Genomic DNA, 113905 nt, shown 5'->3' on the forward strand with positions numbered 1-113905 from the left:
TAACAATGAACAGAACCTGCAGTTTTTGATGTTTAAACAAGCAGACAAACAAAAAAATCTAATTACGTGTATATTTTTTCGATTGGGGTCGCTCTATTTCGGAGTCCTGTTATTTATTTTATGAATGTTTATTTGTTCAATGTACAGAATTTACATTCCTACTGATTTAAGTATTACATATACTAGCTTCCGCCCGCGACTCCGTCCGTGCGGAAAAATTAAGATTTTTTTTTTTCTACGTATTTTTCCGGGATAAAAAGTATCCTATTTTATGCCCAGGATAATAAGGTATAATTATACCAAGTTTCATCGAAATCGAACCGTTAGTTTTCACGTGATGCCTTCACATACAGACAGACAGACAAAATTTTTTTTTATCACATATTTGGGTTTGGTATCGATCCAGTAACACCCCCTACTATTTATTTTATCAATATTTTCAATGTACAGAATTGACCCTTCTACAGATTTATTATATGTATAGATGAATAGATTAATCAAATAAAGATTATAAATTTATCAATATTGTTACAAGATAAGGATAGGATTTAGTTACAATTTCAGTCCCATTTAATCCCATATAACCTTTTATGTCATAAATTCGTCATTAAATATCAGTTTTATAAAACATCCTTCTATAATAATATTATAAATGCGAAAGTTTGTGTGGATGGATGTATGTGTATTGTGTATGTTTGTTAATCTTTCACGCAAATACGATTAAAATGAAATTTAGCACACATATAGAAGATTAGCGTTCTTACAGACGAACTGCAAGTTGCGTGAACGGCGGAGACTACTTCAGCCGTAGCTACCTGTCGACGGCAGTGTTCAACGCGTCGGCGGCAGCAGTCAATACGTCGACGGCTGCCGTCGACAGGTTGTGACGCTTACAGTTGTGGCACAGTATTACCATTATTTCCTAAATAATGGTAATACTGTGGTTGTGGCGTGTTTCATCCGCCATATTGACTGTCGACAACAAATAGACCAAAAGTGCGCAATTTATGTTCAGTATCTACCATTTTTTTTGTAAAATAAAACCCTTAATATCGTGGCAAGTTTTTGCTAAGCTTTACTTTTCCGCATCTCGGTGTCTTGGCGAGATATTGAAGCTTTTAAAATAGATGTTAAGTAATAAAAAAACAATTATCATTCGAAAGTAAAACTAGCATGTTTAGCTACTAATTACACCTGCGTAGAACAAATACATTTTCGTAGCTTGTACCTATAATTTTCTTGTCGACGACCAATGAGTTCTCATAAACCAAAGAACAGAATTTTAATTATAAAATTAAATAGTTCTCTATATTATGCGGAAAGATAGTTAAAAAATAAAACACCCATTTCTTTATAACATTTAATAAAAAAGCCCCTTCACATTCAATTTAGGCAAAACATCTATATGTTCAACAAAATCTTCGTATTCACAACAGAAACTGTGTGTACCATCGTTCCGCCATCTTAACCAAGAGAACTTTTTATCGTCACAAACATCCGAACAAAATGACAATTCGTCTATCGTACTAGTGTTGTAATATGTTGAGTTTATGAGTACGAAGACGACGGCTTTCCGCTCTTGCGGGTCATAGATAACCTGAAAAAAAAAGAAAAAATTGACGTTTTAATTTTTTTTACCTCGATTTTTTTGACATTTTACTTTTTTTTACAGTAAAGGCATGGCTTTTTCATGGTGTTTTGAAGTGAAACTTCTTTAGGCGCGTTGCGCGCGTTAAATTTCAAGGTGGAGTGATGGCAATGCCGTCACGTCATGGAGTAAGGGGACGACTTTGGTATCTTTGAATCTTGCAAAAGAAGTTTCACTTCTGACACGTGAGCTCAGCTCGTATATGCTCTTTTTTTCTTTTAAAGTCTGTATTTAGTGATTTTAAGAAGCCCTACTGCTTTTTATGGTGGTAAAGATTGTAGTATGAAACTAACAGTTTAGAAGTTGATTGACGTCCCTTGAAGGATTAGCTAGTATTTTTACAACAATCAAGAAGTATCACAACAAATTCTGGTAGACCTTTTTAAATAAATAATTTGTTTTTTATTTATTATATTGTATTTTTTGTTCTATAAAGTTAATTCTGATCTACATCAAAAAGCATTAGTAAAAAATTTACCTTAAAAAAATACAAAGGCACAGGCACAATAAAATTATTATTGCCATCAACACCAAGATATATTTTCTGTTGTACATTATTCTCGTCAGCGAGTGTGGCCACACCATAAGCCCCGGTGTACACTGTCACTGTAGTGTTGAGAGCGTTCACTCGTCTGCGCACGGCCTTATGAAAAAATAATGTTTATAATTTTTGTTTCTCTAAAATCTAAATTGAGTTTTAATCTCAGAACAAGGAATCCGTTTTAATATTGTATAATAAAAAGCGATTTTTTTAAATTATTTTGCTCTAAAAAAGAGTAAAATATTAGCTCGTATACAATAAGAATCCAATTATTTTTTGAAGTCGGTTAAAACAGAGGTCTGATAAAAAGCTAGAATAAAACAGGTTGTCAATTTGTCTTGAAAATCAAAGCTTTGTATAAGAGTGATAATGCATAGAATAATGCTGAAAGCCATTTAAATTTGATATTAATTCTTGAGCGTCTGCTCTACTTTTATAGCAATAAATAAGGGTATGTTTACGTCTTTATCTCTGTGTGTGGCTGTATCTAAGTCTGTGTCTGTTTCTATGCCTACATAAGCCTGTGTTTGTGTCTGTGTCTACATATTATGTTTCTGTGTCTGGGTATATATTTGTGTTTGTGTGTACGTCTACATCTGTGTCTGTATCTTTGTCTGTGTTTTAAAGTTAAACTTTTATAGGCGCGTTGTCAGTAAAATTTCAAGGTCATGACAATACGTCATGGAATAAGGCGACGATTTTGGTATCTTTGAATCTTGCACAAGAAATTTCACTTCTGACACATGTGCTGCGCACACACGCTCTTTATTTAGTCAGCATCTGCATATTGTGTGTTGTATGTGTGTGTCTGTGTCTATCTCTGGGTTTTTGTCTGTGTCTGCGTCAACATCTTATGTTTCTGCGTCTGTATATTTGTTGTGTGCGAGTCTACATGTGTGTTTGTGTGTCTATAGTCATCACTTACATCTTCAACAGCAGCCCAGTCCCCAGCATTGCCCCTCATCCACTGCGGCGCCGCATTACCATAGTGAAAGGAGGCTCGCTGTTCAGCGTTCAATGTAAAGTCCGCGTTTGGTGCCAGGTGGCCGCGGTTTATGAACTAGAATGTTATTTTTGAATTCATGAAAATCAATAAAATTGTATTTTAGTGTTTTTATGTTGATTTTGAAGCCTAGGATGATAGATTATTTGTTTTTCAACAGATAAGATAAGGCTCAAACTCAAACTTGAACATTTATTTATTAACATACCTACATAACATTTTTTAACGTTTACCACCGATTCGTAAAAAAAGAGGCTATTTGTTTCAGTATATTATTTATTTCGAAGTGAAATGAGTGATTTAAAAAAGTGCTTGTTAAACTTGTTAACAACATTCGAAGGACAGACTAGGACATAATATTAAATCGTTTATTTTTACATGAAATAAATATGCAATGTGGCTTATTACTAAATTTGACTGAACATAGTCAACTTTAGAAAAGTAAATAAACTTTTTTATGTTTTGAAACAATCCAACTATAAGCACATAGATAATATAAAACTAACTAGTACTGTGTATGACTATGACTAAAGTCCGGTCGCGGAGCAGGAAGAATTTCGTACATTAACCTGTTATTACCCGTCACTGTCACTCCCTTGTAAAAATAATGTGTCTTGCTCGCACAGGTGCAATGACCGCCGTCCTTAGGGATTGTAAGCCTTTAACCAGAGAGCGTAAGGTTTGTGTTTGCTTGATTGGTGTCAGGTGTTCAATTATGATTTTGTGAATTCAAAATTTATAAGAATAAACCTCAAACTCTTTATGTCCAATCAAAATCCGCCTAAGTCGAAATCGCGTGTTGGACTAAGGTATTTCTGTAATATTGTACTGTATAGTAAATTATTTTTAGAAAAATAAGGTCATAAAGAAGTTTCACTTCTTATGTGTGTACACGCACACTTTTTTTATATAATATATCGTTGTTATTGATAAAGTTAAAATGTAACTAGCTAATAAGTATTGTAAATGAATAAAGGACATTTATTTAATAAATTAGTAAAAAACATTTTCTCCTCCAAATATTTCATGTAAACTGCAATTCATTCAAAAATGTTTGTGACCACTGTCAGTAGGTAAAGAGGTCATTGTACGAAATTCTTTCTGCTCCGCGACCGGACTTTATAAGAATAACTATGGCTATGATATAAATACGTATACAGACCTGAATTTTCGTAATATATTTTTCATCCATGCCGGCACCAAGGATGCCGCGTAACATTTTTCTTTGATTATCAATTTTATAAAGACGTGAAATTCGCACTTTTCCAAATAATTGACCCTCTGAAAATAGAGATATTTAGCCTACTGCAAAAAGAAGGAATTAAGTACATTATATTTATTAATAACTAGCGACCCGCCCCGGCTTCGCACGGGTGCAATGGCGGCCGGCCGGTACCGACGCAAACGCTACGTCCCGCAATTTTTGAATCTGTAATATCTTCGAAAATATTCACGGCCATATTAAATGAACAATGTATTCAAGGTATTTAATTGGTTAAGGATTAATGCTGTATTGGTTAAAATCGCTTCGAAAATTAACCATTATTTGTCGTAAAAAGTTAGTTATTTTAACCATATTTACTTCCATTACACCAGCTTCAGTAAGACACTTTAAAAGTACTACAAAATTTTCCAATTAAATCAATCCAACAAAGATATATTCGCAATCGTGGGTTTATCCTCGCTATTTACATACAAGATATTATCGAAACAAAATCGTTACTTACAAATCAATATTAATCTCTTTTAGCACAAAACACATAATTTTACTAAATTATGCATGAAGAAAATGCATTTAACCATTTTATATACATATCGTCTTCGGAAGCTCCGGGAATATGACAGTTGCCGAACAGTGACGAAGATTTCTATGCGCATTATTACTTTTGGAGTACTGTACATTAAGTAATATTGTATATGCTAGATTATTGTTTTAATCTGTAGTAATTTAACATAATCTGTAAAAGCTGCGGCGAGCCACTGCTGCGACAGTGACTCGGCCAGTTCTTCGGCCTCCTCGCACCTGACGACGTTTGTTCGTGTTAGTGTTCGTTTTCGTGTTCGTGTTCGTGTTCGTGTTCGTGTTCGTGTTCGTGTTCGCTGTTCGCTGTTCGCTGTTCGCTGTTCGCTGTTCGCTGTTCGCTGTTCGCTGTTCGCTGTTCACTGTTCGCTGTTCGCTGTTCGCTGTTCGCTGTTCGCTGTTCGCTGTTCGCTGTTCGTTGTTCGCTGTTCGCTGTTCGCTGTTCGCTGTTCGCTGTTCGCTGTTCGTTGTTCGTTTTCATGTTCGTGTTTGTGTTTGTGTATGTTCACATTCACATTCACATTCACATTGTTCGTTGTTCGTTGTTCGTTGTTCGTTGTTCGTTGTTCGTTCAACGAACACGAACAATGTGAATGTGAACATACACAAACACAAACACGAACATGAAAACGAACAACGAACAGCGAACAGCGAACAGCGAACAGCGAACAGCGAACAGCGAACAGCGAACAGCGAACAGCGAACAGCGAACAGCGAACAGCGAACAGCGAACAGCGAACAGCGAACAGCGAACAGCGAACAGCGAACAGCGAACAGCGAACAGCGAACAGCGAACAGCGATAAACGAACAACGAACAGCGAACAGCGAACAGCGAACAGCGAACAGCGAACAGCGAACAGCGAACAGCGAACAGCGAACAGCGAACAGCGAACAGCGAACAGCGAACAGCGAACAGCGAACAGCGAACAGCGAACAGCGAACAGCGAACAGCGAACAGCGAACAGCGAACAGCGAACAGCGAACAGCGAACAGCGAACAGCGAACAGCGAACAGCGAACAGCGAACAGCGAACAGCGAACAGCGAACAGCGAACAGCGAACAGCGAACAGCGAACAGCGAACAGCGAACAGCGAACAGCGAACAGCGAACAGCGAACAGCGAACAGCGAACAGCGAACAGCGAACAGCGAACAGCGAACAGCGAACAGCGAACAGCGAACAGCGAACAGCGAACAGCGAACAGCGAACAGCGAACAGCGAACAGCGAACAGCGAACAGCGAACAGCGAACAGCGAACAGCGAACAGCGAACAACGAACAACGAACAATGTGAATGTGAATGTGAATGTGAATGTGAATGTGAATGTGAATGTGAATGTGAATGTGAATGTGAATGTGAATGTGAATGTGAATGTGAATGTGAATGTGAATGTGAATGTGAATGTGAATGTGAATGTGAATGTGAATGTGAATGTGAATGTGAATGTGAATGTGAATGTGAATAAGAATGTGAATGTGAATAAGAATGTGAATGTGAATGTGAACATACACAAACACAAACACAAACACGAACATGAAAACGAACAACGAACAACGAACAACGAACAGCGAACAGCGAACAGCGAACAGCGAACAGCGAACAGCGAACAGCGAACAGCGAACAGCGAACAGCGAACAGCGAACAGCGAACAGCGAACAGCGAACAGCGAACAGCGAACAGCGAACAGCGAACAGCGAACAGCGAACAGCGAACAGCGAACAGCGATAAACGAACAACGAACAACGAACAACGAACTGCGAACAGCGAACAGCGAACAGCGAACAGCGAACAGCGAACAGCGAACAGCGAACAGCGAACAGCGAACAGCGAACAGCGAACAGCGAACAGCGAACAGCGAGCAGCGAACAACGAACAAGGAACAACGAACAACGAACAATGTGAATGTGAATGTGAATGTGAATGTGAATGTGAATGTGAATGTGAATGTGAATGTGAATGTGAATGTGAATGTGAATGTGAATGTGAATGTGAATGTGAATGTGAATGTGAATGTGAATGTGAATGTGAATGTGAATGTGAATGTGAATGTGAATGTGAATGTGAATGTGAATGTGAATGTGAATGTGAATGTGAATGTGAATGTGAATGTGAATGTGAATGTGAATGTGAATGTGAATGTGAATGTGAATGTGAATGTGAATGTGAATGTGAATGTGAATGTGAATGTGAATGTGAATGTGAATGTGAATGTGAATGTGAATGCGAACAAAAACAAACACAAACACAAACACGAACAACGAACAACGAACAGCGAACAGCGAACAGCGAACAGCGAACAGCGAACAGCGAACAGCGAACAGCGAACAGCGAACAGCGAACAGCGAACAGCGAACAGCGAACAGCGAACAGCGAACAGCGAACAGCGAACAGCGAACAGCGAACAGCGAACAGCGAACAACGAACAAGGAACAACGAACAACGAACAATGTGAATGTGAATTTGAATGTGAATGTGAATGTGAATGTGAATGTGAATGTGAATGTGAATGTGAATGTGAATGTGAATGTGAATGTGAATGTGAATGTGAATGTGAATGTGAATGTGAATGTGAATGTGAATGTGAATGTGAATGTGAATGTGAATGTGAATGTGAATGTGAATGTGAATGTGAATGTGAATGTGAATGTGAATGTGAATGTGAATGTGAATGTGAATTAGAATGTGAATGTGAATGTGAATGTGAATGTGAATGTGAATGTGAATGTGAATGTGAATGTGAATGTGAATGTGAATGTGAATGTGAATGTGAATGTGAATGTGAATGTGAATGCGAACAAAAACAAACACAAACACAAACACAAACACAAACACGAACAACGAACAACGAACAACGAACAACGAACAACGAACAGCGCACAACGAACAACGAACAACGAACAGCGAACAGCGAACAGCGAACAGCGAACAGCGAACAACGAACAACGAACAATGTGAATGTGAATTTGAATGTGAATGTGAATGTGAATGTGAATGTGACTGTGAATGTGAATGTGAATGTGAATGTGAATGTGAATGTGAATGTGAATGTGAATGTGAATGTGAATGTGAATGTGAATGTGAATGTGAATGTGAATGTGAATGTGAATGTGAATGTGAATGTGAATGTGAATGTGAATGTGAATGTGAATGTGAATGTGAATGTGAATGTGAATGTGAATGTGAATGTGAATGTGAATGTGAATGTGAATGTGAATGTGAATGTGAATGTGAATGTGAATGTGAATGTGAATGTGAATGTGAATGTGAATGCGAACAAAAACAAACACAAACACAAACACAAACACAAACACGAACAACGAACAACGAACAACGAACAACGAACAGCGCACAACGAACAACGAACAACGAACAGCGAACAGCGAACAGCGAACAGCGAACAGCGAACAGCGAACAGCGAACAGCGAACAGCGAACAGCGAACAACGAACAAGGAACAACGAACAACGAACAATGTGAATGTGAATGTGAATGTGAATGTGAATATGAATGTGAATAAGAATGTGAATGTGAATAAGAATGTGAATGTGAATGTGAACATACACAAACATAAACACAAACACGAACATGAAAACGAACAACGAACAACGAACAACGAAAAGCGAACAGCGAACAGCGAACAGCGAACAGCGAACAGCGAACAGCGAACAGCGAACAGCGAACAGCGAACAGCGAACAGCGAACAGCGAACAGCGAACAGCGAACAGCGAACAGCGAACAGCGAACAGCGAACAGCGAACAGCGAACAGCGAACAGCGAACAGCGAACAACGAACAAGGAACAACGAACAACGAACAATGTGAATGTGAATGTGAATGTGAATGTGAATATGAATGTGAATGTGAATGTGAATGTGAATGTGAATGTGAATGTGAATGTGAATGTGAATGTGAATGTGAATGTGAATGTGAATGTGAATGTGAATGTGAATGTGAATGTGAATGTGAATGTGAATGTGAATGTGAATGTGAATGTGAATGTGAATGTGAATGTGAATGTGAATGTGAATGTGAATGTGAATGTGAATGTGAATGTGAATGTGAATGTGAATGTGAATGTGAATGTGAATGTGAATGTGAATGTGAATGTGAATGTGAATGCGAACAAAAACAAACACAAACACAAACACGAACAACGAACAACGAACAGCGAACAGCGAACAGCGAACAGCGAACAGCGAACAGCGAACAGCGAACAGCGAACAGCGAACAGCGAACAGCGAACAGCGAACAGCGAACAGCGAACAGCGAACAGCGAACAGCGAACAGCGAACAGCGAACAGCGAACAGCGAACAGCGAACAGCGAACAGCGAACAGCGAACAGCGAACAGCGAACAGCGAACAGCGAACAGCGAACAGCGAACAGCGAACAGCGAACAGCGAACAGCGAACAGCGAACAACGAACAATGTGAATGTGAATGTGAATGTGAATGTGAATGTGAATGTGAATGTGAATGTGAATGTGAATGTGAATGTGAATGTGAATGTGAATGTGAATGTGAATGTGAATGTGAATGTGAATGTGAATGTGAATGTGAATGTGAATGTGAATGTGAATGTGAATGTGAATGTGAATGTGAATGTGAATGTGAATGTGAATGTGAATGTGAATGTGAATGTGAATGTGAATGTGAATGTGAATGTGAATGTGAATGTGAATGTGAATGTGAATGTGAATGTGAATGTGAATGTGAATGTGAATGTGAATGTGAATGTGAATGCGAACAAAAACAAACACAAACACAAACACGAACAACGAACAACGAACAGCGAACAGCGAACAGCGAACAGCGAACAGCGAACAGCGAACAGCGAACAGCGAACAGCGAACAGCGAACAGCGAACAGCGAACAGCGAACAGCGAACAGCGAACAGCGAACAGCGAACAGCGAACAGCGAACAGCGAACAGCGAACAACGAACAAGGAACAACGAACAACGAACAATGTGAATGTGAATTTGAATGTGAATGTGAATGTGAATGTGAATGTGAATGTGAATGTGAATGTGAATGTGAATGTGAATGTGAATGTGAATGTGAATGTGAATGTGAATGTGAATGTGAATGTGAATGTGAATGTGAATGTGAATGTGAATGTGAATGTGAATGTGAATGTGAATGTGAATGTGAATGTGAATGTGAATGTGAATGTGAATGTGAATGTGAATGTGAATGTGAATGTGAATGTGAATGTGAATGTGAATGTGAATGTGAATGTGAATGTGAATGTGAATGTGAATGTGAATGTGAATGTGAATGTGAATGTGAATGTGAATGTGAATGTGAATGTGAATGTGAATGTGAATGTGAATGTGAATGTGAATGTGAATGTGAATGTGAATGTGAATGCGAACAAAAACAAACACAAACACAAACACAAACACAAACACGAACAACGAACAACGAACAACGAACAACGAACAACGAACAGCGCACAACGAACAACGAACAACGAACAGCGAACAGCGAACAGCGAACAGCGAACAGCGAACAGCGAACAGCGAACAGCGAACAGCGAACAGCGAACAGCGAACAGCGAACAGCGAACAGCGAACAGCGAACAGTGAAAAGCGAACAGCGAACAGCGAACAGCGAACAGCGAACAGCGAACAGCGAACAGCGAACAGCGAACAGCGAACAGCGAACAGCGAACAGCGAACAGCGAACAACGAACAACGAAAAACGGTGAATGTGAATGTGAATGTGAATGTGAATGTGAATGTGAATGTGAATGTGAATGTGAATGTGAATGTGAATGTGAATGTGAATGTGAATGTGAATGTGAATGTGAATGTGAATGTGAATGTGAATGTGAATGTGAATGTGAATGTGAATGTGAATGTGAATGTGAATGTGAATGTGAATGTGAATGTGAATGTGAATGTGAATGTGAATGTGAATGTGAATGTGAATGTGAATGTGAATGTGAATGTGAATGTGAATGTGAATGTGAATGTGAATGTGAATGTGAATGTGAATGTGAATGTGAATGTGAATGTGAATGTGAATGTGAATGTGAATGTGAATGTGAATGTGAATGTGAATGTGAATGTGAATGTGAATGTGAATGTGAATGTGAATGTGAACATACACAAACACAAACACGAACATGAAAACGAACAACGAACAACGAACAACGAACAGCGAACAGCGAACAGCGAATAGCGAACAGCGAACAGCGAACAGCGAACAGCGAACAGCGAACAGCGAACAGCGAACAGCGAACAGCGAACAGCGAACAGCGAACAGCGAACAGCGAACAGCGAACAGCGAACAGCGAACAGCGAACAGCGAACAGCGAACAGCGAACAGCGAACAGCGAACAGCGAACAGCGAACAGCGAACAGCGAACAGCGAACAGCGAACAGCGAACAGCGAACAACGAACAACGAACAACGAACAACGAACAATGTGAATGTGAATTTGAATGTGAATGTGAATGTGAATGTGAATGTGAATGTGAATGTGAATGTGAATGTGAATGTGAATGTGAATGTGAATGTGAATGTGAATGTGAATGTGAATGTGAATGTGAATGTGAATGTGAATGTGAATGTGAATGTGAATGTGAATGTGAATGTGAATGTGAATGTGAATGTGAATGTGAATGTGAATGTGAACATACACAAACACAAACACGGACATGAAAACGAACAACGAACAACGAACAACGAACAGCGAACAGCGAACAGCGAACAGCGAACAGCGAACAGCGAACAGCGAACAGCGAACAGCGAACAGCGAACAGCGAACAGCGAACAGCGAACAGCGAACAGCGAACAGCGAACAGCGAACAGCGAACAGCGAACAGCGAAAAGCGAACAGCGAACAGCGAACAGCGAACAGCGAACAGCGAACAGCGAACAGCGAACAGCGAACAGCGAACAGCGAACAGCGAACAGCGAACAGCGAACAGCGAACAGCGAACAGCGAACAGCGAACAGCGAACAGCGAACAGCGAACAGCGAACAGCGAACAGCGAACAGCGAACAGCGAACAGCGAACAGCGAACAGCGAACAGCGAACAAGGAACAACGAACAACGAACAATGTGAATGTGAATGTGAATGTGAATGTGAATGTGAATGTGAATGTGAATGTGAATGTGAATGTGAATGTGAATGTGAATGTGAATGTGAATGTGAATGTGAATGTGAATGTGAATGTGAATGTGAATGTGAATGTGAATGTGAATGTGAATGTGAATGTGAATGTGAATGTGAATGTGAATATGAATGTGAATAAGAATGTGAATGTGAATAAGAATGTGAATGTGAATGTGAACATACACAAACACAAACACGGACATGAAAACGAACAACGAACAACGAACAACGAACAGCGAACAGCGAACAGCGAATAGCGAACAGCGAACAGCGAACAGCGAACAGCGAACAGCGAACAGCGAACAGCGAACAGCGAACAGCGAACAGCGAACAGCGAACAGCGAACAGCGAACAGCGAACAGCGAACAGCGAACAGCGCACACGAACACGAACACGAACACGAACACGAACACGAACACGAACAACGAACATCGAACAACGAACAACGAACAACGAACAACGAACAACGAACAACGAACAACGAACAATGTGAATGTGAATGTGAATGTGAATGTGAATGTGAATGTGAATGTGAATGTGAATGTGAATGTGAATGTGAATGTGAATGTGAATGTGAACGTGAATGTGAATGTGAATGTGAATGTGAATGTGAATGTGAATGTGAATGTGAATGTAAATGTGAATGTGAACATACACAAACACAAACACGAACACGAACAACGAACATCGAACAACGAACAACGAACAACGAACAACGAACAACGAACAACGAACAACGAACAATGTGAATGTGAATGTGAATGTGAATGTGAATGTGAATGTGAATGTGAATGTGAATGTGAATGTGAATGTGAATGTGAATGTGAATGTGAATGTGAATGTGAATGTAAATGTGAATGTGAACATACACAAACACGAACATGAAAACGAACAACGAACAACGAACAACGAACAACGAACAACGAACAACGAACAACGAACAACGAACAACGAACAACGAACAACGAACAACGAACAACGAACAACGAACAACGAACAACGAACAACGAACAACGAACAACGAACAACGAACAACGAACAACGAACAACGAACAACGAACAACGAACAACGATCAACGAACAATGTGAATGTGAATGTGAATGTGAATGTGAATGTGAATGTGAATGTGAATGTGAATGTGAATGTGAATGTGAATGTGAATGTGAATGTGAATGTGAATGTGAATGTGAATGTGAATGTGAATGTGAATGTGAATGTGAATGTGAATGTGAATGTGAATGTGAATGTGAATGTGAATGTGAATGTGAATGTGAATGTGAATGTGAATGTGAATGTGAATGTGAATGTGAATGTGAATGTGAATGTGAATGTGAATGTGAATGTGAATGTGAATGTGAATGTGAATGTGAATGTGAATGTGAATGTGAATGTGAATGTGAATGTGAATGTGAATGTGAATGTGAATGTGAATGTGAATGTGAATGTGAATGTGAATGTGAATGTGAATGTGAATGTGAACATACACAAACACAAACACGAACATGAAAACGAACAACGAACAACGAACAACGAACAGCGAACAGCGAACAGCGAATAGCGAACAGCGAACAGCGAACAGCGAACAGCGAACAGCGAACAGCGAACAGCGAACAGCGAACAGCGAACAGCGAACAGCGAACAGCGAACAGCGAACAGCGAACAGCGAACAGCGAACAGCGAACAGCGAACAGCGAACAGCGAACAGCGAACAGCGAACAGCGAACAGCGAACAGCGAACAACGAACAACGAACAACGAACAACGAACAACGAACAACGAACAATGTGAATGTGAATTTGAATGTGAATGTGAATGTGAATGTGAATGTGAATGTGAATGTGAATGTGAATGTGAATGTGAATGTGAATGTGAATGTGAATGTGAATGTGAATGTGAATGTGAATGTGAATGTGAATGTGAATGTGAATGTGAATGTGAATGTGAATGTGAATGTGAATGTGAATGTGAATGTGAATGTGAATGCGAACAAAAACAAACACAAACACAAACACAAACACGAACAACGAACAACGAACAACGAACAACGAACAACGAACAGCGCACAATGAACAACGAACAACGAACAGCGAACAGCGAACAGCGAACAGCGAACAGCGAACAGCGAACAGCGAACAGCGAACAGCGAACAGCGAACAGCGAATAGCGAACAGCGAACAGCGAACAGCGAACAGCGAACAGCGAACAGCGAACAGCGAACAGCGAACAGCGAACAGCGAACAGCGAACAGCGAACAGCGAACAGCGAACAGCGAACAGCGAACAGCGAACAGCGAACAGCGAACAGCGAACAGCGAACAGCGAACAGCGAACAACGAACAACGAACAACGAACAACGAACAACGGTGAATGTGAATATGAATGTGAATGTGAATGTGAATGTGAATGTGAATGTGAATGTGAATGTGAATGTGAATGTGAATGTGAATGTGAATGTGAATGTGAATGTGAATGTGAATGTGAATGTGAATGTGAATGTGAATGTGAATGTGAATGTGAATGTGAATGTGAATGTGAATGTGAATGTGAATGTGAATGTGAATGTGAATGTGAATGTGAATGTGAATGTGAATGTGAATGTGAATGTGAATGTGAATGTGAACATACACAAACACAAACACGGACATGAAAACGAACAACGAACAACGAACAGCGAACAGCGAACAGCGAACAGCGAACAGCGAACAGCGAACAGCGAACAGCGAACAGCGAACAGCGAACAGCGAACAGCGAACAGCGAACAGCGAACAGCGAACAGCGAACAGCGAACAGCGAACAGCGAACAGCGAACAGCGAACAGCGAACAGCGAACAGCGAACAGCGAACAGCGAACAGCGAACAGCGAACAGCGAACAGCGAACAGCGAACAGCGAACAGCGAACAGCGAACAGCGAACAGCGAACAGCGAACAGCGAACAGCGAACAGCGAACAGCGAACAACGAACAACGAACAACGAACAACGAACAACGAACAACGGTGAATGTGAATATGAATGTGAATGTGAATGTGAATGTGAATGTGAATGTGAATGTGAATGTGAATGTGAATGTGAATGTGAATGTGAATGTGAATGTGAATGTGAATGTGAATGTGAATGTGAATGTGAATGTGAATGTGAATGTGAATGTGAATGTGAATGTGAATGTGAATGTGAATGTGAATGTGAATGTGAATGTGAATGTGAATGTGAATGTGAATGTGAATGTGAATGTGAATGTGAATGTGAATGTGAACATACACAAACACAAACACGGACATGAAAACGAACAACGAACAACGAACAACGAACAGCGAACAGCGAACAGCGAATAGCGAACAGCGAACAGCGAACAGCGAACAGCGAAAAGCGAACAGCGAACAGCGAACAGCGAACAGCGAACAGCGAACAGCGAACAGCGAACAGCGAACAGCGAACAGCGAACAGCGAACAGCGCACACGAACACGAACACGAACACGAACACGAACACGAACACGAACACGAACAACGAACATCGAACAACGAACAACGAACAACGAACAACGAACAACGAACAACGAACAACGAACAATGTGAATGTGAATGTGAATGTGAATGTGAATGTGAATGTGAATGTGAATGTGAATGTGAATGTGAATGTGAATGTGAATGTGAATGTGAATGTGAATGTGAATGTGAATGTGAATGTGAATGTGAATGTGAATGTGAATGTGAATGTGAATGTGAATGTGAATGTGAATGTGAATGTGAATGTGAATGTGAATGTGAATGTGAATGTGAATGTGAATGTAAATGTGAATGTGAACATACACAAACACAAACACGAACACGAACAACGAACATCGAACAACGAACAACGAACAACGAACAACGAACAACGAACAACGAACAACGAACAATGTGAATGTGAATGTGAATGTGAATGTGAATGTGAATGTGAATGTGAATGTGAATGTGAATGTGAATGTGAATGTGAATGTGAATGTGAATGTGAATGTGAATGTGAATGTGAATGTGAATGTAAATGTGAATGTGAACATACACAAACACGAACATGAAAACGAACAACGAACAACGAACAACGAACAACGAACAACGAACAACGAACAACGAACAACGAACAACGAACAACGAACAACGAACAACGAACAACGAACAACGAACAACGAACAACGAACAACGATCAACGAACAATGTGAATGTGAATGTGAATGTGAATGTGAATGTGAATGTGAATGTGAATGTGAATGTGAATGTGAATGTGAATGTGAATGTGAATGTGAATGTGAATGTGAATGTGAATGTGAATGTGAATGTGAATGTGAATGTGAATGTGAATGTGAATGTGAATGTGAATGTGAATGTGAACATACACAAACACAAACATGAAAACGAACAACGAACAGCGAACAGCGAACAGCGAACAGCGAACAGCGAACAGCGAACAGCGAACAGCGAACAGCGAACAGCGAACAGCGAACAGCGAACAGCGAACAGCGAACAGCGAACAGCGAACAGCGAACAGCGAACAGCGAACAGCGAACAGCGAACAGCGAACAGCGAACAGCGAACAGCGAACAGCGAACACGAACACGAACACGAACACGAACACGAACACGAACAACGAACATCGAACAACGAACAACGAACAACGAACAACGAACAACGAACAACGAACAACGAACAACGAACAACGAACAACGGACAACGAACAACGAACAACGAACAAAGAACAACGAACAATGTGAATGTGAATGTGAATGTGAACATACACAAACACAAACACAAACACGAACACGAACACGAACACGAACACTATTAGATATATGTATATATTAGAAAATTTAACTTGAATTGGCAACACTGTATTTTGTCTGTGGTTCCTTCTTCCTTCTTGTACGCGGTGTGTAAAGGCAATGTGTTATGTGCTTCTGGATACAATATAAAATAAGTTTAAGTAATCGCTGTTTTCATTTAAACCCATATCTTAATAGGTTATGGGCCCAGACAACGTTTGTGAGAAAAGAAGGAGCAAATCATTTAAGTTGTGTTGCAATTTTTGAAACACGTTCGAAATAACCTCAAATTTCAAAATGGAAGTCAAAGGTATGCAACTAGAAAAGTTTGATGGAACCAATTTCAAGCAGTGGAAATTCCAAATAAAATGTGCGTTACGTGCAAAAGGGTTAGATATTAATATTCCAAAACCGGCGACGAACGCAACTCAATGGAACAAAGATGATGGAATGGCGATGTATATTATAACCTCTGCTATCTGGGGGCACGGTAGTGCCCCCGCCAAGACGAGCCAAGCGAAACGCACGGGCACTACCTACCTTTTCTCGAAGCGCTTCGACGTTTTTTTGAACCCTCATAACTTGGGTTTGGATTATGCTAGATCAACAAAATTTTCGGGATATATTGTCAATAGCGGACTTATTGAACATATTAAGTTTTAATTATGGTGTTGGTGTTGGTGTTCGTGTTCGTGTTCGTGTTCGTTTTCGTGTTCGTGTTCGTGTAAAGTAATTCACACGTTGCCCTTTCATATTTTGATATGCCGCTTGAGTAATGAGTATATTATTTGACCACATTCGATTATTGTTCATTCCCACTTTTACCGCTGTAATCTAACAAATGGATAAACCGAATTGGATAAAAATATAACTAACTGTACTTCACCCGTTATGCACTTTCATTTGATATGTCACTTAGGTATATTTGACAACATCCGTTTTTTTCATTCCCACTTTTACCCATATATACCTAGGTAAAGTAAATGGATGAACCGATTTTGATTAAATATGTCTAATTATACTTTACACGTCATGCCCTTTCATTTCATATGTCACTTGAGTATATTTGATAAAATTCATTTTTTATTACCACTTTTATACCTATATATAAATGGATGAACCGATTTTGATAAAATTTGGCTTATTGTTACTGATAGGTCGTTCACTTTCATTTAATATATCACTTAGATATATTCGACAACTTTAGTTTCTTTCATTCCCATTTTTACCCCTTTATACCTAGGTATAATAAATGGATGAACCGATTTTGATACACTTTATCTAAGAACCAGCGTCGGAAAAGCTGCCTAACAAAAAAACCGCATCTTATTCGGATTACCTATTAGCGTCGAGCTACGGTGAAACAAACAGATACACACACACACACATAGCGTTCAAACACTTATCACCGATCTTTTTGCGTCGGGGGTTAAAAATATAATACGACATAATTTAAAGGACATTTTATGTATAAAATTTAGCTAGAAGTAAGCATAATTTGACCCCTCCCACCCTACTACCTCAGCTTAACCCCCCCCCCCCACCCTTGGGGACTTTCCATATGATCACCTGCCCCCCTAGTCAAGTGGCTTTCTGTTAGCGTAGCGTTCAATAGAATAGACTACGAATGTATGAGATTGACGTAAGGCGTAAGCTGTAGATACGTTTATCTACAGCTTACGTCAATCTCATACATTCGTAGTCTATTCTATTGAACGCTACGCTAACAGAAAGCCACTTGACTAGGGGGGCTGGATATTTATAGAAATAACAGATAACTTACGTTTTATCGTACACTGTATAGTGTATCTACAATAGAATGCCTTAGCAAATGTTAGCCGTGAATAATTAAATGGTCATAACTTTTTTATTTACCAACCGATTGACATGAAATAAACACTAAATGTTAAATAAAGATTACCACAATATATTAGTGAAAACCGCATCTAAATCGGATAAGCCGTTTCTGAGATTAGCGTGCACAAACATACAGACAAACAGACAAAAAATTTTTTAACTACAGTTTTGGGTTTGGGATCGAGTTAATAATAACACCTGCTAATTTTTTTTTACGTATTTCCATTGTACAGACATCACTTTTCTAGAATTTTATTATATGTATTGAATTGATGATGATTGATGATGATTATGATTGATGATGATGATTGATTGATTGCTATAGGAATATTTCAGTAATTCATTCCATGATTATTTTTTTGTTTGTATGTTCAATATGATGACCTTTTGGTGTGATACACAATTTTTATCTAAATAGATTAGGTTAAAATGAAATTTAAAGTAAATTAGTCCAAGTTTTCACTTGGATTATTAATTCTGTGTTTTCATATTTGTGTTAATAAATTTTTCAAGTGAAACTTCTTTAGGCTCGTTGAGAGTATTTCAAGGTTAGGTCATGGAGTAAAGCGACGATTTTGGCATCTTTGAATCTTGCCAAAGAAGTTTCACTTATGATATGTGAGCTCGGCATACACGCTTTTTTGTGTATATGTATTCATTTTTCAGTAGAGATCAAAATAAGTGTAGCAGAACAACTTTCTCATTATTATTTTATTTATTAAATACTCAATTATTAAATAATTACCATAAAAAGAAGGTCTTCTTACTCCGACTTGCTTGAAATTACTCATTGGTGTTAACTCATGTTTCACATACACAGGTGTGTACAGTTCTTTATCGAAGCATATTTCATACAATGTGTGGAATGTTCCGGATATGTTGTAGCCCGTTCTGAAAAATATTGAATTAAACATTACAGTTAAAATAATAATAGTTTTTAAAATGTTTTAAAAAAATGTGTGCGTGTACTAGTGTACACGTAAGAAATGAAACTTCTTTTTAACCTTATTTTTCAAAATTAATATATATATGCAACTTTACAGGAATACGTCGAATCACACACACACACACATCACACCTAACTTGCCAAGTTGGTGTGAAAGGGGTAAAAAACATACAGGCGTCATTCCATGTCATATTTTCTTGTTACAAGTTAATGTTCATACTGAAATCTCCAGTGTATTAGATATAAGCTTCTTGAGATTTTCTTTTGCAATTTTCTGTCAAACTTATTTATTACTAGCTTTCCACCCGCGACATCGCCCGCGCAGTCAAAGAAAAAACCGCATAGTTCCCGTTCCCGTGGGATTTCCGGGATAAAACCTATCCTATTTCCCAGTGTAAAAAGTAGCCTATGTCCTTTCTCGGGTATCAAAATATCTCTTTACCAAATTTCATGCAAATTGGTTCAGTAGTTGAGGCGTGATTGAGTAACAGACAGACAGACAGACAGAGTTACTTTCGCATTTATAATACATATTAGTATGGATTATGACCGTAAACTACGAAGAAGTTGTACCTATTTGATTTTTCATGTAGAAAAATGCAACCTATCTATAGTTTCTTTAAGATTAACGTAAACAATTAAAACAATTTATTACTTTTTAAAAGTTTTTGCGATGTATTTATTTACTTTTTAATCAACATAATATTATACGCGATTAAAAAATACACAACTCCTTGTTTGTTTGCGTTTTAAGTCATCTCCACCTACTGAAAACTCTAAAAACATTGGAATTGTTGCGTTATCAAAATACCTATTTTCCATAACGAATTATTTATAATTGACTCAAATGTAACTTATTTCACTAATTATGATTATAAATTCTCGATAAATCGCTGATCACATGGGATGGTGAGATGCCAACTTACTTTCAAGAGTTTGAGAATTGTGTGCGTGTGTGCCGTTATTGGTCGATCGAATGTTGTATTGGTAACCTATTTACACTTTTTTATTTTACTTGTCTATACTCATCTATACTCAATATATTATAAAAATTGTTTGTTTGTTTGAACGCGCTAATCTCAAGAACTACGTCCGATTTGAAAAAGTTTTTAGGTGTTAGATAGCTCATGTATCGAGAAAGGCCATAGGCAGTATCTAATCTGTGCCATAGGCATATCATCATGCTAAGACCAACAGGAGCGGAGCCACGCTGGTAAAACCGCGGGGCGCAGCTAGTAATATATAATTGCGGATCAGTACTCCTTTTTTACCCTTTGTATACGTAACCCTAAAAATTATCACTTATCTACCTGTAAATCTTGTTCCTTCCATGGCAATATCTATTTGTTTCATCTTCACTGAACCACGGCGGCCCTGTGCATTTAATCTCTTTTATTTCTCCAATCCAATCTATCTCGCGGGATCTAAATAATTTGTCCGACACACATTTTACGTTCTGAAATTGATAATTTGAAATTAAATGCAGAAAATAGCTATTTAAAGATTATATTGACATAAATGAACATTTTACTGTATTTATTCGAGAAGTCAATTATATTATTATACATTTTTTTGTAAATTTAAACAAGTAATAAATCATTTTATAAGTAATAAATAATTATTAAGTGAAAAGAAACATATTTTATAACGTATTTTATTAGGTATCGTCTCCTTACTTATGTATGAATACACCAGGTATAGGTAGTAACTAAATTTTATAAAAACGTAGTGAATAATTGAAACTAAATTATTAAAAAAATATATTGTAAAGTGTAAGTATGTAGTTATATTCCATTTTATTTATTTTTAACTTACCAATAAATCAAAATCCGTTGTTGTATTTCCCAAAACAATGGATATTTTGCGTCCCGGACAGGCGACTTGCAAAGTTTCCGAACGACGCAGCAAAATGTCACCCGACTGTGTGTTTGGCGCCAAAAATTTGTTTTTTAATAAATAAACTGGCGATGGCGTTGAGAAATCATTTTTTAATGATAAAGTACAACCTGGAATAATGTAATTATTTTATTAATAGTTGAACAATAATAATGTCTTATTTCGTAAATTAATTCATATAGGTAATAAAACTCTATTTAAATACATATAACTAACATTGAGGTATTATTAGAGGACACCACGAACAAAATCTGTGTAACAAGCGCGGCGGCACCGGCCGGCTAGTCAGTAGACACTTCGTAGATATTCTGCCTTTTATTACTTATAAATTAAAACCAATCAATGTAACAAATAAATATTGTTTATATTATTAAAAAAATATGAATAAAATTATCAATTAAAACTAATCAATGTAACGAAAAAAAAATGGCTTGAGACGATTGACTCTAACTCGTGTTAGAAATAGTTTATTAGAGATGCCCTCTCTAGTACGTAGTACATGGTAACTCAATGATAACTAATTATTATTTTTATTATTGTTTTTTTAAAGACTATACTTACTTAGTTAATCATTTAAAAATTACAAAGGAGTTAATTAAGTAATCTATTTTATTATTCAGGTTTCAAATCTAACAGTGCATTTACAACAATCTCAAATTATTTCAGTGTAAACTGGCGTAGAGCATTCTTTCGTTGTTCTTAGTGCGTTCGAAAAGATTCTATACTATGGATAGGGCGTATTCAGAAAGAAAGCTTGAAACTTATAAGCGCTTATCGGCGCTTGTCATCATCATCACTACATAGTATAAAACAAAGTCGCATTCTCTGTCCCTATTTCCCTATTTCCCTATGTCCCTATGTCCCTTTGTACGCTTAAATCTTTGAAACTACACAACGGATTTTGATGTGGTTTTCTTTAATAGATAGAGTGATTCAAGAGGAAGGTTTATATGTATAATAACATCCATTAAATAGTGGAGAAGTACTGTTATTTTTGAGGTTTCTAATGTGATTTCGTAAATAATTACATTTTTTCCGCTTACATTGCAAACGCAGGCTGAACCCTACGAGTTTTATCAAAATAATGTACTAAGTATTGTACACATTGAAAAGGTCTACATAAAAGTCCGCGATGGTATATGTCTATCTCTTATGGATTACCCACAATAACTTTTTTTTGTCATTTACTTTTTACGTCAAATAATGGCTAATTTTCGAAGCGATTTAAACCAATACAGCATTAATCCATAACCAATTAAATACCTTGAATACATTGTTCATTTAATATAGATCTATATGGCCCTTTACACCGTATGATTTAAGTGAATATTTTCGAAGATATTACAGATTTAAAAATTGCGGGACGTACCGTTTGCAGCGGTACCGGCCGGCCGGGCCGCTATGTTTTTATATACAACGTTAAAAGTTTTTCTGTAGTGTATTTAGTATCAGCATTGCACCCGTGCGAAGCCGGGGCGGGTCGCTAGTGTTCATATATTTTCCTGCGCGGGTTACTAGCGCTGACAAGCGCCGATAAGCGCTTATAAGCGCTTATAAGTTTCAAGCTTTCTTTCTGAATACGCCCATACGTAGTATATTATTATTAGTCTGTGCTATGGCCTATGCATTATGCAATGTTCTAATGAACTGAATACGAGTTTGTGTTTACACTAAAAGATCACGAAAGAATGCTCTTGCAGAAAGTCTTGCTCTAGCGTTAGCTCTATGTTCATTTAATGTAAATGCACTGTAATAATCTAACAATGTAATAACGTAATTTTAAGAGCTTATTCTTAACTTATACATAATTCGTTGATTCTTTTTTTAACTATGACAAGGCATTTATAAAATTAACTCGCCCTGGCTATGCCCGATGTGACCTGAGATAAAAACAACAAAATACGGTCATATTTAATTTCATCTTTAACATAGGTAAGTATGTATATATCTATTTTTTTATCAAACTATGATATGGTAAGTTATTATATACTACATGAAATAGTATCACTGCTTACAAATAAAATATTCCATCTATACAGGATGTCCCACTGTTGGTATACTAAGCTCAAAGGAGGTTATAGTTTTGCATACGCTGAGTACGTAAAAAATACTTATAAAATTCCAGACGCATTTTTTTTTAAGTAGATGAATTCATGTTGACCTTAAGACGATACACAAAAAAAAATCCACTGCTTGGCGGGCGGAGTCTAATAGCTCGCTATCGCGAACGCGGGTGTGCGCGAAGTCATTCTTGCAAACTCGCCGCGCTGCCGCTGGCCGACTCGGGACAAACATGTATGGAGTCGTCATACAGTTATAATATTGTTATACATTTATTCAATTGTTGATTTATTGGTTTTATTTTCTTGCTTATAAACAAATAATCTTCTTTCCAACAACTACTTAGACATTATTAATAATCATTATTATTTCGTAATGTTTACTTTATTACAAAATAATACAGGTTATAAATAATCTTTAAAATAACAAAAAATATTGTTACTCTGAAAAAATGAAATGGTACTCAATAACGCGGACTACTGAAATGATTTAGATAGAATTTGATGCTGACGTAGATATTACATCATGCCCAGAAATGAAAGGTACTATTTCTGAAAGAAGTTATAAACCCTAATTCTTCTCAGTCAAAGTCAAGAGTGGAAGATATCACTAATACAGTAAAACTGATGCGAAACTTTGGATGTTAATTTGTATATTTTTTTGTTAGTTGTTACTTAATCACGTCAAGACTACATTACCAATTTTGATAAAATATAGCTAATTGCCTGGATTTACACATAGGATACTTTTTATCCGAACTGAACACTTCTGTGGGATAAAACAGGATTCACGATATATATGGTCGGAATGATATTTTTTTAAATAAAAAAATTGTTTAAAAAAAAACACAAAATATATTGACGCATGTATTTATTTTTTGGAATTTTTTATAATTGTAATTATTCATTACAAATAATCAAAATAAAATAGCCAGAACAAAGTTAGGCCCTGGTAGGGTAGGTAGGCAGGTACAGCAATGTGAGACGAACACTGGCTTATTTATACCAATAATAATGTATTATAAACATTAAATTAAGTTTACAACAAAAATACATAATATTAGCTAATGTGAAAACGAATCAACCAATCATCCCACAACAATGAAATGTGCACACAAATATTCATCCAAATCGGTTCATGTGATTAGGAGGAGTGACTGCAGCGCCATCTTCCGGGCCCAATTGTGTTTCCAGATCACCCAGGAACTCAATTTAATATACTTACACAAAATTTTTCGAAATTAAAACTCACATTACTATGTAAATATGAATATAAACCTGTTTTAGTACTAAGCAATTTCCCGCACAGGTGTAGTAAGTATAAATGAAATAAATATCAACATCAAATTCTTTATACAACATACTTATCTACCACCTACTAAGAAATGTAATTCTTGAATTTTTTTCGTATTTTTTTTAAATATAATACTACTCCAATGAGCTCCTGTTCCATATTACGTCCCCCATACTTCCACTAAGTTCACCATGATTTTTTATTTCTTTGCACTTTGTTGCTTTTTGCTAAAAATGGAATCATGCGATAAAACCAGTAGAACGTTGATAACATACATTTTTGACTGAATAAAGGTACTTACGAAGGAGTGGGTTCACATTGTAAACAATCAGTGGGTTTATTTTCCTTCTGGATTCCGGATTTCTGAAAAGATTATCTATGCTATAAATGAAAAAATCTTACACATTCGTAATGTACTTAAAACAGGGGTACATATATCAAACATCGTCTATAATACAATTATCATCAAATTTAAAATAAAACCAACTTACTTCATTAATTTGCTCCAATTGTAAGCATTCTTTTTCCTCCAACCTTTATGTTTCTTCTTCTTATTTTCTTTATTGTCCCCATTTGTCTCATTTTATCTTATCGTGTTGTCACCCTTTTTTACGATTGCGCGAGCGACACAAGTTCCCCGTGTGACGGCCGTAGCGGGAATGACTCGTGCAGCGATCGGGGTAGGAAGGTACAGGACGGCTCTCGCTATATTGGCTGGTCGCGCGCTAATTTCAAGTATTTCTTGTTTATTTCAAAACCATCGCATATTTCAAAATTCTAAATCGGTAGACGTATAGGTTGTATATTTTATAGTTAATATCCAAAAAGTCGTAACTTTACGTTTGTTATTTTGAAGATGCCAGAGATTATAAAAAAATAACAATGAGAACTTTGTATTTTTTTTCTATCGAGAAAATATCATGGAATCATGTTTCTAAAACGGTAGACGTATTGTGTTACTATTGAACTTTCTTGTCAAGAATTTTCATCACGCCAACTTTAATAATATAAAAATTACGAAGGTTTAAAAAGGGCCGTAAATGTTAGAAAAATTAATTCATCACCTTAATAAGCAACCCGTCCAACTTTACAACTAGCACGTGAGCTATCGTTTAATTACATAGCCAAATGCTCACATTAGAGAAGCGGTAACTATATGCCGGCTGCGCAAAGCTAGAGAAGAAAACATGGATTTTCAGGAAAAATTTAGCAAAAAATTTTTAACCTAAGTAATTTTGCTGTTTACCTAAGTATTTTTTACGTGATCGGCGTATGCAAAACTACAATTCCCTTCGCTTAGTATACCAATAGTGGGACACCCTGTATATTAGTCAAGTTATTCCAAAGATAGTACATAATATACACAGATAATATATAATACATATTATTTCATGAATATGCGTTATATAAATTATTATTTATCATTATAACAAAACTATAATATTATTACCATATGTTTTATGTAGGTATAGGTAGTAGGTACGATTTTGTATAGGTAGGTATATGGTAATATGAACAATACCTAATTTACATAATAAACAACTGTTTAATTACACCTTATATAATAACTTATTTACAGTAAGTATATAATATAAATTTAAAATAATATTAATAACATTTTATGAAATAAATCCAAAATTGCATTAAAATCGGTTAATCTTTGTAACTGAAACAAACGACGGAACAAGGTTCTATACACAAAAAAAAGGTATACAAGGAAAAACAAACTGTGGAAATAATTTCCCTTTTTTATTCAAAGCCACGTCGTTTAATTATTAGACCCTGATTAAATATCAATTATTTTTCCCCCTAAACCGATTTTGTTTTAAATGTAAACAAGCGTTATGAATTAAAAATTTAATTGTACAGTTACTAATATATAGAACCAATATGTCATTATTACTACAATTTAGAATTGAATTATGTAATTAAATGTAGAATTAAAAATTTAGAAAATTAAACATTAAATTAAAAAGTTCTTAATCCTGACTTCCTGGCCTGAAAAAAAAACGCGCGCTTTCTTTACTGTCAAAATCTATACGTCACTGGCCAGTGACCACTGGCTGGATAGGATGCGCGCGGAAAAAAAGATACAGATTATTAAAAAAAAACTTACCTCCATAGACTTCGTTCACAATTTTTATCAACATCAACAAGACAACACAGTATTTCATGATTGGGCACATAAGCCAACGTTCTCTGGCAACCAAACGGCAAACACTAAAGTCTACAAATTATTGTATTAAGACCTAACGGTGTTTGTGACGTATGCATGTTTTACGATTCAGAGTATAGTCGCGCGCAAAAGTGTATTCAGTTTTATAATAAATTATTACACTGTTAGACTACGTACTTCGAATGATGGATAATTTTCCTTCCCTTATAGATATGGTATTTAAGGAAAATTACACGTAAACACTCGTATTCAATAGTAAATACTACGTCATAATAAATAAAAACCTTTGGTAACAACATAAATCTAAAATCATTTACGAATAAAAATTAACAATATAAAACGAGCATCAAAATTCATTATTTAACATTAATATTAAATTATATATTAAAAGGAAGAAGTGGTTTGCCTGGAAGATATCGCTTTCAAAAATAAGACCCCTATATACTTGCACAGTGCACTTTTGCAATGTTTGCTTTCGTATGCTCTATCATGCTTCACACATACGTTTAATAGGCATATAAGCATAATATATTTATATAAAACATATTTATACTGTGTATTTATATTACAATCATGTCGAGTGTAACGAAATGCAGAATAAAATAAATCACTTATAGGTATCAAAGATTGTACGCTTTAATTCCAAATTTTTAACATTTAGACAGTGATAATTATTGAGAAATACGAGAAATACATTAGTACAGATAATATAATATATTACTATATGGGCCAATGAGATTACGTCACTGCTTAGTCACTTATAATCTATCGAATATAACACTATGCACCTTTACTAGATTAATTATGTTTACATTTCCATAAATGTATCAAGGTGTCGAGTTTCTTGTTAGTTTTTAGCTCAGTCTAAAGACAGATAATTACAAGACAAAGATTCATAATAAAAAATATATTATATTATTATATAGACTCTTCAAAAGGTATTGTAAACATTAAACATATGATAACGTAAGATAAGGTCTTTAAGTGTTCTTTAAAATCTTTTTATTACAGAAAACTCGATATTACAATATTAAAAATTGTGACAAATAGAAAAATTATTATTTGTGATATATTTTGTACTAATCTTCAAAATAAAACCTTCTGTTTAATTTAATAAATTATTTTGTCTCTTTAAAACTTTAGTCACCGAGAGTACAAGACAAAGAGCTAAGATTATTTTTAGCCGCGTAGAATGTGTGCGAATAAAACAGCTTTTATAAATAGGTATTATAATTTTAGTAATTTACCTTTTTTGGAAGCCCAGTAAGGGTGCAACTATTTTTATTATAAATAAAAAATAAATAAAAATAAATAATTATTGTATGCATCATTTTATATTATGACAGTAGAGACTTTGGTGACCTTCCCGATGGTACATAAGCTTTTCAGTGAACATAACCACATAATATTTATTTATGCTTTACGGTATATCGTAACGGATATTTATTTAATCGTTCTATTTGTTCCTACTACAGGGACACAAATATCTTATTAGTGTTCAAGCCAAATTATGAAAAATTATTATTTTATAAACCTTGTCTTTGAAAATTGAAACATTTCAAAATAATACGAAAAATTAGGTTTTCACAGTTAGTCAAAAAGGGGAAAACTTAAAACACTGTAGAAACTGCATGGTCATACATAAGCAAGCCCTTTTTGTGATAACGAATTTATGAATGTGTCATGTGAAACATTGACCTTATTTATGTGTGTAGAGACGGTAGAGACAATGAATAGTAATTAAATGAACACTTTTTATACACATTAATTAATTATTATAATACTCATTATTTATCACTACATAGTATAAAACAAAGTCGCTTTCCCTGTCCCTATGTCCCTATGTCCCTTTGTACGCTTAAATCTTTGAAACTACGCAACGGATTTTGATGCGGTTTTTTTTAATAGATAGAGTGATTCAAGAGGAAGGTTTATATGTATAATAACATCCATTAAATAGTGGAGAAGTACTGTTATTTTTGAGGTTTCTAATGTGATGTCGTAAATTTTTACATTTTTTCCGCTTACATTGCAAACGCAGGCTACGAGTTTTATCAAAATAATGTACTATGTATTATACACATTGAAAAGGTCTACAGAAAAGTCCGCGATGGTATATGTCTATCTCTTATGGATAACCCACAATAACTTTTTTTTGTCATTTACTTTTTACGACAAATAATGGCTAATTTTCGATGCGATTTTAACCAATACAGCATTAATCCTTAACACGTTCGCTGCGAAACAGGGCTTGAAACACCCTGTCCGTGTCTCGTCGTTATAGCGGTAGGAAAAAACTTAAACTTCTCTGTCGTGCGGGAGGCATAACTTCCATCTGGTTCAGTGTAGGAAAGTGATATCTATATATCTGAGATGTGCTATTGATTCCTAGTTCAATGGTATACCGACCTTAATACCGGGTTTCTTAGACCTCGTGCCGCACTGAACAAATAAAAATTCTAACACAGTGTGGAACGAGGTTGCGAACACCTCGTACCACCGCGCACCTCGTACCGCACCTTAAGCTAGCTTCACGCGGTTAGTGTTGTGCAACGCATTCGAGACTATTTGTGGAACAACTTATTGAAGCTTTTACAAAGAAGGACCTGAATGTGGATACAGGTAATTTTCAAACATCCTAACTACTCGTTATAATAAATATCGTTAATAGAAAGGTGAATGTGACATGTTGAGTAACTTTCTTCAAATAGGTTGATAATCATGATTACTATTAGTGTGTTTGTTCATTGAATCAACTAGCGGCAAATCCAAAACACCCGGCAATTGGTGTATGGCTCATCAAAATTTAACTCTTGCCTAAGTCAACAAGCCAACAAACAAGGCACATCATCTCTTAAAGGGATCAAAGAAGAGGAGATGTGTAGGATGTTACGAAAAACTCCGCACCTTCTTAACAAGTCGTGAGGCCGACAAAAAAGTAAAGGAAATTCTCACAGAATGCACTGGTTGCAAACAATATTCTGGTTTGGCCTGTTTTAATAAAATAAAAAATGTTGTGTGGTTTTATGAAACCACGGTAAAAGTGAAACTGTTCGAACGGTTCCGAACACTGCTTTGTGTAGCGCATGTCGCGTGTCGGTCGGCTGCCGAGTAGGTATACCTACTCGGCGGCGATACACGCGACATGCGCTACACAGACCAAACAGTTTGAGACGATGTAATAAAAGTTTCACTTTAAAAACATCCATAAGTTTGATAAATAAATACAATTAAATAAAATCGATATTTCTTTTCCCATCACTAAATTATATGAAAAACTGCTATTGTTCAGTGCGGTATGGGGTACATCAGACCCCACATTTTATTTTACCCATAGAATCTAAACTAACTAATCTAACCACGGGCGGCGGTAGATTTAGGTTAATGAACTCATTGTTAATAATAATCACGAAAAAAGCCGCACACTTTGTCTTATTTGGCGCCAAAAAAAGGATTTTGGTCTCCTACGGGCGGTGGGGTTTAATATGCCTCGTGGCGCCACAATCTCTGGTATAGGACGAGGTTTAAAACGACCCGTAACGCAGTAATGGAAAGTACAAATATATCTGTGCCGCAGCGAACGTGTTAACCAATTAAATACCTTGAATACATTGTTCATTTAATATAGATCTATATGGCCCTTTACACCGTATGATTTAAGTGAATATTTTCGAAGATATTACAGATTTAAAAATTGCGGGACGTAGCGTTTGTGGCGGTACCGGCCGGCCGCGCCGCCCGGCTATCGGGCGAGTCGAGCGGGCCGCTATGTTTTTAATTTTATATAGGTACAACGTTCACAGTTTTTCTGTAGTGTATTTTGTATCAGCATTGCACCCGTGCGAAGCCGGGGCGGGTCGCTAGTTAATTATAATACGAAATTACTGTGTATAAAAAGGGATATATGTTTCAGATGGCGCTGCCGCGGCCGTCGCAGTAGTGTTTAAAAAATGCGCCATATGTTCCGGGAATTTCAACATTTACCAAAAAAAAATAGGTAAACGAGAAGTAGTGAGATATCAACGTCGCCTCCTTGAACCCACCGACCATGCTGCAGCCTGCAAACGGCTAAGCTTTCTCAGTGGTGTAGACGTTTCTTGGCGATATGATATGTTCCTCTTCCTTTTCTTTACAATGTTTAAGGATTGTACTGATTTAAATCGTAATAGCTTTCCGCGGCCGGTGCGACAACTTTCCAACTGGCGTGGTCAAACAGATTCAAAATTCTAATAGATATGAGATGTTTCATCGTGGTAAAAACTAAAAAGTAATCTAGGTAAATCTAAGAGGTAAATCCTTCTCTAGCCACTATAATCAGCAGCAGAAATCATACCATATAATCGCACCGTCGCTACGTTGAAGAAGTTATGGATAAGCATCAAAAATGACGGCCAATTAACCTTTCAGGTACCCTCCACTATCGTGATTGCCTCAACTCGCCTAACTTTGGCGATTGTGAAGAGGGTCCATTAAGTGGCTGTATGTTGCCATTACAAAAATAAATAAAAAATAAAATGTCACATGTCAGATGTCAAATAAAAAAAAATTGTTGCCGAACAGTTGTAAGGTTATGTTTTGTAAATAAAGAGGAAATTGAATTAAATTACTACTTCTAAGAAATTTATAATGACGATAAAACCACGCGAAAAGATCGATAATGAAGATGACCCCGTGGAAACCATGTTGAAGAAGGCTGGTTGTCTAGATTTACATTATAAAGTTCAGGTAAATTATTATTTAGTTTTCCTTTAACAATAATTGTGAAATGAAGTCAATTTATAAGTGAAGGCTCTTATTATGACCAATTAATTATATCCTAATTCATTAACTCTTTAGTTATTGGTATAGTACATTTCTTTCGGTTAATATAGAATAATCAACATTGTTGTCGCGAAAGAATTCCAACCAATACCCGCGGCCCCATCATTAAAGCGGCTCGACGGAACACAGTGGGGTTTAAGTCGGTAAGAATCCGACATAACCCACGGCTCCTTCCCCGGGAGCCATGGGTATCTTTGGAAGATTTCCCCACTTTAAAAAAAAGGATATAAAATTGTTTGAACATACGAAATGTTAACATAAAGGATGATTTAGCCCTTCTTTTCATTTACTGGACAAATATCATTTATTTTGAATATGGTTATTTATTATTAATTTAATTTCCTAATAAGTTAAAAAAGTGATTTAGATGTAAAGGTGTTGTAACTGATAAAGTGTTGGAATACTCAACTGGTACATATGATATTACAATCTTTAGTATTCTAATTTCTGAGTAAATATTTCAATAGAATTCAGTTTGTGTGCTGCTGCTGGCATAAACTTAATCATAATATGGATTTCTGATAAATAAAAACAAACAACCAACCATAAAATCAAGCAAGATTTCAGTAATATAATTTGTCATGAAGTATGAAAACTAAATTCTGTTTTCTTTTCATGCTTCCATCACTTAACTATTTAATTTACCTATAGGTGTAAAGAAAATAAAATAAATCAATCTTTACTATTAGTATAGAGCTGAAGAGTTTGTTTGTTTGAATGTGCTAATCTCAGGAACTACTGCCCCCCTAGTCAAGTGGCTTTCCGTGTAGTCAAGTGGCTTTAGATAAACGTATCTACAGCTTACGTCAATCTCATACATTCGTAGTCTATTCTATTGAACGCTACGCTAACAGAAAGCCACTTGACTAGGGGGGCTGGTCCGATTTGAAAAATTCTTTCAGTGCCCATTTATCGAGGAAGGCTATAGTCTATATTATATAAACCGCAGGGCACCGCTAGTTTTTTATATGTATGTTTTTGTTTACAGGAGTGTATAGCAACTACCAAAGACTGGAGGCAATGTCAGACAGAAGTTAATGATTTTAGAGATTGTATAACAAAACACAAACAAGAAGAAATGCAGGCGAAACTAGGGAAATAAGTTTATTTGTTATTTATTTATAGTGATATTTGTTTAGTAAATGGTTTAGTTAAATGCAGTAGTTTTATTTCATAATAGTTGTAAACTGAATTAATGTTTCTAAGTATACTTACATTAAAGGTAAAGAATATCTTTATTTTACAACCCAGCTAAAATTGTTTAAAAGGTTAATTATATACATTCAATTTTCCATTATTTTGGTAATAATTACTAATTAGTAATAAAAAGTATAAATATAATAAATTTATGTCATAAAAAAGGAAAAGATCGAAATTATAGTAACAAATACTGAAAAGGATTATAAAATTGTTTTGTCTTCCTAAAAGATTTTTATCTATGTGATATCTATGAGCCTTTATTTATCTAGAATTTAAAAAAATATTCTGTCAAATCCCAGCTGACATTTGCTGGTATTTAATTTCCAAACGTCAAATCCAGTATTTTGAGGTTATGAATAAGTAAACAATAATAAAAATGTTAAGAAGATTAAGATATTCGCAGTTATCCGCGTTTTACGCTAATTATGCAACAAAAGTAGAAATTGATGCAAATATCAGAGATGGTTTTGAATCAAAACAATATAAGCCGCGAAACCACCCTGGAAGAACGAAAGTCAAAGTGGCCACAATACCTCCTGTAATTCAAAAAGCAATTAAAATTGTTTTAGACGATAATGGTGCCAAAATGTATCTAGAAGAAAGCGAAAAATTAGCCAATTACTTAAACTCGCGTCATCTACCACCGGAAGACGGAGAAATTCAAGAAAAAACTGCAAAAATCTACAATAGTGTTTCTGAAAATTATTACTCCAAACTGAACCTAGACAACCAAGAGTTGTCTGAAGACGAAAAGTACAAACACGACAAACACATTCAAAGCAAAGTGTTCAATATATTGAAGAAAAACGTGTATTCTTGGGGTAATATTTCATACGACAAGCCTACATGCTTACAGTATTTATTAGCCAGAGCCGCGCCTGAATATGCTGTCCTATTAAGAGTTCTTGATGAAATAAAACGCAAACTACCAGACTATAAGCCTAGAAGCTTCTTCGACTTCGGCTCCGGCGTAGGTACAGGTACCTGGGCCTTAAACACCGTATGGCCGGGCGATGTCTTCGAATATTTCACCGTCGACACTTCAATACATATGAACGACCTAGCCAGATTGTTACTTTGTCATGGCAAAGATAATGTAGAAATGCCGTACAAAGCTTACTTTCAACGACAGTTCCTTCCCGCGTCATCAGATATTAAGTACAATATAGTATTATCAGCATTCTCATTCTTTGAACTGCCAAGTATGAAAAGCCGATTAGAAACTATACAAAAGCTGTGGAATAAAACGGAAGACTTTCTCATTTTAATTGAACAAGGGACGAACGCTGGGTTCCGAGTAGTCAATGAAGCTAGAGAATTTGTTCTAAGCATAACGGATGAACAAAACAAGGGACACGTTTTTGCTCCCTGTCCAAACGACGAAATCTGTCCGCGGTTCCTCGAACAAAAGACTCCGTGCAATTTTCTGATGAAATACGAAACATTGGGTTATCCGACGAAAGTTGAATTGTTCGGAGAACTATTTAGTTACGTAATTTTAAGGAAAGGTGAACGGCCAGCTAACGATCCCCAATGGCCAAGAATTGTTAGGGCTCCTTTAGTACGATCTGGACACACTATTTGTAGATTATGTACGAAAGAAGGAGAATTGAAGGAAATTATATTTTCGAAGAGTAAATTTGATCAAACTACGTACAGATGTGCTAGATCTAGTAATTGGGGGGATGAGTTGCCTGTTAAATAAATTGTAAATCAATGATTTGGTCTTTTATTTATTAATTTTTAAATCCAGTTTTAATTTAGTAATAATTTTTTATTATTTACAATGTGTACAAAATCGAAAAGATTATAGCTGATGTTTGAATCTCACTTCATTATCACTTTTTTGTAGTTACTTAAGAGAAATAGAAATGAAATAATTTTTATATGCAATTTACACTGGTTTGGAATTATTGTTGTATATTGATACTTATTAGTTATTACTCTACTGATTTAGAAAATGTTTTCACACAATATTTTTTCGTTTTTGGTTTAACCCAGATTAATCTAACAATCAGAAAAATATCAAACACTTTCAAATAAACACACATGGCGTAAAAAAAACAACGAATACATAAATTAGAAATTTATTATCTACAAATAATTAACAATTACGCTAAAATGTTTCCCTTGTTACGGAGTGCTGTGTATGCTACGACAACGGAGAGCACTGTAGCAAGGACTTCGGAGTTCACCCAGGGACCAGAGTAACCTGAAATAACAGAACAATTTTTAAATAACATTGTTTAGATAAATTATAAAAGGTTAGATAATAGAATGGATAGTCATGAGATTTTTACTCTTTGACTTGAAAATGCTTTTCAAAAGAATTGTCCATAATTGATAACGAAGTACAATTTTACTAGGCCTTTTTACTTAGACTACACATTTGAAGCCGGGGGCGGAAAGCTAGTAAACTTTTTATATATTAAATTTTTTAAAACTTTTTTTTTTATTCAAGTCTGTTCAGGCATTATACCGCATGATGTTCAGCGCATATGCGGTTAGCATGCCTGATCAGAGAGGCATAGCCTATTCACTCTTTTCTTAATTAAATCCAAATTGTACTCATTAGGAATTTAAGTACAAATACCCTTGCTAGAATCTATACTCACTTCCCGGATGGTTCAACTGTATAGCCAACAGAGGAGCGACGCTAGCGGCGGGGTCGCTGCGTCTCGCGCGACGGAGGGACGCGAAGCCTTCCTCGTCCATTATGTGGATCTCGTGGACTCCCGCACGAGCCTTGGAGGGCTCTTCTGTCCACGATACCTGGAAAATGCAATTGATATATGAAAATTGTATTGTTTATACTATGGTTTCGTTAATCTTATGTTTTCTATATGGAAATTACTAGCTTAACAATTACAATACATGCATTGCGTGTTTGGGACATGGGACTTATAGAAAGTAAAAGCGAAGTTGTTGTCCAATTCTATTAATTCAGTTAAAAATCCGAAAATTTTATAAAATAGGTAAGAATTTTTTTTTAATTCTAAATAATATAAATACAAGCATTATGATATAACTATAAGCATATAGCATACGCTATATATATTAACCATATGCTATAAGCTATGGTTGCCTGGAAGAGATTGCTTTCAAGCAATAAGGCCGTCTATTGTACACTTTTCAATTTTATGTATTCATTTATTCTATAAAATAATAGTGTCATAAATAAATAAAAATAAATACATTACATTTTATTACGAGAAAGTGTAATAGCCAGAAATCTATTTCTATAATAAGTTAAAGTTGTTATTTATATTATAAACAGTCAACTGAATATACAATAGTTATTCTATTCATACTTTAAATATATTTTTGTAACATTGATGAATTATTTAAAATTCTGTTTATTAAACAACTTGATAAGATAAAAATATCAAAATATACAAGATATGGACATTTTTACAAGATCAAGAGATCAATTAGTAACTTACAATGTTAAATATATACTTTATATTTGCTTAAAACAAAGCAATGAATTAAAGCAGCAAGGGCTACAAATATTATTGAGCAAAATAGTACATAAATAACGATTTTTTCATGAGATACAGCAAAACCTATTTCAGTTTTTGATTTTCATTTTTTACGAATTCAAGTGACTGTGTTAAACTAACGAATTGTGATAGGTTTGTTTAATAATTAATGACATAATAATAACTTTCTAATACATATCTTAGATACATTATTTTTGCTATGAGTGATTTAAGAAATATATAAGTCGAAAGACGGTAACTAGAAAATTGTTAACTTTCTATTCTGCACTTGCGATTCAATTAGACAAAATTTTGACTAACCTGATACTTGTTATCGCCGATACGAGCAGCAGTCAAAGATTTTCCATCAACTTCGGCGTATAAAGCATAGTTTTCTGGCAGGGGATTATCACATTTCAGCGTAAATTCTGTGATATAAGCTATTTGTGTTACCACCGTCGCATCCAAACTTGTGAAAGAAGCGGCTTCTACTTGGGGATTTTGGCAGCTTTGCGCTAAAGTTGAGCTGGCGGCAATAGCCAGAATTGTGAACAAATATTTTGTGACCATTTTGCAGTCTTTTGAGTTAATTTTCTAATAAAAATTCGATTAAAACTAGAACAGTGCTTGTACTGCCCTCCACGTAGCGTAATGAAATGTGCGGTGCGTTCTAATTGTGGTAAACAGTAAACTTCAAAAGTGAAGGGCATCAAGTTTCAATTATTTATATTAATTGAAAAATTATTTTATTTTAGACGATAAGCCTAGAACTATCTATAAACTACTCTAGTTAATCAGTTTAGTTACTAAAATATTTTTTAAACGTTCTTGCTAAGAAGAAACTTTTATGCATCATGGTTTTAAGATGTCGTGTTGGAACACACTTTGTAACATCAGCGATGACGTGTGGACAAATGTCAGATGATGAAGTAATACGGTCGCGTTCAAACTTTTCTTAGATTGTATGTTGACAAAATTTTAATGTTAAAATAAATTAATGCAGTTTATATAATTTTCTAAATATATTCGGATGAATAAAAAAGTAGCTCTCAGGTGTACCTACGCTATAATTGGCGCGCTACGCACCAGTATTTTTACTATTAATAAAACCGATATACTTACACAAGAAAGCCGCGAGTTGCTAGTAGGTAGTTTTCATTCATTTGATTATCTGAATGCATACAGGGTGAATTTTTACAGATTTTTGTTGGTTCGATGCCCGGGTATGGCAAGCGAATTTATAGAAATCATAGAATGCAGTTTTCTTTCTTTTATATGGGCTATCTAAAATCGGACCAGTTCCAGAGATTAGCGCGTTCAAACAAACAAACCAACTCTTCAGCTTTATAATATTAGTATAGATTAACACACTTATATTAGCTTCACCTGTATGTTTATTAATTATTTATTTATTTATATCGTGTCTTGGCGGAGGAGGTGGGGGGCGGGTTGGTCCACTCCACTCCGTCCCCCTCGTATTGTGTGTGATACGTCTCATTATCACATTTTTACTAGTTTTGAAGTGTTTTTAGTATGTACACACCATTTAATCATTGAAAAATGACAAAAAACCTGGATTTTTTCATTTTTGGGATAAAAAAACGCAATAAAACACTTGTGTATCCGTAAAGGCCTATATTTATTTATTTATATCGACATATCCGAGGGCTGGGTGTCAGTGGATGCCGGGGGAGGCGGGGAGCGGGTTGCTCCACTCCACCCCGTCCCCCTCGTATTGTGTGTTATACGTCTTATTGTAGTTTGAAGTATTTTTACTATGTACACACCATTTTATCAATGAAAAATGACAAAAAATCGTATTATTTTCACATTTTAACTCCTTTTTAAGTGTTTTTGTTATGTACACACCATTTTATCATTGAAAAATGACAAAAAATCTGGATTTTTTTTCATTTTTTGGGACAAAAACCACAATAAAACACTTGTGTATCCGTAAAGGCCTATATTTATTTATTTATATCGACATATCCGAGGGCTGGGTGTCAGTGGTTGCCGGGGGGTGTCTTGGCGGGGGAGGCGGGGGGTGGGTTGCTCCACTCGACCCCGTCCCCCTCGTATTGTGTGTTCTCGAGTCTGGTTATCAGCCGTTCGTCTTCGTCGCCGAACTCACCCCCCATGAGGGAGGGTTCGCCGACCACCATTACGTCCTGGAACAATATGTTTGATTATTGTACATGTTTATTGGTATTTTCTGATTTCTCATGATCCATTTTACGAAGTGAGTTTTATAAATTGAGAAACTAAAGACTAACGGCACGGGAGATATGACTGTTTCCCCGTGACTACGTTCGCTGTAAAGTATTCGAAACGAAATATATTTAGTTTTATATCATTCAAATGCTTTATAAATAAGAAATTTTGAAAAATTAAAAAAAAAATCTATCACGAGGCAGGATTCCAACCCGCGACTTTCACACCCGTGATGCACTGCCAGAGCAATCGAATTTATTCTTCTCTTATGAGACGGTTGTTTAATCATCACATTTGATAGTGTGGGGTGTCCCTTAGACACATAAAAACCAAGGATTACAAGAAATTCGATTGCGCTGAGACGAGATTACGGGTGGCCGAGAGGCCTATCTTTCAGTTTAGCACACAAAAAAATCAAGCATTTACCGCAATAATTCACGTGACCATAAATAAAAATCTCATCGTACTCAGCGATAGGTGCAAAATTAAAAAAAAAGTCATATCTCCAAAATACGAAAAATTGCATTGCATACATGGGGGTGATTCGGATAGCCCTCTAGGTCCTCTACCTCCCAGCTTCAGTATATCACTACTTTTTGGGACACCCTGTATAAAATACGCTACTTGTATTATTTCTTACTACACACCTGCGAGGCTAAACTTAAGATGGGTCCGGGTGACCTGAGGTCTGCATTATGTATGTTTTTTGCTATGTGTCTATATTATGAGTGTGTGTGTGTGTGTCCTGATATAATTCTGTGTAATGTGCGTACCATGATAAAGATACCATAATATAATACTCTACTAGAAATAAAATTTCTTGTTCTCTCTAAACATATTTTTGACGTGACAACGTCTTATAATTCGAATGAGCCAGCTGCACGCACGAAAAAACATGACTCATGCGGCGTTACCTCGCTCTGAGGCGTTCCATAGGCTTGAAGTGCAAGCGAGTGCGCGGAACGAGCGACAAAGAAGCACAATCGGACGTTGTCACGTTCAACTATCGTCAGTAAACCGACTTTACAGACAGCCAATTTTTTTTACTCTTTTATCCCTAAACTACGCACCTGTGAGGCTAAACTGAAGTTGGGTCCGGGCGATCTCTTCTTGGCGGGCGCGGGCGGAGCGGCGTTCGCGCCCGCGCTGCCCTTGCGCTTGCGTCGTTTGCTCGCCGGCCGCTGGGATTCTGTTTATATTATATTATATGATGAATATGTAATTAAATAATAATTTGTGTACATTGTAATAGAAGCCCACGATGTTAAATGTGGATTTAATCGAGCCTCACGGGAACCCATTAGAATTGGTATAGTAGACGATAACAAGAAAAAAAGGTCCTATAATGTTTCCACTTTTAGCGTTGGGAATACGATTTTTAATTTATAAAAATTTGAAAAATAAAAAAGTGGCATAGAAACATCAGTTCGTTAGATATTGATATTTTGCATGCCCTTGGACGTCGCGTCGCGTCCATGATTTAAGTGGTGATTTCGTTCCGCTATGAAGAATGGATCAAAAATTAAAGTAATATTACTCGAGCATGTCAGATTTAGATATGGGGATTTAGGTTAGGGTGTTAATTACAATATAATAAGTTCCAATTTCGCTAATCTGACAATTTGAGCGCAACCTTAGGAAATGTGGAATTTTTTAATGTTCCGGTGGGCCCTCTGAGTACACCCACCCACCAATATTAACTGCTCATAACATATTTTTAACATTTACCACCGATTCGGAGAGCAGTATCTATGGAGAAGAATCGGCAAGAAACTCCATAGTTGCTATTTATTTTTTAATCCAAAAAAAAAAAAAAATTGCGAAGTTATTATAAATAATAACTCACCAGGCGGCGCCACCATCCTCTGCCACTTTTGGAAGAGCGTCGTCTTGAGACAATCTCTTGGGGATAACGCATACGCCTTGTGCCGAGACATTAGTTCCTGCATCGGCTCCAGGATAACGCATAACTGAAACATTTTAAAAGGAAATTAATTCAACGAATAAAAACAAGTATAGTATAGATATCAGTCATATTATGACCTCTTATTTCTTACGCCGTGAATTGAACTGACTGGCAAATTCTGACTGACCGGTTGGCTTGGTGGCCCTGCCTTCCAAGCTAGAGGTTGTGGGTTCGATTCCCACCCGGGCAAATATTTGTGTGATGAACATAGATGATTGCTCTGTGTCTGGGTGTTACATAATATCTATATAAGTACATATTTATTTAAAATTATATAATATGTATGTTTATCAGCCATCTGGTTCCCATAACACAAGCGAAAGCTTAGTATGGGATCAGATCGTGCCGTGTGTGGAAATTGTCCTGAAATATTTATTTATTTATTCATATTATGATCGCAATAACCAGCCATGGTTAATTTTGGTCGAGGGCCGCATGGTTAGAGTACCAGGATACCATAAGCATAGTATGAAGATTGATATTACTACTGTACTCTTACTTTATTCTACCAAACTCACCCCTAAGTAGCTGACCGTGGAGTACCAGGACACCATAAGCGTGCAGAAGGTAGATCAATGTGTCTCTACAAACTGTCAATGTGCTTCAGGAAACTCACCCGTAAATAGTTAAGCGTAGAGTTAGTGATCCCCTGGCGGGTGATGTTCTTCGCCAGCTGGTCGAGTGCCGCATGGTCCGGGGGGTGCACAGCCTGTCGCGGTATGAGCTCACGGTGTGCTCTAACCGCCATGTGCCACGATTTGATCCGCATTAAATCGTCGAACGTGAATTCCAGGATTAATCGCCCTTCTGTGCACACCTGGAGAATAAAAATATGGTTGAGCTTCGGAAGTATTTCTAAATGAACGATTAAAATATTTGTTAACAGTATATTTTTGAAGTGAAAACTTCTTTAGCGGCGTTGGGTATAAAATCTTAAACTCGCGTCAGGACACGTGACCTGATCGAAAAAGCTCAACGTTAATAATCAAGTTTTCACTTCTGCCGGCACTCCCGGAATGCAACCCGTCTTTTTTTGTAAAACTGATAATGGATGCCATTTTATGAAATAAAAAGCTTCTAACACATGCTTGAAAATACATACTTCGATTATAACAAATCGATTTAGTCCCTACATCGATTTTATTATAGTTTGTAGGCACTCGAGGACTGCCGCGGTAAAGCTATTACATAGCATCGCATCGCTGTGCCGGTTGGAGTGGGGGGTGTTAGGTTTTTTCGTTACGGAATTTTTACATTCGGTCGCCGCGCTCAGTCTGAGATAAAAGCTATGCAATAATAGCTTAAAAAACAATTCAAACACATGTCAAGAGACTAGAATAAGACTATTTTTCCCCATTAACACATTTTGTTTTTTGTGCTGTCCATGTTGTTTTGTTTTCTGGATGTACCAGGAGACCATAACATATCTGGAGCTTTACTAGGGCACCAGAAATTTTGTGGAGCTTTCACCCACCTTAGTGAACATCGGTTTCCCGTGATGCGTGACCATCGTACAGTGGTCGCAGTCGAGTGTGATGCTTGTGTTGTGAAACGACTCCTTCGGCTGTCGCATAGTATAGTACAGTTCTGACACTCCCCCCTCGTATATACTGCGAAAGTATCGCGGTATGAGTGTCCTTCCTATCGCTGGAATTGAGAAAATTGTATATTAGTATCAGTTATCATAATAATTATATTGTTATAGCTGGAGAGCCAGTGAACCCTGGGACTAACGGTCACCCTGTAAGGCTAGAAATTTGTATACTTACGATTTATGGCCTTCTAAGAGCAATAGCCATGACCTGGCAGGCGTCAGCCCTGCACGTCATCAGCCCCTTTATTTTTTAAACTGTTAAAAAAATTGGTTTTCTAAACTTGTTTCTGTAAATTTGAAAATTTAATAGGATAAAGTTTATTTATTGTACATCTTAAAAAAAAATTGACAGGCGATTACAATAAGCAGAAGTATATGACAGATCAATTAGAAAACGCACAGTTGATGAGGTAAAATAAACTTTATCCTGTATACTCGAAATTTTTATATGTCTTCAAATAAACGTCTCAGAGTAAGTATGTACAATGCCAGGCGGTTTTGAACAGCATAAGACCTTGACAGGCGAGGGGACAGTTGACCCGTGGTTCCTGAATCCTGATATTAGCGCGTTCAACATAGCAAACAAACAAGCAAATTCTTCAGTTTTATTATATTATCTAGTACTTTACTATTAAGATTTGAAATAATATTCTTTGTATTATATTTCTTTGACCATCTGATTCGATGGCAATTGGCATTGTTATTATGAACTTGAGATATAATTAAGGACTCGTGTAAAAACTAAAAATAACATACTAAGTAGGTATTAGGATCTTGACATTGATTTCTTACAAATATGAGCCGCCACGGTACGGGAAACCTGGCCGATGCGATACACCGTAACACACTAGTAGGTAGCTAGTAGTGTCACTACTATAATATATAGACTATGTATATAACATCACGTAGCGTGGCGACGCGGCCACGTTTTAAAAAAAAAAAGCTTCGTTATAACATTTGGCCTTTATTTTTTCTGTCTAGCCCATGTCTAGCCCCCTTTCGCAACGCGCGATATGGAACATACTTGTTCCAAAAATATTACAACATAAATATTAGGTGGTGTAGGTAGTACTTTAAGAAGACATTGATTGCTCACATATTTATTTATCATAATCATCATAAAGAAAGTTATTTGAAGTAACTAGGTACCTACCTATGCATTTTAAAATATTAAAAAAATGAAATAATGTATTTTATTGTGATTTTAATACATTTAAAAAGCTTTTTTGATTTGAATTATAAAACACAATAAATTACATTGCATTTACTGTATGCGTTCATGTAAAATTTCTTATTTGCACGCCGCCCTTAGCAACTGTCCCCTCGCCTGTCAAGGTCTTATGCTGTAAAAAACCGCCTGGCATTGTACATACTTACTCTGAGACGTTTATTTGAAGACATATAAAAATTTCGAGTATACAGGATAAAGTTTATTTTACCTCATCAACTGTGCGTTTTCTAATTGATCTGTCATATACTTCTGCTTATTGTAATCGCCTGTCAATTTTTTTTTAAGATGTACAATAAATAAACTTTATCCTATTAAATTTTCAAATTTACAGAAACAAGTTTAGAAAACCAATTTTTTTAACAGTTTAAAAAATAAAGGGGCTGATGACGTGCAGGGCTGACGCCTGCCAGGTCATGGCTATTGCTCTTAGAAGGCCATAAATCGTAAGTATACAAATTTCTAGCCTTACAGGGAGACCGTTACTCCCAGGGTTCACTGGCTCTTGGACCATTATATTAGTGCATGTTTTTTAGAATTCACAAGCTGTGCCACGCGGTTTCAGCCGACAATAGCAAGAGCAATGGGCATTTAAGTTTTATTCTATATCCTTGCTACTATCACCTTTCGTTGGTCGTCGCGTTAAGAGTAACAAATATCAATTCACCACAAACTATCCATTAAAAAATAAACAAAGAAAAAAGCATTGAAAAATTATTTACTTATAAGTTATTTGAAAAGTGTATATTTTTCTATGTAAGGCCATATGCACTATATAACCATACTAGCTTTCCGCCCGCGGCTTCGCCCGCATTTTCAAATAAAAACCCGCATAGTTCCCGTTCCCGTGGGATTTTCGGGACAAAACCTATTCTATGTGTTAATCCAAGTTACCTTCTATATGTGTGCTATATTTCATTGTAATCGGTTCAGTAGCATTTTCGTGAGACAGTAACAAACACACACATACACATCCATCCTCACAAACTTTCGCATTTATAATATTAAAGTAAGGATTTAATTACATTGTATCACTCAGTCACGCCATTTTTCTGAATAAATCTTATATATAAAATTCTCGTGTCACAATGTTAGTCTGCATACTCCTCCGAAACGGGTGGACCGATTCTCATGAAATTTTCTGTGCATATCGGGTAAGTCTGAGAATCGGCCAACATCTATTTTTCATATGTACCACGGGCGAAGCCGGGGCGGACCGCTAGTAAGCTTTATAAAATAAAACCTTGCTGATTGCATATACTTATAATCTTCTTATAACGAAAATAAACTCGTTAGTAATGGCGACTTCGTGCATATAATACAAATTAACAGTTTATAATAGGACAGACAATTTAAAATAGGAGTGTGTGTGCCGAGCACACGTGTCAGAAGTGAAACTTCTTTGGCAAGATTCAAAGATGTCACAATCGTCGCCTTACTCAATGATGTGACGGTATTGCCATGACGCGACCTTGAAATTTTACTCTCAAAGATCTTTTCACTTCAAAAAAGGATAAAATAATAAATAATAAAAACTCACTATATCTTTTGGGCCCATCTTCTAAACAGAATGTGAGTGTGAGCGTCGCGTCGTCTTCAAAAAACTCCGTCGCGAACGCGTCCCACCATAAATTGTCAGAGTCCTGAAATGTTTGGGAAATTCATCATTATTCATTATACTTACATATTGAACTATTACCATAATAATCACAATTTTTATTTAACATTGTTTTCTGTATAATAAATAAATGTTTCTTGGTATGTCCTTTATAGAATCTAAAACTGAACATGTACCTATCAATATATATTTTGGAATGTTTTCAATTTCAATTTTATATTTCTATTAGTTAATAATAAATATTGTACATCGAGAAACTAAAAAATATCCTCGTTTTTCAAGTTACAAGCAAGCACCAAACTTTAAACACAAACTCTAACAAATAGATGGCGCTTTTATAAAACAACTATATTGACAACTCAACTAGGTGTCGCTAGTAGTCGTATCGAAGAGACAGTCGAAAAGAACTTTCATAATAATTATGTTAATCGCATGAAAATTCAGTTTTTTATGTTTAATTAAAAACAAAACAAAACAATATAAACATTATACTTTTAAACAACATTAATATTATAGTCATACTAGTTAATATAACAACGAATGTATCACACATAAATTTTTGTCAATGGTTTTTTTTAATATTTACACTATCTGAGCTCCGCGGTCTTACCATGATGATATATAGCCCACAACCTTCCTCGAAAAATGATCTATGTAACATTAATTTTTTTTTCAAATCGGACACTAGTTCCCGAGATTAAAGCGTTCAAACAAACAAACAAGCTCTTCAGCTATATTAATATAGATATATTAAATATATATTACCTCTGTCCTCTGTTGTAGTCTTTTATTGAGCTCATATACTCTGTAATCTGGTTGGCCGAAATACGGCGCGTGCCTCCTGAAATTGAGAAAAAACAAATTTAATAACTCATATTTTTCAAAGCTGTATAAATACGATCGATTGAAATGCTGAACGTATTTTAATTATTGTTTATATTAAGATAGATAGAACCGTAGTCCGTAGAGAAAACCAATACGATATTACTATATTAAAGTATAAATAAATAAATAAATATTATAGGACAATATTACACAAATCGACCTAGTCCCACAGTAAGCTCAATTAAGGCTTGTGTTGTGGGTACTAGGCGACGATAAATATAATATTATAAATACATATATACAGGGTGTCCCACTATTGGTATACTAAGCGCGAAGGGACTTGTAGTTTTGCATACACTGATCACGTAAAAAATACTCAAACAAAAAAATTACGCCAAAAATTTTTTGCTTAATTTTTCCTTAAAATCCATGTTTTCGTCTCTAGCTTCGCGCAGCGGGCATATACCGCTTCGCTAATGTGAGCATTTTGTCTATGAAAACATAATATTAAACAATAGCTCACGTGCGGGTGGCAAAGTTGAGCGGGTTGCTTGTTAGGGGTGTACACATACAGTTTTAAGAATTCATCTATTTGTCAAAAAAATTCGTCTGGAATTTTATAAGTATTTTTTACGTACTCAGCGTATGCAAAACTATAACCTCCTTGGGGCTTAGTATACCGTTGCTGGGACACCCTGTATAGATAATAACACCCAGACCCAAGAACAAATAATTGAGTTCATCATACAAATATTTGCCCTGACCGGGGTTCGAACCCGGGACCGTCGTCTCAGTAGGCAGTTACTTTACCACTGCGCCAACCGCGTCGTCAGAATAATCTAAATACAGTATAAACCCTTATTGTAGTATTCATTTTTAGGTTTTGTATACAAAAATATAATATATGTACACTACAATACAATTAACACACACACATAATATAGAAGAAAAGAAAAAGAAAAGAGAAAACCATATAAGATACAATATGTTAAATAGACGGCCTTATCGCTTACAAGCGATCTCTGCCAGGCAACCTTTGGATAGGATTTGTTTTGTGAAATAGAATGAGTGAGAATGAGAATAGTATATTTTTATCACAATGTTATCTAGTACCTAAGAAAACTACGCAAAGTCGCGTCTGTGAGCTAGTTATAATTATAAATAAAATTGTTTATATGACACAGTTATTCTTAAATCTAATTCCGCGAACGTATGAATGTTTATATTAATTTTTAGAACGAGTACCGAGAATATTTGATTTATTCTACTAGCAAATACATTGTATACAAATTGTATATTATATTTTACTAGTTATGCCCCGTGGTTTTACCCGCATTGCTCCGCTCCTGTTGGTCTCAGCGTGATGATATATTGCCTATAGCCTTCCTCAATAAATGGGCTGTCTAAATAAGAAATAATTTTTAAAATTGGACTCGTAGTTCCCGAGATTATCGCGTTCAATACCTATAACTCTGCAGCTTTATATTATTACACCTTGTACTTATTGTAATTAGTAGGTACATAAATTTACACATATTAATTAATCATTTAATTATAAGTAGGTAATACAAATTAAACTATAGCTATCTTCTTATATATAAAAATGAATCGCAAAATGTGTTGGTAAGCGCATAAGTCGAGAACGGCTGAACCGATTTCGATAATTCTTTTTTTATTATATTCCTTGAAGTACGAGGATGGTTCTTATGTAGAGAAAACGTAAATATGTACCATGGGCGAAGCCGGGGAGGACCGCTAGTATTTTATAAATGTAGGTTCTAAGAAAGCACACAAAGGCAATTTCGCGCCAAAAATCCCCATTTTATTTCATCGTCTTTCTACTTATTGCACGCCTCATAAGCGAAGCGTTGAGGTGGGTACTACTGTCACTTCGCGCAAAACATCAGATTTTTCAAACTTAAAATGTCTTTATGTATCATACATTGCACTTGTAAGATAATACATACACACACATATTAAGAAAAAACACTATTTTTAACGTTCATGATATTTTTGATGTCATTTTAGTTATTTAAACTAGTTAAAAAACAGTTTAAAAAAGTTCTGTCTTGGACGTCCGTGTGTCTGTATGTGCGGATCCTTTTTCTTGTTAACACGATAGCGACCGAAATACTTTACTAATCGAGTCTTTTTTTTTCTCTTGCGCTTGAGTATGCTCAGGAATAGAACCCTTTCATTTTTTAGGGTCTGATTCGATGTGGTTTAATTGTTATTAAATAAACAAAAAAAATAATTAATAAATATTTATTAAAAAAAAAATTATGAGGCGTGCACTTTTGGATTTTCCAAATTATTTTATGTTATTCTTAGTGCGTCCAAAACTTCTATGCAATGTTCTAATACTGAACAACACTGAATACGAATTTTCGTTTACACTAAAGATCACGAAAGCATTCTCTTGCTCTAGCTCTATGTTCGTTTGATGTAAATGCACAGATAAAACTAAAACATAACAAAATCGTAACAACTTAGAAACTTCAACCTATTTTGCAAAAAAAAAAAATAAAAAAAAAGACCTACATATACTTTTAAGGTATCGAAACGCTTTAATTCTTATAAATTTTTATTGTCTTACCATTCGAAACATTTCTTGCTAAGACAAACTTTTCGAAGTCTTACAAATTCACAGAATAAGAATTTTAGACTTATTCACGGACACGTTTCTAAAGATATTATTATTTTGAGAAATATTAAAACTCCCAATGGTACAGTGGTTAGTTACCTTGTCTATTACGTCAGAGGTTGTCAGTTTGATTCTTAATCTGGCTACACACCTTCTAGGGGCAATTTAGAGAACAGCCCCTGCTTGCCTATCCACCTCACTATTAAGGAGCCAATTAATAGTGCAATTCCAATATTGGCCCTGCTGCAGGTACGTGAGTAACCGGCTTTACACTACACTGTCAAAGGTAAGTCATACCAACTCAGACACACTTTTGTGGGCTCATGTTTTCACTTTGCTGAAGATCATCATATGATCAAATGCATAGTTTACGATTCTATAAAGGACAGATAATGAATAAATAAATAATAATCCATACTAATATTATAAATGCGAAAGTAACTCTGTCTATCTGTCTGTTACACAATCACGCCTAAACTACTGAACCAATTTTCATGAAATTTAGTATGGAGATATTTTGATACCCGAGAAAGGACATAGGCTACTTTTTATCCCGGGAAAATGACGCAATCCCGAAAATCCCACGGGAACGGGAACTATGCGGGTTTTTCTTTGACTGCGCGGGCGAACCCGGGGGCGAAAACCTAGTAATAAACAAAATAATAAATTAGCTTCACCTGTATGTTTGTATCTAACCGACTCCTTTAGACTTGATTTAGACCAACTTTAAACCGACAGATGTAATCCAAACTTCGTACACTTATCAAGGACCGGTAACTATACAATAATTTCATGAGTTTATCTTTTTATAGCGTGTTTTTTAAACTATATGTATTATCCATCTAATATTATAAAGTTGAAGAGTTTTTTGTTTGTTTGAACGCGCTAATCGCGGGAACTACTGGTCCGATTTGAAAAATTATTTCGGTGTTAGATAGCCCATTTATCGAGGAAGGTTATACATATTATTTTATCATCTCGCTAAGAAGCGGACCAATGCCCAACCAATCCATACTTAATATTATAAATGCGAAAGTAACTCTGTCTGTCTGTCTGTCTGTTACTCAATAACGCCTTAACTACTGAACCAATTTGCATGAAATTTGGTATAGAGATATTTTGATACCCGAGAAAGGACATAGGATAGGTTTTATCCCGGAAATCCCACGGGTTTTTCTTTGACTGCGCGAGCGAAGCCGCGGGTAGAAAGCTAGTTTATAATATTAGTAGGATAGATGTCCATAACTTCAACTAAGTATGTACCTAGTACCTCAAATAATATATTTGTCTACTTAATAACAAGCGAAGCCAATAAAATAAATTACTATACGATGAATTGATAACCTTAGAGGTGTGTGGCTTCTCCAGATAGCCAATGAACATACATAGTCAATTAAAACTAGCATTTCATCCGGATTCGCTCAGAATATAATTATTTTTTTACAAAAAATTAAACTGCTTTAGTGCTTTCTAATAAAATTACAATGGGACATACAGTAAGGCAGAAGAAGAAATTAACAGGTAAAAATATTATTAATATTAAAAAAACCCGCATCAAAATCTGTTGCTTAGTTTTAAAGATGCAGAGAAAGCGACTTTGTTTTATACTATGTAGTGTAGTATGTAGTGATAAGAAAGTTTTGATATTTATCAATGCCCGTAGTATAGGGGTATAAATTATAATGATCGATAAATGCAATTATCCGACTGTCTGTTTTGTTTGCTCTGTAAATTTCATACAATCCATCAATTCGATACAAGTATGAAATTTTATCAAATATTGTTCAGCCGTTTCTGCGTGACATTGTTCACTTTAACACACCTGACTTGTATATTATAAGAATATTGAAGCAACAATCTTAATTATAAAATTTATTTAAAAAAAAATGATTTATTACTACTTGATCAAATTTTGACGAAATCATTCAAAAACTTAGACCCGAAGCTATAAAAATAAAATTTATTTAATCACTTTAGTTTCTTATTTGGTCTCAAGAGAAATAGAAACAATGAAGACATGATAAATATTGATTAAAAAAGTTTATAATTAAACAATTAACGAATTAAAATTTACATTAAAATACTACATATGATGAATAACTTTGACTGCTTTAAACTACTAATATTACAAAAATGTAGAGTTTCGTATGTCTGTATGGGGTAATCTTCGGAAATACTGATCCGATCATAAAAATTCTTTTACAAACAGAAAGCTACACTATTCAGGAGTGACATAGGCTTTTTGAAGTGAAAACTTCTTTAGCGGCGTTGGGTATAAAATCTTAAACTCGCGTCAGGACACGTGGCCTGATCGAAAAAGCGTAAGACGGTTTTTTTTAGCCCTTATATTCCATGCGTAAGATGGATTGCAAAATATCAAACATGCTGAACGTTAATAATCAAGTTTTCACTTCTGCCGGCACTCCCGGAGTGCAACCCGTGTTTTTATTTTCTTGGATCAACGCGGACGAAGCCGGTGGCAAGAGGTTAGTTTATTTTGATCACGAAAGTTTATAACATGAATAAATTAATCATCTTAATAATGAATAAACCAGTTTCGGAGCTTGGAAGGCACAGACATACAAACAGATAAACAAACGTCGATAGCGTCTTGCGGTTAGGGGTTAATCAAATTATGAGGCAACCGAATTAACTACAGTTTTGTAGACGCTTTGAAGAAAGTCTGGAAAGCGTAAGAAGTCGAGATTATCGGACATAAATGTCTAGAAGTATTGTCTGGTTTGATTTATTTATTTGGACCATTATTCTTTGGGCACTCCATAATTTGACAAAAGATTAGTCCGAGAAAATGAAGCCGAAAATGGGCCATTAGCGGAAATAATTCGTGTAGTTTTGAAAATCTGTCATCATGTCAAGGAATAACTGTAGCGATTTTCAAAACTACACGATTTATTTACGCTAATTTTACTAATTTTCTCGGACTCAATCAGGGTTTTATATACTTTCAGAGAATTTACACTACAATTCATGTATTTGACAGTGCATGCAAAGATCGAATCGGATCGGATATTACCTTAAAACATAAATTCTAAACTTTTTTATCGGATCTCGCATGGGATCATAAACTATTGTATTTCCAGAGTATTGCACGGTATACAACCTTGCTTAAATCTAGGTTATTTTTCTTTTGTTTTAACTTTTTAGATTTAACATAGCTTAGTGTTAACAGTTAACACCCCTTGGTGTTTATCTTTCTTCTTTCTAATTGGCCCTAATTTTAAGACTAATGTATGTACCTAAAATAAGGATCCGGCACCGGGTGGTACATCGGCGGCGGCGGCGGCGGCGCGTACTCATGGTACTGCACTTGCGGCAGCGGGTGCGGCGAGAGGTGGTGGTACTCGCGGTACTCGCCCTCGCCGCCGAGCGAGCCCAGCGCCACCGGCATGTAGGCCACTTTGTCACCGCGCCATGCCTCCGGGGCGAGCTGCTGCCGCGCTATGGGCGCCTGGTATTCGCGCTCGTAGTAGTATTCTATTCTATCCGTTGGTGAAATTTTGATTTATGTACGTCTAGTACTGAAAGTGAGCTTTACAGCCGAAATCTTCTATCGTTATGAGCGCCTGGTACTAGAAGTCACACCAGTAGTCTATTACACGATGGAAGTCACCAGTATACTATCCGTTGGTGAAATCTGGCGTTATGGCTGCTTGGTATCCGATAGGACAGCGCTGGCTTTCACGTCAATACAGTTAGTATGCGCTAGTGAAACCTCCTAGCGCTTATAACTTCCTGGTATTTGACACTTCTAAAACACTAGCTTTCACAATGTTCACCTCTAGATTTACTGTTTCACATGAGAATCAAATTTGTTAGACTTTTATGCGTTCTTGTCGCCTGGAACTCAATAGTCCCAAAACTTTGACACCGCACGATTTTTTGTCAAAAATAGTTTTAAATAGTTTACGCACGTGGCGTTGATATACACAAAAATATTTTTATCGCACTTTGGCACTAACACTATTTACAATTAGTAAACAACGAATTAACAACAACAAACAACTTAAAATTTAACTATTAAATAACTTTGGACACTGATATTGCACAAACGTTTCCGCGACCATAACTGGAATTCTGAAAATTGACGGTTCGCGTTCAATTTATGCACAATTTTCTCGATAACAAGCGAATTTTATTTAAATTAATTTCGCAAAATAAAATAATCCCGTCGCTGAGTCACGCGTGCCCGCAAAATGTACGAAGGCGACTGATAAAATTTCGAATTTTTCGCGCGGGAAGCACCATTTTACCGTGAAGAACGTCCTAAATCACTTATATACTTGACTGTGATAAGGGATTGTAGCCTCTATTCCAACGCGGTAGAGGCGATAAGCTCTTAGATAGTCGAGTACACGTGAAACGCGGCAACGTCGCGTCAGCTGGCGATAGAACTGCGTTCGGAAAGGTCAACAATTCAACATCGTATTTTTTCTCCCGGTTATTTTCGTGTAAGTTTGTTATTGCTCGGTTTTAGGAAGTTTCGTGGTTTTATCAAATAAGATAATGATCTAATGAATAGAATCAGAATTTTGTTAAAATATAATTAACGTTTGGTTTTAGAAAAAATATTCAATTCAAATTTAAATACGCAATAGTAAAATATTAAAATTTAACCATCTTTTATAACAAATCCCCTATCAAGGTTATTATAAAATTATGTAAGTATGTAAAATGTGAACTCGCAATACAAACTTGTAAAGATGCCCGTAAAAAATAGATAATAATATAAGAGCATTGTTTTCACCGGCGCGGCGCGGCCTCGGCGCGCGACGTTGCCGCTCCGCTCTCGCACCATACTTTTTACTGTTTCTTAGCACATAGAGCGCTCATTACTGCACGCACACATACACCCGCCGCGGCGTACACACGCGCACCTAGTGCAGTATATAATATACATTCCGCTATGAACATAGGTATGTAGGTAAGCTACGACGTGGTACACAAATCAAACAGTGTGTTATAAATAACTAGCGGAGATGTGTCCGTGAAAACGCGTCAATTTTGTCCATAAATCAATTATATTTGAACTTTCACACGTATACTATTGTTACAGCTGTTGATAAGAATCTTATTAGAATTGTAAATACAATGTAAATAAAGTAATCTCTTCCACGTCATAAATTTTATGCGACGCGGCGCAAGGACGGACTTTTATTTTTTTTATGAATTTCGATTAACTAAGGGATGATTTAGCATTACCCGACGTAGTGACGTTCGGCACACAAAAATAAATCGATAAACGTCATCCGCGTTCGAAAATGGAACATTGGAACGCGCGGGAAAAATTTAGTTCCATTCACAAAAAAATATTCTCCGTCAAATGCGTCTAAATTCGCCCGCTTTAATTACGAAACCTTACGATTTAAAGTAGGTTAACAACACAATGCACGTCGGAAAATTCACTGAGAGAAAATTGCACACAACTCGAACACGATCGATACAAATGATTTAACACATTTACACTCGCTGCTGTCGGCACAAACTTGTTGCTAACGCGAAAAAGCGGAAATCTATGGGAGCCAAGGAGACACCGGTTATCGCTGGAGCAGACGATACTGATAAGGGTTATACTATGCAGTCGCGAAAAGCCGTGCGCCCGCATTAGCGTATGGCCACCAGCCGAATGTATGTCATGTCGTGTCAATGACTTCAGCCGGTAAACAGTGCTTACACGTGCGCGGGGGACGCGAAATCGAAGCCCGACTAGATAATCTGTCAATCAGTATAGACGACAACGCGCGCTTTGACAGCTGTCACTGATGACGTTACGCGCGCCTGGCGCGCCGGTGGCGGGAAAATTTGACTCATTTACTTTTTCATGCATGCATTTCGTATCGAACTTTTATCTTTTCTTTTTTTATCGAAGCGTTCGTAACGCATTCCTATAAAAGTAGTTTTTCAGACTTAAAATCATTATGTAAATTAATGTAATTTAAATGATTGAAAAGGAATAATAGTCGAGCTTTAAAGAGATCGCATACTAACTCTTTACAATTTTTACCAAGTACCAGTCACTCGAAGGCACTAAATTCGCATTAGATCGATGATGTAAAAAGGTTTTATATAATAATTAGACCAGTATGATTGACGTTCGGTTAACATCAGATTCTGTCGGATTGCGCCAATTCTTACTTCATTATGTGATTGATTTTTCAATCAACAAATAATTGCAATTCGTAACATTCACAAAATGCTATTATAATTATGAGAAGTTTTGTAAAGAAACGTTAATAAAATAAGATGGTAGAGTAAAATTTTGTGACAAGATTTGGAATAAATTTTAAAGGCTATAATTTATTATCAATATCATATAAATGCACTATCTACATGAAAATTAATGAAATGTATAAAGAGAAAAAGTTCAGGCGAAGCCGCGGGCAGCAAGTTGTCATATAAAACATTCAATGTGTACCGAATACAAGATAATGTGTATTAAAATAAGAACCGACAAAATTTCTTTTACAATGACATAGATAAGCCTTATCAGCAAGTGAAGTTGAATTTAAAGTTAATTGCGCATTTAATTTACTTGTTATTATTTAACTAACTGAGTCCCGCGGTTTTACCCGCAGAGAAACCCGCAAAATCAAGTACTTCTGAGTTATTCTGACGGTGCATTCACATAAAACGAGCGAATGCTCATTCTAACCCTACTATGTCAAATTCTTTTAATGTAGAACATTCTTTCGTTGTTCTTAGTGCGTTCGAAAATATTCTATGCAATGCTCTAATACTGAACAACACAGATCACAGAAACTAAAGGCTGAACAACATTGAATACGAGTTTTCGTTTTACACTAAAAGATCACGAAAGAATACGCTAGCTCTATGTTCGTTTGGTGTAAATGCACCTGCACCGTGATGTATATTTTACTTCAAAATTTCATCCAAATCCGTCGCGTAATTTGCTCCAGTAATAAACAAACATACACACATCCAACCTCACAAACTTTCGCATTTATTATATTAGCTGGATTACTATTCACTTTACGTATGAATCGTAAACGTTATGTCATTTTGAACAAGAAAAACCGGTTGTAGTGGTCAGTCACATCACCGAAAACCGGTAATGGCGTTTATGATTTATAATGTTTTGACTGGCCTATCGTTGGCATTATGATTAGTGATTACTATGCACTTTACTAAATCTTATGTATAAAAATTAAAATTCTAATATCGCGGTGTTTGAAGATAAACTCCTCTGAAACAGCTGGACCGATGCTCATGAAATTTTGTAGGTCTGAGAAAACGATATTTTTTCATACCACTAAGTGATAAAAGTAAAGCAGTACGACGTTCGTCGGGACAGCTAGATGTTCCTTTAAATGTCTAGTTTCTATAAGTAAGGTGACGAATTAACTCTTTTAACTAGTTTTACACCCGCGGCTTCACCCACTTTATCTAAAACTGAAAAAAATTATACATTTAAAATCTTCCCCACGAAATCTATCAATTCGTATAAACCACATTCAATTCGATCTAAGAGCAACGACGGAGTTTCTTGCCGGTTCTTCTCCATAGATACTGCTTTCCGAATCGGTGGTAAATGTTAAAAATATGTAATGACGATTCAAAAGTGCTTCTAGAAGAAGTCCAATTGAATAAATAAATGTTTGGGTTTGAGTTTAAGCATATATTATAATATGGACAGGCAGCGAGATGCGATTTTACTTTTTTTTTTTTTACAATATTAAAGTTAGAGACGAATCACTTTAGTCTAGGAATACCAGACATTGGTTAAAAATTAAAATACATAATAATTTATTGAATACCAAAATTATAAACTTCTAAAGGAATGTTTGTGAATCATTCTTATATTCTGATCTAAAACAGAAAACTAAAAAGCAAGGTTACCTCTACAACTTCCTTCTCAGATAAGAAGTTGATCTAAGATTTAAAAATAATTGAATTTTCTGAACATTATTTATTTAGACGATAATAAAACACGAAGACAATGTATCTCTGATTATGAAGGCTAATCTCAGCAACAAATGAACCGATTTCGATACGGCTTTCACTAAAAGATAGATGAGGTTACAGAGAAACAATAGGTACCTACAAACTTTTTATTCCTATTTAACAATTTTAGGTTTGACGCGGGAAAAACCACAACACCAACTCTAGCCCGAATAAAGCCAGAGGCACACCTATCTTAATATTTATTGATAACTAGCTTACCACCCGCGGCTTCGCCCGCTTTGTCTAAAACCTAATAAATTATATACTACAACCTTCCTCTTGAATCCCTCAATCTATTAAAAAAACCGCATCAAAATCCGTTGCGTAGTTTTAAAGATTTAAGCATACATAGGGACACAGGGACAGAGAAAGCGACTTTGTTTTATAATTTATACTATACTATGTCGTGATAATTATTTAATAATAAATATATTATTCATTACGATAAAAACAATTAAAAACCAAAGAAACGTGCTAAGAAAGCAGTGTTCTTGATATTCGCTATCGTATATTGCATAGCTGGCATACTTTATGTTTCTCGGAAAGATTCCGATCATTCTGAGCATATTATTTTAGTATTGTGTTCTTCACCTAGTACGTGATTGTTGATTTGCATCTACCTATAAGTTTTTGCATTTCCATATAAGCTTTAGGCTTTGCGTTACGAAAATTGACAAATTATAAGCATTTCTTTAAATAATTGACTTAGTATAAGTCCGTAATCCGTATTCATGCCCATATTCACACAAATTTATCTTGTATAAAAAGTAGTCGTTCCCGGTTTGAAAACTATAAAAACATCTGAAATAAATTACAAAAACATATTCCGATATTAAAGCCGAACGAATTTCAGAATTAAGTACATTTTTTTTCTGTTACGTCCGACTTCAAAAAAAGAGGTTCTCAATTCGACTGTACATTTTGGCTTTGTTACCTCTGAGCTTTCAACTGGGTAAACCGATTTTGACGACTCTTTTTAATTTGAAAGCCAGTGCCTCTCATCATGTGGTCTCTCACGTGGTCCCTTAAAAATTAGGTCGAGTTCTGACAAGTGACAATTTGACTACATCTTTAGTTTCTTGCTAAAAATATTGTTTCAAGTTTTTCTTTATTACTTTTTCGCAAAACATCGTGATGGATAGAGTATTGTTGAATAGAAAGTTAGTGAAAGCTGTCTTCAGTTGACGCATCAACGACTGATTGCACGGCATGTTATTTTTGTAATTGAAAATAATAACAGTCATATTTATTTGATACTAGCTGTTGCCCGCAGCTTCGCTTGCGTGGAAAAGATAAATTTTCATAGTATAAGTTTTCATCCCCTATTTTACCCCTTTAGGGGATGAATTTTCTAAAATCCTTTCTTAGGGGACGCCTATGTTATGACATCTACCTGCATGCCAAATTGCAGCCTGATACGTCGAGTGGTTTGGGCTGTGCGTTGATAGATCACTATATCAGTCACCTTTGAGTTTTATATATATATATATATAGATTTTTTGTAATGGTGGCCAAGAGGTCAGCGATGGTACGACAAAAGAAGTTGGGATCCCGACTTACCTACTTTTGATCGATTATTTTCTATTGTTTAATTTAAAAATGTCTTGTTTTTAAACATTTTTATTCTTAGCGTAATGATATATAGCCTATAGCCTTCCCCGATAAATGGGCTATCTAATACCGAAAGAATTTTTCAAATCGGACCAGTAGTTCTTGAGATAAGCGCCTTCAAACAAACAAACAAACTCTTCAGCTTTATAATATTAAGTAAGTATACTGATAACCGGAACCCCACCGAGTGGGGTATCAAAATGAAGCATTTTCCACACACATCCAAGCAAATATTTTACCATCACATTTTTTAAACATCACTTTTTCACAAAAACACAATCGTAACTTCTGGTAGTTACACCAAAACACGGTAGCGTTAGTTTGTACCGTTAAGTGTACCGCAATACTTGTAAAATGGTGCACTTCACATTCACTGGGTTTTTGACCTAAAACTATAATATGTACTTAACACTGGAATTTACACTATAGCACTGCTTATAATATTATATCTATACTAATATTATAAAACTGAAGAGTTTGTCTGATTGAACGCGCTAATCTTAGGAACTACTGGTCCGTTTTGAAAAATTCTTTCGGTGCTAAATAAACGATATAACGCTAAGAAGAACAGGAGCAGATCATTGCGGGTAAAGCCGCGGGGCACAGCTAGTTATGTATAACTGGCATAAACGGCTGAACGTATTTTAATAATCTTTGGTTGAATGAAATTGTTAAATCGATCGTTTTTTTATTGATATTTAACTCAAATATTACAGCTAGTACATATAGCAAAGAAGAAGAAAAATAAAAATATGAATATGTTATCATTGAGATAATATTACTACGTATGGAGGAGACACCACGAACAAAATCTGTGCGCCATTTTTTTGCTCTAACTAAGTTTTAAAAATTATTATCTAGTTAGGTACTTAACGATGAAAGTTATTCCTTTGCACTTTTCCGTATTATTTGTATTATTTGTGCAATATCGTAACACACACGAAGGCATGTTTGATGCGTTTCACTTTAAAACCATTAAAAAATACCGCTCAACATACGTCACATGACGTATGTTGAGTGGAACATAAGTGATGTAGGCGGTGTCATCTCCATATTAAATATTATCTCAATGTATGTTATGAATATCTTATGAATATTAATAAAAATTCGCAACATACAAATCTTAGACAATACATTCGTCGTTGCCATTGACAACCCGGAAGTGAGCGTTTGACTAATTTTGTTTCGTTTCCTGTTTCGATGTTTCTGTTGTCTCTGGTATAAAAACGTGTTTAAGGTTGTTACTTGTTAGTGTTTAATTCGTTTTATTGTTGATATAAATCTTAGTATGATTTGCGAATAAAATAGAGTCAAGTTTGGAATCTAAAACAGTGAATAACTTATAAATACAAAATTTTTTAATTTTTTTAATAACAATTGAAATGCTAATATGTATGTACATATATGCAAATTGTTAATTTTTTTTCTGTACTCAAAAAATATTGAAAACAAAAAACACAATAACATGTACAAAATATTAATTACAATTAATAATCGACAAATCCAAAAATCCTAACATTCCGTTACATCACTAGGATTCGAAAAAGTAAAAATTCGAAATAATTCAAACATCGAACACTGATGATCGAGCAAGCAAGAGGTTGTTGATTTAATTCATTAGAGCGAGCGGGACGGCGCGACCGGCGTGCGAGCGAGACACACTTATGTATGTCACCGTGCGCGGGAACGGGATGACGTCAGTCTGTTGACGTAGTAGTAGATGAGATAAGGAGCTATCAGCGAGTGCGCGTTTGAAATGAGGCTAGTACTCGACTGAAGTTTTTGTTGCATTTGTTTACTATTCTTTAGTAGAGAAATTACTTGTTGTTCGTGGTTTTTGGAAGAGTTGCATTGAAATTATAGCTCACTTTGTACTATTTTTCATACTAACATTATCGTGAATGTTATTCACTATCAGTGAAGCAATATTTGTAAGTATTTCATGAAAAAAATAGTTATTCGGACTGTAGGATTTTGTTTAGAGCAGATTATAAATTATTGTAATCTAGATTGGCGAATAAAATGCTTTTTACATGGATAGTACGCGAGAAAATCGTCTGGTATTTTGATTAAATAACAAAATATTACATAATAATAAAAAAAATTGATAACAGAATGTGATTGTGAGAATGAGTGCATAGTAAAAGTCGCTATCATGACTTCATTTTCAATATTTCCTCGGAAAGGAAAGGTTTACGATTTTAAAGATTAATTATTTTTAGGATGCATGTAAATAATTTTGTGCTAAATACTTAATATTGTATTCAAACTCAATACTTTTTTATTCCTAAATGTTTAAAATGCAAATGTAATAGCAACTTTCCCAAACGTAGGAAACTAATGTGATGAAAATCGTCAATAAATTCATTAATCATACAAATATAATCAAACATTAATACACATTGAAGATACTTAAAATCTTAAATACTATTTTATAAGTAAATGAAAACAATTCATTTTCCTACAAAACTACTATCCTACCTTTATTACACAGCGATGTAAGCGAGGCATCATTCACTCACACATTCAAGTACAATTCCACGCACACAGCCACAATTTATTATGAGTAGTAAATTCAGGAGGATGTTAGTGAATTTTAATCTTTATCGTTTTCTTACATAAACTCATTTAAAATTATGTTTTATGTTAACAAAAAATAATTTGTTTGGATAAAATATAAATTTTAATTGTTTAACATGTAATAATTGTACAATATACATTTGAGTGGCTTATGTTCCCTAAATTATAATTTTAATAATATGAAGATTAGAGTTCTAACTTGTAATATTAATCTTTGTAATTTTCATTAATAAACAGGTTTTTAAATGCAGTAACTACATAATATAAATATTAAATATGTAATTACTAATTAATATTAAATAATATATTAAATAATATTAAAAATATATTTATGACTTCAAATTTAAAATAAAAGTTCAAATGTGCCAGTTAAGTTATTCTTATAAGATCTAAAAGTCTTAAATTTTTGCTCAGAAAATTTTGCGTCTTCAACACAATCTACGAACGATCCTATTTCAAACTCAACCACAAATTCAATACAAACCTCACATTCGATACAAATTTCTAAAAAAAAAAAAAAACTATTGTAACTGGCAACCTACAAAACACAAAAAGAAAAAAAAACAAGAATTCATTTTCCACCTTCTCTAGATGCGTCATGCAAGCGTGTTGAACTCACGCACACAGCCACAACACGTGAAGACAATAAAACCGCGTGTGTGTGCGTGATCAAGTGAGCTAGATAATGTACGTGGATTGAGCAGTCGCGATCGTTGCTCAAATGAGGTGCGTCTAGTTTGACGAGAATGTTGACCGCATTGATGCAAATTCGTTTGTTAATTATGTTTATGTATTAAATTGATAGTGGATATTGTAAGGATTGGGTCAAATTAATTGCACGTATTATATTTATCGTTTATATAGTTTGTTTGTTTGAACGCGCTAGAATCTCGGGAACAACTGGACCGATTTCAATTTTACTTTTACACCGTTTTTCATAATAAAATTAAAAAGTAATAACGATATGTTACTTGTAATGTTTTCAGGACGAAGCAATGATATGATTCTCATGATATTTCTCTTCGTTGCTACTTCAAGAGGTCTTTAATCAAATGACATTGATTTTAATTCATGAATTCCACATTAGAGTCGTATTCCTCGTTAAATAAATCTAATAATATTATTTTATGCACTTGAGGTTAAATAAAACTTATAATAATATATGCACTTCAATCATTTAGTTTTTATTCATCGTATCTTAAATGGAACCAACTTCATTCGATCTCGAGTCTGTAAAGAAATAATTCTTAGAATGATTCGCCAATTCTAAGAAAACTAGAGCGTCATATTTGCAAAATTATTGTTATTTTTTCTGAAATATTATTAAAAAAGGAATACAATACCTAATTAATTAATTAGCGTAGAACAATCTGTAATTAATAATTATTACTTTGCTATTATATTAATTATATAACGAGTAATATTCACGATTATTTAAGTAAATAAATTTCATTATCAGTAAGTTGACTTTGAATTGCACTAATAATTAATATGTGTGTATTTTCTACAATAGTTACATTATTAATTTTTAATGTTTTTACTTTTTAACTATATGATTTACTAACTGTGTTGCGCGGTTTAACCCCAATTATTCAGCTTTTTTAGGTTTAGCGTGATGATTTTTCAAATCGGGCCGGTGGTTCCTGAGCTTATGCGCGTTCAAGCAAACAAACAAACTCTTCTTTATAATATTAGCATAGAATAATAATTATATTAAACCAAAGTTTAAAACTTAACCGACAGTGGTCACGATAGGTAAATATTCAACTTAAATCAAATTAATATATATGTAATAGAAACTGACCGACTAGTTAGCTTAGTTGGTTATGCTTCCAAGCCAGAGGTCGTGTGTTCGATTCCCACCCAGGGCAAATATTTGTGTGATAAAAATCGATATTTACTCTGTGTCTGGGTATTAATTATCGATATAAGTATAAATTAAAATTATATAATACTAGCGGTCCGCCCCGGCTTCGCCCGTGGTACATATGAAAAATAGATGTTGGCCGGTTCTCAGACTTACCCGATATGCACAGAAAATTTCATGAGAATCGGTCCACCCGTTTCGGAGGAGTATGCAGACTAACATTGTGACACGAGAATTTTATATATATAAAGAAAAGATGTATAGTACGACATAAAAGAGATGAAATTAATTATTTTGGAACTAATTCGTTTTTCATTACCTGGCAACCCTGAATTGGCAATGTAGCTGTCAAGTTGAATAAAAATTTGTTGTTTTTTTCGTGAAGTGGAGAATTATTGAGATAAAATTGTTATTTAGAACAAGAAATTTAAATAAAAAAGGAGACATCATGAAAAAGGTTAAACGTAGCGGTGTCCGTGATGTGGTGTATAAAGTTTTTATTCGGTGTTTGTCCGAATTTCAAGCTGGAAATTTATTGACTGATTTGGAAAACATTTACAAACGTACAGCAGAATATACCGGTGAGATTCTATTTATTTTTGCTCAGTACTACGTAAAATAGAATATTCCATTAGTGACGAGTGTTTAATGTATGTATGTATGGCGATTATTACGTTTTCGCAATTTAATTTGAGGTTATTTGTATGTAAACAAAAACTAGTTTTTATAGTGCGACCAGCACAATTTGAGTCAAGAAGTTATATCCAATCCAACCAGCCTCAAATAAAGTACCTAGTTTAGATTTTACTACATAGTATAGTGATAACTGTTTTCATACAGCTATCTATCTATTAATCAATAAAACTATAAGAAAAAAAAATCATATTTACTGTATCATATTTACAGATACTGAAGATGCCCCGTACCCTCTTGCCAGTACTTCGAAACAGAGTGATGATCAGTCCTTTGAAGGAGTAGAATATTTAGATTTTGATGAATTATATTAATGTACAAAATTTATCTACAAAAAAAATAAAAATATGTGGTTTTCAAATCGCCTTGTTTTTTTCTACCCGACGGACCCAGAAAGAGGGTAATGTGTTTGAGCTGCATGTATGCTTGTTTGTTTGTATGTTTGATTCTATGTGCGCCTCTACAGTCTAAGCACATGATCGATTTTTATAAAATAACTAATTCCAAATACATTTAAGTAAAATTTGACCTAGGTAGGTCAATTAAAATACTAATGTATTTTTGTCTTAAATTTACACTATTGCTACAATGAAACAATTATAACGGTTTAAATCGCGGTATTTATTTTAGATTATAATATATATAGATTTTTGGATTTTTATTCTATAGTATCAAGATCGCTTGCGTCGCAGTATCAGTGTTGCTATATGAGCGACGGTGGCGCCCTCATTTATTTTCATCTCTTTTGTGTCGCACTGTATCTTTGTCAGCCATTTGGTTTCCATAACACAAGCTAAAGCTTAGTATGGCATCAGATCGTGCCGTAGGTAATAAATGTCATGAAATATTAAGAACATGAGCTACATAATTAAATAAATGGACAAATAGGTACAAACATGTCCCATTTGAACAAATTTTACAAATCTTCAAAAGTTATTAGATGTTATTAGTATCCTAAATCCTAATCATAACTTAGACAAATCCTAAAAACCAAAAGTCATTAAAATGTGTTCAACTGTTCTTGAGTTATAAGTGGTTTAACTAATTATAAAATGATTACTTGATTAGTATTTAGTCAACTCTCGACCTAATAAAAACATGTTGAAATATTAGTATTTAGTTTAGTGGTTACAAGATGGGTAACCACTACGTAACCACAACAGGACAACCCGGCAAATTATGTGGTGCCCAAAATATTTTAACACTGTAGGGGTGTCGAGTTTATTCTTGGCCATCTATTTACTACGCAATATTTTATTTTATTATCTTTCATTATGTGTGTACTAGCTTGATCACGCAGTATTGTGAGCGTTGACTAATTATTGACAAACATCCATAAATTTGTCTAACGAAACATAAAATCTCATTTATGAAAAAAAAAAATAATTTGGAAAATCCAAAAGTGCACGCCTCATAATTTTTTTTTAATAAATATTTATTAATTATTATTTTTGTTTATTTAATAACAATTAAACCACATCGAATCAGACCCTGAAAAATGAAAGGGTTCTATTCCTGAGCATACTCAAGCGTAAGAGAAAAAAAAAGACTCGATTAGTAAAGTATTTCGGTCGCTATCGTGTTAACAAGAAAAAGGATCCGCACATACAGACACACGGACGTCCAAGACAGAACTTTTTTAAACTGTTTTTTAACTAGTTTAAATAACAAAAATGACATCAAAAATATCATGAACGTTAAAAATAGTGTTTTTTCTTAATATGTGTGTGTATGTATTATCTTACAAGTGCAATGTATGATACATAAAGACATTTTAAGTTTGAAAAATCTGATGTTTTGCGCGAAGTGACAGTAGTACCCACCTCAACGCTTCGCTTATGAGGCGTGCAATTACAGAATTAAAAATAATAGATTTACTCAATATTTGGTTACACAGTTAAGGCGTTACCCGGCAATTTCGACTATGTTCAACCTCTATAAAGTCTGGTACAACTTAAAGCACAATACCGAAAAAAATATATAAAATAGGATGGTCTTTGATCTTTAATTGCTCGCGAGGAATTTTTTCCAAAGTTAATAGATTTCTAGAAAAAAAATGTGCCGTGGTCATCGATTTTTCCGCAAATACTCTATAAACTTCGTAACCTGCTGACTTAGAGCTCTGAAAATTTTATGTTTAATAAATTATCAGTTACACAACAGTCCCTGACGAGGATTTTTTGTTTCACTGATTGGTATCTTTTTAAATACAAAATGCGAGGAAAAAAGAAGGTGCTGCGGGAGAGGTTTGAGATCCGTCAAGTATGGTCAAGGTTATTAGCGCATGTATAAGCCTTAAGATGTATCAAAATATTCTTAGTATTCGTAGTCTCTGAAATAATCAAATCTATAAGCTTTATCTGTATAGTTTAATAGCGTGATTAATAAACAAATATTCGACTCATACTTTTATGAAAAAATATCAGTCGAAACATTAAACCTTTAGAACTTATAATATTTTAGGTTTAACTTTCCCTATAGTATTATATTATCTGTGACTTTACAATGTCTATACTAATATTATAAAGAGGAAAGGTTTGTTTGTATGTATGGTTTTCACGCATAAACTGCTGGATCGATTTTGATGAAATTTGGCTCAGATAATCTTAAGACCCTGAGAAAGAACATAGGCTACCTTTTATTGCGAAATATGTAGTATGTACCACGGGCGAAGCTGGGGCGGACCGCTAGTATTTAATAAAATACGTTACAGCTAATTACCGAATACCGTCAATAATCATTATAAAATTACTTAGGACTTTTTCAATAGTGGTTCATATTAAACAAACAAATAAAAAATGTGTAAATTTTCTTTAGACATTTTACAGGTGACGTCGTAATACTTTACGAGAGTTAAAACTAAGGATTGAAAAGTTGCCTTTTAAACAACTGAAATCCTCAACAAATATGTTACAAAGTGGACTGTATTTAAAAGCGATTTACACCATAATATGTCAAGCGCTTCGTGGTTGATTGGATTAACCGTTCCCATTAACGTTTGTTTACGTTTAAGAAATGTTGCCTGTCAAAGTTGATTGCGGGTATTTATACAAATTGGTATAATCTCGATGAAGTTGTTGAGCAAAAAAAGATTTAGTGTATTATACAGTAGAACCTCGATAAGTTAAAGTCCAAGGGAAACACAAAATATTTTAAGTTATAGAGGTTTTAAGTTATCAAGGGTCTATTCATTTTTCACTGCTTCTATAGCTTTTAATTTATCAGCGTAGGTGAGGGTTGTTAGTTTTCTTTTTGGACTTATTTTAAGCCAGTTTTATCACACAGTAAGTAAAGCGATGTTTCCAGGACAAAAATAAAAAACTTATGATGCAAGTAAGTCGTTGTCATAAAGCTAACCGCCGCAAAGCTTTGAAGAATTTCGAAAATGTATTGTTTACGTTAACAATACATATTAAACACGTAGAAGCAATAAATACCGAAACCTTTTGTTTTGACACTCTTTCAAAATGACTCATTGACTAACAATTTTATGTTATAGAGGTTGTGGAAACATTTCTTTAAGTTACTGAGGGCCAATACAGAGATTATTTATTTAAGTTATAGAGGTTGCGTATTTTAAGTTAAAGAGGTTTTGGGCTCTGATGGGAAGGGAACATATTATTTTTTGAAGTTACAGAGGTTTTTATGTTACCGAGGTTTAAGTTATCGAGGTTCTACTGTATTTGAAAAGAATTTAAAATTGATGTAGCGAAGATTACATGCTTCTTGTGCATTTTATTATTATATTCGTGGTAAATATTTTTTGTGCATCTTATTTAAATGGACTTTGAAACCAAAGATTTTAATTATTAAACATCTCTTTCAAAAAATAGTAATACCAATACAATTACCGTCAAAGTTTTTCGTGCTTACTTTCAAAGATATTTCCAACAGCCATTCCTCCACTGGAATTAGTTAAATAACTGATGAACTTTTGAAAAACAAAAAAAAATAGGCAAGCAGCTAGTTAAGTTTAAATCCAAGATCAAAACATCTTAGCCGCAGTACACGCACACATGCAAACTTACAGCTGCATATACATGTACGTTTGTAACAATTATTTATATCTGTGTGTATGAAACGACCTTACGGAATTCGAAATTTGAAAATTCAAACTTTTATTTTTTGGAACGCAAACTTTTATAAGTTGCGGTTTAAATATTTAAACATAGAGCATGGATAGAAGTTTTTGGTTCTGGTTTATTTTTGGATTATTTCAATTTGAAGCTTTTCTAACAACTTTTTTTTCTTTATCAATTTGTTTTCCCTGTCACCAATTAAATTCTATAAATTTGATCCTTCTCTCCGATTAAAAAAAAACTAATCACCATAAGTAGAATCTTACAATATTTCATTCTAAGAAGAAGTTTTCCTTCTATTGGAAATTATTTTGTTTGTATATTTGACTAAAGCTCTGCGCCGTAAATACTGATGGAATTAAACTTGAGATGTGTTAAATAACTATTCATCTTTCGAAGATTGTAAGCCTGATACATATTAGTCCATCCGTTACTACACTATCGACTACCAAACATACAAACTAACATTACAAAACACTTATATAATTTTAGTTAGAATGATCATAAGCCAAATTCAAACTTCATTCATAAGGGTGCCCACCCTTGTTAATAATAATTTATGCGTCCTGCTCTAACACGTGAGTTTATCGAATTCCCGTCTCTCTCTGCTCGCAAATGAAAAATCAATGTGTACTTGTCTTCTGTCAGCCATCTTGTATTATTGTTGACATTTAAAAGTACGGTCGGCATATTTTAATTTTTTCAGGTAATTATTTATATTTTAATGTAATTTCAAATTTTACAAATTAGGTAGACGAACAGCATTTTTAAATAAGGTTTTTATTTTTTTTATGAAGTTGGAATAAATCGCGTTTTAAATCCGTTAAAATATAAAAAGAACTTATTGACTACTTACCATAATATTTTGTTTTACCAAGTCGGTGGTAATTCATTTTAATTTGCTTTTCGATGCAATAAGGAGGCAATTTATAATTTTTTTTTTAGAAAGATGTATGCCACTTTGCATAAGAAAACATCTTATCAGATGATACATATTATAATAGAAATAGATTACACCCTAAAGTACAACCTATCTAGTATCTACTAATAACTTAAAAATGCGAAAGTTTTTACGAATGTATGTGCGTTTGTTACTCTTTCACGCAAAAACCAGAAGACCGATTTTGATGATACCTACAGCTACATAGCCATGATGTTGTTTATACACCAGAAAAACACACACAAAAGAAATATTTGCTTTTCCCGATGATTCTTTCGAGTGAAACCTCGAGGCACAGCTAGTCTATAGTACGACTCACGAGTGCAGCCAGGGACTACAACTTAAGTACTAACTATGTAGGTACTTAGTATTCAAATTAATAACCTAATTTTAAGTCGTCTAATTTACGAGACATCATTCAAACAAGGTCACCCGTCACTTGCAAGGGAGTGCCGTGGGTATGTCAAATTTGACATACAGACATACTAACCACTTGTCCCGGCTTCGTCCGAAATTGAGAATAAATTCCTATGTTGTTCGATAAAGAAGTATATGATGTAAACAAATAAAAATATTGTTTATATTAAGCGACATTCAAACATAACTTCGTCTTTGGATATTATATAAGGATCGCGTACTATGTACATATATCCAGCGGTGAAAGAATTTTTGAAATCAGTCAGTAATTTCTGATATATAATCACGTTCAAACAAACAAAAACTAAAAATTTTTCAGCTTTATATTATTATACTACTGAAGTAAAGATATAGAGTATTTAAATATATATATTCCATACTAATATTATAAATGCGAAAGTAACTCTCTGTCTGTCTGTTACTCAATCACGCCTAAACTACTGAACCAATTGTCATGAAATTTGGTATGGAGATATTTTGATACCCGAGAAAGGACATAGGCTACTTTTTATCCCGGGAAAATGACGCAATCCCGTTCCCGTGGGATTCTCGGAAATCCCACGGGAACGGGAACTATGCGGGTTTATCTTTGACTGCGCAGGCGAAGCCGCGGGCGGAAACCTAGTATCCCATAAATTCTAAATAATTTCTATATCACTACAAAGTCGTTTTCTTTGTCCGTATATCCCTATGCATGCTTTAATCTTTAAAACTACGCAACGGATTTTGATGCGGTTTTTTTAATGGACAGAGATATTCAAGAGGAAGGTTTAAGTATATCATTTATTAGGTTTTAGACAAAGCGAGCGAAGCCGCGGGCGGGAAGCTAGTAGGATATAAATATAAGAACTACGGCATCCCTTAGATGACGTCACAGCGCACGTGCGGGGGTGCGAGGGTGGGTCGCGATGTCAATCTCGAGTCTCGACAAACAGACGATTTGACATACATTTTGTATTATTATTTTCAACTTTAGCCCAGGAAAGCAGGTAAGTTATTTTACATTATTAGCACTATTACGAGAATTTGATTTGTTTTTAAATTATGTCAACAACTATGAAGTGAGATTCATAAAAATCCGATCCGATGTTAGAGCAATTCTGCAATATAATAAAAAAAAAATAAGCTCGAAAACTACTGCCTCATTTTCATTCTGTTTTTTCTATTGAACGTGGAAGGTTTGAGTATATTTAAAAATTTAAAGTATTAAAGCGTGCGGGCGAAGCTGCGGGCGGAAAGCTAGTTTATCTATACCTAAAATGATTAAATCGTCGGATGTAAGAAATATTTTCAGCTATTAACGATGTAAATATAATTTTGAAGTCTATGAAAAAATAAATTTCATGACAGATTTCGATTTAGCGCCATCTATGTAAGTTGTTAAGTACTAAGTTAAAACCTAGGTCCACTTTTTTTCAACCTTTGTCGAATCGGGCAGTTTGATGTTGTTTGGATAAATTCGATTCCTGTTTAAGTAAATATACTTCACAATTCTCACTACTTCTAGTGATTATTATTTATTTTTATTACATGATTATTCAAAAATCAAAATAGGGGTCTAATGAAGCTTTCGTCTCAAAAAAATAGTTCGAATTAACATGGCAAACCCACGGGCCAAAATTACGGGCATATTTAAAAATAATTTAGAAAATGTATTGCTCTACCACTAGCTTTTACCCGCGGCGTCGCTCGTTTACACTTTATCGCATGACACATATTCATTAATCATTACCTATTTACATTACCTACATCAAGTATTGTTTTCTTTACAAATTTAACCTTCCAAATAATACCTTCCTTACAAATAAATTTTCATCAAAATCGGTTCAGCTGCAGCGGTTGAAGCATGAAAGCGTAACAAACAAAGTTACTTTCACATTATCAATGTTAATATAGATTCGAAAAAAATAAATAAAAAGATCTTATGCAATAAAGATGTTTTTATGGCTGCAGCTGTACACGGGCAGAGTTAAACGGTAGAGTGAACTAGCATACTAGTTTTAAAATAATTTTTTTAAAGAGCAACTATCATACTATGGAGTTTCTTGCCGTTTATTCTCCATAGATACTGCTTTCCGAATCGGCGCGGCGTAAATGTTAAAAATATGTAATGACGATTCGAAAGTGCTTCTAAAATAAGTCTAATTGAATAAATAAATGTTTGAGTTTGAGATAGTACTCTATCACTCTACTCTAAAGTAAACGCTAGAGTAGAGTGATAGAGTACTTACTCGTACTACTACCCGTGGGGCCGTGTACCATTACTGTTTTTCACCCGTTGGAAAAAGCAAGTTTTTTCACCAAAATATACCCACCCATCATTAAAATATTCGCCAAGCAAGGGTTAGATAATTTTATTTATTAGAGCGTTACACACACGTACACATATATAAGCTACACGTATCAATGTGTGTGTGACCACGTGGTTCAGCCCACCCCCTCACGAGTCACGACGCTGGTCTCCTGGTACGGGCGCGGGCGCTACGTGCTAAATGCTCTGGTATTCAATTTGGACTTTTCAGTGTTGGTAAAACTCCTTGGAGGTTATGGTACCCTGGTACTTAGTGTGACGACGGCTACGTCACGTAAATTTAAAAGTAGGTTTGATTTTATAATAAGGAAACTTAAATAAAAATTAATTTAAAAAATCATAACAAATTCGGTTTAAAAGCCTTTTCTATCCAGTCTCTGAAACGTCTGGGCCCTGCTAAAACTAAGCTATATTTTATTAATTTTTGAATAAATTTTCACAAGCAGAGCTCTGTTATTTATTATTATTTATATGGGATTAGAAAAGCTTCACATTTAAAAAATGGTAATACAGGGTTACTAAAGAAATGCGAACGAAGTCGCGTGCGTTTCTTAGTCACCTTTAATAACTATGCATAAGTATACGAAGGTACCACTTCTTAGTCCCTTATTATAGTAATGAATATAGGAATAATAAGGGCAAGGTCTTTTGCTATCCAGATAAAATTCAAACCTCATATTATGTACTAGATTTGAGTTTAATTATATAGGTCTCAAAAACAAACCCACAATGCTTTCCTAAGCAAAGCAAGTTTTTCAGCCAATCCCTATTCCTTTTATTTGTTTTTAATTTTTATGTCAGAGCAAGCAAAGGGGCAGGTGGGCCACCTGATGTTAAGTGGTCACCACCTTTAGGGATGGGCTGAAAAACTTCTTAATTTATTACTATTTTACTACATATGATTAAATATCAGATTAAATATAAAGGAGATGAAAATATGCTAAACTGTAATATGCTTAAATAGTAAATACTATTTATATATCAACACCTTATCTCGAAATGAACACTAAACACCGATGCTCGTTCAAAATTCCAAAACAGGATTTAAACTAGGGTTGTTGAGGATTCCTCTTCCGCTTCCTCATAATGCGGAAGTTCCGCAATATTTTGGGTTCCTCTACCGTTACCGCATCCTCAAAAATGAAAATAAAAAAATCCTCTTCCGCTATCGCTTCCTCAAAATTTAGAGGAAATTTATGAGGATGCTGATCCGATCGGGCGGCGAATTTACAAAGCCTATTTAATTAAAACTATGTATTTGAGTTACGACTTACGAGTCGGACTCTAATAACGAACAAGAGTAGAGTCTTACCGCAATATTTATATCTGCGCCTAACACTTATCTCTAAACATAATAATATAACATTTTCTCTCATACTTAGAAGAAACATATTTTACCAAATAATGTTTGTCAAAAGTCATTTTAAATTAAAAAAAACAAACAAGTTGTTTAAGCTTACATAATAATATCTACCAGTTAGTTTTTTTTTTGTGGAAATCGCCTAGTGTCGCTTCTGGCACTGATATAGATTCGGTTTTTTCGAGTATTATGTATAAACAAAAGCTCAAATAGTACTTACAGGCTTTGTAAATTCGCGATCGGGTGAGCTAACCTCCCCTAATCTTAAACATCAATATGTAGAGACAGGAGAATGGCTTTTGTTTTAATTTTAAAAGTTTTTTTTTTAATTTTGATTATAATTTCCTATCATCCTCATCCTCATCCGCTTCCTCTTCCGCTTCCTCATCCGCATCCTCTTCCTCAAAAAAATATCCTCTTCCTCATCCGCATCCTCTAAATTCGTGTGTGAAAATTCCTCTTCCTCCTCCTCTTCCTCATAATCACTTCCTCAACAACCCAAATTTAAACATCCCAGATATTTATAACATACCTATTCGAATAATTCCGAGTTCAGGTGTATCGCAAAAAATAAATTACTATTAACACCTTGAACTTGGCAACGATTTTTCGTAAAAAAATTAATATAAAAACCTGTCATAAATCATACACAAACTGGCACATACAACCTCTTTGCGTTGCAATATTTTATCTGAGCGAACATTCAACATAATAATTGTCAAATAGAACGTGAAATTCTAACGTCAAAATAGCGAATTCGAAATTTGGAATGATTTTGATCGGGGCGCGCTGGCAGACGACACTCGAGTACGGAGTGGCGTCTCACTCCAGTCTTTACTTATGTAGGTATACAGCGACCGGCGCGTGTTGAGCCGCGTAATGTCACCCCTGGGCCGTTTGTATGTGGGTGATCGTAGTACGCGCGCGGGCCGCGGGAGGTCAGCGGAGGTTGGTCGGAGCGGTACCGTCGTGTACATAACTATACGTAAGTAGATAGGCGCGGGGTGGGCGCGTACAGTCGCCGACGAATTTCCAAACTTTGTTTGTTTACATTTGAATTTGAAGTTATGCTGTCTATCTTTGTAATTTCTCGTGCTAATACTAAGTTTGTATAAATAAATGGACGTGGATTGGTTGAATGTTTTGTTCAGTTTAATTGTTTATTATTTATAACTATCAAAGTTATCAAATACAAATATTAATCTGCTCTTAATTCAGGTTATAATTATTGTAGAACGTTTTTCCCTGTTGTCGTAAAAATAATGTACGTCAGTATTAATACAACAAGTATTCAATTATTTGTCTGTATGATCATGAATAGACATATTAATTATTTACCACAAAACCATGACAAAAAATTAAACTATCCTCATCACAATAGGTACATACAATATATTATTTTATTTAATACAGTCAGATTAATTTAGTAAGAGTATGAAAAGGTGGATAAAAGGACTCCAAAATGTTATTTGAAAATTTTGTCTGATTGTCTATTTCTTGCAATAATGCTAAAAACGGTTTAAAGAATTTGAGAACAGATTTCTGCGAGTTGAATAAATTAAAATTTTAATACATAAATGTATAGTTTATTATTTATTAATTTTATTTCTATATTATCATAAATAAGTACTTTATTTCCACGTGCACGAAGTCACGGGCTTCACCGTGTACTATACAAAAACGAGGCCAAAACGAAGAATAACGTTATTATAAATTATATAGAATGGTTTTCCTGTTGCTACAATTAAGATGAGAATTGCGTAATATAACCGCAAATATTTTTATAACAATAACATGAATGCCACGTTCATTAAAATAATATCCTGCGACGAATAATAATTATTAATTAGTAAGAATGTTTTATTTTGTTTTCCAATTTAATTCAAAGCCGATCCACCATTGAGTCGCGTTCTATAAAATAATATGATTCTTTTTTAATACTAGCTGCGCTCCGCGGTTTAACCCGCGTAGCTCCGCTCCTGTTGCAGTTGGTCTTAGCGTGATGATATATAGCCTATATAGCCTTCCTCGACAAATGAGCTATCTAACAACGAATTTTTCAAATCGGACCAGCAGTTCCCGAGATTAGCGCGTTCAAACATACAAACAAACTCTTCAGCTTTATAATATGTATTAGTATAGCTAGATTAAATCATAATTTAAAAATTTAATTATAATGCAATAAAAATAAATGAGCAAATGGAATAGTTTGTATTAACATACATGACTGCTACGAAATTGTTATTTTTTTTTCTTTGAAAGAAAACGTCTCTTTTCCATACCTTTTCAACTTTTTATATAACTTATAGTATCGATGGTTACCTGTGCAAAAGTGAGCTCGGTACAAATGGTTGAATTGTTTTTTTTTAAATCAACGCATTCACGTCGGTATGGCGGACTGTAAGTCACATCGTAACTGTATGGCATGACACTACCGCCTACATCTTTTTTAAGGGCTATCGGTAAATTCTAAAATTTTTGTGTTACAAATCGTTGGACTTTCGCTATTTATCCGACGAGTGTGACTAACGCCCACGCGACTAGTCCGCCGGTACCAGCGTTCTGACCATCATTTTTCTTTTTGTCATTGCGTACTAAGACCCCTCTAGACCGCCATCCTGTTACAAATGGCCCGAAATTTTGTGTCAGTATCTCCCGGCCTAACATGTGCAATGTGTAAATGTGTTGACGTTCCAGCTCTTCTTAATATACCTATATAGTCTTATTTATAAGCAATTAAAAAAGTAATTAAAAGGATCAAGCTATTTTTTCTTAAGTATAGAATAGAAAAGGCCTAATTTCTTTTAAATTCTAATATAATACGAAATATTACAATAATCCAATTAAAACTCTAGGCACCGAAATTATTTATTACGTTTATCAAACAGACTAAATAATTGTTAATTTGTTATAAGAGTAATTATTTTCAAAGAGCGATTTAATTATCGTCCTTTTAACTTGTCCACAAAATACATTTAATTTATTTAGTACAAACTTTATTCAATTTTATCTTTTCATCTGCCTTTCATTGTGTTTCAGAATTCATCAATTCATGTTTTTAATTTTTTTATTAATTTAATTGATGATTGATCCTGAAATTACAAAAATTAAGTCTAATGAACACCATACAATTTTTATTTGAAATATCTGCAAAAAAAAATAAAGTGCGAGTGTGCTGAGCACACGTGTCAGAAGTGAAACTTCTTTATCAAGATTCAAAGATGCCAAAATCGTCGCCCTCCATGACGTGACGGTATTGCCATGACGCGACATTGAAATTGTTCTCTCAACTTCTTCAAAAACTATTAATTAGATCTCTTTATCTATAGAGTATGGTTTAATTCCCGCTAGAGGGCGACATAATACATCTTGCATTTAGTTCGATTTAATTTCATAACTACAGATTTTGGCTTTAGATGCAACTCAACGTTTGAGAATTTATAAGTGTAAGTACATAGGGCTGATTTTTTAATCCTTGGTTAAAACTTATTCGTCGAATAACGTATTAAACTACCATTTCTGAAAGGTATTCTAAGTGCCCGTATTTGGCAGTTTACAGGTGACATTTTAATATTATCGTGTAATACTTTATTGGACGGGTAAGTTTTATTCATGGATTGAAAAATCGGCCCATAATTAAAAATATTCCGGTAGAGATAAATATGCGTAACTAGAGCCCCCGCAGACCACAGACTTTTTATCGGCCGATAGTTTAGTCGGGTTGGCCTGCTAGTACGCACACCGAGCCAACTAAACAGTTCAGTCGGTTATGAGTGCGCAAACTATCCAACAGTCTGCCGACTATTTGCTAGTTTCTAACCAACTGTTGAAAAGAGTGGTCACACCGCACAATGAAAATTAATAAAACATTGTATAGAATTGTTATTATTGCTCTCATACACCGGAGGAGGAAAATTAAAAAGAGAGCCCGAGAGTATTGGGTGCATCCTATCTTTAGTGATAGATTAAAATGGAAAATTTTACACTATGCATTCCAAATTACTCCATTACCCGAAAAAATTTTCGCCTTTTATCGAATGAGCATAACTAGCTTCAACCAACTTGTCAAATACAGAGTACCTACTCTTTTAAGTCTTTCTTATAAAGTGGAGGGCGTTTTTCGACTTCCTCGATCAAAGTTACGATCGAAAATTCCGAAATAAGCGACTGAGAATTGAGCGACGCCATTTTACAAAACATGCGCGGCCGACCATTCGCTGTCAAAGCTCGGAGCGAACTGAACTATTGGCCTAGTCGGCCGACTAAAAAATCGTCGTGTTTGCGCGTGTGGTAGGGAGCCAATACTGATTATACAGTCGGCCGATAGTTTGCCGACAGTATAGTTTGAATTGAATCGGGAAGCCCATCAAACTTGTTTATCGGCCGATACCTAATCGTCATAGTGTGCGCATTTGCTTATATCTGCGTACTGATTAAGAGCCCGACCAAACTATCTGCCGATAAAAAGTCTGTGGTCTGCGGGGGCTCTAAATATATACTTATAAAAATAACAACTCTAATCTCAAACAGAAGATATATTTGTATTACATAAATATTTTAATCGTATTATTTACCAGTACAGTTATTTTAGGAAACTAACAACATAGCAATTACACATTTTAACAACAACAGATAAGGGGTCTATTTATTATTCAATACTTTAATCTCGAACATTAGAGATAAAACTATTTTTAACGCAATCATTATAGATGTTTTTTTTTTTTCATGAATAGGTAAACATTTGGCCGCTGTTTCACCTGATGGTAAGTGACAACGCGTCTTAGGTTGGAACATGTTTACCTAGAAGGTGCCTATTCACATTTGATTCACATTTTTTTTTCACGTTTATTATTAGTTACATAAAACTATTTTCAACACCCAATATAAGGTTCATTTACTTGTATGCTAAAGCTAACACACAGATATAAATTCAAATTGTATTTATTTGCAAGAATGTAGTTACAAATTATATATGTTATATTAATACAGAACTTCTGAAAATCCTACCTGTAGATACAGGTTATGTATGTTACGTTATACAACAGAAACAAAGACTTACCACAGTACCACAAAAACAAAAAAAATCTAATTAATTAATTAACATTCTCACCTCGACTGTACCACGATATACCTACGTACCGTTCACCTACATTTATTTGTGCACTCACACAGCGACAGTTTTATAGCGCACCCACACAGACACACCGTGTACGTACGTGACCGCGCACACAACCCCGCCTCATTTTATTTTATTCCAAGGATAATTTTGCGATTTTTACCGCGTCGCGGACTCGCTTTTTTTTCTCCTTTTTCAAGTTTATAAGACCTTTTTTGACGCGTGCTTCAGCGGATGTCATTCTATTCGGAGTTCCTTTTTTAAATGCGTATTCGCGCGCTCTATTTTCGTTTGTTTACGAAATTATCTGTGCATGAACAATGTTTTGGTACAAACCAAGTACAAACAGATTGAACAATGGAGTATCGTGAAGTATAAGAGAAATATTTTATACGAATAAGGAAAATATATGAGTGTGGTGTTAAAAACGAAAATAATTTGTCAAAGATTGATTAGTTTCGGGTATTTAAATAGAAATTGGTACAAGTGGATTTTTTTTATAGATGTAAGTTGGATCTTGAACGAACAATTTTAAAAAAGTCGTACAATACATAGTAATAATGACATATTATTTACTATACTCTTGTATAATACAAAGAAACGAAGTAAACCTTATACAATTATTTGACTTCATATAATATTTTGAAGCATAGCAGCTTCATATATTTAAAGCTGCTCTTCCGTGTACGAAATAACGGTAAAAATCCACCGTCTAGTTTCTGAGAAATACGTGGTCAAACATACAGATAAATATCAAAATGTACATGCCACTGTAAAATTGTTAACACCGTTAGATTATCTAAGAAATATAATACGTTAAATCTAGCTGAAAAGTTTGTTTGTTTGAAGGCGCTAATCTCAGCAGTCAGCACCGACTGGTCCTATTTGAAATGTTGTTTCGGTGTTAGATAGCCCATTTATCGAGGAAGGCTATACGCGCTATATATAATATCATCACGCTAAGACCAACAGGAGCGGAGCACTGCGGGTAAAACCGCGGGGCACAGCTAGTCTTGTATAAAATTTGAGAGGCATTATTTTATCGTATCTGAATATTTTCCATTTAAATAATATAACATCAATGTGAAAATAACTTTTTACAAAAAAATATAAAAAATACGATAATAAATTCGATGCATGTGATAGACCCCATTATATCTTCAACTAGCGGTCCGTCCCGGCATCGCCCGTGGTACATATTTCGCAATAAAAGGTAGCCTATGTTCTTTCTTAGGGTCTAAAGATTGTCTGTGCCAAATTTCATCAAAATTGGGCCAGTAGTTTATGCGTGAAAAACATACATACATACATAATTAGTAATTACTAATTACAAACCTTTCCTCTTTATAATATGTATTAGTATAGAAGGATAGATATAGATTAATACAGTAATTTTTCAGTACAAAGCAATATTATCAAAATCATCTACCCCATGCCCCAATAAGGGGCCATAGGACCTTCAGAGTATAATAGAACAACCTTTATTATTTTTAACCTTTCATATTTTTAAGCCTTGACGCCTGACGGTTCGCCTCTCTAAACATCGCAAACGAATTACCTTCGAAAGATGTTAAAAAATTAAAATGTACCTACTCGATCTAATGGCGCAGACAAATCCAATAATAATTACCTATACCAAAAGGCAATAAATTAAAATCATAAAAATTGGTGCAGCCGATTTTGAGTAAGTAATCTTCAAACTGCATTAGGAGTGAAATGTTTTCGATATTTATAATTATAATTAAAAAGCTACGTACTTTTGTCAAAAAAAAGAACTATTTATTTTTATTTCACGTATTGAGAAGCTTAAAGATTACATAGTTGTTAAAAATGTCACAAACTAGGTTAAAATTCCGTCGTCTTTTGTTTAGAATTATTACGTCATACAAATATTTCACAGTTTTTATAACACAAATGACAAAAAATCTCACACCTTTTGTTTTCATATAATTTTTTATTGTCTTGTCAAACTGCTTTTATTTCTTAAAAGCATTAGTTTGATTTTTAAGCTATTCTTTTATCTCAGACTGAGCGCGGCGACCGAATGTAAAAATTCTGTAACGAAAAAACTTAACACCCCCCCCCACTCCAACCGGCACAGCGATGCGATGCTATGCAATAGCGCAACCGCGGCAGTCCTCGAGTGCCACACGTATTTTTTTATATCGAATGAAATCTTAATCTTTTCTAGTGTTTGATTTTAATACTATACCTACAAAACTAGCTGTGCCCCGTGGTTGTACCCGTTTTGCTCCGCTCCTATTGGTCTTAGCATGATGAATGATAAATAGACTATCTGAGTGAAATAATTTTTCAAATTGGACCCGTGCGTGATTCCTAGATTAGCGAAGACCACCTTTCTCTTTAAGGGGTATGAAAAATAGATGTAGGTAGTTCGATTCAGAGCTACCCGATATGCATACAAAATTGCATCAGAATAGGTCAAGCCGATTCGGAAGACTATAACTTCAAAAATTGCGACATGAGAATTTCATATATGTACATATATTATAAGTAGAAGATAATTTAAATAAATATTTTTAATGAGAATCGGTGCCTCCGTTTCTGAGCAGTAACCTAACTAACATTGTTACACGAGATTTTTTTATATTAAAATAGAAGATAACTAGCGGTCCGCCCCGGCTTCGCCCGTGGTACCTACATGTTTACGTTTTTTTTTCATAAGAACCATCCTCGTACTTCAAGGAATAGATTCCGCAGCGCACGCGATGACAGAATTTTTATTAAGGAATTTTTAACACCTTGGGTTACATTATTGCATTTTTGGTAAGGATCTCAAATTTTTTTGAAAATGGAATTTAGCCTATGTTGCTCAGTGAAGATGCAGCTTTCTAATGGTGTAAGAATTTTTGAAATCGGTCCAGTAGTTTATGCGTGAAAACCATACATACATACATAATTACAAACCTTTCCTCTTTATAATATTAGTATAGATAGATATGTATATTTAAATCAATTGATTTTGAACATATTATATTTTTTGTGAACTCTCAATATCCGCCTTTTTCACATTATTTTTTATCGTCACGTCAAACTGCTTTCTGAGCCTGTGGACTGTGGTGTTGCATTTTTGAATAACATTTCAAGACTCTTTTTTATTCAATTTCGAAAAAAATAAAAAAGATCGACTAGTAGATCTCATGGGCATTACTAATAAGATGTAGACTACTTATGTGATCTACTTGCGTCTTACGAAAGTCACTATTTTTAAATTAATAAATATATGTATTAATATAGTATCCCTATTTATTTTCAATCTTACACATAAACATTAATTTCAACACTTTCAGATCTTTCGAAGATCACGATTTACCTAATTCAATATATATAATCGTAATTGTTGTGTATTACGAAAAAAAAAAACAATTGACAAATTGTTATTGGAAAAATTTACATATTTTGGAATCTTTGTTTAACTAACTACGTATTATATCGAATGCGTAGACTGTTCTCCCGCGGCTTCGCTCGATCATTTCACGTTATCGTATGCCACTTCAAGGGGAAATACCATATCTTACAACAATAATATTTTAACAACAAATAGTACAATACTATTATATACTCCTACACGGTTCCATCTATTTATATATACATATATCCAATTTTGGACGACTCCATTCAGCGTAGTGGAGGTAAGTGACATCTGACATACAGAGTAAGTTTCGCGGTTCTTTTCAAATGCTATTCAGTATAGACAGATTTACTTGGATAGTGTAGTTTAGTACTAGTTTTTAAATTTAATAACGTTGTATAAACAATTGCAATATCATAATATGTCTGCGTAGGTACGTTCAACATGTTGACGCGGAAATAAAATAAATAGAACGCCATATTTTTTTTTCTTTAAACTGAATCTTATAACTATGGACACTATCGTCTAAACTAGTCTATATTATACAGGGTGTCCCACTATTGGTATACTAAGCGCGAAGGAACTTGTAGTTTTGCATACACTGATCACGTAAAAAATACTTAAAAAAAAAATTACGTCCAAAATTTTTTGCTAAATTTTTCCTGAAAATCCATGTTTTCTTCTCTAGCTTCGCGCAGCCGTCATATACCGCTTCTCTAATATGAGCATTTTATCTATGAAAACATAATCTTAAACGATAGCTCACGTGCTGGTGGCAAAGTTGGGCGGCTCGCTTGTTATGGGTGTACACATAGAGTTTTAAGAATTCATCTATTTGAAAAAAAAATGCGTCTGGAATTTTTAAATTATTTTTTACGTACTCAGCGTATGCAAAACTATAACCTCCTTTGAGCTTAGTATACCAACAGTGGGACACCCTGTATATCTTGTCTAATATATATTTAGTCGTCCGTTTAGCGGATGATTAAAATATTCGTCCGATTATCAGAAGACTAGCAACAACCATAATATAAACAACACGTACCTGTCAACAGGGGGCGGCAGGGGCGCCATCATGTGCGGGTGCGGCGGCATCGGGTGCGGCGGGTGCGGGTGGAACGGGGACCCGGGCGGCGCGAACCCGGGCCCGAAGTGCGGCTGGCTCGGCGGCGGGCCCGGCGGGAACCCGCCGCCGGACCCCGGCCGGGCCGACGGGCTGCCGAACGGGCCCGCCGTCGCGTAGGGCCCCGCGAACCCGGGCCCCGGGCCGGGCGTGGACGGCGCGGGGGACGCCGCGAACGCGGGGCCCGCGGGGGACCCCGCGGGGGGCGCGAACGAGGGGAACGGCGGCTCGCTCGACTTCCACGCGGCCGGCACGCCGCCGCCCGCCTCGTCCAGCGCGGGCACGCGCCGCTGTAGGCCCACCGACATCTGCACAGAGGCGCTCGTCACTTCGCGTCACCGCACTGGTGGCTGAACCGCACTACAACTTGGCAGTGTGTGTATGGTATTTAGCTTTGGTTCTAGAAGCTGATGTGTGTGTGAGGTGGTAGTGTGTGTGTACTGTGTGTGTAGTTGCAATCGCTTTTGGTTCTAGAAGCTTTGAGGTGGCATACGCTTCGCATTGTTCCTACAAGTTGTTGTTGTGTGTGTGTTATGTGTAATCACAAAATCTGTTCTAGAAGATGATTGTATGTGTCAAGTTGCATTTGCTTTTGCTTCTAAGTGTTGATCGTGTGTGTGTTTATGTTACGTAGCCGTCATGTTTCTAGCAGTTGACAAGGGTGTCTGCCTTGGTGGCATTCGCCATCCGCTCTAGAAGCAGAAAGTGCGTGTGTATGTGGAATTGCGTGTGTGTGTGTTAATGTTACATTCACAATTGTTTATTTGTATTCTACTGATATGTACATAGAGGCTGTATAGTAAAAGATGTGATACCATTAGTGGGATACATTATTATTTATTACTATCCGGCCCTTATATTATTATTTAAACGATAGGGAATGTTGTTATATCAATGCAGATCAAAAAACTACACCATTTTTAATGACTATACGGGTAACTTAGATTTCATAATTAGTGAACTTTGCTTTACGATCGACTTTTATAAACAAGTTATCAATTGCGTTATATCATTTCGAGATACATTCTTACATTCTTTGTCAAGACTGTGATATTCAACATTTTATCTTAATATATACATATAAATCTTGTGTCACAATGTTTGTCCCAATGGACTCCTAAACCACTTAACCGATTATAATAAAATTCGCACACCATGTGCAGTTCGATCCAACTTGAGAGATAGGATAGATAGTACCTACCACAGGTGAAGCCGGGGCGTATTTTGATAGAGAAACAAATTCTATAATTCTAGTTTGGTTGATGATAAATTTACCTAGTTTTTTATCTTACATTTAAAATTTCCTAATTGTGGACCGTTTTTAACACAAATGAAATAACAGTTAACTTAATAGGATTACACAATGACCACTCGACCATTTTGTATATTCGCAATTTGCTAATCCATACTAATATTATAAATGCGAAAGTAACTCTGTCTGTCTGTCTGTTACTCAATCACGCCTTAACTACTGAACCAATTTGCATGAAATTTGGTATAGAGATACATATTTTGATACCCGAGAAAGGACATAGGTGATAGGATAGGTTTTATCCCGGAAATCCTACGGGAACGGGTTTTTCTTTGAAAACGCGGACGAAGCCGCGGACGGAAAGCTAGTCACATAATATATTATATGCAATATGAACAAGCACTTGTTATAGAACAGAGTAATGAAGTACAGAGACTACGAAATATTACCATCACCAGTTAACACAGAGTAATCAAGAACAGAGACAACAAAATATTATCATCATCTACCTATTTCATTCCCACTGTACGGACACGGGCCTCTTATGAGATTTCAGGCTATAATCCACGCTGGCCAAGTGGTTGGCTCGGTAGATGTCACATATCTATACCTACTAATATTATAAAGCTGAAGAGTTTGTTTGTTTGAACGTGCTAATCTCAGGAGCTGTGGGTCCAATTTTAAAAATTATTTCGGTGTTAAATAGACTATTTATTGAGGAAGGCCATATAAGGCTATATAGATCCAAGTATTCATAAAGAAAATTTTAATTTTTATATTTATTAAACTTATTAATTAATAGGTAGAAGACAGGTACTAAAATGACATTTTTTTTTTTTGTTGATTTTATATTTTTGGTTTTATGGCATTCATATGCTTTATCACTCGGGCGGGTCACGAGTGGCTGAGTTGGTGAGGCATCCGCCCCGGAATGGCGCGAAGGATGCGGGTTCGAGTCCCGCCTCGTGATCGAATTTTTTCTATTCTTTATAAATTTATAAAATGACATTTAGAAGTGAGAAGTAAGGGTTGCTTTTTAAAGTTAACCTAAACTTTAAACCAAAGCTGTTAAAAAGGTAGATTTTTGCGTAATACATATTATGTGATATTAGATTCAGTAAAATTATTTATAGTCATACATACAAAACACAAGAACAAAAATTCACAACATATTTTTGCTCTGTACATTCATTACTCTGTGCTTAAAGAAATTTAGCTAGTTACGAAATGTGGCTAGCAACCTTTAAATAGATGCAATGTCTATTTATAATGCATGCGATAAAACAATTTGTCTGTATGTTGGTCGTATTAAAACATTTCCCTACTAGTTCATTTAACCAACCAAATTGCTGAACGGATTTTGATAAATTTTGTCATAGACACAAACTTGAAAAGTAATCGAATTTTCTTATGGGATATGCTCGTCATAATTTATAATATCTCAGGAACTACTGGCCCGATTTGAAAAATTATTTCGGTGTTGGATAGCCCATTCATCGAGAAAGGCTATATATCATCACGCTAAGACCAACAGGAGCGGAGCCAAGCGGGTGAAACCGCGGAGCGCAACTAGTTTATAATAAGATTATTTTTATTCATGTTTACTTATAATTTACGCTTTTCCAAGTTTCTACCTAATTTATAAAACAACAATAAAACAACATTTATTCGTGATTGAGTAACATCCTTATAAACTTTAATACACAACTTTAGTACAGCATGCAATAATTACCTACGTTACAACTTACAATGCTAATTATTTTCGTAATTCTTACAACGCATAACTATACATAATTGTTAAAGAAATATTTTAATTTCGTTGCTTAGAGCAAATTTTTTTATTCACTTGTTAAATTAAATATTTAAAAAATATATATAACGGCCGAATTAATAACCCCCTTTTTTTGAAGTCGGTTACTACTTACGGAACTTTTATTCATATAACTTTTACATTTTATCTGCCCTAGATTACAAAATAAAAGATCTCATTTATAATCGAAGATAATTGCATGATTTTAGAATTTTTTACAGAGATGGCTTGAGACCTGAGTAAGAAGTAAGGACATAATATAGGTTTTATCCCGGAAATCCCACGGGAACGGGAACTATGAGTTTTTCTTGAAACCGCTGCACTGGCGGAAAGCTAGCCCTACTAATATTATAAATCCTGTCCTATTAATTTTAATTAATACTAGCAGTCCGCCCCGGCTTCGCCCGTGGTAGGTACATATTTACGTTTTCTCTACATAAGAACCATCCTCGTACTTCAAGGAATATAATAAAAAAAGAATTATCGAAATCGGTTCACCCGTTCTCGAGTTATGCGCTTACCAACACATTTTGCGATTCATTTTTATATATAAGAAGATTATAAATGCGAAAGTTTGTGAGCATGGATGTGTATGTGTATGTGTATGTTTGTTACTCTTTCACGCAAATACTACTGAACCGATTACAATGAAATTTAGCACACATATAGAGGGTAACTTGGATTAAGACATAGGATAGGTTTCATCCCGAAAATCCCACGGGAACGGGATCTATGCGTGTTTTTGACTACGCAGGCAAAGCTGCTGGCGGAAAGCTAGTCAGCTAATAAAATAATATTGACTATCTAATTTTTCATACTTTCAGTACAGAATCCTACAAAACCTCAATTTTTAAACTCGGTTACACTTGCCAAAACAGGTTACATCCACATGGGCTATTGTTGCCCGCTTACTGCTCAGGTAAAAAGATGACCATTTTTTTTACCTTGACCCTTGAGTGACGTCACCTTGAGGACATTCAGTATGCAAGTGCGGATGTATAGTTTTATTTCCATAATCACTTACTATGTACTATTAATAAATGCGAAAGGTTGTGATGTATGTTTGTTTTTGTTGTGATGTACGAGAACGACTGTCTGTCCCTATATTTCCATGTGATTTGAGCTTTTTTTTCATTGAGCTTTACACGTGATTTGAGCTTTTTTTTTCACTGAGATTTACATGTGATTTGAGCTTTTTGTTTCATTGAGCTTTCGATATCATTTGAACTTTTTGTTAAATTGAGCTTTCGATATCATTTGAGCTTTTTGTTAAATTGAGCTTTCGATATCATTTGAGCTTTTTGTTAAATTGAGCTTTCGATATCATTTGAGCTTTTTGTTTCATTGAGCTTTCCATGTGATTTGAGCTTTCCATGTGATTTGAGCTTTTTATTGAATTGAGCTTTCCATGTGATTTGAGCTTTTTGTTAAATTGAGCTTTCCATGTGATTTGAGCTTTTTGTTGAATTGAGCTTTCCATGTGATTTGAGCTTTTTGTTGAATTGAGCTTTCCATGTGATTTGAGCTTTTTGTTAAATTAAGCTTTCGATATCATTAGAGCTTTTTTGTTAAATTGAGCTTTCGATATCATTTGAGCTTTTTGTTTCATTGAGCTTTCGATATCATTTGAGCTTTTTGTTTCATTGAGCTTTCCATGTGATTTGAGCTTTTTGTTTTTGGTTGAAAGTTTGTGAAAGTAGAGGGGGATTATATAAATTGGGGCCTTATCCCCGATAGGATAGCCACACCCTACATATTTTGAACTCTACTCAAGTCTCAAAGCCACAGTCCTGGCCTTTGACAAAACACCACTGCTTTTGACACTGTGGTCCCATGCAATTAAATGATGTCAAGGAGCAACAAGCTTATAGATATTATCATGAACACACCGACATATCAACACACATACAAACATACCAAACAACCATTTGACGACGCGGTTGGCGCAGTGGTAAAGTAACTGCCTACTGAGCCGACGGTCCCGGGTTCGATCCCCGGTCAGGGCAAATATTTGTGTGATGAACTCAATTATTTGTTCTTGGGTCTGGGTGTTACTATCTATATATGTATAATTATTAAATATTATATTTATCGTCGCCTAGTACCCACAACACAAGCCTTAATTGAGCTTACTGTGGGACTAGGTCGATTTGTGTAATAATGTCCTATAATATTTATTTATTTATTTATTTTATTCCTACACACATAAGAAGTTAAACTTCTTTATGACCTTATTTTTCAAAAAATAATTTACTATATATGCAACTTTACAGGAATACATACGTCGAATCACGCGTGGTAGGGATAAGAAAAAGATGGCGCGTAACGGAAAAATGTCATGCGTAACGAAAAAATGTTACACTAAATTTTTTTCCAACCCCGATAAAAAAGTTTCACTTCAAAAAATATTGTAAAATGTACTCAAATGAAATGTATTGAATAATTAGCTTGTTTGTTATTAAAAAAATGACGAAAATATTATGTTTATACGTTTAGAGTTTAGACGACACAGTAATTTCTCTACCTAGCAAATCTAGGTTAAAAAGAGTAGTCTAGAAAAATCTGTTCGCGGTCACCGATTTTCAATACTTGGCTAGAAGAAAGTTTATATCTTCTTTTATAACAGACTAGATTTCCGCCCGCGGCTTCGCCCGCGTTGCTCCGCTCTCGTTGGTTAGCGTGATGATATAGCCTATAGCCTTCCTCGATGAATGGGCTATCTAATATAACATGGAAAGAATTTTTCAAATCGAACCAGTAGTTCCAGATGCTAATCTCTGGAACTACTGGTTCGATGGCGTTTAAAGAAAGAAACAAACAAACTCTTCAGCTTTCTAATACATAATATTAGTACTAGATTTCTGCCCGCGGCTTCACCCGCGTTTGCAAAGGAAAACCCGCATAGTTCCCGTTCCCGTGGGATTTCCGGGATAAAACCTATCCTATGTGTTAATCCAAGTTACCCTTTATATGTGTGCTAAATTTCATTGTAATCGGTTCAGTAGTTTTTACGTGAAAGAGTAACAAACATCCATACATCCTTACAAACTTTCGCCTTTATAATATATACATATTAGATATATTAGATAGATCTATCAGCTAAAAACTAAAAAGGTTACATTACTAGGTTTATAAATAAAGATTTAGCTAATATCTAATTCGTACTTTTAGTATGAATCCTAATATTGTTTACTACTAATCCTAATTTCTGCTAATCCTATCCTACTAATATTATAAATGCGAAAGTTTGTGAGGACGTGTACATAATGTGTTCGCAAATACTCCTGAACCGATTACAATGAAATTTTGCACACATATAAAGGGTAACTTGGATTAACAGTTAACACATAGGATAGGTTTTATCGCGGAAATCCCGCGGGAATGGGAACTATGCGGGTTTATCATTGAAAACGCGGGCGAAACCGCGGGCGGAAAGCTAGAACATATTATTATAAATGCGAGAGTTTATAAGAATAGGTGGATGTCTGTTAACCGAACCCGCGGGAAAAAGCAAGTATATTCTTTAGATCATGTGTTATTCTGGTACATAAACCACATCACAGGCCACAGCCAAGTATGATCAAAATCGGTTCAGTGGTTTTTGCATGAAAGAGTAATAAACATTCCTAGGATTATGAATAGACAGGTTACGACATTCGTATGAATGTGAATTTTTTGTACTTCCACAAAAACCAGTGAATCGATTTGTAATAACAATAACATAATAACGTCTAATTTTAAACCAGATTAAATATTAGGTTACATTTTAAACCGCGTTTAAAACCCGTTAATATTTCGTCTCAAGAACTACAAGTTACAATAACACAGACGAAAGAAAACGAGTTTCTCGCCCAACTACTGTCGATTCTATATTATTTTTTGTTTCACCTACGTTCCTTGCTAGCCTTTTATTGTAACTAGCTGTGCCGCGCGGTTTTACCCGCATTGCTCAGCTCCTATTGGTCTTAGCATGGTGATATACGTGATAGATTAAATTATAATATGTTGATTGTTGACCCGATGAATATTACAAACAGTGTAATAATCATGCAAAATTGGAAGTAAATCTATGCAGTACTTTTGAGTTTAGACCAATACCTACTATTAGACTAACAGACAAAAATACGAAAAACTATATTATGAGTTCAATGAGACACAGAATTAGAAACAGAGTAACACAACTCGCATTTATAATATTAGTAGGAAGGATAGGACATAAATCAAAACTATACACTACAACACCAAAAAAAATGTAACTTAACCATTGACTTTCCCTATAATCTCTATAACAATAATAATAATTACAAGTACATTTACACCGTCCAGCCACCCTATGACGTCATCAATCCCGTCACGTTGAAAAGAAATGTGACGTCACGGCACTCGGGATTCGGGACCGCGTTCTGTCGGTTTCAAAATTATTTCGAGTTTTGTTCATTTCTAATAATTGTAATTTGTAACTGATTTCAAAAAAGGATAATTATAATTAATATGTTTATTCGACTTCAAAAAGGGAGGTTCTCAATAAGTTTATTTTGTTTGTGTGTAACTCGGTTACTCGAAAACGCCTGGACCTATTTTTAATTTGATTTTTGCATATCATTAAATTCACCATCAATTTCTTTTTTAAAGGATATAGGTCGGTAATCGGTATGTTACGCTATTACTCGAAGTTTGGACAATTTTGGAATTTGTTTATTATTAGTTGTATACACGTAGGTATGTAAAATATGCAGTTCTTGAGAATTATTAACAAGTGATGCCTACTTCTTTTAGTTTTCTAGGATGCATATCAGTCTATGCTTTTTTGATAGATATTCTGTATGCACGTAGGTAGTAGGTACTAAAAATTGTTTATTTTTTTTATTTTTCGAGTACTCAACTACCTATATGTTTTATGTACATAATGTTGATATGTTCTTTAACTATTTCTTTGAATCATGGAAAAGAGAGTTCAGAGACCGTGATGGATGATATAGTTATTCGTCTATATTGTGGCTTATAAAAAGATGGCCGATGATTAGTAGTTACTAGTTAGTACCTAGTTACAATTATATTTATGAACAATTGTCTCTGATCGGATTGTGGAGTAAACTTTCATTTATGTTTTACATAAACTCAATGGTTTAAAAATACCATGTCGTAAAAAACATAACCCTCTTTCGGGCGTGGTCGGTTCTAATCGAAAAGCTTGTCTATGCCTAGATGGAATTCATTATTTATCTTTTTTGGTGTAAGTAGTCTGTAGATTTGCTATTTTCGAGTAAATGATTAAACACTGACAGAAACATTAGGTAATCCCCTAAAACTCGAGAACGGCTCAACCAATTCGGCTATTTTTTAGCTTCGTTTGTTTTTTTCGGCTACGTTTTTGTAAGGCACAAAGGTTCTTGGAGAGAGAATAGGTACGAAATAGGGGCAATAGGACAGAACAACGTTGGCCGGGGCAGTAACGTATTTTATATTTCTTAGGCCCTGCGCAGACGGCACACTTTTTGTGCGATCGAGTCTGCGGCGCACAAAAAGTCTGCATGGCGCGCAAAAAGTCGGTCGCGGATTTTTCACAGACTCAACGCACACGACGCACATCTTCGATCATTTTGTCGGCAGAGCTGTAGGGACGTAGACGCTATGGAAATCGTGTAAAGTGTGCGCCGTCTGCGTTAGCGCGCGTTGAAGCAAACGTTCAATTCTTTTCACACACTTTTGTGCGGAGCGGCGCGGTGCGGTCTGCCCGAATTACACGGATTTTTTGTGCGCCGGACTTTTTGCGCGTCGTGTGCGTTACTGCATATAATTTCATAGGTTCTATTTTCACAGACTAAAAAGTGCGTCACGGATAGTCTATCGTCTGCGCAGGGCCTTATGCATTGATTTCTGAACAAACAAACTAGGTAATACATAAGTACATTAAATGAAGTCCCATGTCCCCTAGTGGGGTAAGGGGCAGATGCATTATACATCTGTTTCACTGATCGATTTTCTTTAGTGACAAGTAGGTGATCAGCCTTCTGTGTCCTGCCAGACCGAGACATTTTTTTCTTCGTCTCCACCGGGAATCGAACCTGGGACCCCTCGGTGCTACACTCACGCGTCAACCAACCAAGGAGGCGGTCACATAAGTAATACGAAAGTTTACAGTACGCTATTACGATTTATATGATGCTTTAACTAAAAAACGGCTGAACCGTTTCGGATGAAAATTTTCCCAACTGTGTGAAACAACATGGATGAACTTATTCACCTTGACGAAAACCTGTTATTTTATACTAACATTACAAGTGCTAAATTAACTGCCAGCTGCTTCGCAAGTGCTTAACAAATTATGATAAAATCTGGTCGTTAGATCGATCGTATCTTTAAACGAGTTACCTATATATTTCTCTTACTAAAAAAATCTTAATGGTAAAAGTTAGGTGAATTCATTTATATGAAAAATCGTCTTTTCTAATAATCATACAAAATGGGATCCTAGTATGAACACGAAACTGCCCTTGCACCACATACACACAAACACACATACATACAACATGTACACATAAATTGTATAAAAACAACTTTCAATAGTAGATATAAAAAGGCTGAATCTATGCCAATTTTAAGTGAAAAGTAATTAATAGTAAGCAAGGTGCTAAGCTAGGAGAATTTCATCAAAACGAGTTCGTTATTTTGTTGACGATCTTCGAACACACATACATTTTTAGAAGTTTAATAAAATAATTAGGTATCTACTTCTACATATTATTTTAAGAATGTGAACTTATATTGTATATACCTAGGTAAGTGCCTAATATGTAAATGTTGTTAAAGGTACTACACAACACGAAATTCGAAATTATGTATGTTTGTTTACCTAATGGATAACAAGTCTTTATTTCACATGTTTTTAAAATGTTAAATTATCGTACATAAAATCATACCACATTCTATATATCTATGAAAAAAACACTCAAATCATCAACTGAACACGCAAGGAATAAACAGAAAGTAATGAAATTTTTATATAAATAGGTACTATCTATGGAAGGAACTTTGGATGCCTTTGCCGTGGTTTTCATTTAATTATAGAAAACATAAATTTAACCTACAGAGGGTATATAAAAGTCATAGTGATGTTTAAAACAAAAACGATACGAATGTATTTTAATTTTCTATACGATTAATTATTTGCTAGTAATTCACTAAAATCTAGGGTCAAAAACAAGAATATCAACTTGAATTCATCGCTAAGAACGTTTGTAACCGAACGTTCGGTTTCAAATCGTAAAAATAAAAACAAATACACATTATAACCTATAAAAAGATCGATACAACAACATTCCCTCCAAAAAAACTGGCCGCATAAAAAAGGGGTTAGGGACCTGTTCGGATAGAAAAAAAAGCGTACGAGGGATGGACCTCCGTACCTCCGTGGTTCGTTCAGCCACCCCAAACGAATAGAATCGACGAGGGTGGGACACCCCGCATTTTGAAATCAAAATCACTCGGTTTCACCACTTACAATGTTTCGGTTGCCTTTCTTCCTCATACGAACATTGCACGACGTGTATCCATTTAACTATTTTAAACTACACAACACTGCTACTAACAATCCACTGGCTCACTGACATCAGTTGCTTTTTTTTTGGTCGTCGCGTGCCGCGTAGCCGGCCGGCGGGTCAAAAACGAATACACACACGTCTTCCTTGCCACGGTGTTACACAACGTTTATTTATTAATTGTTTTACATTATTTCACTAATAAGTTTTTGAAAATAGCGTTCGTTTCATGACAGTCGCGTAGCGTCATGCATGTCGCGGTCTTTCACGGTATGTACGCGCGACCCGTGGCGCTCGATTGTACTGAATTCGAGCGTCGGGGCGGGGCGGGGGTTGCGACGTGGGGGGTGTATACTGTTGTACCGACGCGGTTGAACTACTTTATCGACCTTTTGGACAGGTGGCGTGTTATTGGTAGATTCCCTTGCAGCGCTTCCATCGCTTTTTTTAAATCGATTATTTAACTAAGAATCAATAAGTAAGACTGATTCTGTTTATCCTGTGTGTATTACGCAAATTATTTCCATCTACAAATATTAAAAAAAATAAAATATTGATACGAGTAGCATTGGCTCGTCCAGAAATGATTTTGTATGAAGTGTTCCAAGTAGCTACTTGCTACAAGACACTTGTATCTTCGATTTTTTCAAATTTTGTTCCATTATCGCCATCTCTTGTTTACTTTTGGTACCTATTTTTTTGTAAACCTTTCCCAGCTCCACGTTCGGTAATCTGTTCTATATTATATAGGTAAACAGCTGAGTTGCAGTTTGCAAAGTTTAAAATAGTGCAAGATGCTAATTAACATAATGTAAAATATACATGCTAACTACGTAACGATATTATAATTTATACGATATCTAACAACTGGAACGTGTGAAAAGGTTGAAATGAAATTCATGATTTTAATAGGTATTTCATCTGCTGATTGAAATAAGTTCCATTTTTCTACTTATGTAAAAAGAAAATAAACATTGTTTGTGTAATAATAATTTAACTAATACAGTGTTAATTGTTATTTTATTTGTTAATAAATAAATTCATTAAATTTCAGAACGTTACACTAATGTCAGACTACGTGAAAGCTCCGGCCTGCATGTATTCAGTATTGACGTTTGCGGTTTGTCCGATTTGGTCAGGCGAAAAAAATCATAAAATTGATAATCAAAACTGGCTTAAAATAAATTAAAACGATTAAATTTATTGTGAGAGTTGTAGAGTTTAATGCTTATTTAACATGGTAAAGCACAGAAAGTCGAATTTATCGAATAAACATGGAAATAATAACGAAACAAGTGGGTCGAGTAGCTCCGAAAATTCAGCACCTATACAATCGTACCAGTTTCAAACAGTATGGAAAACAGTAGTAGGAGTTACATGTTTGATTGTGGCTGTGTATATCGGTACTTTAGGGTACCTTGAAACGAGAGTCAACACACCTTTTGACGGTGAAAAGGTAACTTACATAAAAATACCGGCACCCGTAGCGTATTGCTAATGTTTTCCTAAAAATACCGTACATTCTGAATTTTATCGGTTTTATTTATTAACATGTAAGTTCGTTGATATTATATGCATGTTCTATAACTATACAAGTAATCATATTATTTGGAAAAGGCTGTAATTTATTAAATTATTGTTCCTTTGATGAATGATTCTTTAACAGTTTCAATTGTTCTATGAAGTTTATATTTTCTAGGAATTTAGTCAACTTAAAAAGCAAATGAACATCATTTTATTTCAATACAAACCTTTAACATTCTGAAAGCCAATCCTGCCTGTTACATATCTTCAGTGATTTACACATACCTGCATTGCTCTGCTCCTATTGATTTTAGCATGATGATATTATATAGCCTTCCTAGATAAATGGGCTACATAACACAAATAATTTTTCAATTAAGGGTGCACTCACACACATCAGTCACCGTCAAGTCACCGATGACTGATCGGTGACGGTTTGTGTACGTATCCACAAACACCAGTCACCGTCATGTTGTCCGTCAGTCACGTCGCCGGTTTGACTGAATCATTGAACACATACATCAGGTTAGTCAGTGATTAGACGTGTGTCACGCTAGAGAACATGTAGCAATTATTGACGGTAGCACGACGCTGACTGAACTGAGACGTGACGGCACCGGGTGAGTGGGGATAAAAGTATGATACATGTATGGAAAGATTATTTGACGTGCCTGACCGGTGACGTCACTGATAGATTTCGTGCCGGCGACTGTCGTGTGGGAACAGAGTCATACTAGAACTATTGATACATTTTTTTTTTAAATCCTGTCCGGTGACGTGCCGTGACGGTGACTGATGTGTGTGAGTGCACCCTAAATCAGAGTTCCAGATATCAACATGTTCAAATAAACAGTACTCAGCTTTATAATATTAAAATTTAATTTCCAGGCTGTACAAGAAACAGGTCTCGATGTACCAGAGAGATACTGGGGTAGCTATAGACCCGGGGTGTACTTTGGGCTGAAGAGTCGAGAGCCAAGGTCCCCTGTGTTTGGCATGATGTGGTATGAGCTGGCGGCTGCCGCTCATAAGGGTATCAGGTTGGTATTCAAATCTACTATATAAAAACAAGTCGGGTTTTCCTTCCTGACGCTAAAACTCCAGAACGCACGAACCGATTTCCACGGTTTTGCATTCGTTGGAAAGGTCTCGGGCTCCGTGAGGTTTATAGCAAAGAAAAGGTGTCCCTGGAGGCGAAACGGAGTTCGCCCGGTTTGCTAGTCTATACATAAAATAAAATTGTAGGAAAGTCAAAACTGTACATTGAATATTTTTTTACAGGATTACTTGGGGCGTGATTTTTAATCAATATTGAAGAATGACTTTGTGATTTTTGATGAATAGAAAGAATAGAATAAGTCTTTATTGAAAAAGTTTTAAAATAATACAGTTAAAATTTGGGGAAAGTTCTCTGTGGCTTCATAATCTAGCTTCTTAAGAATAATCTTTCTATGTTTATCTAAGGACAAGCTGTGCTTCACGGTTTTACCCAGAGCTCTACTTAGCATGACAATCTATAGCCTATAAGCCTTCCCCACTAAATGAACTAGCTAGCACTGAAATACTTTTTCAATTCAGTCTCTGTTGTTACTGAGATAAGCGATTATTGCCAAACAAACAAACTCTGCTTTATGATATTAGTATAGATTACTAGCTTCCGCCCGCGGCTTCGCCCGCGTGGTGTTTTGATAAAAGGTAGCCTATGTTCTTTCTCAGGGTCTAAAGATTGTCTGTGCCAAATTTCATCAAAACCGGTTGAGAGGTTTAAGCGGGTAAGCGTAATAGACAGACAGACAGAGTTTCTTTCGCATTTATAATATTATGAGTAGGGAAGTAGGGATATTAGTAGGGATTAATCTTGCCTTAATTTAATAGCACCATTCCAATTAAAGTCTTTCTGCATCACACTACTATATTTACACTGAAATTTCCCAGTAATATCATTAACAGTAATATCTGTACATGAAATACAAATCTCATTATTCCAATTTCAGACACTGGTGCGAACAGAACGACAACCTACCGACGTACGGATGGATACGACACGACGGTTTCACGTTCGGCGAACAGATAATATCGGATCCGCCGCATGATATCGTCACGTCGTATATTAAAACGGCCGGCGGGGAACACGGGGGGCAGTGGACTGCTAGGATTAATGTCACCTCTGTGGTGAGTGGTGTAGGGTGCAAATTTGATTGTATTTAGTTTGAGATTTTTTTTTATAGAAAATTTTTCAAAAATTTATTTTCTTTGAAAAAAATTTTCATTTATATTGAATGCATTTGAATGTTTTGTTTTGACTTAGATATGGTTGACTTTAATAATAAAAATATTTGGTAGTTTTATGTGATTTAAGTTTGATTGTAATCACATGAAAAGCGCAGATTTAATACATCTATGCTCTGCAATGAGATTCAAGTTTTTGTTGATGTTGAGATTTTATTATAAATGTATTTCATGACTATGAATAAAAATAATTAATTTTGCTTTTCGGATTCTATTATAAAAACTTCCATTGACATTCGACTTCCAATTTTCACTTATAAAAACTAAAAATATAGTATATTTTTACGTTTACGTATTTGAAAATGATCATTATAATATAAAAACAAGACAAGCTATGAAATCTTAACTTTTTTTTGGTCCTTCAAGCCGGATTTTACATATAAACATTTATATTTACAGGACAAATCGAATTCCCCATTTATTCTTCTCTGGTACGGAGCGCTAGACGAATCTATGGGCTCCAGTCCGAGTTCGAGAATTTGGGGTGAAAGAGGGGCCATAGTGGGGTATACACCCTCGTTGGGTAACTTTAGAGTGCATTTGGTGCCGCATGAAGGTAAATATTATATAGTATAAGTTAATGAAGTAGGAAAATATATGATGAATATAGTAGATTTAAATAATTATTAGAGATAGAGATTCTAAGTCCACTTAAAGACACAAACAATTTTATTAAAATCAGTCCAGCCATTTAGGAAGGAAGACGTTTAGCACAGATAAAATGAATGTATGTACTGACATTTGTGACGAGAAGGAAATACACACTTTCATATCTATACTAATATTATAAAGCTGAAGAGTTTGTTTGTTTGCTCATCTCAGGAACTATTGGTCCGATTTGAAAAATTGTTTCGTAGTTAGATAGCCTATTTATCGAGGAAGGCTATAGGCTATATATCATCACGCTAAGACCAACAGGAGCGGAGCAACGCGGGTGAAACCGCGGGGCGCAGCTAGTTAAAATTATAAAAAAAAAAGAAAATCTTAGTTTTTTTTTTGTAGTCGAGTCATTTATAGCTGAACTGGTTTTAAGTTTTTTTTTTACTGCTTGTATTAAGATAATAGCTGTCAAAATGTGAAAATATTACAAAAGATTTCCTGAATGGAGCTGGGTCAAGCAACTAGTGAAATAGTGCTGTGTTTCGTCACTTCTATTTGTGATAAAATAATCCTAGAGGTCGCTTTCGAAGCCTAACAAACAAACAAACATAGAAACTTTCGCATTTATAATAAATTCAAACTCAAACATTTATTTATTCAATTAGACTTCTTCTAGAAGCACTTTCGAAACGTTATTACATATTTTTAACATTTACCACCGATTCGGAAAGCAGTATCAATGGAGAAGAACCGTATTTAATATAAGTAGCATAGCTAATTTAATAATTATCTATATATTTCAGGTAAACTACTTCACACGTCATATGCAGATGCCCATTCTCCAGGCCTACATTTATTAAAGGAGAAATATTACTCGCTACTAAAGATAGAGAAGCACCCAGCGTTTGGAAGGCTTGCGGTAGTAGGGCAGGATGACGAGTTGAATGATAAGGTACAATTTTAATATTTGCTTGAGTTTGGTTTTATATGAGTACCTTTAGAAATTAGATTTATTAATGGGTTCAATTGTATGCTGAAAAGATTTAAATCCTACTAATATTATAAATGCAAAAGTTTGTGAGGATGTGTGTGTGTGTTTGTTACTCTTTCACGCAAATACTACTGAACCGATTACAATGAAATTTAGCACACATAATATATAATAAGCATAATCTGTTAAAAGGTCTTTCATTTCGTAAGATGAGGTATTTTGTTTGTTTGTTTGTGGGGAAGGTGGGAAAGGTTGAGCTGGTTTTGATGTGGTTGTACAGTAGATAAGATACTTTGAATACTATGTTTTTGTGATTGCGCCTGGATGTATTTCTATTACTACTAGCTTTCCGCCCGCGGTATCGCCCGCCCTGTAGACAGGGACAGTTTTAGAAAACTTAATAAATTATATACAAAAACCTTGCTCTTGAATCACACTATCTATTAAAAAAACCTGCATCAAAATCCATCGTGTAGTTTTAAAAATTTCAGCATACAAAGGGATATAGGGTCAGAGAAAGCGACTTTGTTTTATACTATGTAATGACAGTATCCAAATAATGAATGATGACATCAATTAGTTTTAAAATTTCAGTTTCTAATAAATACAGGTAGAAAAAATATCAATAAATTACGAATCAAGTTAATTGTTCTTACCATTCTCCGGTTACAAATAATTTCATACTTATGAAAAAAGTTGAATCAATATTTAACTTAAATTATTATTTGTCTAAGGGCCGATTTTTCAATGCTTGGTTAAAACTTATTTGTCGAATAACGTATTAAACTACCATTTCAAAAATGTATTTTACTTGCCCGTATTTGACAGTTTCCAGGTGACATTTCAATATGTTCGTGTAATACTTTATTGGACGGATAAATTTTAACCAAGGATTGAAAAATCGGCCCTAAATTCTAATTTCAACGTCGAAATTAACCTACAACAGAAATAAGTGAATTTTTGAGCTTATCCCAAACAGACCGTGCAAACTTTGTTTTTCAATATCGAATTATTATTTACAGGAAAAGCAAGTGAACTTCGTGCCAATACAAATGCTAGTCGAAACTCCATTCGTACTAGATATAGTATACAGTACTGAAGATTTACCGACTGCGCCCTTAAAGGGGGTGGAGTATACGAAGGTTCTGGAACAGAAAAGGGAGCAGTTTGATGAGAAATTCGAGGAGGAATTCAAGTTGAGGGATAAAGGGTGAGGCATTTAAAATTTATATTACTGATAATGATAATATATTATTCACTGACTGACTGACTGACTGTATGAATGAAGTGATCTTATAAGGGTTCTGTTTTTTTCTTTTGAGGTTCGGAACCTAAAAAAGAATAGGGATGAGGGTGCAAAAATTTGAGGTACTGCCCAATATAAGTGAAAAGTTACAAGTAAGAATTTCAGTATTAAAATTTAAAAAAAACATTAAATTAGCTGTACCGCTCGGTATTTCTGTATATTTCACTGACCACAAATTATTTAATAGTTACTATGTTGCGTAATAAATGTTTTTCTTTTGAGTCTTTAAGACGTGAGAAAATAAGTTCTTATAAATTTTATAAAGAATAGAAAAAATTCGATCACTCAGCGGGACTCGAACCCGCATCCTTTCGCGCCATTCCGGGGCGGATGTCTGACCAACTCAGCCACTCGTGACCCGCCAGAGCGATCGAATTTATTCTATTCTTTCAGTTTTATGTATCTAAGGGACAGACGGGACTGAAATAGTTACTATGTTACGTAATAAATGTATTTTTTTGAGTCTTTAAGATGTGAGAAGATACTTGTTTATTATTTTTTTTTAATTACAGGTATCCCTTATCAGATATCAACATAGCGAAAGCGGCATTATCAAACATGATAGGCGGTATAGGATACTTTTACGGGACGAGCCGGGTGAAATCATTGTATACGAGAGAACCGGTGCCGTATTGGAAAGCCCCGTTGTATACTGGTGTTCCTAGCAGGTTTGTATTTTTTGACTAGAATGATCATACTAATATTATAAAGCTGAAGAGTTTGTTTGTTTGCACGCGCTAATCTCGGGAACTACTGGTCCGATTTGATAAATTCTTTCGGTGTTAGATAGCCCATTTATCGAGGAAGGCTATATGCTATATCATCACGCTAAGACCAACAGGAGCGGAACCACGCGGGTGAAACCGCGGAGCGCAGCTAGTTATAAATAAAAAGAATTGTTGTTGGTAATTTTTTTTAAATAATAATAGTATGACTTTACTAAGTTTCATCTATGACGAAAAAATGATTAAAAATGAGTAATATTATAAACAAAACTTCCTTTTTTGTTAAAATATACAACCGATTAATAAAAATCTATACTAATATTATTATAAAGTTTAAGATTTTGTTTGTTTGTTTGAACGCGCTAATCTAAGGAACTACAGCCCCCCTAGACAAGTGGCTTTCTATTAGCGTAAAGTTGAATAGAATAGAGAATGAATGTATGAGATTGACGTTTGTATACGACGACGACGATTGATTACGTCAATCTCATACATTCATAATCTATTCTATTGAACTTTACGCTAATAGAAAGCCACTTGTCTAGGGGGGCAGGTCCGAGTTATTTACTACATTTCCTTTTAAACATAATTTACAGGTCATTCTTCCCGCGCGGTTTCCTATGGGACGAGGGTTTCCACGGGCTGCTGGTTGGGAGATGGTCGGTGGACATACAGATGGATGTGGCCGCTCATTGGTTGGATCTGATCAACGTGGAGGGGTGGATACCGAGGGAGCAGATTTTGGGTAAATATGTGTTTATAGTGTAATATACTATCTATATAGGTCGAACTACGAACTGTTCACTCTAAAAGACGAACTACGAACTATAAACTATAAAAGACGAACTTCGAACTACAAACTACGACCTAGAAACTATAACATATTCTTTTCAACTTGAATTCTATAGAACTATAAATAAAAAACTATACCATTACTAGCGGTCCGCCCCGGCTTCGCCCGTGGTACCTACATGTTTAAACTATCCTATCTTTCAAGTTGGATCGAACTGCACATGGTGTGCGAATTTTATTATAATCGGTTAAGTGGTTTAGGAGTCCATTGAAGACAAACATTGTGACACGAGATTTATAATATATATTAAGATTATTTCTATCTTCCAGGCACAGAAGCGTTAGCCCGCGTACCAAAAGAGTTCGTAGTGCAAAGCAACGCGGCGGCCAATCCGCCAATGTTGCTGATACAGATCGCCAGCATGGTCAAACGTCGGCCAATGCTGTTCCAACACGACTCGAAGCATAGGAGAACATTGGATAGAATGTTCCCGAGGTTACAGGTATGTTGGGCCAGTATGGGCCAATGTGTGGATCGCCAACATGGTCAAACGAAGGCCAATGCTTTTTTTTCAAGTGGGGAAAAAAATGGTCAATCTGCGGCGAATGCTGTTCCAACATGATTTGAAGCAAAGCTAGTAAATTTTTTATTAAAGTCAGTAAAATACTGTTAATTTCAAAATTAATTATACAGTACTTCTTTACATTAATTTTAAAGCATTGGAAATCCTTTTATATTTTTAGTTGTATAGGATTCAAAACAAACGAGATGTTTTTAAAGAGATAACTTTCGATCACGAGCCGGGAAAAAAAATGTTGTCATTAAAAAGCTCCCAAATATTTAAAAAAAAATTTTACAAACTACTACTACTAAATTAACTGCTATTTTCCTCTAATCTTCTTTCTTATATATAAAAATGAATCGCAAAATGTGTTGGTAAGCGCATAACTCGAGAACGGCTGAACCGATTTCGATAATTCTTTTTTTATTATATTCCTGGAAGTACGAGGATGGTTTTTATGTAGAGAAAACGTAAATATGTACCACGGGCGAAGCCGGGGCGGACCGCTAGTCTATAAAATAAAAATGAGCCTCAAAATGTGTTGGTAAGCGCATAACTCGAGAACGGCTGAGCCGATTTCGTTATTTATTTTCTTTATAATATTGAAGTACGAGGATGGTCCCTATGGAGAGAAAACGTAAACATGTACCACGGGCGAAGCCGGGGCGGATCACTAGTTCTCAATACAAATTATCTTTTCAGACATGGTACAATTGGTTCCTAAACAGTCAGAAAGGTGCGGAACCAACGTCGTATAGATGGCGCGGGAGGGATGATGACGGGTTGCAGTTGAACCCTAAAACATTGACTTCGGGGTTGGATGATTATCCTAGGTGAGTTTATAATATTACTAGCTTTCCGCCTGCGGCTTCGCCCGCTTTGTCTAAAACCTAATAAATTATATATACTAAAACCTTCCTCTTGAATCACTCTATCTATTAAAAAAAAACGCATCAAATCCGTTGCGTAGTTTTAAAGATTTAAGCATACAAAGGGACATAGGGACAGAGAAAGCGACTTTGTTTTATACTATGTAGTGAAGAAATTTGTGAAAATTTGTGAATATTTTGAAGTGAAACTTCTTTAGGCGCGTTGAGAGTTAAATTTCAAGGTCGCGTCATGGCAATACCGTCACGTCATGGAGAATGGCGACGATTTTGTTATCTTTGAATCTTGACAAGGAAGTTTCACTTCTGACACGTGTGCTCGGCACGTGCACGCTCTTGTTTGTATGAATTTCATATTTTTAATGTATAGCATGCACATGCTTTATAAATAAAAATATGTTTTTTGATCAATATAAAAAATTCGATCACGAGGCGGGATTCGACTCCACGTCTTTTTGCCAAGCCGGAAAAAGACGTAGGTTCGAATCCCGCGTGGGTTAGGGTTTTATATACTTAAAAAAAAAATATACAGCATTCGAATGCGAATTTAGCGCGTACTATCTTAGACCAAATCTTAGCTGTCCATCAGGCGAGATTGTGGTCAAGCGCTTCCCTATGTACCGTAAAAAAAATAAAATTCGAATTCTATAAAACTAAAAAAAAACTATAGTGGAGCCAATTTAATAGGCAACATTTGACGTCTATCAATTTTATCTTCGTAGGGAGGTAACCTGCCTAAAAACATCGATTAAAGTGAATTAATCGATACGAACTTGAAACATATGGCAATTTTAAAATTAATTCAAATGGGCAAATCCCTGTCAAATTCAAGGAGCAAAATCTTAATATATATAAATCTCGTGTCACAATGTTTGTCCTCAATGGACTCCTAAACCACTTAACCGATTATAATAAAATTCGCACACCATGTTCAGTTCGATCCAACATGAGAGATAGGATAATTTAAACATGTAGGTACCACGGGCGAAGCCGGGGCGGACCGCTAGTTTATTATATTTCTCTTTATTACAGGGCGTCACATCCAACGGATGTTGAAAGGCATGTCGACCTAAGATGTTGGATGTTTGCAGCTGCTGATGCTATGGTCCATATAGCTAGAGTATTGGAGCGGGATACCGGCAAGTGAGTAATATACCTACATAATTATTATTTATCTATACTAATATTATAAATGCGAAAGTAACTCTGTCTGTCTGTCTATTACTCAATCACGCCTTAACTACTGAACCAATTTGCATGAAATTTGGTATAGAGATATTTTGATACCCGAGAAAGGACAAAGGCTTCTTTTTATCCCGGGAAAATTACGCAATCCCGGAAATCCCACGGGAACGAGAACTATGCGGGTTTTTCTTTGACTGCGCGGGCGATGCCGCAGGTGGAAAGCTAGTTTATTATACAAACAAAAATACATAATGGAAATACACAAACTGACCTAAAGTTACATTTATAAAATAACTAGCGGTCCGCCCCGGCTTCGCCCGTGGTACATGTTTACGTTTTCTCTACATAAGAACCATCCACGTACTTCAAGGAATATAATAAAAAAAGAATTATCGAAATCGGTTCAGCCGTTCTCGAGTTATGCGCTTACCAACACATTTTGCGATTCATTTTTATATATAAGAGAAGAAGATTGTAGTTAGTCCTTACAATACAGCATTACTATTACGTCAATACTCATTTTATGAAAAAAAAAAATATAAATTTTATCATTTACACAAATATGTACATAAATTTATGTTTTCTATTACCTATTATTTATAACTATACTCTGTCCATTATATTATTTGCTTTTTGACAGCTTCACGCCCTTGTAGGATTGTATTGTCTATGTTAAAATGTCATACAAATAATTATCGTACTTCATGGACAGGTCCCGCCCACTTAGTGATGCCTACACAGAATTATTCAATGATGGGTCGATAGATTAAAATAATCGATAGAAATACTCTGTAAAATATATCCGATACAGAAAAACTCTTCTATTATGTTATATAATTTAAACGTAAAGACAACAAAATTGTAAAATAGAAACCAATAAATAATAAAATATTAGTTTAGTTTAGTTTTAACATACAATGCATAGATATGTGGTCTTATTATTACATATCTTAATAGTACGTTTACGTTGTAATTATTATTTACTTACCTGATTCGATTTATGATAATATTTTGAATTTATAATTGAAATGGTATCACAATCGATAATCTTTTGAACATCACTTCTGGTATCACCCGTCGAGCTGTCAAAAAGCAATTCTTATAGTGGACAGACTATAGCTGTTCCACGCGGTTTCACCCGCATTGCTCCGCTCCTGTTGGTCTTAGCGTGATGATATAAAGCCTTATAGCCTTCCTCGATAAATGTGCAATCTAACACCAAAATAATTTTTCAAATCGGACCGGTAGTTCCTGAGATTAGCGCGTTTAAACAAACAAACTCTTCAGCTTTATAATATTAGTATAGATTGTACGTCAATGCTCATTAAAAATATAGAATTTAACGCGAGTGTTATACATACAAGTGTGCAAAACGTCGAAATTAATATCTATACTAATATTATAAAGCTGAAGAGTTTGTTTGTTTGTTTGAACGCGCTAATCTCGAGAACTACTGCTCCGATTTGAAAAATTCTTTCGGTGTTAGATAGCCCATTTATCGAGGAAGGTTATAGGCTATATATTATCATCAGACATCACGCTACGACCAACAGGAATGGAGCCACGGGGGTGAAACCGCGCGGAGCAGCTAGTAATGAATAAATCGCGTTTAAAATCCGTTAAAATATTTAATTTCTATATTTTATTGTTTCATTCACAAGTTTCCAACAAAAAAATATTCTAGTAAATCGATATAATTGTAAATACTAAACTTATTTATAGATTCGAAGCGATCCGTGATCAGTTGGGCGACGAAGACATGTTGAATCAACTGCACTGGTCCTCTCACACAGAAACGTATGCCGATTATGGTGAGATTTTCACATTTAAATTGATTAAACAATATAGTAATTGTGTGTTACTCTTCAACTATAGATTCTAGCATAGTAGGAGTTGCTTTTAAGAAACTATTTAGAACAACAATAATCATTTTTTGTATTTATGTAAACTGTTAAATGTGTTTAAGAGGAGGAAGTCCTTTTATGGTACCTTAGTATCTTGCCATAGAAGTTGCACTTCTGACACGTATGCTCGGAACACAGGCTCTTTTTTTAAATGGAGCTATGTTTAAAGATTAGTGAAGTAAAATATTATTATATACTAGCGGTCCGCCCCGGCTTCGCCCGTGGTATATATTTACGTTTTCTCTCCATAAGAACCATCCTCGTACTTCAAGGAATATAATAAAAAAAGAATTGTCGAAATCGGTCCACCCGTTCACGCGTGATGCCGTGACCAAGGAAAACGGGTTTCATTATTATAATATGTATATAATATAGTATTAGAAATTACACGCGAGGCCGGGTTAAATATTAGTTTGAATGTAATAAGAATGTACTGTGATTCTACACAGCTACCTAATTGATGTAGGTAGTTGATAACAAATCGCAGCAAGTCAACGACTATTAGCAAAGTGAGGGTAGTTGGGTCGAACGTCGTATTAACAACGTCCGAGCCCCTAGGCACGATTCTTACGAGCGCCACGAGTCAAAGGAAAGCGGCAATTTATAGTTTTCGACAGCTAAGCATGTTCTGACAACTAGTGATAGACAAATAGTGACAACTATTTATTACTTATCATACCACAAGTCGTCAAGTTTTTCAGGAAAAATCACTCGCGCTTCGCGCTCGTGATTGACTTGACTCCTTCATTTGCTTGCAACGAACCTATCGGAAAATACCCGATAATTTTGAAGCTCGTGTGGTATTCGGGGGATTATTTTTCCGTCCCAAATGTCAGCCAATAATTTCACAATTGAATTCAACCTGTCAGTTTGACGTCAACTACCAGAGAAAATTTTCAAAAAATTATCAGTATAATACCATGTACCACGTGACGTCGAATGGTGCAATTCTATTGGTCGATATTTGGGTTGGAAAAATAATCCAGAAAAATATTAAATCAAATGTTACGTCTAACAATAGATTATATTTTTTTCCACAGGTTTACATACAGATGGAGTGAAGTTAGTTCGTCAAGTTGCAAAAACACCAAATGAAGTGACGAAAGTCGTTCGTTCTGTGACCAGCCCGCCACAAGAGAGATTGGTTACGTCCGCTTTTGGTATGGAAATAACTATTTTTACACGCTTTTTATTAGCTTCACCTGTATGTTTGTATGTTTGTTTGTAACCGACTTCTTTAGGCGCGATTTTGACCCACTTTAAACGGCCAGATTTCGTTCAAACTTTGTAGATTTATTGAGGACCGATGACAATACACTAATTTGATAAAGCGTGTTTTTTAGTTATTTTTAAACTATTATTTATTTTAGTTTGATTTTAATCCTACTAATATTATAAATGCGAAAGTTTGTGAGGATGTGTGTGTGTGTTTGTTACTCTTTCACGCAAATTCTACTGAACCATTTACAATGAAATTTAGCACACATATAGAGGGTAACTTGGATTAGCACACACACAGGATAGGTTTTCGTGCCGTGTGTGAAAATTGTCCTGAAATATTTATGAATTTATCATTTACCTTATTTAGGCGCGTTGAGTAAAATTTCAAGGTCACGTCATGGCAATACCGTCAAGTCATGGAGTAAGGCGACAATTTTGGTATCTTTGAAACTTACCAAAGAAGTTTCACTTCTGACACGTGCCCAGCACACACGCTCTTTTATTAATTTCAAAACAGTCATTCTTTTATAATAATCTTTAAATTTCACGCCATCATATATCTATCTCTTTCGCAGGCTACATCTCTCTCTTTCCAATGTTGCTCAAAGTGTTGAGTCCGAAAAGTGTGAAGTTAGGCAAAATTCTAGATATGTTGGACAAACCGGACTTATTGTGGTCGCCTTATGGTTTAAGGTAAATATTTATCCGACTGTATGAAAAGCATGGTTTTAAGGGTTATTGTAACATGCCTATCTCTAATTTATAATCTTCTCATAAAGTTAATTATAGAAATACTAGCTTATCGCCCGCGGCTTCGCCCGCTTTAACTTAAACCTAATAAATTATATACTAAAACCTTCCTCTTGAATCACTCTTTCTATTAAAAAAAGATTTAAGCATACAAAGGGACATAGGGACAGAAAAAGCGACTTTAACTAAAAGGTATGGATATTATGTAGTGATACAAATATTTTTCAGATGAAAATTTTAAATTCTATTTATATTATATTATTATTTCTATTTGATATTTCTACATAATTTTGTCATTCTGTGAAAGTCTCATTAAAATCGGTTGAACCTATTTTTTACAACAAATAAAAATATCAAATCGTCCCTTTGACGACTTGTTACTTGTCTCTGTTACTACTTTCCAGGTCAGTCATTAATTATTGTACTAGCTGTGCTCCGCGGTTTTACCCGCAGTGCTCCACTCCTGTTGGTCTTAGCGTAATGATAGCCTCATCGATAAAATCTAAAACCGAAAGAATTTTTCAAAACGGACCAGTAGTTTCTGATATTAGCGCGTTCAAATAAACAAACTCTTCAGCTTTATAATATTAGTATAGATAATACGTTAATTATAAACTTAAAACATTTTTTTAATCATAAAATTATAATCTTCAGGTCACTATCAAAATCAGCGCCTCTATATATGAAAAGGAACACAGAACACGATCCTCCATACTGGCGCGGCCAAGTGTGGATAAACATTAATTATCTAGCTGTATCGGCCCTAAAACACTACGCTAGTGTGGAAGGGCCTTATGCGGGTAAAGCTGATGATTTGCATAGGAGGTTGAAGCAAAATGTTGTGGGTGAGTGTGGAAACGCCTTTATATAATTGGCCTGCATGTATGTATTGGCCCTAAAACACAGGCGACTGGAGCAAAATGTTGTTGGTGAGTGTGGAAACGCCTTTATATAATTGGCCTGCCTGTATGTATTGGCCCTAAAATACAGGATGCTGAAGCAAAATGTTGTTGGTGAGTGTGCACAGGCCCTTATATAGTTACTGATTAAGTGATTAGCTACTAATTTGTGTGTAAGGACCCTTAGTCGATGAGTGTCAACAGGGCCTTATGTTTATTGTGTGTAAAGGTTCTTTAGTTCTATGCTAGTGTGGGCCTTAAAGCTGACGATTTGCATTGCATTTCCACCTCTTTTCGTTATATTTATAGTATTTTTTTTACCTTGAATACACGGGTTCGATTCCCGAATCATTAAATATGTACATATTTCTTGTTCCATTATATTTATTGTACCTACTAACATGAATGTACAATATCTACATCTCTTTACTTTTAGAAAGCTTTTGATCAAGTACTACACTCTCTTATATCCAAAAAACATGTATTCTCCATCAAACTTGCCTTCCCATTCTTTTAAATTACGCAAAATATCTACAATTACAACCAATTCACGTAAACATTACCCTCTTTTTCTGCACAGGTAATATAATAAACCAATACAAAAGGACGGGGTACCTCTGGGAGCAGTATTCGGACCAAGATGGCAAAGGGTCCGGTTGTAAACCATTTACTGGATGGACTGCATTATTCGTTTTAATTATGGCTGATGAATATTAAAAAAAATATTATAGTTAAAAAAGGGCACATGTGTCAGAAGTGAAACTTCTTTGGCAAGATTCGAAGATATCAAAATCGTCTAACTCCATGAATTGACGGTATTGCCATGACGCGACTTTGAAATTTTACTCTCAACGCCCCTAAAGAAGTTTCACTTCAAAACTTATTTTTTTGTGTAATATCTGATGTTCATTTATAAATTAAATGAACATCAGTTTACCCCTGGCAATAATTTCCTTGGCATATTTATTTTTATAAATTTTGATTTATAAAGAATAGAAAAAATTCGATCACTCAGCGGGACTCGAACCCGCATCGTTTCGCGCCATTCCGGGGCGGATGCCTGACCAACTCAGCCACTCGTGACCCGCCAGAGCAATCGAATTTATTCTATTGTTTCAGTTTTATGTGTCTAAGGAATGTATTTATTTTTATTTGAATGTATTATGTATATTATATTACGTAGAAAATATTGAAATTTAGTTCAGTTTAAATGATGTTCATTACATTTATATGTATAGTTATTGTCATAATCTTATGTATATAGAAGAACAGAAAAAATATAATTGAGTAGGTACTTCTTAAAATTATATAAGGTTTAAAATTCAATATGTTGATGATGATGATGATGATGATGATGAAAGATTGTTGTAATTGTATATAGATATTAATATCACCGAATTTTTAAATTTAACTATTGCAGCGTAAAATAATATAATTTAGATGCTTCTAGCATATACAGCAAGGAATGACATTTTTTGGTAAATTAAATATGTTTATTTACTAGAAGAATTTACAAGTAGGAAGATCATGCATATGAACCTTCTAGAAAAAATATAAAATGAAGTTGGTTTCAAAATCGGTTGACTGGTTTAGTGTAAACCGGTCATTATGAAATCAAAACTACTACCTACATAAGTTTTACATTGGCTTGGCACCGACATCAAACCTTTTTAGTAAATAGAACAACTAAATAATATTTAGTAATATACTAGCTAACCGGGCGAACTCCGTTTCGCCACCAGAGACACTTTTTCTTTGCTATAAACCTCACGGAGCCCGAGACCTTTCCAACGAATACAAAACCGTGGAAATCGGTTCGTGCATTCTGGAGTTATAGCGTCAGGAAGGAAAACCCGACTTATTTTTATATAGTAGATAATATCAAATATTTTTTATTTCTTACTTTTCCGTTTTTGAAGTCGGTTCTTTTTAACGTAGTTATTTTTATATATTATGTATAGATATTATTACATTTCTATAAGTGGTGTATAATACTTCAAGTTATGTCCTATAGACTGATATCTTAACTAGCTGATGTGCACGGCTTTGTTCGCGTTTATGACAATATTTTTTTTTGTATTTTTGCGCAAATTACTCTTTATAACGTAAGACTACCAAAAGGGAATGTCGCGTTAATATCAGTGCACCCGTTTCAACGATTAGACGGGAAAAACAGCCAAAAAGAAAATTTAGTAATTTTTCAAAAATTTTCTTTGCGTTTTAATATACTCAACATGCATTTACAATGCCTTAGCTCTGATTTATTTAGAACTAGCTTTCCATCCGCGGCATCGCCCGCGCAGTCAAAGAAAAACCCGCATAGTTCCCGTTCCCGTGGGATTTCCGAGATAATACCTAACCTATGTCCCGGGGTAAAAAGTAGCCTTGGTCCTTTCTCGGGTATCAAAATATCTCTATACCAAATTTCATGCAAATTGGTTCAGTAGTTAAGGCGTGATTGAGTAACAGACAGACAGACAGAGTTACTTTCGCATTTATAATATTAGTATGGATAAGTTGAACGAAGTCTCAGATTCCAATAATTAAAAATCCAATTTTAACTCTAAATTCATAATCTGACTTTTTGTATAAATTTCTCAAAAATATGCAATAAAATTCTTTAAAAAGCTTTCCAATCGTAAATTTCTTGAAACATACAAACACATTGGGTTTAGTACAATAAATAAAAAATTGAACGCAGTAATTCCTTACAAGAAATTAGATGTAGTTATTAGGGTTGTGGAGAAATATCATAGATTATTAAAGGTAAATTGTCTGTGGATATTTATCATCTGTGGAAGGTGTCAAATTGTAGGTTAGAAGAGTATATGTGGTATATAATATATTGTAATGGCCAAGAAGCTTATATCTAATACACTGGAGATTGCACTATGACCATTAACTTGTAACAAGAAAATATGACCTTGAATGACGCCTGTATGTTTTTTTATCCCTTTCACACCAACTTGCCAAGTTAGGTATATGTATAAGAGATTATACGAGGTGCCGGATTAAATATTAGTTTGAATTTAATAAGAATGTACTGCGATTCTACACAACTGCCTAATTGATGTAGACAGTTGATAACAAATCACAGCAAGTCAACGACTATTAATAAAGTGAGGGTAGTTGGGTCAAACGTCGTATAAACAACGTCCGAGCCCCTATGCACGATTCGTACGAATGCGCCACGATTAAAAGGAAAGAGGCAATGTATAGTTTTCGACAGCTAAACATGTTTTGACAGGAAATAGTGACAAAAAATATTAAATCAAAAGTAACGTCTAACAATATTATATTTTCTTAAAAAAAAACAGGAATGTTCTATTAATATTTATGGCAACTAGCCTAATCAGCTGTTCAATTAATTGCCTGAATGGTGTTCAGCCATTCAACGGAAAAGCTAGGAATGTGAATCAATTAACAAATTATTCAAATTTCGGTCCCTTTGAACGAAATTGTCAATTTTGTAGATGATTCCTTTGAATTTATGTAGAATGTTTTTAGTCTAAAGTAATTTAAAAATAATTATGACTGATAGAAACAACGCACTTATAAATTTGTAGGGTATTGCAATTAGTAGGTTTAGGCACTTATAAGTTATAATAAATAATAAACTTTAACTTTTTGATTTATTTGTTTTAAAGGCTCGGTTGATTATCTCTAGGGAAGTAAAAAGTTGAGGCTATATAAACTACATGGACATAATTTTTGGGGTTGCCTGTGTTCCGTACCATGATGGTCATCATCCTAATCTATCCATCCCATTAATGTTTAATTTTTAGTATTTGTTGTTATAGCGGCAACGGAAATACATGATTTGTGAAAATTTCTAGCTAGCTATCACGAGCTGTCTGTCTGACAGCGGGGGCTTAGTAATAGGGTTCCCGTTTTACCCTTTGGGTACGGAACCCTAAAAACTACCATTCATACCTTTTGTTTAAGTTTTAAGCTATTGCATAGCTTCTATCGCGGGCCTTGAGCGCGGGGACCGAATCCAGAAATTTAGTAACGAAAAATCTCACGCTCCCCACTCCGACGGGCGCGGAGGTGTGGCTTGAAGGCATAGCATGCAATAGCTTTACCGCGGCAGTCCCCGAGTGCCACACGTCTTTTTTTATAATTAAAAATATTGTTATTATTGAAATAACTATACTATAAAGATGTATTAGTTCCATTGATTATTCTATATTGTACATACATATGAGATACAGAAAATATAATGTGTAGGTATGAAAATAAAAATACGGAATAATCGTTAAGAAGCATTCTCTTCCAGTTATCTTTACCCATTTACTTAATAATTTCTTGCCAGAGAATTGAGATCTCTATAATAATAGGAATTCCAATATATATAATATTCCATAAAATTATTAAAAAGTAATTTATTCCTACACACAAAACGAAATATTATTTTTTATCTGTAAAAATAAAGATATTTATTATTTATCTGTATTGAAATAAATATCTTTAATCTTATGACAATTTCTCTTAGCACAAAATGACATCAATCGAACTGATTTTCAGTTTTTTATAAGCAAGTTAAGCTAGACGTAGTCCAGTCAGATTAGGGATGGGTTCTATGGTGGACCCGTTCTATGGTTCTAGCAATTTCTATAAATTTAGAGCTGTTAAGGCCGTGTACGCGGTCCGTGCGCTGTTTGGCTCAAATATGTGATTTTTCAAACCAGATTGTCCATCAACCACTTATCTTACAAACATATGAATTACTAATAATTTTAGGAAATTTTATTGTCTATGTAGTTAGTTAAGAGTTTTTTTCAATTAATACAGGATTTCTGAATACCATCAAGATAACTGAGCCGATGATTACTTGATTTCACTTTTAGTGTCAATTTCGAAGCTAAAAATATCTGAAATTGCTGACAGATCTAACACACAATTATTTTTAACTAACTGCAAAAATCCTTATTAAAATAGTTAGTTAAAAGATTTTTTTATTTTGGACTCCTAACTTACGAAATTAAAATCCGAACAATGTGAATTTTTTTAGAAATTATAGTGGACAAAATGATTATTTTCACCAAGATATTTGACTTTATTGAATATAATTTATACATATTGCAATAAAAGAATGTCTTAATTATAAGATAAAATTTAAAAAATCAACTAAGGTACCTCTATTATTTTTCTACAATTTTTTTTAAAGTACTATAAAACACTGCACGCGACCCGATTAAAATCAGTCGGCAGCGAGCCTTTCCAGAGAGAGGACATGTTACTCGGCGCTCTCCTGTGGACCTATGCTGTTCATAGTAAAAGGATAGCGCAAGCCGCGATCTATCGTAATAGATCGCGAAGTTTTTGACTTGCGTTAAATAGAATATGCGCTCTTAATATCAAAAGTAGACAATAGTAAGCTACATACTATATTATGTACTTAAAATATTTTAGACTGTATTTCTACAAAGATAAAGCACATATTTGTATATCACAGTCCAAAAAGAGGCTACACGTCTTAGTTAGTACAGA

General features: G+C 35.1%; 6 protein-coding genes and 2 long non-coding RNA genes across 18 annotated transcripts; 4 read left to right on the forward strand and 4 right to left on the reverse strand.

Annotated features, from left to right (window-relative positions):
* Nucleotides 1-1346: 1346 nt before the first annotated feature.
* LOC149896247 (salivary endonuclease-like) lies at nt 1347-27187 on the reverse strand. The gene is made up of 8 exons (XM_090117876.1): nt 27078-27187; nt 21527-21717; nt 21022-21167; nt 19511-19656; nt 4355-4473; nt 3115-3249; nt 2127-2291; nt 1347-1597 (listed from the first exon to the last, which is right to left on the reverse strand). The coding sequence occupies exons 1-8, from the start codon at nt 27145-27147 to the stop codon at nt 1361-1363; spliced, it is 1209 nt and encodes a 402-aa protein (XP_089974002.1). The 5' UTR covers nt 27148-27187; the 3' UTR covers nt 1347-1360.
* On the reverse strand, nt 24566-25911 carry LOC149896248 (uncharacterized). Its single transcript, XR_016458348.1, has 3 exons — nt 25453-25911; nt 25263-25324; nt 24566-25188 (listed from the first exon to the last, which is right to left on the reverse strand). It is a non-coding gene; the product is annotated as an uncharacterized LOC149896248 (long non-coding RNA).
* Nucleotides 27188-31603: 4416 nt separating the features above from the next.
* LOC149896249 (uncharacterized) lies at nt 31604-33114 on the forward strand. The gene is made up of 2 exons (XM_090118311.1): nt 31604-31862; nt 32947-33114. Exons 1-2 carry the CDS (start codon nt 31764-31766, stop codon nt 33058-33060), a joined length of 213 nt encoding a protein of 70 aa, XP_089974437.1. The 5' UTR covers nt 31604-31763; the 3' UTR covers nt 33061-33114.
* Nucleotides 33115-33480: 366 nt separating this feature from the next.
* LOC149896250 (ribosome assembly protein METTL17, mitochondrial) lies at nt 33481-34905 on the forward strand. Its single transcript, XM_090118085.1, has one exon. The coding sequence runs from the start codon at nt 33535-33537 to the stop codon at nt 34861-34863; it is 1329 nt and encodes a 442-aa protein (XP_089974211.1). The 5' UTR covers nt 33481-33534; the 3' UTR covers nt 34864-34905.
* A 324-nt stretch (nt 34906-35229) lies between these two features.
* Tapdelta (Translocon-associated protein delta) lies at nt 35230-37305 on the reverse strand. Its single transcript, XM_090118027.1, has 3 exons — nt 36962-37305; nt 35774-35930; nt 35230-35370 (listed from the first exon to the last, which is right to left on the reverse strand). The coding sequence occupies exons 1-3, from the start codon at nt 37208-37210 to the stop codon at nt 35270-35272; spliced, it is 507 nt and encodes a 168-aa protein (XP_089974153.1). The 5' UTR covers nt 37211-37305; the 3' UTR covers nt 35230-35269.
* Nucleotides 37306-38583: 1278 nt separating this feature from the next.
* Nucleotides 38584-93092, reverse strand: LOC149896252 (LIM domain-binding protein 2-like). 11 transcript variants are annotated; one of them, XM_090117843.1, is made up of 9 exons: nt 92740-93092; nt 82099-82484; nt 46023-46098; nt 45180-45282; nt 42292-42464; nt 41434-41634; nt 40698-40821; nt 39922-40040; nt 38584-38808 (listed from the first exon to the last, which is right to left on the reverse strand). In XM_090117843.1, exons 1-9 carry the CDS (start codon nt 92764-92766, stop codon nt 38644-38646), a joined length of 1374 nt encoding a protein of 457 aa, XP_089973969.1. In that variant the 5' UTR covers nt 92767-93092; the 3' UTR covers nt 38584-38643. The 11 variants fall into 11 exon arrangements, with proteins under 11 accessions (XP_089973969.1, XP_089973970.1, XP_089973977.1 ...); XM_090117844.1 differs by having other exon boundaries at nt 92645-93092; XM_090117851.1 differs by lacking the exons at nt 82099-82484; nt 92740-93092 and adding exons at nt 51984-52821; nt 54419-54486.
* Nucleotides 63015-63784, forward strand: LOC149896253 (uncharacterized). Its single transcript, XR_016458413.1, has 2 exons — nt 63015-63345; nt 63671-63784. It is a non-coding gene; the product is annotated as an uncharacterized LOC149896253 (long non-coding RNA).
* Nucleotides 93093-93902: 810 nt separating the features above from the next.
* On the forward strand, nt 93903-109319 carry GCS1 (mannosyl-oligosaccharide glucosidase). Its single transcript, XM_090117900.1, has 16 exons — nt 93903-94232; nt 95189-95340; nt 96295-96472; nt 96989-97145; nt 97993-98141; nt 99203-99390; nt 99999-100154; nt 100808-100956; nt 101334-101506; nt 102269-102399; nt 103486-103596; nt 105361-105449; nt 106583-106702; nt 107339-107456; nt 108168-108358; nt 108993-109319. The coding sequence occupies exons 1-16, from the start codon at nt 94014-94016 to the stop codon at nt 109127-109129; spliced, it is 2418 nt and encodes an 805-aa protein (XP_089974026.1). The 5' UTR covers nt 93903-94013; the 3' UTR covers nt 109130-109319.
* The last annotated feature ends 4586 nt before the right edge of the window (nt 109320-113905 follow it).

Source organism: Colias eurytheme, chromosome 29, assembly GCF_061535395.1.
Source record: "Colias eurytheme isolate Ceu_HAF_F1 chromosome 29, ilColEury1 Martin Lab GWU primary, whole genome shotgun sequence".
Classification (NCBI taxonomy): domain Eukaryota; kingdom Metazoa; phylum Arthropoda; class Insecta; order Lepidoptera; family Pieridae; genus Colias; species Colias eurytheme.

Excerpts from the sequence above, each read along its gene's own strand:
- LOC149896250 (XM_090118085.1), top strand. The coding sequence starts at position 33,535 with ATGTTAAGAAGATTAAGATATTCGCAGTTATCCGCGTTTTACGCTAAT.
- GCS1 (XM_090117900.1), top strand. The coding sequence starts at position 94,014 with ATGGTAAAGCACAGAAAGTCGAATTTATCGAATAAACATGGAAATAAT. Across the intron at positions 99,391-99,998 it reads TTCAAGTTGAGGGATAAAGG|GTATCCCTTATCAGATATCA; the intron begins GTGAGGCATTTA and ends TTTTAATTACAG. Across the intron at positions 100,957-101,333 it reads ACCGAGGGAGCAGATTTTGG|GCACAGAAGCGTTAGCCCGC; the intron begins GTAAATATGTGT and ends TCTATCTTCCAG.
- LOC149896247 (XM_090117876.1), bottom strand. The coding sequence starts at position 27,147 with ATGTGCCCAATCATGAAATACTGTGTTGTCTTGTTGATGTTGATAAAA. Across the intron at positions 19,657-21,021 it reads GGAAGGAACAAGATTTACAG|AACGGGCTACAACATATCCG; the intron begins GTAGATAAGTGA and ends AATATTTTTCAG. Across the intron at positions 4,474-19,510 it reads AAGAAGACCTTCTTTTTATG|AGGGTCAATTATTTGGAAAA; the intron begins GTAATTATTTAA and ends CTCTATTTTCAG.
- LOC149896249 (XM_090118311.1), top strand. The coding sequence starts at position 31,764 with ATGACGATAAAACCACGCGAAAAGATCGATAATGAAGATGACCCCGTG. Across the intron at positions 31,863-32,946 it reads ATTTACATTATAAAGTTCAG|GAGTGTATAGCAACTACCAA; the intron begins GTAAATTATTAT and ends TTTTGTTTACAG.
- LOC149896252 (XM_090117843.1), bottom strand. The coding sequence starts at position 92,766 with ATGAGGAAGAAAGGCAACCGAAACATT. Across the intron at positions 45,283-46,022 it reads GACTACAACAGAGGACAGAG|GACTCTGACAATTTATGGTG; the intron begins GTAATATATATT and ends CAAACATTTCAG. Across the intron at positions 40,822-41,433 it reads CTACGCTTAACTATTTACGG|TTATGCGTTATCCTGGAGCC; the intron begins GTGAGTTTCCTG and ends AAAATGTTTCAG.
- Tapdelta (XM_090118027.1), bottom strand. The coding sequence starts at position 37,210 with ATGGTCACAAAATATTTGTTCACAATTCTGGCTATTGCCGCCAGCTCA. Across the intron at positions 35,931-36,961 it reads TCGGCGATAACAAGTATCAG|GTATCGTGGACAGAAGAGCC; the intron begins GTTAGTCAAAAT and ends TGCATTTTCCAG. Across the intron at positions 35,371-35,773 it reads ACAGTTGAACCATCCGGGAA|GTTACTCTGGTCCCTGGGTG; the intron begins GTGAGTATAGAT and ends CTGTTATTTCAG.